General features: G+C 43.8%; 1 protein-coding gene across 1 annotated transcript; it reads right to left on the bottom strand.

Annotated features, from left to right (window-relative positions):
* Nucleotides 1-4092: 4092 nt before the first annotated feature.
* Nucleotides 4093-112810, bottom strand: FER1L6 (fer-1 like family member 6). Its single transcript, XM_036116664.2, has 40 exons — nt 112735-112810; nt 108626-108746; nt 105645-105699; nt 105417-105548; nt 103367-103429; nt 99551-99629; nt 98148-98304; nt 97282-97468; nt 95404-95596; nt 93532-93884; nt 88282-88390; nt 87339-87519; nt 82775-82895; nt 80234-80334; nt 76785-76875; nt 75535-75654; nt 73899-74051; nt 68407-68584; nt 64963-65087; nt 59665-59799; nt 55762-55911; nt 48080-48190; nt 47657-47818; nt 46390-46570; nt 43937-44163; nt 42348-42470; nt 41048-41087; nt 39747-39862; nt 38364-38495; nt 37337-37462; nt 33961-34088; nt 29738-29908; nt 27202-27362; nt 25084-25226; nt 22763-22851; nt 22173-22271; nt 19711-19952; nt 18145-18308; nt 6794-6894; nt 4093-4828 (listed from the first exon to the last, which is right to left on the bottom strand). Exons 1-40 carry the CDS (start codon nt 112808-112810, stop codon nt 4645-4647), a joined length of 5580 nt encoding a protein of 1859 aa, XP_035972557.1. The 3' UTR covers nt 4093-4644.
* Between the last annotated feature and the right edge of the window lie 31369 nt (nt 112811-144179).

Consider the following 144179-nt stretch of genomic DNA (forward strand, 5'->3'; position numbering starts at 1 on the left):
ACTATGGAAGAAAGGCGCAGAGAACATTGCTGCTTTGAAGGTGGAGGAAGGAGCCACGAGCCAAGGAACACAGGCAGCCTCTAGAAGCTGGAGGAGGCAAGGAGACAGATGTTCCCCTGGAGCCTCCAGGAGGGAAGGCAGCTCTGCGAACGCCTTGATATTTGTTCAGTGAGCTCCTGGTGGGCTTCTGGCCTCTATGATCAATTCAATCCGCAGAGTTTGTTGCAATCGGTTACAGCGGCAATGGGAAACATACACTCAGTAGTATCCCTGGCTGAAAAGTGTCTTAGTCCATGTGCCAGAACATTTCTAAAGCCTAAGCCTGATCCTCTTCCCTCATCACTTCTCTTATCCAGTTAGCCTCCACGTCCTGTTGATTCTGCCCATAGAAATGTTTGTGCCGTGAGCTGCTAACCTTTGAAAACCAGCTTCATGCCAGGCACATGTGGAACATTTTACACGCCTTTCCTGTAATCTTCACCATTCTCGTCAAATAGTAGTAATTCCTTTGTATCAGGTGAGAAAAGGGACTCAGAGGTTAAGCGAACTGCCCAGATAGAAATGATGCGGCTAGGATTCAGACTTCCCTGTCCTCTCTGGCAGGTGCCTGGGCAGTGGGGAGGGAACCTCACCCACATACTGGAACCTGGCTCTTCCTCTCCAGCCCCATGGCCTTGGCTCTGGCATGGGTTCTTATCTCCCTCCAGGGTTTTAGCCACTGTTTCCTAAGACATCCCCCTGCCCCTGGATCTCATCCTCATCAATCCAGCATGCGCTATATATAGACAGAATAACTTCTCTAATACACAGAACTGTTCTTTTCAGTTCTCTGCTCAAACCCTCCCAGGGGGCCCCATTTTGTGCTGCATAAGTTCAACTTTCTGCCATGGCATTCAAAGACCCTCACAATCTGGCTCTGAGGTCAATCCATCCCTGCAAACTCTCTACAGAACAGATCCACTAACACGTTAATTTTGCACCAGAATATGCCATGGATTTTTCGTCACCACATATACAAATGCCATTATATGACAAGGAAAATATAGCTCAGAGGTGGAAAGTTATCTGCCTTAGGTCACACAACTTGCATGACGCAGCGTCAATACTAGACTCCAAATTCCCCAGTAGACCACCCTGGAGCTTTAAAGAGATAATCTCTGATCCCTCCACTTCCCTCCTCTGCCATCATTACTGAGTGAAAACAACCATTCTGTCTTGGGAGGAGGACTATAGTACCTCCAATCTACTCTCCACATGGAATAAAAATCTAATCGTGCCTCTCCACTGCTTAAAAATCCTTTGTCATCCATTGCTTTTAAAACAAAGACCCAGACTCTTAAGGATGTGACCCTTACATGACTTTCCAGCTCCACCTCGGCACCCTCTGTCTCTCACTATAATACCCATCCTCTTTCAGACTCCTTCATGTGCCTCACTCCCTGCCACCTCAGGGCCTTTGCACGTGCTATCTTCGCTGTCTGGAGTGCTCTTCTTCCTATCTTCATTATTCTTCTTCCCCCTCCAGCCATTCCTTCCCCAGGAGGTCCTCCTGACTGCCAGACTGAGTGGGGGCCCTCCATGAGATGCTCTTTCCATTCCCAATACTTTGTCCCTGTTCAGCCCCTCAGTCGGTAATTATCTGTGTGTGATTATTTCATCAGTGTCTTCTCTCCACCAAACTCTATGCTCCACTAGAGCAGAGACTTACTTTATATGATGGTGTACTTTTGTGTGCCCACTGTTGATCACAGCACCAGGAACAAGGATGGAGCTCAACAATTATCTTTTAAATGAATAAATACCAACTAGCCCCAGCTGTGAAGTCAATCCTGTAATTTCCACTTATGTGTGTCTTAAGGGAAAGAGCAAGGAAGGTACCAAATGTTTCAACTACTGGAAACACAGAATTGGATAGCCTTCTGTGGGTTGTTTGGTGGTGTTGTTGTTGCTGGTATTGATTTTGTTTTGCTTAGTTTGGAGGAAAGGATTCAAATACTGTGGAAAATAAATAAATAGAACTGCTGTGAAACAGATTTAAGCTGAAAGAAAAACTCTAATCTGTCAAATGAATAAATTTAGTCTTTTTTAAGACCATAAGTAGGGACTCGTGGCAACTTCTTGGGAGATGGGTTGTTTGCTTTTTAAGTTTTTAAATTTTTAATCTGTAATGTCTTTAGGGCCAGGGCTGCAAAATTAAGCCTAGAACATTATTTTATTTATTTCTTTACATGCAGGACAGGCCATAAGTGATAACCTATGTATAGAACAGCAGACATAGCTGATTCCAAAATTATCCTTGCTTGCCACTTCTTCTCACACATTTCTTATGATGCCATCTGATCTGAAAGTGTTTCAAATACTTCTGCTAAAGGCTTTTCAGTGTTCGGACATCTTTTGGCATCAAAGCCAAGTTGATGAATTCTATTTAACTTTGAAGGATTTTCAATTTTTAGTTTTTTTTTTTTTTTGGTGAATTGGAACAATGTGCATTATTTTGTCAAAAGTTAACATCATTTTACTGTCCAAAATCTAGCAGAAAGTATACCTTATTTCTAATTCTAACCTAAAATAATGGTGTTCTTTTCCTTTTGAATGACACCACTGACGTATGTTGTCCTTTCTCTTAAACCTCATCCATGAAACCCATCCCTTGCTCAGTGCTCTTCTTGGATGCCCCATAACTTGAAGATAAAGCAGACCTTGAGGAGCTACCAGAATGTAAAATCAATGGAGAAGGGTCTAGGTTTGTCTTGTCTCTCCTGCATCCCTCTGCCCAGCACATAAGGGACACTCAATAAATATTTTTAAATGAACACACTTAAATCTATATTTATTTACTGAATTTTTACATTAAAAATAATACATATTTATTTTAGAAGTTCTAGGAAAAATAGAAAAGAAGAAAAAAAAAGATACCGCTACCTAAAGATAATCACTATTCACCTTTTGGCATATTCCCCCAGGCTTTATCTCTATGCATGTATACATGTTTTCTTTTTATATCATGCTGTACATAGTTTTCTAACTTGTATGTTTTTTTTTTTCACTTACAATGTATTCAATGTATGCATTCCATGTCCTCAAGTATTTTTCACTCCACGATTTCTGGTGCCCGTGTGATTCCACAGCAAGGAAAAGCACAGCTTATGTAACTAATCCCACCAGGAAACGTCACCAATGCCATAAATGCTCTATTTTTCATCACTTCAGGAAAATAGGGCATTATAGTTACTAGGCAGTGAGCACCTAGGGCCAGAATTCAATGAACAACACTAAGTCTAAAATCACACAGCCCATGCTTCAATCTTATTTTGATCAACCAGGAATATTCTAGAATGACTTTCCATGTGGAAGTAAATATCCTTCATTTTAGAAGAGTTACATATGTGCAAGAAGATATAAAGAAAACAGTAGCCCAGGTGCTTCTGGTGTTGAGAGGGGATCCCCAATCCAGCCTCCTCAATACTGCCAAATGGCCCCTCATGCTTGGAAGAAGAAATGGTTGCCATATTTATTTGTGTATGAGGCCAAACACTCTAATTCCTTTGTTTCCTTATTTTAACTGAGAACACCAGCTGCTCATTTCCACTCCCTGCTTTAGATGGGGTGGCAGATCTAGACAGTGTAGAAAATCAAAGGTTTTCTTTAAAAAAAAAAAAAAAACTTGACCCCACCTGACAAGTACATAGGATATTATTTCTGGGACTACTTTTGAAAATAATGCGTGCTTGAGAGTCACGATAGTACCTACTACATATGGTGGTAAGACTAAGTGCTGAATAGTGCCAAGCATGGTCATTCATAGCATGGTCTATGGGAACACCATATTTGGTGGGGCTTATATATCTGGCTAAAGAGAATTCCTACTGGTATTATGGAGGTACACCCCCCCAATACACATACACAAAATAATATTTCATATTTATAAAATTCCCACTTAGAAATTGCCATAGAGCATAAATCCAAGTGGATTGCTCCAGAACTCATTACTTTTATTGAACATGTTCTATAAGTGTTGACTTTGATGGAAAACCAGCAACATCTCATCTCTAGATGGGAATTTCAACAACAAAGTATTTTAGGTGATAAAAAGTTTTCTCCAAGACAGTTTCACAGCCTGAATAAGTGAATGTGTTCTATAAACTGTAAGGATTAAACAAGGTTAAGATATATGGGACAGGTTGAATGTCTAGTAATTTGCTAAAAATGCTTTCAGTTTATTTGCTGTAAAATTTTTATTTAAAAGAAAGCACTTCCCGTAAATCTCAGACCCAGAATTAGACCTCTAAGAATAAAACCAATTACATAAAGAAAACATTCACCTAAGTCAATCTGAGGTCACCATTGATTACTCTGAGGCAAAGGAGTCATCATTTCATGCTGTCCATGGGCGAAAACATGGCTTAAAGCTTGTGAGTTTGAAAGGTGGTGGCAGGGGTTGGAGCAGGGAGGGGAGGCTCCTTTCCCATTTCCTCCAAGAAGAGCTGATCTGTCCTTAGACAAAGGGACTGGTTCTTGGGCCCTTTGTGTTCATCCTCTTAGCACCCAACACAGTGCCTACACAGAGCGCATGCTCTTCCGTATTAGAGATGAGGAAGAAGAGAGGATTAGTGGAACAGGAGGGGCCCGGTCCTCCATGATTCTCTAGGAGCCCCCGACGATCTTTTGGCTAATGGCTCCAGGCAAGGTATAGATGAAGAGGACCAGGAAGATGATGAGGATAATCAGAATGAAACCGATGATGATGTATTTTTTGTAATTCTTCCAGATGAAGTGGTATAGGCATTTGAAGGGGCTCACAAACCAGGAGAAGGAGGTGTCTGGGCGGCTGCAAGGGAAGCAAGAGAAAAATCAGGAAAGGGGCCATGATGTCAACACATGGGATTCTCCAGACCTCAGGAAGTATTTATGACTCCCGCTTTCTAGAGGTCCACAAGGAGATGCCTGGGAATGGGAGAAGTCCATGTTGCCTTGAAGCAGGAGCAATCCAGCATTCTGGGTGATGATTCCTGCATCATTTTAAAGCTTGGTCTGAAGAAAGTCTGACTCCAGGGCGCCTGGGTGGCTCAGTTGGTTAAGCGACTGCCTTCGGCTCAGGTCATGGTCCTGGAGTCCCGGGATCGAGTCCCGCATCGGGCTCCCTGCTCAGCGGGGAGTCTGCTTCTCCCTCTCCTGCTCCCCCCTCTTGTGCTCTCTCTCTCTCTCATTCTCTCTCTCAAATAAATAAATAAAATCTTTAAAAAAAAAAAAAAAAAAAAGAAAGTCTGACTCCATCCGTCCAACCCTGATCAGCTCCCCAAACCCCACCTCTTCCATGAGGTCCTCCTTGACCACCATGGTCCATAAAGATCCCCCTCCTTCCAAATTCCTATCTCATCTATCACTTGACTTTAGCTCCTTTTTGGACCTAACATATCGGTCTTCTATACTCTGTTAACTATTTTATGAGTCTGTGTTCTCCCTAAACAGATTGGAAGCTCTTAAAAGATAGAACTTATGTCTTAGATTTCTTCGATGTTCTTCAAAGTGTTGGGTTTTTTTTTTTTTTTAAGTAGGTACACATTGCAGGAGCTCAGCAAATAATTTTTAATTAATGAATAAGTAAGTATCCATTATGTTTCTAACACTATGATAGAGAAGGGACCACTCATCTTGAGACACTGGAGATCTCAGGAAGAATAGGAGAAATACAATTTGAAAGAGTAATTTTTATACACATTTCATATCCACATATGTTTACTTTTTAACTGATATGTAACCATGGATTAAATTGAACAGGGCAACACTTCTAGTAATTCTACTTCCGGGAATTTATTTTATTTTATTTTATTTTAATTTTTTTTTAAAGATTTTATTTATTTATTCATGAGAGACAGAGAGAGAGACAGAGAGAGGCAGAGGGAGAAGCAGACTTCCTGCGGAGCAGGGAGCCCAACGCGGGACTCGATCCCAGGACTCTGGGATCATGACCTGAGCCGAAGGCAGACGCTTAACCATCTGAGCCACCCAGGCGCCCCGGAAATTTATTTTAAAGTAATAATTTATAAAAGGGAAATATTTTCATCATATTACAATAATGGAAAAAGGTAGAAGTAAATTAAATATCCAATTACGGGGTGATGACCAAGTCAATTATGGGCACCAAATGTATGGAATATTCCACAGGCATTAAAAAATTCTAATTCTGATCACTATGGCAACAAAGCAAAACTTTGCAGCACAGTATAAATGAAACATTAAGACAATTGTGTATGCCTGATTCAAAAACAAGTAGAAAAAATTCATGTAGCATTCATATTCACATAAAAAGAGTAGAAAAAATATATGGAATTATTCTAGAAATGCTTATGCGTCAGTATTACAGAAAAGTACCCTCTCCAGGGGCGCCTGGGTGGCTCAGATGGTTAAGCGTCTGCCTTCGGCTCAGGTCATGATCCCAGGGTCCTGGGATCAAGTCCTGGGATCAAGTCCCGCATCGGACTCCCTGCTAGGCGGGGAGCCTGCTTCTCTCTCTGCCTCTGCCTCTCTCTCTCTCTCTCTCTCTGACTCTCATGAATAAATAAATAAAACATTAAAAAAAAAAAAGTACCCTCTCCATTTTCCAAACAGTCTATATTGTTTTTAGAATATTTCTCAATTATAGCAATAAAAAGCTAGCTGGATTGGACGGCACCTGTTGGCTGCCTCCTTGTGGCTCAGTCCTCCCAGAGGGGCCCTCTAGAGAAATGCCCAGTCCCCTGCTTTGGGGACTACAAAGGGCCTTTCCCATGCTCTTACCCCCAACCCCACTCACTTGGGCTTGGCCAGGGGCTCTGGCTCCTTCCGGGCTTTTCCGACAGGATTTTTCTCTGCTTCCTCTGCTGTCACTAAGTGGAACTCAGCTTCAACCTTGCCCTGCACAAAGACAAACGTTTCAGTTTCTAGTCACAAAGACCTGCTGGGAGCAATGCCAACCTTCTAGAAGTATCCAGTGTGGGGGAACGCCAGGAAGTATTTTGACTATCCTGCTGCTCTATTTTGAGAAAAAATGTTATCTTTTTGGTTCTGGGAGAAGCCATTTTTATGATGAACAGTAAAAGCTCTGAAATGATGTCGCTGTTGAGTTTTGTGAAAGAAGTCCCACCTGCACACATAGACACACATATCCTTGGTTGCCTGTGCTCTTTCACTTATAATCGTTCAATCAATATCTGATTATAGAAACTCAATAGCAATTAGAAAGGGGACGAATTCCCTGAGTGACAGAACCCTTTTGAATCAGCTACAGTCCTTTTTCTCTGCCAATGATTCTCCAGAGGAAATTGGTGGGTGGCACCCTACATTTGCCAAATGGCTTGTCTGTCACCCTTCATTGTTTCTATTGTCTCCACACATTGTTTCAGAATTATCCTTCTCTTCTTGCACTTTCTCTTTCCTTCTCCTTCAATAAGAAGCAGGCTTTCTGGTTTGAAAATTGTGTCATGTGCTTCTTCAGAGCTCTGTGCGTTATTAGCACTGATATAAGTCTTGGGTTGTCAAAGGGTGAGACAGGATGGCTGCAAAAGGTAAGGGTCGCTCTTTCTTGTTCGTTCAGTCATTCACTACTTTTAGGGACCCTCTGTATGCCAGGTACTGTTCTAGACACTGGGGACTTAATGATTAAGAAAAATAGGATCCTTGATCTCCTGGAGCTCCAGTTCTTGGTGAAGAAGACCTTCTCTCTGCTTCTTTGGTTTTGTGGATTGAGATTCAAGGTAATAGGAGGGACACAGAACTGGAGGGGGACTAGAGCATCATGGAAATATTTTAGACCCATGATTATCATTTTGGAATTACATGTGGTTGGGGCATAACCTGATTTCCTACCCCAGTAAAAAGATTAAAGTTTCTGATGAACCAGTGAGTCTGTGTTAACTTACCTATTCCCCCCACCCCCACCAAAAGCTAGGACTTCTTAGCAGCCAGGATGGTTGCTGGCAACCATGAAAATCTAATCATGGGAGAAATTAGAGAGGAGTCGTGTATCTAGAGTGGGGTTGAAGCCAGAGACAAGAGGCAGGGGCATGGTTGTCTGAATTAGTAAAGAAATGCAGTGGGCATATTACAAGTGAAGTCATGAGTTCAAATCTAGGGGGTCTCATCCATTCTTTAGACTACAACCCTGGCCCAACTCAGAACACATTACATGTCCTACGATCCAGAAATATTCCTTAAAAACATGTATATATATAGTCTCTCCTTCCTATTGACAAATCTTGGCCCTATAGGTAATGACTTGCATATACAGGTACTCGGGGAATATTTGAAAACCAGGAAAGAAGGAACACAAAGCTTCTGTCCCGTCTAGTCACTCCACTCCACTCCACCTCTATCAACAGTGGAGTCATAGTACTATTACTCTAACTATAATTGCGGTGCTTTATTGAATGCTCACTTTGCCTATGTTCCTTCAATTCATCTGTCAAAAAATCACAGCAACAAGCAAGGTAGGTCTCCTTTTTATCAATGGAAAAATGAAGCAGTGGAGGTCAAATAACTCTCCCAAGGTCACACAGGCAATAAGCCAACCAACTAGAACTTGAACTGAGGGCCGTATGATGCCAAAGCTCATGCTCTTTCCATGATAGTGGGCTGCCTCCCAACTTATTCATGCATTTGCCAGATAGTTGGACTAGAAGATTTGCAAGGACCTTCCTAACCCTAACATGAGATGATTGGCTTGTCATCATAATTACCACTTGAAGGCATTTGTCTTCTTGCGCCTCAGATTCCATACCTGTCAAATGGCCAGATGTGCTTTAAGGCAACTTCTGGCTCTACTTCTAGGTTTCATGAAAGGCAGGAGACCCTGTAAAGCTTGAGGGCTGGAAGAAACCCAAGAGGCCAGCCTACAACTCAAGGCAGAAGGGTTTCCAATATGCAAAAAGGGCTGATTCCCAGAGGTCTTCCAGAGGTGACCTAAGCTCTACTGAGCAGTATATTTATACGCTAGGAGCCTCATCTAAATCCTCTGTGTTTGAAAGAGAGTCAGCTTAAGAGTTGCTAACCAAATGCTGGGCTCCCGAATGTTTGGAAGAGAGGACAATAATCAACAGTGGGTAAGTTAGGACCAGAGTAAGGGGATCACAGCTGCCTCTTTGCTGTCCACTGCTTGCTAATAAGCTCAGTCACAGTGCTATAGAATTTGCATGGTGCTTCACACATACGTCATTCCATTTCAACCTTCTGACAACTGGCAAAGTAGACATTCTTATTCCCATTTTACAGCTGAGGAAACCAAGGCTTGATGATGTTTGCTAACTTGTGTTACAAAACCAGGATTTGCGCCAAGATACTATGACACCAAACCCCATCCCCTGCTATTAACTGTGCCCAAGAGGCCCTTCTTTGTGGAAGAAAAGAAGCAAGGTATATATTTAACAGTGAGGAAATGTGTTTTTGAAATGATCAAGAGAAGCTCCATTATCCTTGCCATGGCCCTTATAACATGGCTTTATGATATGTTTCTGGCTTCCATCTAACGGATGACCTTGGGTAGTTTAAGGATTATTACCACGTAGCATAGCATAGCGTAAGAGTTGAGTGAATAGGATTTGGTGCAGACAGATCTGCATTTGAAACTGGGCTCTACCACTTACTAGCGGTGTGGCTTTTGCTGAGTTACCTGCTTCAGTCTCACTGTCCTGGAGATGTTAATAGCATGTACCCCACAGATTTGCTTTGACAAATAAATGAAATAACATATATACAGTGCTCAACCTAGTGCCTGGTAAACAGTAAACTCTTAAAGAGATTATAGTTGCTACCTTCAACACTATTTCATGGATGGAAACACATAATTCGATAGGAAACATCTGCCCATATAGAAAACACCCAGGGAAGACAATGCAAAGAAATGGGAAGCAGAGCATGAGAAATGAATTCCGCCCTAGACACGGGTGTCATTGGTTATTACCATGAAGGGCCTCGCCCCCCACTTCACTGTCCTGCTTGAGTCGCCACAAAGCATTTTTCTGATATCACACAGGCCCCAGGAGGAAAGGGTTTATTGACATATTTTGATAAATACCACTCCTCATTCTATATCTCTCCACACAGAGTGTTCCCAGTTTTATTTTAATCATCAGTATTCAACCAAGCACCAAGTCGAGGTCTTACACTAATAATGTCCTCCAAATGTAATTTTAAATCAGAGCTAGTAAAGAAAAATGGACAGTTTGAGAGACTATCCATTAACCTAATGACATCTATGGATGGAAGAAAATGACCAGGAAAGGTCCTGAAAAGACTGGATTTGTTGCACTGAGTGTGTTATTTATGGGCTTCGAACTTCACTGAGCCCAGAGAGTGGATGCCCTGGGGAGGGATGCGGGTGCTTTAGGTCAGATATGCCTTCTTCAGTGATAATTATTGCTTATTAACACAACTCTCACTGGTATAAGGCATTCTCATACATTAATGGTGGGGATGTGTCCTGGCAAAGTCTCTTAGGAAGAGGGACACACATGTATACATACACACATATATGCATGCATACATATAATGTCCATGTAAGTGTGTATATTACCTTATATGGTCATACTCTGGACTGAGACATGCCATTTCTGGGCAGATAAATTAAGGAAATAATTCAAAACTCAGAAAAAGCTTAATATGCAAAGCACAGTCATTATTCTGTCAGATTTTCAAATTGTCCTATTTGTCACAATGATATGTCCCAGGCCCATCTTGTGTTCTATCTGTCCTAGACCTGGAGTCAGCCAAATATGCCTGCCTGGTTCTTTCAGTAGAGATCGGTACTTAGAAACCAGGATCCAGATGCTAGGAGTCTTCTTGCTACTTGGTGATTTTACTTCTAGGTCCTTTCAGTGAATAGAGCTAGAAAAAATATTTTTAAATCCAGAAGTCCATAGTGATACTGGGAATAATGCAAGAGAAAAAAAATCTCATTTACCACCCTTGGAGGTACCTCTTGTACCAATTCTTGATTCTACAGTGTGGTAATTGATAGAATTAAACATTTATCCTGTCTTTTTTTTTTTTTTTTTTTTTTGAGGAGGTGGTAACTATAATTTATTTCCATTTGTTGAGAGAAATCTCTTCCTAATAAATGAAAAAAGAATGATAGATACACAGATAGATGATAGGGATATATAGATGGGTGGATGGATGGGTGGATAGATAGCTAGATAATAGAAAGATAGATGGATAGAGATGGATGGATGGAAGGAAAGAAGGAATGGGTAAAGAAGGAAGAAAGGATTAGAGAAATCATTTTGCAACACCAATGAGATACTTAATTACAATCATCATTATGTGAAAGGTGGTGGCAGGACAGGGATTTCCCACAGTGCCAAAGTCTCACCCACTGGTTACTTGCTAATTACAAAGAGGAAAATGTACTTTTACAATGAAGAGATCTCGTGGTCACCAGCATGATCACGTGAGTAAACACAGCATCGCCATTAGTGAGGCCATCTGAGGGCATGTGCCTCCTGGCATAATTCAGTATGAAATAAACAGTACCAGGTCTTAAGTATTCTCAACAAAAATGTTTAACCTGATCCTGATAATGCTGTTACACCTAGCTTCTAGTTCACAAGAAATACAGGGTCTAGAGAATAAGATAAGTTACATCATGAGAAAACAACTGGACAAGTGAGGCCAGTTTCATCAAATAGGTATTGTCATGGGGGAAAAAATGGTGGGGAACCGTTCTAAAACAAAATAGGCCAAAGAGACAAAATAACCAAAAGCAACACATGAACTATGACTAAATCTTGTTTTGAAAAAAGAAATAGCTATAAAATACATTTTGAGAGTAATAGGGTATCCTTCTTGTAGATGGAGAAATGAATATGGTGTGGATATCAGATTAGGTGATCATTATCAACTTCTTATATGTGATGATGGCATTGTGGTTATGTACAAGAATGTCCATATTCTTAGGAGATGCACGCTGAAGTATTCAGGAATTGTTAAAAAGAAAACCACAGGCCCATGACGGAGTTACTTAGATTAAGGCCCCATGTCAACAATCCAAGACTTAATACCTACTCTAACTGCATTCTCCCCCGGCCACACCCAGGAATTTAAACTTTAGTCAGCCAATATGGAATTTCAACCTGGAAATTTACTGATAGACACCCTTTCATTCCTCTAAGGAGGGCACCTGTCCCAAATAATGCATTTTTTGCTAATAAATTCCTTTCTTTATGCCCTCTCTTTGCCTTTAAAAACCTTCCTTTTGTTTAACTTGGGGGAGTTCCCCTTTACTTGGTAGATGGGATGCTGCCCTATTCATGAATTATTTAATAAAGCCAACTGGATCTTCAAATTTACTTTTTTTTTTTTTAAATAGGGAATAGTGTTGGGATGTCTACAATTTACTCTTAAATGGTTCAGCTAATAAGTATGTGTGCGGGGGGTGGGGGAGGTGAGAGACTATATACTCACGTATATAGACAAAATCAGTACAGCAAAATAGTAACAGGTGTTGAATCTAGGTGGTGGATAAAGGGTTGATCATTGTCCTATTCTTTCAACTTCTCCACATTTTAACTTTTTTAAATGAATAAATGTTGAGGAAAAACACAATGATTAAACTAGCATTTCTATTTTGAGAATACAAAGAGTTGATAATAACATTGATAACATAACGTAGGGGAATGCTCATTAGAACGCCAAGCCAAACAAAAAAAGGCACTATTTTTAATATGGCATGATCACTACCATGTAAAATTAACCAAAATCTACATAAATTGGGCTCAACCAAAACATTAGCAATAGCTTTCTTTGGGTGGTGCACATGTGGGTGCTATTTCTTTCCTTTTATACTCTCGTGTCTTTTAAATTTCCTATAAAAGTATATTACCTACTCTGTCTTAAGATAATCTTCACATGAAAATACTTACCCACTCTGCTCCTAGAGATTCTGAGTTTGCCACATACTATTTAGACGATCTGTGTGTCTACCACCTCCTCAGCTAAGCTGTGAGCTTCTCGAGGCCAGGAATTTGTCTCCTTCACTGTTGAACCTTTACCGCCTGGGCTATGAGTGTGGACCCACAGTAGCTACTGACGAGGGTTTTTCACCCAAGACCAGAAGCACAGAAACCTCCCTTTTAATTTTAGTTGTTGATGTTCTTGAGACTTAGCTGGGCTATTTAATTGTCAATTAATGGGATTCACTTGTACAAGAAACTTCTTGCTCTTCATCTTCTAAAGTAGTGATTTCTTTAAAGGTTGCTTTTAGTAGGATAACACATATAAAATGCCTACTGCAATGTGTCTCATAAAGCACCTGTTCAATACGTATTCCTTTTGTCCCAAGGGTACCTGTTCTTTGCTAATCCCACCGGGAGCTGTTTTTCCCTGACTATAAGCATGGCCACATTCCACACTAGGAGCTTTGTGACGCAGATGTCTAAACTGCACTGCCTGGGGGTACAGATAAGCAGCTTTAAAAATAAGCCTGGGCACATGGCAGTGGCAGTAAGCAAATCCCTGCTGGCTGCCTGGTGCCTGGAACAGGACTGTGACCCCCTGAGTGCTGGCTTCGGGGGTGGGGCGTGGGGGAGCTCGGTAGCAGCAGGTGTCCGTACCGGAAAGGCACCTTGGGGGCACCCGGTCCAACCCACTCTTTTTACAGACGTGGAAACGGAGCCTTGGAGATGGCAGGACCTCAGGAGGTGGCAGACCCTGACTGAGGTTTTCCATGACGCCACTTGACTCCCAGCTCATCCAACTCACTGCCACCCTGAGACAAGGCTGCCGGTCTGGCTTCCTTGTTGTGGTTACTGGTTCGTTGGAGGGAAAGAGGATGGACGCGAGGCATCCTGCTGCTGCAGGTCACACCAGGGAGTGGGGGGCTGCCGGGTGGGTGGGGATGAAGTCAAGTCTCATTTTCCCTCTAGGATGTGTAAGGACAAAACCAAATTAAAAACAAGGAGCTTAAATTTTCCTGGGGAAAATACAGGAAGAGATTTCCCTCTCCTTTTTCTAAGAGCCTTCACTTTAGAAAATGTAATTGGAAGCCCTTTTGTTTCTCTTTGAAATGCGTATAAATCCTTTGGGATACTAGATAGGCCCTTTGTCTTTAATACCCAGGACCCACCTTTCCCAAAGACCAGGGGGCCATCTCTTTGCAATGGAAACATCCATCACCCCTCTCTCCCAGTTTCTGCAGCTGCCTGGTTCCAAGTTGCCTATTTGAGGCGGATTCCCTAATTTGTGTGCCCCGCCCCCGTATTCTCACATAGGATGCCCCCCTTCTAGTTACTCTGCCTGCCAACAATCTCCAATCAGAACGAACCTGAAATCTTCCCTTTTTTTCATTATAAAGCTTCCCTACTCCCCTGCCTTTGAATCTCTACCAAACCAGAGTGACGGTGGCTCACTCTCTTGTCATAGCCCGCTCTGAATAAACAGCCCGTTCACATTTGGGTAGTCTTCATTCTTTTCCTGGTTCTAAACACTTCATGTATATTAACTCATTTATCTGTTAAAACCCCATGAATTGTGTATGTATTATCAATCCCCATTTTATAGATAATGGAAGTGGATGGAACAGAGAGGTTACGTAACTTGCCTCATGTCACACAGCTAGTCAGGAGAGGACAGGATTCAAACCCAAGCTGTCTGCTTCTACATTCTTTAGTCTTAACCATTTTGTAATACTTAATGCAATCTAGGAAAACATACTGTCTCAGCCTAAACACCCCTTCATCCCTTCTCCACATGTCCCCAAACAACCTGTCTTCTGGACCCTGGGAACCTCCCACCATTAAAATCTACCTGTCTTCTCTCTCATTTCTTTGGTACGTTTTTCTCTGGTTTCTACTGTGACACTTAGCCTTAAAAAGAAATGTGTGCTGATGTGTTTGTTCTCAAAGACTATTTGTTGAACCCTTCCCAGGTGTTCAGTACACTGAATAAAAAGAGAAGGAAATCATAAAATATCTTTGATGGTAGGGTCAATGTCTTAATTGTTGACTCATGCAATGAAAATTTACTGGGCACATACCATGTGCCAGACACCACATGAGACACTACAAATTCCAAAAAGGGACAGAAAGAGAAAGCACACTGTCTGGACTCAGGCCACTCACAGCAGAACCATGCCGTATACAGACAATTACAAATCAGTGTCACAAGAACAATGGAAACATAAAGGCAAGCAAGCCTATCCCAGCCTAGGGCATCAGGGAGGCTTCCCAGAGGAGGTGACTGCCGAAAAGAGTCTCAGAATCCTTAAGGAGGAGGAGATTTCGCAGAGAAGAAGGGAATCAAGGCATTCCAGGCAGAAGTACCAGTCCCTAGAAAAGGAGCGGTGTGGGAGGGAACAGGGAGTGGCTGGGGACTAGCATATGAGGACGGCTGGTGCGGTTTGGGGGGAGGAGGGAAAGATGGAATTGTGAAGGCTTTCAGAGTTTACGCATGTTGTCTCTGCTAACTTACTCCCCACTTGCTCCATAGTGCATGCTAGTCTATGTCTGTCTTCACCGTTCCCCTGGACAATGCTTTTTAAATATTGAGATATAATTCCCATACCATGAAGTTCATCTTTTGAAAGTGCACAATAAAGTAGAATTCGGTATATTCACGAACTTGTACAGTCAGCAGCACTAATTCTGGAACATTTTTAGCACTCCAGAAAACAAGTCCTGTACTGGTTAGCAGTCCCTCCCCATTCCCCGTCCCTCCAGCCCTGGCAGCCACCAATCTACATTCTATGGAGTTGCCTATTCTAGACATTTCCTATCAATGGAATCATATAGTATGTGGTCTTTTGAGACTGGCTTCTTTCACTTGAATGTTTTCAGGGTCCATCCATGTTGGAGCCTGTAACAGCACTTTATTCCTTCTTATGGCTGAATTATATTCCGTTGTATGGATATAACATCTTTTGTTTATCCATTTATCAGTTGATGGACATGTGGATGTTTCCACTTCAGGGCTATTATGAACAGTGCTGCTATGAGCCTTTACAACACTACTTTTCTTTCTTTTTTCTTTTTTAAGATTTTATTTATTTATTTGACAGAGAGAGACACAGCGAAAGAGGGAGCACAAGTAGGGGGAGTGGGAGAGGGAGAAGCAGGCTTTCTGCAGGGCAGGGAGCCCGATGCGGGGCTCGATCCCAGGACCCTGGGATCATGACCTGAGCCGAAGGCAGATGCTTAACAACTGAGCCACCCAGGCTTTCCAAAAGGTCACCAGTGACCTCCATGTTGCTAAATCCACCGGACACTTCTCTGCTTCTTATATGACCACTCAGGGGCATCTGACACAGTGGCCCAACTGTCCTTCTCAAAAGAGACTCTTCTCTGGGTTTATGTTTCAGGCACATTTTTATCATTTTCTTCCTACAGTTCTGCCTCGTTCTTCTCCTTCTCCAGTTGTGACCCTCTCCAACTCATTGTCCACATAAGCAATGAGGGATTACTTTTCCTGTGTGAGCCAGATCCCCTCACCTCTCTGCTGGAGATCATTCAGTGATTCCCCATTGCTCCGAGGAGAAAATCCAAACTCTTCAACATGTGTGTGTGTGTCTCGGATGCTGGACTGTAAGTAAGCTCCATGCTGGCAGAGACCCATGTCTGTTATTACTCCTATTTTATTCCCAGGACCTATCACTTAACAGATGCTCAAGAAATATTTGTGGCATGAAATGAAGAAAGAAATAAGTGACAGAAAATAGTCAACTAGGCTCAAATGAAATAACAGAAGTCTGAACATATTTGGCAAACTCTAAAGGGCTATAAAAGTGTAATAAATGACGACGGCCATTACATAATCATGCATACATAATTACTATTGATGATTTTATAGAAACAGGAATTATATCAAAAGACATGAATTTGGATTTTGGGGCTTGGCAGTCCCCCATGTCCCGACCTCGTGCTGCACTCTGGCAACTCTGACCAGTGGGCAGCCAGCCTTCCACACAGGGATGCTTCATGACTCCATGCTGTGCTCCTCATGGTTCCTCTACTCAAGGTAGATATCCACCCTCTTCTTCATCTAGAAAATGCCTTTTCAAGAGCCTTTGCTCTTGAAAAACTGATACTCTGCTTGACTCCTCAACATCCTCGGAGAGAATTAGGTCCCTCCCTCCTCTCATTTCCTTCCCTGTGTCATTTATACATTGACTATTGCATGCACGACTAGACACATCTGTCTCTCTCACTGGACTCTGAGCTGGTTGAGGGTAGAGGCCATGCTGACTTCATTGCTGAATTCACCCATTCATCAATCAATTCACTGATTGAGCATCTGTTATGTGCTAAGCCCATGAGGACTGTGGCCTCATTCTCTTGACCCAACCTTACCCATTGGAGGTTCAACTGAAAATGGCAGGAAGAGAAAACCTTCCAGAAAATATAATAAAACTAGATGCCATGGAGTCAGGCCAGGCAGGTGCAAAGGGAATCCTTGCCTCACACACACACTGGGCCCCTACAGCAGCGAGAGAGAACCAGGTGTGACCAGAAGGTTCCAACCGGGTATGCTTTTGCCACTAAGCACAGGAGCAGAAGGAAGAACATACTCTCTACCAAGAGGAGGAGGCAGCATGGAAAGGGGTCACCAATGAACTCCCTTCTCTCAACCCTGCCTGTCATGTGGGTTATCCGCCCTCCCTTATGGAGGGGCACTAAGAAGGCTGCAGAACTTCCTTCCCAATATCTGTGAAAGGACTAAGCGCCCACAGCATGTGCCACACGGACCAGGCTGGCAATGCGGGGAAAAAGGGAAATGGCTCTCTCTGCTGCCACCCTCTCAAGGAAGTTTTAAAAGTCTGCATCACTTTTAAAATGGAGTCCTGCATTTGAGGGTGAGGGGATGAGGTTGTTCCATTAAAACTGTACATTAGTTAAGACTTAATGCATAATTTCAAGAAATGTTGGGAAAAAAAATAATGCCAGGGGCATAAATTCAAGCTAAGAGGTTAGAAAACCACCCTGACATAGCTATTTAATCAAGTATGCTGAAATACAGAAGCTTAATGCATTTATAGTTTTCAAAATTCTTGCCTCTCAGCAGAAACTTTGCCTTAAAGTGTTCCGTGTCACTTCAAGGCACTTGACATTTACAAAGTGATTCACTTAGAGCATGATGGCCCCTGTCTGCCCCCCAACCCTGTCTCCTACAGCTGCCACTTACTGTGAGTTCCTTGCTTTTAGCAAAAGGCCACCAGCCCCGCACACGCTTTTGCTGGAATATGGAAATCTTGTTCTCCTCACTTGCATTTTCAAACTTGGTGAGATCGCAGGCTTTGGCAGACTTGGCTGCTCGGGGGAAACTATTGAGGTTCATTTCCAGGGAGCCTGTGAAGAGATGCCCTTGATAGTTATGGAAGGGCTTTAGTATCCATCACCACGCATCATTCACCCACCCATTCATTCATTCATTCATTTACTCACTAGTCGTTCAACCAGCACCACATTGGATCACTAGCATGTACTAGGTTTGGGGATACAAATATTACCAAGACATGTTTGGTGCCCTCAAGGTCCCCAATGTAGTAGTCAGTAGAAGACAGGGCACAGCTACAATATATAACTTCCAGGCCTCAGTTTCAGGTGTTTCGCTGCTGGACATCTCGTCTACTCCCTGAGTGCTTGGGGACTATGTGCCTGTCCTCTGAGCTTTCCTCTGCCTTAGCGTGGGTCTGCCGAAGAGAACCTCCTCCCCCAACTCACCTCCCTCTGAGTCCACTAAACTCCTCCAGGTAGGGGACTAAGTCTTCCTGTCTTTGTAGCTACTGTCCAAGACCTTAGTGGGCTCTCAACGAAGTATTTTCAATGAGTGAATATTATGGAAAATAAGATACCAGTACGAGAGTATTTAACTCTCTCTCTTTAATAACCTTTCCCTACTACAGAATATTTGCTAATTGTGAGCATTTAGAGCATGTACACAAACCAGAAATTCATAGAAAAATATTCCATAATTCCATCCCCCAAAAGTTGATCACTGCTCTAACACATTAGTTTTTATCCTATGTTAGTCGTTGTTTCTTTGTCTGTCTCTGACTCTCTCTGTCTCTGATACATATAAACATGTACTTTGCATAAAGGGGATTTTTTTCTACCTTCTTTTTTCATTTAATGCATCTTGTACAACTATCCAACTCATTAAATATTCAAATATTTTTAATGGCTGTGGGATTATCACTTACTGAGTGCTTACTATGTGTGTTTTCAAATTATACTGTAAAAGTATTAAATCAAATTATATTTTTATATTAAATTATATTAATTTTACACTAAATTACATTAAATTATATTAATTGTAATAATTCTATATTAAACTTATATTTAATTATATTAAATTAAGTTATATTTTTAATTATGTTAGATTTGAAGCTGTACTTCAAATTTAGAGCTGCAAACACTCTCTGAGGTATGTAATATTACCATCCCCATTTTATAACTGAAGGAAACTGAGATACAGAGGAGACTAGTAACTAGCTCAAAATTTAACAGCTTCTTATTGGTAGAGCAAAGATGAATTTAAGTCTGTTTGAAAACGTATCTTCCACCATAAGGATGTGCCATAACTTATTCAGCCAATCCCCTACTAATGCCTATTTGGAGTGTTTCTAATCTTTTGCTATCATAAATGGCACTGAAATTGTTATCCTTGTAGCTAAATCAAACCAAGCTCTCCAAAAACTGGGACGGAGCCCTTAACGTTAATGTGAACTTTACGAAGGCACCAGCTTACCCAGAAAGTCATCCGAAGACAGCCTTTCAAAATCCCAAACCTGGAGCACCAACACGGCTGGTGTCTTACACTCCATCTTCTCTAAGGAAAAGATGTTCTCCCTCTTGGTGATGACCATTTGCTTCTCAGCTGGGAGATACTGAAATGGAAACAGGAAGCGCCAGTTGAAGTTCCCCTCGCCAGTCAGGGAGTTGTAGTGCACATCGGTCTCCTGCTTGTCATCCTCCAGACCCTTTATCCACCTAAACAAAGACAGAAAAAGAATTACACACCCTGAGTCCCTGAGTACATTATTCAGGCATCAGTAAAATCAAGAGTGATTTAACTAGTTTCAATGTGGTCACAGATCATAGTTTTTAAATTATGATATAGTTAGATTCAGATGGAAGTTTCCATTGAATCTGAAAGAGAGAAATAGGAGTCAAAGCGCCTGAAAGAGAAATGAGACTCTCATTCTAAGCCAGGTTTGGGAGATGTCTTTGGTTGTTCTGGAGCAGCACTGAAGCCCCCTGCAGTAAAGAGGGAAGACTCAGGAAATGTGAAGGGAAAGTGTAATTGGAGTTTCCTCTCCCCCCTGGGGCTTCCTGTGAGGGTCCCACCTCTGCACCCACTACCCTGGTGGGCCTGTACAATTGGCCTGGTTTAGACTCAGGCCTGTGATCAGCTCCCTCCTCTCTGGTTCTGGGCCTCGAAAGCCCAGCAGGCCTGCATCATCATGGCATGGAGGGTAGAAGCCTGTCTGCACCCACCTGGATTCTAGTCCTGGCTCTGCCATTACTAACTGGAAAGCCCTGGATAAGGTCTCAAACCCCTGTACCTCTGTTTCATCTGGAAACTGGAAGCAATGACAGTACCTAGTTCATAGTGTTGCTCTGAAGAATTATAAGAGGTAATAGCTGTAAGGTGCTTTGTATACTCCAAGTTATATAGAATGTTATTTCCTCTTATCTGGTCTTCCTCCTCCATCCCCAGTATAGAGTAAGCTACCATTAATACATTTTCCTCTAGTACTTTATCCCTGGTGAATTATTGAGAAAATAGGTGCTTTTAACTTTACCTGATAACTCCAAACCACTTGCTTTCTGAAAGCAGACATCCCTTCCCCACAGGTCAGGGAAAGATAAAGACCTTCCTTGTCCCAGAGGAGTGGTACCACTCAGAGTATGGATGCAATTATTTAGGTAAAGATGGTGCTCACTCAACCAATATATATGTGGTATCTGTTATGAGGCAAGGGGTGAGCTAGTTGCTAGAGGAGTGATGGGAGCACACAGAGATGGTCCTTGCCTTAACGGAGCTACAGCCACAGACGGAAGGGGATGGAGAGATGGAGGGGAGGTTGGCAGAAGTCACCAGCGAGAGATGTGCAAGAGTCCTGTGGTGTGGTGGTGCACATTCCAATGAGGGAAAGAAGCTCAGCATGACTAGAGAGCACAAAGCAAGGAAGAATGAGATGGGCCTGGAGAGGTAGGAGGAGCTAGTCAGATGGGATATTTTAGGACATATTAGGGATCTGAATCTTCATCCAGAGAAAATAGGATGTTATTAAATCTGATTTGATCAGATTGTGTTTTGAGAAGATAACCCATGTTTCAGAGAATAAGTTATAGGAGGCAAGAGTGAGTACAGACAGACCAACCCACATGGTACTTCAGTGGCCTCAGTAAGAAATGATGGAGGGAAAGACTATGATGGTGGTGTGGTGAAGATGGAAGTGGACGGTGCTGATGGCCATTTGGGAAGCTAAATTGATAGGATTTAATGGCGTACTAGAAATAGAGCCAATGAAGAAGAAGTTTCCTTGTTTGGGGAAGGCAAAGAGATGCCAAAAGGAGGCTGAGATGAGTTCACTACTTCTGAGATGGGTTTTATCCAAGGGGACATGTTTGAATCACTTTTGCTTCTGATTCTCTACCATCTCATCTGTCTCCATGACTAGGGGCTCAAAGGAAGCATTTGTGTCACAGCCAAGATGAGAGAGAGAGAGAGAGAGAGAGAGGGAGGGAGGGAGGGAGGGAGGAAGAGGGTAGTTTCCTGAGTCCTAGGTTGGTGTCGTTCCTATCAGTAGAACTAGCAAAGGGTAAGGTGCAACTTTTAGCTTCTGTATTAGTCTTACAACCTTCCTAACACTGAATCTCTCATCAGCTACATTACATCTCTCTACTTGCTTCAGGTGTAAAGGTATTTTGAATGCCACTCAAAAAGCTTAGGTACCCAACATTTAACTGAAAGAGATGTTTATATAATAAAATTTTCTCACAAAAATATTTTCATAAGATAATTCTTAGCATAATGACCAAATAATATTTGACAAAGGAAGTGACCTTATCTAAAAAGGTGAGTAAGATGGACTCCTTCTGTATGAGGTGGGTGGAGTACCTTCCATGAGGCATAGCTTCAGTTAGGGGTTAAAGAGAGGAGGAGGGGAAGAAAGGGGGCATGGAGTTTGTTGATGACCTTACCCTTTAACGTAAATATCACTTGATTTTTGTCCTGTGAAGATATTCTCATCCTCTAAAATGACATCTTCAGTGTTCCAGATGGTTACTCTCAATTCATACCTGGGATAAGGGAAGGCAGCATTAGGCTGAAGACCTTGAAAGCGGAGTCAGCTGGTGTGTATGGGATTCTGGTATTACTGTGTGTCACTAGGCTTCTTCAACTTTACCACGTTCAAAAATATCAACGCTTAAGGTCTTGGTTCCTTCGAAACCAAGTGTCCCAGCTGGAATCACCAAGGACATGAAGTTCTCTGAGCAGTACTTTCTTCCATTAGCTGACATTTTTCAGAATGTTGCAGAATGCTGAAGCACAATAGCCCCTACATATAACACGAGCCAGCATTTCAACCATAACCACTGCTACCATTACTACCACTCACCCTTGTGGTAAATGGCCAGATGGAAAGTGAGATATGATTATCAGGTGTCAACTGATCAATGTAACTCAAGTTACAATGCAACAATCATTGTAATTGATCAGACGTCATGATCTTTTAGTTGGCTACCATGGTCTCTTCCCCTGAAGGTAGGGCTGCAGCTAGCTGACTTACCCTTTCGGCTGCCTTGGTGAAATGTCAACAGGAGGTCCAGGTGGAGGCATATCTTTGGGAAACATGTCCACCCACATCTGCAGGCGGCCCTGGTTAAGAAAAGAAGATCTCCTTTAACTTTGGTGGGGTATCACATGGGCAACTGATCATTCATGGTGTTAACAGATCCCTTTACTAGTCATGGATATTAGCTATATATCATATCATATCTTATCATATGGATATTATTCATATTATACATGCTTAGGATATTTGTTGACAAAGACAGAACTTACATTTTTATTAAGAATGAGTCAGAACATATGTTAAGAGCAGGTCAAAGGCAAGCAAACCCTTATTGAGCACCTACTATGTGGTAGACACAGTACTATGCACTTGACAAAACATTATGTCAATTCCCCCACTATCCCCAAAGGATGGATGTTATTATTCCTACTTGACAGATGAGAAAACAACTTGCCCATGCTTACACAGACAATATGTAGCAGAGTCTGGATTCAACCCTTGTCTGTTGACTCCAGAGACTGCTTTTTCTATAAACTCCTAAGGATTAAAAAGATAATAATACTATCTGTCAGAGGTATCATGCTTCATTGTTTCCAATGTGCTTTAACATCTTTATCTCCATAACTGCTTAGCCCAGCTATATTTCTGTGTTACACATCTAAAGAAACCAAGGCTTAGAGCAGCCAAAGAAATGATAGGAGTCCTGTGACTAATTAGTGGCAGAATAAGGCCTCCCATCCATTGCTTTGGACTCCATACATCAGAATTTACCCTGCTGCAAGGGATCTGAGTGCCCATGTGGGGAGAAGTCCCAGTGGATTCAATGCTCAGCTCTGTGGTATACATTCTAAGTACTCCATCAGCTCAGACAAGAAGGTGAATGATCAACAAGGCCTGGGATGGTCAGGGGAGATTTTATATGAAGGAAGTGGGGTTCCCAACCAGAACAGGGAGGATCTGTAGGATTTAGGGGAAGGAGGGGCTTTGGCTAGAAAATAAAAGGGCTTTCCTAGGGAAGGGACAATTTAAGCAAAGAGTTTAGCATTTGGGAAGAGAAGAACCAATTAATGGAGGATTACAATCCTAGAGTCTCTAAAAAGATATTAACATTCACTTGTAACCAAAAAGCCACATGGTAAAATGAAGTATACCAATAACCAAAAGGTTTTAAACATCTGGCAGTGAATTTTAGGAACTAATCATAGGCTTCTATATCTGATAAAAGGCACTCTCCCAACACCACTGAGATGGCAGTGTGGCCATTGGAAACTGCCCCATGGAGTCAAGCTCATGTGTTTTGCCCAAGTGACACAGTGAGTGAGTCCAGGGCTGGGACAGGACTAAAACTCAAACTGCCTGGGTGAAATCCTGCTCTACTACTTACCGCATGAGTAACTTTGAGCAAGTTACTTAAACTCTATGAACTTCAATTTCTCCATCTTAAAATCCAGGATCATAATAAGTACACCATGAGGCTGTATTAGGGAATAAGGTAAGGTGACTCACACACCCCTATTTGTCTAGGAAAATCCTGGTGGTGCCCCTTGTACCAGCTTAATTATTAACAGCAGCCTCTTTTACTCTCAAAATGGCCATCATTTGGATAAACAAATCTATGATCATCCTAACTGAGATAATTTACATAAAGGGCCTGGTATATAAGTACGTATTAATTACGTACATATAATTAATAAGTACATATCAAGAAGGCTCTTAATAAAGTTGATCTTCTTTTCACTTCTAATTCATAACCCAGATCTCTGGTTATTTTTTCCAAACAGCTTCCTCTTGCCAGTTCTTCAAAATAAGCCACCATCTATTGCTTCCCTGGGAAAACTAATGGCCTGTGGGGTTACTGATAGATTTTGGACAGGTCTTGGGCATGTCAGATGGATTTTGAAGTTTCTCAAATATCTGAAATATTTGAAAGCATTCTTTCAAAAGAGTGTGATAACTCAAATTCATTAAAAAGGCAAAAAGCACTAAATCCAACTCTGACTTTAGGGCAGAATTTCTCAACCTCAACATTGTTGACATTTGGGGCTGAATAATTCTCTGTTATGGGAGGCTGGCTATGCAGTACAGGATGTTTTGTTGCATCTCTGACTTCTACCCACTAGATGCCAGTAGCATCCCCACCTACCTGAGACAAACAAAAATATTTCTAGGCATTGCTAAAGTCTGGGGCAGGGAGGCAAAACTGTCTCTGGTTGAGAACCATTACCATAGGGAACACAAGAATAACTTTTAGGGACAAAGTCCTATTCCTTGGGGATGAACACACCTATTGGGGCCAGAACTGTCTTGGCCATTACCTGCTCCATTCCTGGCTTATTCTTGTGGTACAGTGGCCGAGTTTCTATGTGCTCAGGAACCAGCTTACACCCAACCTCTGGTATATCCTCCCATGACTGTAAAACCCTGAGGGCCAGGTGCTCGTAAGACTCCACTGTCTCATCTGCATGGAAGAAAGAAGAATAAAGACATTTGTCCGATATATTTTCCCATAATGGAACAATGATGGGCTGTCAGGTGCACTTTTAAACACTCCCTTAAAGGTTAAATTTAAATGTACTAAGGCACAGGGAGAGAGTAAAACTGCAAAAGAGAAAAAGGACAAAAAGAGAATAGAAAGAAGTGGGGGTGGAGTGGAGGGAAGGGAAAGAGACAGGAGGTTTAGAGAGCAGGAAGTGAGATGGGTTGACAAGATGACCAGAGTGCAGTCAAGGTCTCAGAGTCTGTGGTTTCATTTGCCCCTTGAATCAGATTCCTCTAGAGCCTGTGAACTGCAAGCTTGGCTTTGAGGTACTGGAAAGGGTATATTTCCTGGAGATATAAGACTATTTGTTAACACCATAGTGTGAGAGGGCCTAGTAGATCTGGGTGGTCCTGAACAGGTGGTAAAATCCACACAGTATGTGTTCATGGAAGTCTTATCTTTTCTCGTTGTTCCTTCCCACTAACATACTTGCTCATAGGGAAGGTTCTCACATCTGTCATCTTACCAAAGAAGGCAATACATAATAAAAACTACTGGTAGAAAAAGTACTTGCAAAAATAACACAAAAATTGCTGGAAAAAAATCAAATTTTTTGATAAAGTTTAGAATGGCCAAATTTGACATAGGGATGTTGAGTTCAGTTTTAAAAAGGCCACACACACACACACACACACAATCTCCCAATAGCAATAATTACAATCAGTAGAAGTTGATGGGGATGAACACATAATCAGTGAACTAAATCTTTTATCATAAAGTTTAATCAGTTCTTGACTGACTGAAATGAATATCATTTCAGATTTTTGGTGGCCAAAAAAAATGGTTTCATCATGAAATGTAGAATATTGACAAAGGAATTAATTGGCCTAATAGAGTATACTGTGAAAAAAATTTTTTCTCAAGAGAAATTCATTAAGATGTCATTAATACACAATTTAAATGTCAATTACTCTGCATGAAAAAACCTTCAAGAGGTTCTTGGGTCAAAATAACAAGGTGAGAAGAAATTCTGGTGTCAAAGTGGCGGGATCAACATAACATTGTGAACACATCCAGTGATATGTCCTTAATTGGGTGCTTTGCATCAGAAGCTCTGAACCTAAGAGCTGGTTCATAAGTTTTGCCCATATTTAACCCTTACATAAGTTTTGCCCATATGTAACTCTACACCTATTGATTTGCATCAAGTGGATGGGGATGGCATTACAAGAATTGTTCTGTATCATGAAAGTAAAGTAAAGGTGGCTTTTTTTTCTCATCCTCAACTTATGAAAGCCCCTCTGGAATCTTCCTGGTATGTCCCATGTGCTTATATGGAAAATCTGCTTCTTGGTACTGAAATAAGAGAGTTGTTGGTATAACATTTGTGGGGGTAATTTGGGATGTGTCCAATGATTTGTTTTATATCATATTCATTTTAAGGTTACTGCCTACCTTCCAATACAACAATCCTATTTGTGTGATCTACACTATAGAAATATCAGAAATGTGCAAAAATATGTATAAGAAACATGTTTCTTCTGTACAGAAATGTACAAAAAACAAGACACAATGTAAATAAATGACACAGCCATAAAAAGGAATATTGTCAATGACACTCTCAAAGAACAAAGGAAAATCATCATAATCTATTGGAAATAGAAAAAGCAGGATACAATACAATATGGTACACTTCCAATTCTGTAAAAATGTCACACACACACACACACACACACACACACACACACTGTAAGGAAATACACCAACAAGCAGCATGCTTATCTCTGAATTTGGAGATTCTGAGTGATTTTCATTATCCTCTTTTCTTTTCCAAATTTTCTACCAGGAGCATGATTACTTTACAATAAATAGCTGCTCTCCCAGCCACAAATACCACCAGAAGCAGGCTTTTCAAAAGAAGAGCAACGTCAGCAGGATACACTGGGGGAGTTACCCGTGTCCTCCTCCGTGAAGACTGTTTTTCCAGAAAAGACCTGATTTCCTATCTGTATTTTCCCAGGATGAAAGTAGGGTCCATCCAGCTTGTTGTCTTTGCAGAGCTTTGTGAGGATTTCAGTGGGTTTGGATGTGTCTCTCCAGGCGTTGTATCCTTCTCTAGAAACAGGGGGAAAGGATGGATAGGGTGAGGCCTGCCTTCCCCTGGGAGGACACACTTAAAGTAGCTATTAAAAGGACCACCTAAGTATGATCAGTGGTTTCCTTTAGATTTCTTGCCATTCTATACACTTGGGGCTAATGTTTTTTGTTTTGTTTTCTCTCTTTTCTGGTTAATTCCTCTGCATCTGCATGCTTAAATGAAAGTCAAGACTTCTGAGTAGCTTGACATAAAAGTCCTTTGCCGGTAGTTGTTTTTGTGTATGTGTGTGTGTTTTTCAAGAAATGTACCTTAAAACAAAAATTGAAGTGACATTCATATAACATAAAATGGACCAATTCAGTGGCATGTAGTACATTCATAATGTTGTATAATCACTACCTCTACCTAGCTCCAAAAATTGTTCATCACCCCAAAAGAAAACCCTGTACCCTTTAAGTGGTTGCTCCTTGCCTCCCTGCCCCCCTCAGCCTTTGGCAGTCAGCCATCTGCTTTCTGTGGTCTGGATTTCTTTGCACGCAGTTCCTGTTTAGTTTAGTTCTGTCCCTTGCAGAAGAGCCATCTGACTGCTACTTCTTCTAAGAGGAAAGCTTAGCTCAGCCTTTCAATTACTCTGCTTCTTTCTTCCCCTCTCCTCCCCCACCAAAATCGTATTAGAGACTCACGTCACAGGTGGAGAGTCTAGATGTGCTGTTTCTATAATCTGTGATTTTCCTGGTGCTTAGTTTCTAAATCTTTCCAACCCCTTCTTCCCTTAAACACTAGCTGTTTGGTTAAAAAATATTAAGTTGCAATGAAATGCTCCCTATGAGCCATGACCAAGACAAGTTTGGATTTCTCTGTTCACTGGGACACAGGATTCATCAGAATTTAACTTATTTAAGTATTTAAATAAATCAAAACATAACTATAAAGCAGTGTTCCTACCTTGTGCCAAAGACATGAAGATCCTGAAAAGTTCATCCAAGCCATGCCCAGAGCCATACGTACACAGGCTTCCCCAGAAATAGGTGCTCTGGTTTTGGTTTTGGTTTTGTTTGCTTTCTTGTTTGTTTGTTTGTTCTCATCTATTTTTAAAAATTTACTAAACAAAGTTTACAAACCCCTTGACTAAACTATTCTGCTCCCTGGTGGTTCCACCGTCAGGAAATTCTTCTGAACAGAAGAGGCACCATCTTTACCTGTGGCCTCCTTCCCTGACTTCAGAGTGAGAAGAACGCATCATTCTCTGAATGGTACCTTCTCAGGTAAACACCTCATGGGGCTTATACATTCACAAGAGTCCCCCAAACTGAACTGGATTTCTATGCTATGAAAACAATGATTTCAAAAAATACTTAATGACACTACAGAATGCTTAGGATATAGGGGTAGATGCAAGTAGCAGCTTGCAAAATGACATGGATAATGTGAGGCCAACTTCAGGGAAAAACAGCATAGAAAAAATGCTAAAAGGAAATAGGTAAGAATTTTTTATACAAGTTATGTCTGGGTGGAATAATTTGAGCATAATTTTGTACTTTCTGCATTTCCTCAATTTTCTGCAATGAATATATATTATTTTATATTCAAGAAAAGCATTTCTAAAATTACACCATGGAAATCTAATGAATGTTTTTATATTTTTCCTGGCTGAAATTCTGAAGATTTTTATTTTTTCTTAAGATATCAGATAAAACACACTTAAAAAAAATAAAGCTGGAAGTCTATATTTTAAAATGAAGCAGAGGGGTGCCTAGGTGGCTTAGTCGGCTAAGCCTCTGCCTTTGGGTTTAGGTCATGATCTCAGGGTTCTGGGATTGAGCCCCGCATCAGGCTCCTTGCTCCGCGGGGAGTCTACTTCTCCTCCCTCTGCCTTTCCCTCTGCTCATGTGTGCTCTCTTTCTCAAATACATAAATAAAATCTTTCAAAAATTTTTTCTGATGAAGCAGAATTCAAAATCATTGTAAAGAGTGAGAGCTGGTCCATTCCTCCCTCTTTGTAAGGTGCGGATAACACGTCAATGGGTTTTGAGAGAACTGAATGAGGTACAGCGTCTGGTGTATCGTAAGCACTCCTGAGTGTTTGTTATAATTAACTGGGATATTGGCATTTGTGTACTATTAATCATTCTTCTTCTAACATCATTCTTCACCAAGAAACTCTGCCCACCAGGCCCAGCCGATTGAGTGAACATGCTAATTCAGCTCTTGACTCTTGAAGAACTTGCCCTGGGTTCTAAATCCATGCTGCCTCCCCAGTCCCAACCACCCTCAAGAGCAGCGAACAGTTTCTCCCACCAGCCCCGCTGACCTGGAACCCCTCTGAGACATTCAAGCTGAGCCTTGGCTGGCGCAGCAGTGCCCCCCCCACCCCCCCCCGAGAAGAACTTACATCTCGTACTGGCTCTGCAAGCCACAGATGGCTCGGTGTCTGCTGTAGAAACGGTTCTCCAGGTCGATCCTGGTCTCCCCAATGAGGTCATCTGTCCCGATCAGGTCATGGTCGTAGATCAGGATGGAGAGCAGGGAGTCCTTTGGGAATGTGGCCTGGATCTCAAATGACCTGTGGTCCAAGTAAAGGCATTAGGAATCTACATCTAGCTACACAGGGAACGTCTCCCCGGTCTGTTTTGAGCTAGCCTGCGGTTCATAGGAACTCACTAAACTCGGTGAATACTTAGATATTTATTTGATTTAATGTCTCATTGAGATTCAATTTCCAATTCTGCTGTCAATTTCCAGGAGCCAATGATCTCCACTTCCGTGGGTCGCATCCCACAGTCTTCATCTAGGGTGACAGCAAGATGGGTATGAAACACCTGGGGGTTCGGTCTCCAACAGAACTGATTTCCAATTTTGGATTTGAATCTGCAACTTCTTGGGTGTAAAACTTTGGGAAAGTTATTCCATCCCTCTCAGCCTCCTTAGGTGTAAATGGGGATCAGTATATCTTCTTTATAATATAGCACGGTCGTTAACTGTGATATTGTTTATACAAAGCACGCATTTAGCTTGCAGGTATGCAACTGGTGTCCGATAAACTGCCATTCCCTTCCCCCTCCCTGGTTGCTTCATGGGGGGGGCGGGGTGTCAGCTGAGTTTGTTTTAAATGAAAAGCCTTTTGAAGATGGAAAATCCCAAAAACAGAATTGCAGGACTGCAATGCCGTCTCTGCAAACTTCTGAGCCCCTCGACCATGAGACCTGCCTCCTTCACCTCTGCTTTGCTGGAGTCCTGGCTTCACCTGCAGAGAGTAAGCAATGAATGTCTCCCTGAACCGGAAGGGATCTCAGGAATCACCATATCCCAACCCCTTCATTTTACAGATAAGGAAATTGAAATCCGGAGCACAGAAGTGACTTGCCTGGACCATAAATCAGGTCAAGCTAGGGTAAGTACCAGTTCCCTGACCCCCCTAGTTCTGAGCTCTTTCCATGATACCTCACTAGCGCAAGGTGTTGAAAAGCAATGCCGTGGGATTTCCTGGGATAATGCATTATCCGCGTTGCTGAGCATTACAGAAGATAATTAAGGAGGGCACTTGTACGGATGAGCACTGGGTGTTGTATGTAAGGGATGAATCACTAAATTCTACACCTGAAACTAATATTGCACTGTATATTAACTCACCGGAATTTAAATAAAAACTTGGAGAGAAAAAAAAAAAAGAAGTAAATTCTGAGTCAATTTAGGGAAGTGTCTTCTTGAGAAGAAAATAAAAAACACACCAGCGTTCTCTAGCTCTTCCCAACTCCGGCTGCCCTGGGACAGGTGCTGTGGGCTGGCCTGTGAGCGAGGGACCAAGAGGAGGTGGGGAGAAAGGGAGGACGGAAGGCCCATGATTTCCCTCCGTGTCCGCTGGCCTGTCTGGGCTGCTGCCCTTGGGGTCAGACCCACTCAGCCCCGGCTCTCAGTCTCTAGTGGCAGCGACTACAATTCCAACACCAGCCCCCCGCCCATGAAGCCTTCCTGAGAGAAAGCAAGAGAGATGCCGCAGCTCCATGGACTGGAACTGACTGAGGCAGCTCTAATAGGCCAGAGATATGGCTGTGCGGGGAAGAAATCCATATGTCTTCCATCAGGAGTCATAGCATTGCCTGGGGCGCCAAGATGTAGATTCCAAACTGTGCTTGATATTCTGGACGTGTCTCACGAGGAAGCCTCCAGCCACAGTCTCTGAGGCTGGCCATCACATGGTTGCTGCCACCAAGGAAGGACTTGTTAAGTGCTTAACTACCCTGCCAACGGTGACAGAAGACCCAGTTGCTTTGGTCCATCTTCCCAAGCGGAGTGTTCACAGATTAACCTCTCTTGACTATTCACTGGAACTGTCATTAAAAGAACTACCAGAAACAGCTCACCGTGGTTGAACTTCCAGCCACCCGGGGAAAGACTAGGCTTCCACTAGGCTTACACACTGAGATACTACCTCTAAATACAATGGGGCATGAGAAAAGAGAAAGCACTGGGGCGCCTGGCTGGCTTAGCAGAGTGTGTGACTCTTGATCTCAGGGTTGTGAGTTTGAGCCCCACATTGGGCATAGAGATTACTTTAAAAAAGAGTGAAAGCATATGAAATGGGTAAAACTGAGCCTTGCTGAAACATTCAGTACGTCTATGCTTCAGAGCAAAGTTGTTCATTCATTCATTCTTTTATTTATTCGTTTGTTCATATGACATTCATTATACATTGTATACCTGTATGCCAGGCACTGTGAAGAAAATGAGGAAACGCCAAAGGAAACCACCTCAGGATGATGCAGAGTGACAGGGGCCCATTAATTCTGATTGGAAACTGACTGAAGGTTGTCCCTCCATATATTCATTCATTCACTCTCCAAATACTTGCTGAGCATCTGTCTGCTCTGTGCGAGACCCTGTTGTAGGTTCTAGGGATGCAGCATTGGATGGACTAGACCAAATCCCTGCTCCAAGGGAGCTTACCTTCTCGTGGGAAGATGAGAGATGGCCAATAAACACAGAAACGTGTCAAGTTATGTCAGAAGCTATGAAGGAAAGTAAAGCAGGCAAGGTGCCAGGCATCAGGGGATGGAGCGTGTGACATCCTCATACTGTGAGGTCGCAAAGAGGGATTCCCCAGACTCCAGGTCAGGGACAGGAGCCCTCTACTTTGCCTGCTGGAACATGCAGGATTGAGCCAGCAAATTCTATCCCCGAGTAACAATTAAAAACACACTGAAGAAAGCATCTACATATGGAGGGCTTCTGGCAGAGGCTCCGCAATGCCAGAGGCCGGTGGGAATATTTCATCATCCTCTTCTTTTGTTTACCATAGCCATCAACGGGGTAATAAAACCAGTCTAATTCATGCACTGTGCTGGAAGTACCTTATAAAAAGTGACTACAAAGCACTTGGCAAAATGAAGTGCTGGTTACATAAACAGCAAGTAATAATAAAGGTCATCTCTGGGTCAGGGAAGCAAGGGTAAACCTCCCTGGCACCATTGTTTTAATCATTCTCATTAATCTGAACAGGCAAGATCATGTATTGCCTCATTTCCTCCAGAGCAATAAAGTGTTAAGAGGTTCATTCTGATCAAATGTCAGAGGGTCCACAGCAATCACAAAAGTGTAAATGAATTTAAATGAGGCTAATGGAGAGTTCCTCTCACGCTCCTTGCTACTCCAGAAAAAAAGAAGTTAAATACAGTTAGGACGTAGCCATTGCTAAAATGATTATCACGGGGGGAGAAGGAGGAAACAGATGTGTTCTGAGTGTCAACTACATGCTCGTGTAGATAATGTGCTAAGTGCTGTATATTTAATCTTTTAAAGGCCACTGAGAGTCAAGTGTCACGATTGTTTGTTAGAAAAACTGGATCAGAGAGGTTAAGCCACCTGCATAAAGTTACACAGCCTGTATGTGGCAGAATGTAACCCACATTTATCTAACTCCAAAGTTAACAGCAATCAGGTGCACAAATCCAAGCGGGGAACACAAATGTGTGCCATACGCTGTTAGAAGACAAATGGGGGCAGTAGGGTTGCTGTGAACTGGAAAACATCTCATTCACCCAAACATGAACAAATGCAATGTGCGTTGAAACACTTTGCAGGAACGTAAAACACAAGCAGAGGATACAATTCAATTTGTTTACTTCAGGGGTCACCCCAGATGAGCTGCAAAATGATCTGATGGAAAAATCCCTTTGATAGGAGACAAAAGACCAAAGGTATGGCCCCTTCTCCCCTACTCATGAGCTGTGCGAACTTGAATAAGTTTTTAATCTCTCTGTTGCTGCCCTTGGCTTGTTTATAAAAAGGAAATCTCTCTGTCCAAAGGCAGAAGGCTGAATCTGATGACCGTTCAGATGCCTCTTGTATTTAAGATCTAAGAAAATCATTGTTGGAAAACTATGGGCATGAAAATCACCAGGTACCACCAAATTCCTGAAGGGGCCACAAAAGAATTTAATGCTTCTCCACGAAGGTTAGCTTGGTGAAGGTTAGTTTGGTGATTACCAAGAGGTCAGCTTAACTTCCTGCCACATTCACTCAGACACACACACATACGCACCAGCCCCCCCCCCCCCAGAGACACAGCAGGAACAAACACACACAGGACAGTATGTCATGACCCAGGTGGCCACTGACCTTCCAAATACTGGGTTCAGTTGTTTGGGGATGTATTTGTCCCGGTCTTTGATTTCTGTTTGGCCAAGCTTGACCACAATGTAGGGATCCGCTTTGCCATCCGGATCAGCGGGGCTGAGATTAAATGCCTGGAGAGAAAGAAAATTCTGTTGGTCCAGTGGTTCCCAACATTGGCTGCACTCTCAGATCACCTGGGATTTTTAAAAAATATGGATGCCTGAGTTCCATCCCCAGATTCTAATTTAATTGACCCTGAGCTTTGGGACTTTTAGAAGCTCCCTAGATGATTCCAGTGTGCATCCAAGGTTAAGAACCACTGCTTTAGCCTCTCCATTTTGCTGCTGAAAGAAAAGTTATTGGCTTTTCTCAAGTTGAACTTTCTCTGGAGCCATCTCCCCAGTGGAAAGCAATGCTTGGCACAGAGTAATGAGCACTATGCTGGACACGAGCCAGAAGGCATGACTTTGAGTTCTAGTCCTATTTCTTGTATGATCTTGGGCAGGCCCCTCTCCAAGATCTATCTGTAAAATCATGGGGAGGGGGACGTGAAGGCCCATCCCACAACTGATGGGCTCTGAATCCATGACTCCATCAGGCCTGCATTTAGCACGGGCCAGCTGAGTAGTGGTCTGTTTCTCAGAGTGAGGTCTGCTTCTAGACAAGCTGGGCCTTAACCCATCCCAAGGAAACGCTTTCTAAGCGAAAGCCCAGATAGGGGGCTGGTGAGAAACTCTGTAGAAATGAGAGCTGAGTGAGAAACGATCCCATTTTTAGGACTCTGTCCTACAGATGGAATACATAAGCACACAAAGCTCTGTTTTCAAGGATGCTCATCAGAGCATTGTTTTCTAGCCAGATTTGTAAATAACCTGTATGTTAATTACTTAGGGAGAAATCCAATATAGGGAAATCCAAAATACCCTTTCCCCATTTGCTCTCATCACATCACCCAGTTTTAATTCCTCACATAGCAGTTATCTCTGACATTCATCTCATTTATCTGCTCCTCTGTTTATTTTTGTCCTTTCTTAATCCCCACACCACCCCCCGCTAGTGTGTGATCTCCATCAGAGCAAGGGTGCCGTCTATCTTGTTCATTACATTATCTCTAGGACCTAGAGCAGTCTTAATATTTGTTGAACGAATGAATAAATGGGAACTACATTAATTCAAGAAAACACTAGGTGTCTACTACAAAGAAGAGGAACACCTGTATGTACTGATCTGGAAAATGACCAAGTTATACTATATAAGAGAAAAAGAGATCAAAATGTAATGCATGAAGCAAGAGTCTATTAAATAAGTACTTAGATGTAGCTGTAGACAAGTGTAAATACAGTGGACTCTTGAAAACATGGGTTTGAACTGTGCAGGTCCACTGACATGTGGGTTTTTTTCAATAAATACGGTACAGTACTGTAAATGTATTTTCTCTTATGATTTTCTTAATAATATTTTTCTGGTCTCTAGCTTACTTTACTGTAAGAATACAGCGTATAATACATAGAATACACAAAATATGTGTTAATCAACTGGCTATGTTATCAGTAAGGCTTCAGGTCAAGAGTAGCCTTAGTAGTTAAGTTTGTGGGGAGTCAAAAGTTATATGTGGATTTTCAACTGAGAGGGGGGTCGGCACCCCTCACCCCCACATTGTTCAACTATAGATATGGATGTGTTTACATAGTCATTAAGAAAAGTGAGTTATTTCCAGGGATAGAATTGCAGAGGTGGGGAGATTTGATTTCTTTCTTGGAGCAACTTTTAAGTAGTAGTATTTTTTACATTTTTGGATATTTTATTAAATTAAAAGATTTTTTTAAAGATTTTATTTATTTATTTGACAGAGAGAGAGAGAGAGAGAGAGTGAGCAGAAGCAGGTGGAGCGGCAGGCAGAGGGAGAGGGAGAAGCAGGCTCCCTGCTTAGCTGGGAGCCCGTCTCGGGGCTCGATCCCAGCACCCCAGGATCATGACCCGAGCTGAAGGCAAATGCTTAACCAACTGAGCCACCCAAGTGCCCCTATAAGATTTTTAAATTAACTTATTATTTATATTTTCCCTAAGTATTAAAGAATATTCATCTTTGTTTTATGCCTCATTTATGTTTCTAAAAAAGGATATAGGCAATTTGAACAAGGAAGTTAGAATAAAATAAGCCTACTGCAATCAAATAGGATTATGAAAATCAACTCCAAGGGCAGGATATGAAAACAAATACATGAACCATAAAGTTTCAGCAGAGATTTGCTTTGATTGAACATCAAATGTGGCCCCAAGCTTCCGGGCAATCAGGTCAAAAAGTTTCATAATTAAAGTGTAGTGCTCTCAACCAAGAAACAGACTCTTAACTACAGAGAACAAACAGATGATCACCAGAGGAGGAGGGTGGGGGATGGGGAAATAAGTGATGGGGATTAAGGAGGGTACCTGTCGTGATGAGCACCCCTGATGTATGGAAGTACTGAATCCCTATGATGTACAACTGAAACAATATTACACCGTATGGTAACTAACAGGAATTTAAATAAAAACTTAAAAAAGGAAAAAAAAAAAAAAGTGTAGTGCTCTCATTATCAGAAAGTAGGAAGCCTAGAGCAGAAAAGATACTTTTCTTGGAAATACATTTGAAATGAAATTTCTGACCGCAACAATGTAGAGCCCGAGCCTGGGGGAGGATTTCACAGGGATAGCTGTTCTGCTTTGCCCTGGTTCTGCTCTCTTGCCTGTGAGCTTCCTGCTCCAGGCCTATTTGGTCTTCTTTCCAGCTATCAGGCAACCACAGAGAGCAAATGAAGCTACCCAGAGCAGTCTTACATGCCTGCGAAGTATTTTCCCTGAGTGAAAAGCCAGCAAATGTGCACGTTACCAACCAAACTTCATACCCCCCGTTATGGACTGCAGTGTGTGTTCTCAACATTCTGTGTCCAAGCTCTAACCCTTGATGTGACTATATTTGGAGACAGGGTCTTTAGGGAGCTAATTAAGGTTAAATGAGGTCATAAGGGTGGTGCCCTAATCCAAAAGGACTGGTGGCCTTCTAAGAAGAGGAAGAGACAGCAGGTCTCCTCCCTGGCTCTCTCTCTTTCTCACTCTCCTGCCTGAGCTCTCATTATGTGTATGTGTGTGTGCGTGCACGTGCTCACATGCTTACAGAGGAAAGGCCATGTGAGGACACAGGAAGAAGGTAGCCACTGACAAGCCATGGAGAGAGGCCTTACCAGAAACCAACTCTGCCGGCAACTTGATCATGGACTTCCAGCCTCCAGAATGGTGAGAAATAAATGTCTGTCATTTACCTCACCACCGTCTGTGGTACTGGGTTATGGCAGCCTGAGCAGATTAAGACAATCCCTCAGAGTAAACAAGAACGGCTTACCGCAACAATGTACACCCTGATCAGGACTTTGACGGGGTGGTTGGGTGGAACGCCTTGCTGGATTCTCAGCTGCCCACTGTCCTCAATGCTGGAATCCTTGGGGCTCTTGTAAATGCAGAAGGAGCCCTGGAACAGTAAAGCATGACCCAGTGAAACGAGATGGTCATATGTCCCACCAAAGCCCTACAGGGCATAGTGCTGGGAAAATGAGTGGAGTCTGGGACCCAGCAGGACCTGGGCTGGCGCTACCCTTGTGTCTGGGGGTCCTCAGGCAGTCCACGTAAACTGCTTGTGTCTGAGGTGCTTCTCGGTATGTCAGTGAATCGGTGTTGGTACAATAACAGCCTCCTCATAGGGCCGTTCGGTGAGGAATGTGGATAGGAGCATCAGATGGGATACTGAGGACCTTTAACACACAGGGAGCTGAGCTGGTGCTTTCCCCCACTAGGTCCTTCGAGCCTTACTGCAGTATTCCTATTTTCAGATGCTGCCAATGAGTCCCATGGAGGTCAAGTCCAAGATCACAAAGCGAGTTAGTACTACAATATCAGAGAGGGGCCAACTGCAGTCCCTGTGCTATTTCCAGCACACGGCCCTGCACCAAATGGCCCAGCACACAGCAGGTCATAGTAAATGCCAACCACTTCTTTGTGATGCTGACACCGAGAGCCTGCCAGGATGAACAGTTAGTGTTGTTTGATTAATCATCCAATTAGTACATCTGCATAGATCATCTATTTGGTAGGTCAGGGGTGGGAGAAGCAAAATAAAATTCAGTGATCCTTTTAGGTAACAACTCTGTCTCCTTATATCCCATCAGACTGAGTTCCAACTCACTTCATTGACCACAAGCCAAATATTTCAAAAGACCAGGGCTAGACCTTGTGGGGTTCTAGAGAAGCTCTTGCATAAAGACTAGGGAATTTTCTTACACACATCCCGCACCACAATCTCATTAACAGAATTGAGTCACATCAGTCATTTACAGACAGGAGAGCCAAATAAAAGGGTTAACTTTGGAACTTGCCTTAAACTTCCCTATGACTCGGTCCCCATCGAGGCCATGGTCATCCTCCGTAGACTTGCCTCTGAAGAGCTCAAAGGTTTTCACCCAGTCTTCAAAATGGTTGAATTCACTCTCGAGATCACCCTCATATATCTTTAGGGAGAAGGGAGAAGAGAGTGCTCAGAGGAAGGAAGGCCCAGGATTGATTTAATGAGAAATGCCAAGATTCTCCAAAACTAGCCTTGATATATGCCCATTCGAAAAATCTAAGAGGCCACAGTTCATTTATTTTTAGCAAAAAAAGGAATATGATGGACTCAGCATTCCTAGAACTAGCTACCACTCTGAAACTTATAAAATCTTTTGGCTAAACTTTGAAGTTCCAAGAAGTATAGCTAAACCAAACTTTTTTTAAAATATATAATATATTATGTTAAATATGATAAAGCTTTTTATAGCAAATTGATATCATCTGGTTATTGTATCTAGACTATAATATTTTGAGGACATTCAAATCAATAAATGTCCATTAAGCATCTAATTCTTAACACATATGAAATAATGGAATATTTTTTATCATCATGCATATAGACATGAATTTTCCAAGTGCAAAGTTACATATATATATGTACTTTAGAAATGCAAAATTGAATTGAGTTTTAGGTTTGGTAATATAATTAAATCACTTATGCAAATTTCCTATCAAAATTACTTATCTAAATTTCTTACATGTAATTTTCATACTCCTAATTTTCATATCCATAAATATGCCTCTAGCTAATAGCCTCTGACTAATGTTAAGATTGGTCTGATGGAGCTGACTTTAGTGAGAGTTAAAACTCCTGCTATTTGGGGGCATCTGGATGGTTAAGTTAGTTAAGCAGCCAACTCTTGATTTTGGTTCAGGTCATGATCTCAGGGTCCTGGGATGGAGCCCTGCTTTGGGCTTCATGCTCAGTGGGGAGTTTGCTTGAGGATTCTCTTTCCCTCTGCCCCTCCCCCCCACTCATGCTCGCTCACTCTCTCTCTCTCTCAAATAAATAAATTAATTAATTAATCTTTAAAAAAAAACTCCTGCTATTTTGATCATATTTTGAGCATGATGATGTCAAGCTCTCAGAGGTGAGCCAAGGGGAACTCATCCACTGCAAGTTACCTTGCTGGATCCAGGCTAACCAATGTAAGTTATGCCCCTTCTCAATATGAGGACACAGAAAATAGAAAATTAGCAAGCTCCATTGTCTTGCTTGCATGCTTGTTAAGGTTCATTTCTCTGCATCAGTGATTATAATGAAGACAAAGTAAGTTAGTTCAGACAAAGGCATTACTAGGGTTGACTGAAGCACTAACAGAACCCCCATCTGGAGCTTCCCACCCCTGGTGAAGATGGCCATGTCCACACACCTGCAAGACAGCCAGGTTGGGGATTTCTTCTTCTTTGGGTTTCTTCTTGAGCATCTTGTCCTTCTTTTTCTTTGGCCCATCTTCTATATTTACCACCACCTCGTCTGGTTTTGCCTCTGTGGATATTTAGTGGAAATTGTTAGACTTCTCAGTGCTGATGAGATGAGAAGAAACAGAGTCAAGCTCCCTCCTTCCCTTTGTTCCTGCGGGTGTCAGGACTTTTGTTTTCAAAAAGAAATAGTAACATGTCACTGCAGAGTTGCTACATACGGCTAAAGTCTGTGTGTTGCAGGATGGGAGGTGACATCACTCACGGAGCAATGCAGTGACAACAGACCCCCAGGGCCAGGCAATGTTCTGGCCTGTCCTGGTGTAGGTAAGAATTCATTAAATTAGGCCCAGAGATGGAAGGAAGGAAGGAAGGATGTTGCCCAGTCATCCAACTGGCTAAGAAGAGACCCAAGAGGGAAAGACCCAAAGCTTTTAGTTACATTTGCTCTCAGATCTGCTTAGGGACTGAGATTCATCTAGTTCAGCAACCTGAGGCTCAGCTATGTTAAGGGTCTTGCACCAAGTCACAAATGTCATTAGAGAGATTACTCAGGAATTTTCCAGGAGCAGTCTCTAGGAAAACACCATCTGGAACAGACCTCTGGCTCTGCTCTTTTCCAGCGTATAAATTTGAGCTAGCTACTCAATCTCTTTGTACCTCTGTTTTACCATCTGCAAAGTGAAGATGCTGTGGCTAATGTCATGAGGCTGGTCTTGGGATTAAATCTGCCAATTAGGAGTGGTTGAGGAACTGAGTGAGCCTTGTTCTGGTTCTCCTACTTCTCTCAGTGTCATCTGAAAAAGCACCACCACTTGCTATCACTGTTAATTTTAGGTCAAGACCTACCGATGGCCTGAATCGAGTTTGTGGTCATTTCAAATCCCTGGCCTCTTTCATTTGAAATTCTGCCAAACCAGATCTACCAGATCCTTAACTGAATTGGGAACCTAAAACCCGGGTCACCTCTATTAAAGTTCACCACGCTGAATCTGGCCCATCATGCCAGCTTCCTCCTGCTTTTGCTTTGCTGTTTCTACACCAAGACAGGAGCCAGCACTGAACTGGGTTCAGGAGACCTGAGATCTGGTCCCAGTCCAGCTCAAATCAGCTACATTTTTAGAGTGTTGTCATGTTCGTGAGTTTGTTCCTCACGTGGGAAATGAGGGAGTGGAGCACGAGCATGCCTCCCACTGCTTCCTTTTAGTATTATCTAACCCCAATGGCCAGATTCCATGCTCAAATAACTTACCTGCATTGCCTCTTTTCTCCTTGGGATTGCTCTCCTTTTCCTTTGAGAAAAGAGGGAGATTAGATTATTGACCCTACCATGCCTCATTTATGAGTCTTGATGGCCAACAGTTCCAATTCCATCATCTCAGCCTTCTGCATTCTTGGAGATGCCATTTTAAAAGACTATGCAAACTGTGTCCAAGAAGCCCCCAAGCGAAGCTTCGCTGATAGACCAGGACCCTCCTGCCACAAGATACCTGTCCCTACAGAAGAGGCGCCCATGTGTCCCAAAAAAGCACCAGCAAGCAGCAGACTTCCCTGCCCTGTGTGCACAGCCCCCTGTCGGCTACTACCTCTCTCCCCTCTTTTCCCACCTCCCTGGAGCATCACCCAGTTGGCACCATGAGTTCTACCTGCTGACACGCCAGGCTGTTGGGCCTTTGGGTTGGTCCCAGGGGTCGGGGAGGTTAGCAGGGTAAGGAAAAAGGGCTGAGCCCTCCCTGGGATTGGTAGTGTCCACTGCAACAACAGGAGGGAGTTTGGAGGCAGGGGCCCCCGTTTGGCTTGTTTATTTAACTATATATCAATACTCATGGGTAGCCCTAGATGAAGAAACTATGTCTTAACAAACGAAAGAATCAGAAGAGTTTCTATGCAACTGAATGTGATAACAAAGGACTAATTTTCCTTTCCTTGTTTACTTAAGGATGAGACGTTTTACCAAATTCAGCCCCTGAGATTTTGCCTGAATCTCTTGACCCACTTTCCAGTGGTTCTGCAGTTTTGTAACTCAATATCTTTCTTGTTGCATATACACAAAGCTCTGCTCTGGCAACCTGTTCATTATTTGCATTTGCTAAGGCCAACTGCTCTGCCTTTACATTGGTAGCTTCCCGTACGAACTTAGAATCCTGCTGGAGACCTGGGGCCCTTTGATCTGGCTATCTCCAGGTATACCTGAAGCCCCTATTGCTATACCCATCTATCCAGAGACCCCCTTTCTCATGGCTGGACCTTTCAGAGTCTGACAGGGGCTAGATCTCTAGATGCTATGCCGGACTGAACATCCTTCCAGCATTTACAACGGAGCCTGTGTCCTAGGGTCAGCTCCAGCCAGAGGGTGAGGAATTTTGCAATTCTGGATGCTTCCAGGCTTTGACCCTTTCTGTAGTTAAAAGAACTGCACCTGAGTGGGGCCTAACCTATAGTAGAATCTAGAAGGGGATAATATGGGTTTGCAGGGGTGTGGGAGGGTGTTGTGGAGGGCGCTGTGTTTTCTTATCCAATCCCTTGACTGTCACAGCCAGGAGACACTCTACCTTCTGTGCTTTCTTCAGGGAGGCATAATACTTGGACCACCAGTCAATGACGTTTTCAGCAGATTCATCCGCTATGGTCCTCTTTCTCCTTTTGGTCGACCTTCGAGAAGGTTTCCTGGCATCCTGGCAAGGGATGAGGGATGGATTATTAGGGAGGCCTCATGGATCTGCCTGCTGGCGGCTGGCTGGTTTCCTGAGGAAGGGAACACACAGGTCCCCTTGGAAGCAGATGAGGGTGTGAGCAGCTTTTGAGGCTGTAGCTCTCTGTACCATTTCCATAAATGATACTTTAATCATCAACCCATACATTCACTCATTTATTCAGCGAACATTTACTGTTACTTAAACACACAGATGTGAGATATGGTGCCTGACACGGGATGAAAGGGGAATGAGAAACAATCCCCGCATCGGGGACGCTTCATTCAGTAGAGGAGACAGGCAGGCGGCATGATACGGTGTGCTACGGCAGAAAGGCATTAGTTGACAAGCAACTAATGTAAGTTTTGTGATTCTCAGTTTCCTCTGCTGGGGACAATCATACCTGCCTGCTTCACTGTTGGGAGGATTAAGCGATATAATGTAGACAATTTCCTGTTAGCGTCATTTCTGATGTGAATGGGTGCAAATCAATGACACCAGCAACATATGCAGGAGGAAATGGAGGGACAGGAGAGGCGGTGATGCATGAATAGGAGAGAGGAGGCATTTTGGGAGAGGACAGTGGTCCCATGACAGACTCATCATGTACTCATCATCTGTCTGCTCTCAGACATCTCTGGAGTAGCTGTGATGTGCCAGGTACTCTATCAAGAGCAGGGGATACTGATATCTTTAAGAAAATCATCTGTGACCTGGCGGGGCCCACAATTTTATGGTGGCAATGCACACTTAAGCCGGAATTCTAACAGGAAGTGGCAGGTGCACTGCTGGTAGGATGCAGAGAAGCCCTTGGGGGCCAAGGAGGGTCATACCGAGCACTGATACAATAGGAACAGCCTGAGCAAATATCCATTAATCTGTCCTACTCTGCTTTTTATTTCAGCCTTTACCATGTGCTGGGCAGGCAATCCCTCTGGACTTTTTAAAAACTGGCTGCTGCTTCATCAGTTGACACACCAGGATTTTGCACTCAAATTTATGACTTAGAAAGATTCATCACATTCATGTTTTAGGGTTCTTTGTGTACTTATCCATCTTGCCTTCCAGAATCTCAGCTAAGCATTTCGCTTTAGACTCCAGAGAATACGTCTTTTTTTTTTTTTTCTTACTTGTCCTTGTACGAAGTAGGTTCTAAATATTTGTGGAATGGGTCTAGATACAGAAATTATTGTTTTTCCAAGCTAATTAATTGAGAAGAGTTTCTGTTCAATTAAATATGACTGTCACAGTTGGCTAGCACTTGAATTTCATATACATTGGCTTATCTGTGAAGTGGGTATCAGTATGTTCATTCTACAAATGAGGAAACTGATGCTCAGAAACATGAAGTTGCTTGCTCACAGTCACACAGCTAATAGGTGGGAGGATTAGTATCTAGAGCCTCCAAAGCAAAGCTTTGTAAATATGAAAAGGGGTTACATTCTGACCTTAGCTTTACCATCTTTGGGTGGCTCCTGGGCTGCCGATTTGGGTTCAGGCTCAAGCATAGGAGATGAGTCAGGGATGTCAACCACGCTGCTTGGTTGAATCTGGGCAGAGTCGGGTACCACTGTGGGAGGCGGCTCAATATCCACATAGATGTGATCTGTTGGAAGCTCCTGTGAGAAGCCAAGGGATCCAGAGGGCTCAGTGGCTATTGACGAGTCTGAAAGAGCTAAAATTGGAAGTATATCAGGTCAACTGGGTTGCAAAGCAGGGTGGTCATTTCAGAGATCCAGTACTGAGAGTCAGACAGATCTGGATTCAAATATGGCAAGTTCTTATATCTCTGACCCTCATTTTCCTTATTTACAAAATGATGGTGAAAAAACCCATCCCACTGGGGGATAATCAGGATTCAATAAATGCTTGTACTTATTATTGATCCTTCAGAGCTATTTTAAATAACTGTGGTCCTAAGGAAAGTGCATATCAAGGTTTAGGGCACAGGTCCTCTGTGTGGGTTTTCTTTTCCCAGTCCCAGTTAACTCAGGGAAACTTTGGAGGCTCCAGAGGTCTGTGAGCTCCCAACTGCAGGCTAGACTCTGGACACGTGATTACATGTGCTCATCAGGGAGCCGGGGTAGGTTCCCGGGCTTTGTGAGATTTTTAACTGGATTGCTGATCCAGTGAAAAGATCATAACACTGTCCTTTCTTGCCAAGGGTCCTCTTCTCTCCATTTTGTGCTGTAGAATCCAGTACTTAGAAACATTTCCCAGTTGGGAGCCTCCGGAGTTTCTGTTCCCCAGCTGCTGATTTTTCAACAGAAAATTCAACTCCATAAACACTTGATAGGCATCTACTCTGTGCTGGGCACAGAGATGGAGAGATCAGTGGGTCAGAATAGAAAGCTCAGAAATAGACTAGGGATATATGGCTACTTGATTTATGAAAAAGCTGACAGCACAAAACAATGGGGCAAGTAGACTCTTTTGGGGGAAAATGATGTACTCTATGGAGAAAAATGTAGCAAGCTCCCTATCTTAAGCCATATACAAACACAGAGAACTGCAGATCTAAATGTGAAACTTAAAAACATAACACTAATAGAAGAAAATATAAAACAACATTTTTGTCAGCAACAATTGAGAAAGCGTTTTCAAACAAAATTCTGAAAGAACAAGCCATAAAGTTTAAAATTCAGATGGATATGATTACATTAAAATTAAGAATTTCTCTTCAAAGATGGGGATCACAGGCAGGTTAGCTTAGCAGTTATCAGAGTAGGAGAAGATATAATCTACAGGATATAAACATCTAGAATATACCAAAAAGAAAATTCAAAAAAACACATAAAACTTGGGCAAGGGATGTGAGCAAATCACAGGAGGGAAATCAAGGTGGCACAAGCATGTAAAGAGATGTGTAAATTCAGTAGCAATCAGAGACAACCAAGCTGAAATAAAAATGAGATACCACTTTATACACAGCAGAGTGACAAAAACCAAACCAAAACAAAACAAACACTCAGAAAGGTGGATTATAGCAGGTGGTATTGAGAAAGAAGAAAATGGTACTCCAGACGCGGTAATGGTAGGAACGTAAACTGGTGTAGACTGGTGTAAACCAGCACAGCTCTCTAGAGTGCCCTCTGGTAGTAGTACTCAGTGGAATTACATGTGCACATTCTCTGGGAACCAGTAATCTCACTCCTGGGTGTATATTCCAAAGAAAATCCCACACAGGATCCTCCCTTGGGCAGCGCTCACAAGGATATTCATAACAGCATCATTTGTGGAAGTGGAGAGTTGGAGGCAGCCTAGGGGTCCAGTATGAGGGGAAAGGAAAAGCAAAGTGGGGTGGATCAGCAGGTCGTGGTAACAAACTAATGTACACACGGCAATATGGATAGATCTTAAAGCATTGCTTTGAGCACAAGAGTAGGAAACCAAATGAAGATTACAGCATCGTGTTATATATGTCATTTAAATTGACTGAAATTTTACAAAGAGGGGCAGTGTGGGGCCTGCAGTGGGAGGGGGCGGGAGTGGGGATGGGGCATAAGGTACAGGAGGGCAGTGGGTATGAGACAGAAGCCTTGACCAGACCAGTGATGACTACACAGCACGAGCAGAGAAGTGCAGTTAACTCCACTCTGCACCTGAGATCCAAAAGGGGAACAAATCAAAGTAACATCAAGCAAAGAAAAATGTCAGGGAGTGGAGGCGGAAGGGAGCTGGACTCATATTCGTGGAAGCCTTCTTAGAGGAGCTGACCCTGATGTCAGTCTTAGAGTCAGAACCTGGCAGCTAAAGAAGCTGAGGGGACTGCAGGAGCAAATTCTTCAGAAAGCTCGACTTGACGGTGGGGCTCCCACTTCCTGTGGGGTCCCCTAGCAGGCCTCTGCAGGCACGATGGCTTTGTAGTCTGAAGCTCCGGAATCTAGAAGGTGCTTCCTACCTTGCTCAGCTTGGGTTCCGTCCACCTGGGAGGCGAGGGCCGGGGACTCCTTGGATTTACACAAAAACTGCTTCAAGCAGTTGATGGTGTGGGTGCCCACCAGGGTGCTCCTCCCAAAAGCTCGCCAGTCCACCACGCAGATGCTCAGCGGCGGGTGCAGAAGCTCATTCTCAGGCAGCTCCTGGGAGGAGAGGCCAGGGTGAAGTGGGGAGCACTGCCCGGGCTGAGCCCAGCTGCTGGTGCCCTGCTGACCTCTTTAGGGGCAGGATCAAAGCAAGCCAGGCACCCATCCTCCCTCTGTCCCTGCCTTTTTGTTCTGCCCTCCGGGTCACCAGGAGCATTGCCTTCCAAGCCAGGGAACAATTATCCATGATATGAGGGATGGCACTGACTAGTCATCCCAGGTGTAAAATGCAAAAATCACAGACTGCCAGTTCAGCTGAACGCTGAGCCAGACCCAAGATAGAAAACAGATGAAAGTGGACACATTAAAAACGGAACTGAGGGTGAGGGGCCAGTGCCCTCCCTCTCCTGTCTCCCGGGGGCCCCAGAGGCTCAACAACGCCCGGTGTGACAGGTGTGCAAACACCGTGCACATTCTCTAATTCCACTCTGCTGATTTAGAAATGTGTCCACTGGAGCTGTGTCACACAAAGCAAACGTTCTTCACAGTTAGTTCCAGGTCAGAACACAAATACGTGTGTTGAAATATTGAAATAGAAGCTCAGGTGTCAAAAAACATCACTTTAGAAACGTAAGTTCACAAGCAAACCACTGACATGGTACATACAAATAATTTTTTAAAAATCTAACCGCTAAAATAAGTTTCGTTAAGGAACCTTCTAGGCCAGTGGTCTGCAAACTTTAGCATGCATCAGAATCACTGGAGAGCTTGTTAAGCCAGAGGCGTCTGGGCCCCAACCCCCAGCAGTTTCTGATCCAGCAGAACTGGGGCAGGGCCTGAGAATCTGCATTTCTAACAAGTTCCCAGGGGATGCTGATGCTGATGAATTGGGGGCCACACTTTGGGAACCACTGTCCACCTGCTTGGATTTACTGAACCTTTAAAAACAAGACAATGCAACAGCAATAACAAAAGTCCATTTTATCCCGTTCTGAGATTCTTGCTTTTTGCTCAGACTGTTCTTCCTTGTAGGTAGTGGACACCCAAAACTCTGAAGCATCTCCCCAAGCCAAGTGAATGAAGGAGGGGGTCCCGTCTGTGGAAATGAAGGCAATGAGCGGGCAGGAGAAGGAGAGGCTGTACCACTTCGAAAACGTCTGCCTGGACGCTGAAGTTCGGGTTGTTCTTGTAGCTCTGGATCACACAGGACTTGACTCCTCGTCCCCCACACTCGATGAGGACCTGAGGGCGATCCACGGAGAGCAGCTGCACCTTCTTCATTTCTCGGACTCCCCAGAAGAGGACCTGACGAGAGGACCAGCAGAGCTGTCACTCAGAGACCCCGGGAGGAGCCGGCATGCAGGTGTGGGTGTGGAAAGTCAGGTGTGCTGCCCAGGAACTAAAGTATGTTCTTCTGGGACAGGACCGAGCAGCTCCCTGAGAGCCCCCTTCTAGCAGCTATGCCTCGTTTCCACCCCGCAATCCCCTCAGACAACACAGGCAGGTATGACAATGCACCACTGCCCTTAGCCCCAAAGAGCAAGTCAGTCCTCCCCTGCACCATACCTCCACTCGGTATTTACTCAGCACTGGCCGAATGTTGGCGGGAACTGGGTAGATCTGGGCAACATCCGGTGAGTCAATGGGAGGGAGCCCTTGTAGCCCAGATGAAGGGACCTACCACACAGAACAAGTGCTGGTTAGAAGGTGGGGGAGCGATGAGGAAGACCAGCGCTGCCAAGCAACCACCTCATCCATATGACACTCACTTAACAAAACTAATGTTTCCAGCTTAAAGTGTAGCCAAGACAGTGCATTTTACTACACTTAATGATTTATTCGTTGACAAATATTTATTCATTGACACCTTCACGAGGGTGACCAACATTTAGTGAGCACTTAGAATGTGCCACAAAGTTAATAGGTTAATAAGCTTTTGGTAAGCTCACAATACAGAGGGGAGAAGAAAAGACAAGTGGGTCCTCACAAGCTGATGAGATAACATTGGAATGACAGCAGAGGTGTGGAGAAGGGCTCTAGTCCGGTTCTGAGCTCTGAGACTTAGCTACGCCCTCGTTACATACTACTACAAAAGAGATTCATATTTATTTATTTTTTTAAAGATTTTATTTATTTATTTGAGATAGAAAAAGCTCGAGTGGGGTGGGGGGCAGGACTGAGGAAGAGGGACAAGCAGACTCCATGCTGAGCACAGAGCCCAATGCAGGGCTCTACCCCAGGACCCTGAGATCATGACCTGAGCTGAAGGCAGACGCTTAACTGACCAAGCCACCCAGGAGCCCCAAGAGATTTGTGTTTAGTCAAATAGAGACTACATCTTCATCAGTGAAACAGAAATGAAGCTTTTGGAAGACAGACCTCCAGAATGAAAAGGTTATCATTTCCTGTGCATTTGAAGATATAGAAACTGCAGGAGGATAATCCCCGTGCTTCACTGAAATCTCACACAAAGAGCTTGGCAAGTCTACAAAGGCCACCCCACACTGCAAGGCTTGGCTCAATGCGTACTTCTTCCAAAAAGCCGTCCCTGATTTGACCCCAGTCACTGTGGTGGTTCTCCTACCCTTCGGTCCTTGGAATGCAGTGTGTTCTCTGTGGAAGCTTAGTGCAGAAATTAGTGGCCTGAGCCCAGAAACCAGGCCCTGCTGTGTGACCCTGTATGAGTCCCTTCCCCTCTCTGGGGCCCCAGATATTGGGCCCGATGGTCCTTCAAACCCTTTGAGAGCCAGATGCACTGGGTATGTTTGTCTGACTTGACCAAGAGGAAGCCTCTATTTACTTCATTTCATTCTCTAAGCCCCGTAAGCAGTGCTCCACACCCAGTGGACTCTTGATAAATGTTTATTGGCTGACTGACACATTAGCTCCATATGCTCAAAAAAGCTTAATTACTCCTCAAAACAGGCAAAGCACAAACATATCACCATTTCTTCTTCACAGACATATTCTAGCTGGCAACGACAGATGCGGTTAAGCTAATTACGAGAAAGCTCAGACAAAGAAGACAGCAGACAGCGTGGACGCCAAAGAGGCTGGAGACAGTGAAGCTGCAGAACCAGACGAGATAAAGGCGCTGGAAGCTGTGAGGACGCATGCCCAGTACCGCCCGGCCTGAGCGACTGAGCCTGCAAGACCTCACCTCCCTGAGAAAGCTGACTGCTTCTCTAGCTCTGGAGGGGAAGCCACAAAACAGCTGTGGGGGTGGCATAGGCTGGTGCCCCTGGCCAGGCTTTTATAAAAGTACCACATGTTTCCTCATTCCGGGGCCGCCAGGAAATGTTCTGAAGAAGCTTTGTCCCACGGTGCCTGACAGATGCCCTTGAACTCAACACCAACCCTGAAGGGCTCTGCATCATGGTGTAGACTGTATGACTGCTCGCAGCCACGGGTAGACATTGTCACAGGGAAATGGGTTGGCCCCTGGCTTATGAATCTGCGTGGTGTGTAGTTACTTGGCACGTAGGGCCAGAGGAAGATAAAGAACGGTTATAAATGCAAGAGGGTAAACATCAGAAGTGGGTTGAATAGGTTGGTCCAAAAGCCAATTGCTCTAATATCCCAGTGGAGACAATATATCGGGACCTCAAAGGAGATCCAGATGCAGGGCCAGGACAAGGACCTAGGGTGCAAAATTTAGACAGGTGCCACTCTCGGGGTCATGCGTGACCTTAATCCCAGTCCTGCTCATCTGAAAATCGCTGCTGCTCAGAAGCCCTTCTGCGTCCTCTGTGTCCCTCAGCCCATCATTTACGTTTGCGATACCCCTCTTCTTTGGTGCCATGGGCACAGCCCAGGGCTCCAGCGCTTGCTAGCTGTGCAAACTTGGAAAAGTTGCTCAGCGTTTCTGAGTCTCGGTTCTGTCATTTGCGAAGTGAAGATAATGATATCTAATTCATGGGTTGCTGTGAAGAATGGCTGACACAGCACGCAAGGTGCCTGGCACATATTCCGGCACATGTAAATTCCCTAGGAGTAAGGGTCTACTGGAGACAGCAAAGGTGGAAGCTTGACTTCATGCCATCTTGGACTCAGGTGAGCTAGGATTGCTAGTGCCCCAAACTACCTCAGAAGCAAATTTAAATCCTCTCGCAAGGAAAACATTATTACCCTATGCTCAGATTTTGTCTACATATTTTTGTGAATGAGTGAGACATGTTTGAAGATATTGTATTGAGAGTCTACTATGTGTGTCTATTATTGTTGGCTTCCATGTGTGACGTGGAGATGAATCTCACACCCCACTTCCAACCCATCAGCTGATCCCGTGGACTCTACCAGAATCCTTTTTCATGGCTACGCTCTTGATCCAAGTCTCCAGTTCTCCAATCTGGATTACCTGAAGAGCCTCCCAGTTGGCCTCCTTGTTTCCCCCTGGGCCCCTTCAGCATATACCCAATCTAGCATCCATAGTTTTCAACATAAATCAGACAAATTTAACAAAATTCAACAAAATCCTCTCTTGGCTTCTCATCTTTTATAGAATAAAAGCCAAACTCCTCACAGTGCTCCACATGATCTTTTCCCTCTGACTTGATCTACACCCTGCTCCGGAAGCACTGGTGTCCTTGCTTGTCCTTGAACATGCCAGGCACACTTAGGCTTCACAGTCTGGCATTTGCTGCTCCTGCTGCATCGAATGCTCTTTGCCCAGATACCAGCATGGCCGACTCACTTCTCCCCTTCAGGTCTTGACTTATATACCACTTTCTCAGTGAGGCCTCCCTGGATGCCAAAATGTCGAACTGCCCCCTCTCCCACACACCCATGTCCACTCCACATCTCCCAGTGCATTACCTTTTCTTCTTAGCATGTGTCACACTGCTGTTACATTATAATTTACATAGTATCCTCTATTATCTTCCCTTCACTAGAATATAAGTCTCAGGAGGGCAGGGAGTTTTGCCTGTTTTATTCACTGATGAATTCTTTTTATTTTTATTTTTATTTTTTTATGATTTTATTTATTTATTTGAGAGAGAGAAAGGGCACGAGTGGGTGGGAGGGGTCAAGGGAGAGGGAGAAGCAGGCTCCCCGCTGAGTAGGGAGCCCAACTTGGGACTCGATCCCAGGACCCCGGGATCATGACTGAGCTGGAGGCAGATGTTTAACTGACTGAGCCACCCAGGCACCCCTCACTGATGAATTCTTAAGAACATGCCTGACACACAGTGGACACTCAATAATATTTGTTTGACTGCATGAATGAGTGAAATAGTCCTGCCTTCAAAAAACTTACAAATTAATGGACACAAGCCTGTAAACAATTTACCTTACTGTAGCCAGAGTTAAAAAGAAAAAGAGGCAATGTGCTATAGGATGGAAGAAGAGAAAACATTTAATTTGACCAAGGTGAGGGTGGGGAGAGCTTCCTGGAGGAGGCATCTCTTGTTTTGAACTTTGATGACCATTATCATAAACAGGTGGTTTAGGTTAATGTTGGGGTGGGTGGAGTGGGGAAGACATTTCAGAATGGGCTAACAGCATGACTAAAAGCAGAGGAGCGCATCTGTGTGGTAAGGTCAGGGAACCTGGAGTAGGCTGACATAAAGAGGCCAGAGTGTGTATAAAGTAATATGAGGAAATATGAGGCTGAAGAAGCAGTTTGAAGATAAGTTTTAGGAGAGCTTGAGTGCTAAGCTGTGGAAATCTGGCATTCTCTATGGGCCAGGCTTTCTTTTCATGAGATATGAAAATCACGCCAAAAAAAAAAAAAAATTGTCATAGTCACAACATTTGGGAAATTTTGGATCCTCTCAGAGTGTTGACCATGGTAATGGGCATTCCAAATCCCCAGGAGGGATATAATTTGAAGCATTTCCCAAAATTTCTCTTCAGTGTAACTAGGGGGACTGTATTTGGCGTTCCACAAAATAGACTTTGAGAAATGTTTCTGGAGGTAAGAAGTGGGGAGCCATTGATGATTTCTGAAGAAGAGAGTGGAATGAACTGACTTGTCTTCTGGAAGGAATGTGGAGGATGACATAAACAAGAAGAGTAAGAAGCTAGAAGACCAGGAAACAGGCCAATGCAAGGATCCTGAAGAGATATATGGCAGCAGGAAGATGGAAACCATTCGAAGACAGGCTTGGCCTGGCTAAGGGTGCAGACACAGAGAGAAGAATTAAATCTGAGTCTGAGTTTTCAAGGCAGAGAACAGTGGAGAACAGTGGTGCCATGTGCCAGGACTGGGCGGACAGGGGGTCGGGGAGAGAAGTGGAGACAATGCATTCAGTCTGGACATGGAAGAGCCGAGTTACCAAATCCTTCTTCTGAGACACGGAAGCATTTCAGTAATGGAGGTGGAGAGGCTGAAGCAAACCACCCACAGATGAAAACTGAGAGCGAGCAGCTGGTGACAAATGAAGGCATTTTCCAGCTCTTGTCTTCTCAGCACGTACAAGATCCACATACTAAGTCTGTCATGCTGATGATCAAATTACTTTTTGAACAAGCAATCAAATGAGAAGTCCTAATGAAACCCTAATGAATTTTATCTCCTAGGCTGCTCACCTCTGACAATTAACGCAGCTGGGGGGAAGCAGCAGGATCTCTGGGTACCCTCAGCAGTAGAGGGAGGGAAAGGGGGGAGGGGGCCCCTCAGCGTGGAGGGACAGGGGAGGGGGTGCCTTCAGCAGTGGAGGGAGGGCGTGAGTGGGGACCCTCAGTGTGGAGGGAGAGAGGGAGGGAGAGGAGAGGGGGGCCCTCAGCATTAAGGGAGGTGGAGAGGGGTACTCTCAGCTTGAAGGGATGGAGGGGGGACCCTTAGCTTGAAGGGAGGGGAGGGGTACTCTCAGCATGGAGGGAGAGGGGGAGGGAAGGGGAGGAGGATCCTCAGCATGAAGGGAGGTGGTTGGGGTCCCTCAGCATGGAGGGAGAGAGAGAGGGAGGGAGGGAGTGCCCTCAGCATGAAGGGAGGTGGGAGGAGGTACCCTCAGCAATGGAGGGGGTGGTGAGGGGGGACCCTTAGTGTGGAGGAAAGAGGGAGGGAGAGGGGAGCAGAGCCCCTCAGCATGAAGGGAGGTGGGGAGGGGTATTCTCAGCTTGAAGGGAGGGAGGACCCTTCATACTGAGGGTACCTGAGGGAAGGGATGGGGGAGGGGGACCCTCAGAGTGGAGAGAGAGAGGGAGGGAGAGGGAGGGGGGGCCCTCCGCATAGAGGGGGAAGGGGGTGCCCTCAGCTGTGGAGGGAGGGGGTGAGGGGAGACCCTCAGTGTGGAGGAAGAGAGGAAGGGATGGGGAGGGGGAGACCCTCAGCATGGAGGGAGGGAAGACAAGGAACCCTGAGAGCCATCCCTTGGTAAGCCTATAGGGACCAGTCACCCAGCCCCTCACTGAGGGACTAGGGGACTCAGGCTCAGAGCAGGGCAGGCAGCTTCCTGTGGTTAAAGAACAGCTGACTGAATCCCAGTCAGTTAACCCTGAGCCTCAGCTTCCTGACATGTGAAACGGGAGCCTTGCACTAGATCTGGTTTTCCAGCCGTTCCTCTACCACATTATCTGTACTATTATCCAGTGAACATTTTCATTAGGTAATGCTTCGTTTTTAAAAAGGGAACTTTATGCTGTTAAGCAAAAAAGTAACACTTGCATAAATGAAAAGCGACTTTAAAAAGAAGACCAATGAAAGCAAAACAGGTTATGGGAATATGGAATGTGAAGCATTTCTTAAACTTTCTTTTCACTATCTTTGAACTGATGTTCCAAGAAGCACACTTTGGGAAATGTTCCTACTGGCAACATTGATCTTTTTTAAAGGCGCTCTCACCTGTTCCCTGCCCCATTACACTTTCCAGCCTCTCAGCCATCAGGGGAATCAATCAGTATAGCTGGATTCTAGGCCCTGACCTGCCATGTTAAGCAAGTCATTACCTCTCTATTACCCACTCAATTTCTTCACCTGAAATAAATAGGCGGGACTAGACATTTTGCTTCAATATTCCATGGCATACTACCACTACTAATAAAATAGGTGGTATTTGTTGAGTGTTTATTCCATGCCAGGCACTTTCAGTAGACTGATCATCATCCCCATTTTGCAGGTGAAACAGAAATTAAGTAGCTTATCCAAGGTCACATACTACTAAGTGGTGGAAATGAGATCCATACCCTTGGGATCTGACTCTGTCACCTTCCCTCTCCCTTGTCTCTAGGTTTTAGGAGTGCTCGCCTTCTAGTTTCTCTATTAAGTGAATTTTTTAAAAATAGGATTTCTGAAAAACAGGGTTACCTAGAGAGGAATTGGTGTGACCCAAAGGTAAAGTGCCGCCTGCCTCAGTGAATGCAGTGGTCTCTTCTGCTCACTTCTTTTCCAGGTCTTCTCCATGTCCCATTTGGTTTTCCACTGACCAGTCAGACCTGAGAGTCTCAGCTTCCCTCCCCAGTATCCTGCCTCTGCTTCCTGGAAAAGTCTTCTGAGACACATGTTCAGAAATTCCCCTATTTTTTTTTTTTAAGATTTTATTTATTTATTTGACAGAGAGAGACACAGCGAGAGAGGGAACACAAGCAGGGGGAGTGGGAGAGGGAGAAGCAGGCTTCCCGTGGAGCAGGGAGCCCGATGCAGGGCTCGATCCCAGGACCCTGGGATCATGACCTGAGCCAAAGGCAGACGCTTAACGACTGAGCCACCCAGACGCCCCTGAAATTCCCCTATGTTTTAATAGGACTGATTAAGATGGGGCAACTGTCTTTGGGGCAACTATGTGATGCAGTGTAAGAAGCAAAAGGCTTTAAAGGTCTCAGTTCAGCTCTTAGCTGCATGATGAGGTAGGTCAGTCAATTGCACCAAACCTCGGTTTATGATCTGGAAAATGGGAATCATAGTACCTCAACAGGGTTGAGGGAGGTCTACGTGATGAAAGTTATGTGAGGCAGCAAACATCACGCGTGGTAAGTGCCCACAAGTTTGCTCCCTTCTTCCCCTGTATCCTCTCATGGTCCATGTGAGCTCCAGGACGTGCACACAGGTCTGTGCAAGCATTGCTGGCCAAACCCATGAGGCTTTCACCCTGGGACTCTGACCTCCAGCACGGGGGCTCTAGAAATAGCCTATGTCACCTGAACTGTTAAGTGGCGGTTCCCAGATCCCAAGAAGGAGACACCTCCAGACCCAGGGCAGCAGGGAGCGACCAAGCACAGCTTTATGGAGTGTACTTCCAGCGAGGGCCCGTCTCTGGCCAGGAAGATGAGGTGGATTCGAGTGCAGATGACACTTCCAGCTCGCTTACCTGCAGCAGTTCAAATACAGCGAGGAGGTCCCCTCCGGAGAGGCTCCCACAAAAGATGGGGTGATAGCACAGCCCGGGCGGCTCATAGTCCTGGTCAGCTAGTTTCACAACAGGAGCAGCCACAGTGGCACCCAAATATTCTGGCTTCCCCTAAGGCAGAAAAGAAAGGCATTTGTCCCCCGTCAATACCTACCTGGATCTGACCTGCGTCAGTGCACCTTTAAAACTGTCAGCCTCAGTGTGTCCCTCTTGCTACTAACTCACTCTCTTCTTCTGCCAAGCGTCTTTCATCCCTGACCAAGGCTGGGGGCAGTGGGGAGCGTGCAGGGGAATCCGTTTGGGGTCCCAGGGAAAACTTCTGGGCCCAAGGCTCTTAGGGGTTATCTCTTCTCGACGTATAGAGCTCAGTGGAATTAAGTTAAAATAATCACCTAGGGTAGGCTTAGAAGGGGAAAAGAAGAAATAAGGTGGCACCAAACCTTCCAAAATCTCTGCAGGACAGGACACCACTGTGGTCATGGAATGCAAAAGCTTTGGAGTCCAGGTAAACCAGTGTCCCTGCTCCCAAATCTGCTACATTCTAGCTCTATGGCCTTGGCCCATTTACTCAACTTTTTTGAGCCTCATGTCTTAAAAGGGATTAAAAATAATACCTGTTGGGGTGGGAGGATGGGTTAGCCTGGTGATGAGTATTAAAGAGGGCACATCTTGAATGGAGCACTGGGTGTTATATGCAAACAATGAATCATGGAACACTACATCAAAAACTAATGATGTAATGTATGGTGATTAACATAACATAATAAAAAAAAAGAAAAAATAATACCTGTTAATGGGGCCATGGGGAATGACTTAGTGATGTATGTGCTTTGCACAGTGACTGGTATACAGTGAGCGCTCAATACATGGTAATATGATGATATGATGATGATGATGATGATCAGTATATTCAAGGGATAGAGCAGTTCTGCCCCAATTTTCTTGGTAATAAAAGAGGCCATTAGGGGCGCCTGGGTGGCTCAGTCATTAAGCGTCTGCCTTCGGTTCAGGTCATGATCTCAGGGTCCTGGGATCGAGCCCCACCTCGGGCTCCCTGCTCGGCGGGAAGCCTGCTTCTCCCTCTCCCGGTCCCCCTGCTTGTGTTCCCTCTCTCGCTGTGCCTCTCTCTGTCAAATAAATAAAATCTTAAAAAAAAAAAAAAAGAGGCCATTAAAATATTTTTGTATGTATGTTTGTCTATGGGCCTCAAATTTCCTTAAGAACTATGAGATCGCGCCATCTCCTGCTTCTCGCCACACCTGCTCCCCGGAGTGTGGGTCTGCCTTCCCCCAGGAGCAGCGTGGGGCTGGAGCATGGGGCTGCCTCGCTCTTTATCTCAGGAATGGCCGCATTGCCTGCTTTACTCACTGCTGTGTCCCCCAGCCCAGGGCAGGCACTCATTACATTTTATTGAGTGAAAGCTGTTGGATTAATGACTTCCAAGGTACAAGGATGGCGCTGGCAGTCAGTGCCCGGCTTCTGCCAGGTTTTCACAGCCCCTCTGCTTCATTGCCTTGGGACTCAAACCAGCACTCGTGCTCCTGGCTGTAGAAAGAACCTTGGTTGAGGTGAAAATGGGGTTTCGTTTCCACGAATGATTATTTGATGATTTTATAATTATTTTAGATGATTAGTTTGACTTTAAAACAAACAAAGCTGGTGTGGTCAGAACTGTCCTTTGCGGGATGGATGTGACGCTGGACATGATGCAAGTGGTCTGCTGTCTATGTCGTCCATGATCCAAGCTGGGAATAATTAAGTAAAATTGCCCTGGGCACAAAAGAGTATAAACTTAAACCTGAGCTAATTTGCCAAACATAAACTCATTGCTTAGAGAGGCAGCAGGCCCTAATGCGGGTACAAGCCACTGGGTAATGAGAGAAAGTCCTAGACTGGAGCCACATTCTGGCAGAGTCAGAATGTAATCATCCGATCAGCAGCCCGGGGCGGCGGGCCCGACATAGCTGCAGCCCCCCAAATGTAAACAGAACCTTCTGCGTGTCTACATGTATCTCTCCAGGAAGAAAATACAAAGTTTTCATATATTTTTTTTCTCTCCTACGTTTCCCTTTGATTGTTTTTCTGTGAAGGATCTGGCTTGGGTGGGGCCCAGGAGGGTAGTTGTCCAACGGGGATCTGGAAGGGGTCTGAAAGCAAAGGGAAATCCACAAAGGGCAGCAGGTTGGTTTAGGAGTTCGCAAAGATGCTTGATCCTTGTTACTGGTTTTCAAATACAAAAATACTTAGGATGGGAATCATGTTGTTAGCAACACAATTTAAAAGGCATTTATTGGGCGCCTGGGTGGCTCAGCTGGTTGGGCGACTGCCGTCGGCTCAGGTCATGATCCTGGAGTCCCGGGATCGAGTCCCGCATCGGGTTCCCTGCTCAGCGGGGAGTCTGCTTCTCCGTCTCCCCCCTCTTGTACTCTCTCTCTCTCTCTCACTCTCTCTCTCAAATAAATAGATGGAATCTTAAAAAAAAAAAAGGCATCTATTTTGTGGCTGTCTCTACAGAAAATCTATACAATATGCACAATGGTAGAACTCATATACAATTTACAGAACTCCGATTTACAGCTGGGGCAACAGGGTGCAGAGAGAGAGACATGGAGAAGCAGAATGTGTGTGTGTAAAGGGATATGGCCACACCAGCTACTCCCACGTGTGCAAGAAAGGATGGACACAGGACGCTAGGTTCAAGTTCCGGCTCTGCTTCCAGCTACCTGTGACCTTGAACAAGGCATTTGACTTTCCTGGGTCTCTGGTTCCTTCTCCAGGAAGCAAGAGGGCATGCTCTCCAAGGTCCCTGCTCATCTGCAATTCTCCCATCCTAATTTCCTTCTGACCTTGCATCCAGGTCAGAGCTGCCAGCATGCTTGAGGAGGTGGGGAGGCTGTAGGGAGGCTTCTTGGAACAACTATTGTACTTAATATATTTGTGCTTCTTCAACTTCCCAAGGGGGCAGACATCAAAGAAAATAAATCGGCCTTTGACTTTTATCTTAGACTTATTTCATTTAAAAAAGGAGAAGAAAAATAAAATTAAAAAGAAGGTTTGTCTTAGTAATCAAAAAAAATCCTCCAGTAAGGTTTTGAATCTACTTAGTATGGAACACAGACATCTTTGGAGAGGAAAAGTTTTGGTTAACATCATAGCAGAAATGGGATGGAGATGAATGTGTTGTTGCAGGGCTTGGGAACAAAACCAAGAGAAAACAAGACCCAGCTACGAGGGCTGAATTGCTGATGGTACCCACCCAGTTCCCTCCAGGCAAGTGAGGTCAGTAAACACCTCCAGTTTTCAAGAGGCCTGGACATTTTTAAAAAGATTTTATTTATTTATTTGAGAGAGAGAGAGAGAGGAAATGCATGAGTGGGGCGGAGGGAGGGAGGGCAGACTGAGAAGCAGACTCCCCACTGAGCGGGGAGCCCTGACCATGTAGGGCTGGATCCAAGGCTCAATCCAAGGACCCTGGGATCATGACCTGAGCCAAAGGCAGACGCTCAACCTACAGAGCCACCCAGGTTCCTGAGGCCTGGACATTTTTACTGAGCAGCAATAGGACATAGCAGAAGGCTGGGTGCAACAGCAGGTGACTTCATACAAGGATCCTGTTCCTGAAGAAGCATGTGCAGACCGAAGTTTTGTGACCCGGATCCTATTCTAATTGCAATCTCGTGGGAAATCTAAGTGAAAAGCCCCTTAGTAAAGCAAATGACCATTACCCATTTTCCCATTTCAAATCATTGTTTTCCCAGGTCAGAATGGCATCTGGGCACCTGTCGGGGCCTGAGCAGTCACAGGCTGGTTAGACCAAGTATGTCAGTGGACATCGGCCCAGTGGGCACCGCCTGGGACACTCACCACGGCGTCGCTGTCGTATAGTTCCACCACCACCGAAGGAGGGGACTCCACCAGCTCTTTCTGGTCTCCGTGCAGCACCAGGTCATTGAATAACAGCATCTGGTTCCAGGTGGGGGAGAGGGTCTGGGAAATGACCTGGAAGGTGGAGCCAAAAGAAAAGCAAAAGATCATTTGGTAGGGCTGGAGGGGAGGGATGCATTCATTCCACAGTTCGTGGTGGAGGGCAGAGAGAACCATCCTCGTCATTCTCATTCAGTCACTTAACATCCAAGCCATGACACAGACCGATGTACTGCCACCATGTGCTAGATGTGAGCGGATGCAGATCCCTGGTCCCAGAGAGCTTATAGAAGTTCATGAGTAGGGCCCCTGCAATGATGAACACCGTGTTTGCATCCATAATTTCCACTCAAGCCTCCCGGTAGTGCTGTGCTGGTAACATGAGCTACCCTCCGTTGAGCATTATGTGCCAGTTGTTACATTTCAGATGCGCAGTCTCCTTCAAACTTGACAACCACTCTGGGAGGTGGATGGTTATCTGCTCACACTTTATGGATCAGGAAACCAGGGCTCACTTTGTCTGGAGCCGGCAAGCGGCAGAACTGGGATTCACTCCTCTGGCGCCAAAGCCCAGGCTGCTAACCTCATCCACCCTCACCACGTAGATGCTAATATTATCTCCATTTTATGGAAGGGTACTTCATGGATGAGGAAGATCTAGTGATTCTTCGCTTATGAGCAAATAAAATTTTGTCATTAAATACTCAAAAGTGGGGTTTAACTCTAATATTCCTTTTTTGGCATTCCACTGTTCTGTGGATATTTATTTGACTTGTGTTGAACTAACCAAAGTCTTCAAAATAACCTTCACCATTTTGCATGACATCTTTTTTCTGAGATAGCAAAATGTGACATAGGTCATTGGCTGTGTCCATCCTACAGATGGAGAAACCAAAGAACAGAGGACAACAGTCTGCATTACTGCTTTAGAACCATGAGGGACTCACCTGAAATTGGCTCACAGACCCTCTGCCAGGCCATTCACCTGCTACCCTCAGAAGCCGGTGTGTCGTTGGTCTTTGCCTCTCCTACTCTAGTTTCACTGGATGTTTGGACACCTGCCAGTTTCACCGAGCTGAAGACTGGGGTTGTCTGCAGGACAGGTGGACTCTGTTCCTGGGCAGAAACTGTTCTGTTAATGTGCGAGGCTGGTCCTGGAAAGAGGCCGCGGTGTCACATCTCCCTCTCTCCCAGGCTGTGCAGACAAATGGGTGATGTCACGGGTGGACACAGGACCAAGGCTGCTGGGTCCTGGGGAATTTCCACACCCTCTCTGAACTACACCCTTACTTCTCACTATGCGTGCCAGAGGGGTCCCAGAGGGATCCAGCCTGGATTAATTTCCCAGACTCCAAAGAACAAATCAAACTGGCATCTCAGAGTTTTACGTCGGGAGGCATCTCCAGTCAGGACATTAAACCATTGGCACTGTGGTCAGGAGAGAATTTTTTACTGTTCTTCTTTATGGGAGTCGTAAAAATACCATGCATTCCACCATTTCCTTCCCTTCTCACTTTTTGCTTTTAGAGTATTTTAAGCTTCAGACACAGTGATGTTTTTGACATAAATCTCAGAAAAAAATCTTAACTTTTTGGACAAGGGAAGAATGGCTTCAACCAATCCACGAACAGGAGTTACGTCGTTGCAATGAAAAGTTACCCCATGTGGGTGTATGACGTCACAAAGAAACATGAGTTTTTGTGTTGCTTTTTAAAAAATAGAAATGTGAACTCTTTCACAGTGTGCACACAAAAATGTGATACCAAAGCTATTTATGATCCTCACAGCATCTTTCCTATAGAAATATTTTGACGGCTTCCTTGGCACTTTCAGTTACCACTCGATAAGATTTCAGAGGCCAGCATTTGTTCACTCGACATATATTTCTTAGCACATTCAACACCCAGTGTGCCAGGCACAGTATTGGGCACCAACATGGCATCTTGCACACAGCAGGTGCTCAATCGCAATCTGCGTGAATAAATGAATGGATAGTGGCCTGTCCTCAGAGTTGTTCCCATGAGTATAAGGGGAGTACCTTCAAGAGGTACTAAAAGGCTCACCCAAACAAAAAGATATCCTCCCACTTCTCCGCCAAGGTGCCCGTGACTAGCTTCTCTCCTTCAGGGCTTCCTTAAGGAGTTATGCATTATGACTGTGTTTGATGCCATCTGGGAGATTTTGGTAGCACTTAGCTGACATTTTGAAGAAGGAGTGAGGTACTATGGATGGAGCATGGCTTTTGAGTCAGATATCCCTGGAATAGAACCCAAGTTCTATCGACTGCCTCAACTTGGGCAGGTGATTTCACCCCTGTGAACCATCATTCCCCTGATGTAATTGGGGTTAGTGCTGACCTTGTAGAATTGTGATGGCCATTATCTGAGATAAAGCGTGTTAAGTGCCTGGCACAGAGTAGGTGCTCAGTAAGTGCTTATTGCCCACCCAACTCCATCCTGCCAAGCTATTTATGAATGAGTAAGCAGTTACTGAACACCTACCACGTGCCAGTCTTGGTGGGCTGGGCACTGGTGTCTAGCAAGAGACCGTCTGAGTCCTCGGGACTCTGATTGCTTGAAATCTCAGGTTCCGCACTGCCCCCCTCTCCACGATGTCCTCTCCTCTCCTCTAAAGCTCCTCTCCGCCACTTAGTCCCTCTCCCCTACTGTCTTCAAAGCCTTTCTCTTTGGGGCGCTGTCTCCCTTTCCTTTATCCTTTGACCACTATAAGAATTCTAAGTCCCACATCATCAGTGACCTCTGGAATAGCAGGGTTCCCCTTCTGATATCTTTCAGATCATGACATCACTTGAGAGAGGACTGGCTGCAGGACCAGCCCTGCTGAGACTGCTCTCGTTGAGCTCCATAGGGTCAGTTCAGGCATGTGCTACCAGGTGAACGGTGGAGCATGGATAGGACTGCAGGGGCCCCAGGCTCAGCTTTCCCCATCAAGAAGAGTACAAGAGTGGGGCGTGACACTGAAACAGCAGAGGGAAACCAGAACCTTTGCTTACCAAAACGGAAACAGAGTGGTTAAGCAAAGTGGGTTTGGAAATGGCCAATGTGGGTTTCCATCTTGGCTCTGCCACCTTCTACCTATATGGTCCCTAAGCCTTACCTTCTCATCTGCAGAACGGGGACACTAATAACATCCACCTTTAGGCTGTAGTGAGATGTAGTAAACAAAGCATATAAAATGCTTAGCATGATGCCTGGCAAAAAAGGAGCTTTTAATAAATGGCAGCTATTATTACTAACAAAAACTAGGTACTTGGTTCAAAACTATGGAGGCAAAGTCCAGGGCTCAACAGGAGCTGTTTTCCCTTTCAAACGATTATTTGATAAATGCCATTTGTTCCTTTGAGATATGAGTCCAAATCAAATGAAGGTAGTAGATAGGGATGCAAAATAGGAAGATAATCACAGCCCAGTGGGCTCACTCAAACCCCTTCCCCATCCAGGGCCCTGAGATCACCAGGGCCTGGAATTTCATGGTTTTGTGGCAGGTGGGGGAAGGCCCCAGGGGTCCACCCTTTGAGAATCATCCTTACTTCTGGTGGGAAGCCTCAATGACAATAATAAGGAGTCACATAGAAACTGTTAGAAGCAAGGCACTGTCCTGGGTGGTTTACCTTCTGGGAAGTGTATACAGGGTCATCATCGTGAGGGCTTTGCTTCAAGAGCTTGGATCTGAACCCAAACAATGTGGCTCCAGCGTCTATACTCTTAATCACTGAGCTATGTACTACCTCTCAAAACACAGGGAAGAGAAAGTAGTCGGAAGTCTTCATGCATCATGGGTTTTCATGCTCCTTCACTAAGTGAGGATGCAGTCACCTTCCTTCCAAGGTCTTTCTCGCCTCCCCCCTCAGACAGAACTAACCTCTCTCCCCACGGCTCTTGGAAGACTTTGTCTAGCCCCGCACTATGGGGTTTTCCATGGTGCAGGCCCTGAGCCCAGCTTGGGACCTGTCACAGAGCAAGCACTCGGCAGGTGCTGGAGAAATGGACGAGATGATGATTCACATTAGATCTAGGTCTGCATTTCACAAATCAAACTCGATCTCCCTGGTCACAGGCCTCACTTTGGAGAGACATGTCAGCCCGTGTACTATTAGCCAATGTAGCGGCCACCATTCATCAATCACTTTATACACTTAACTCTGTGCTTCTTCACAACAGCCCTATTTTTATTTTTTTTATTTTTTATTATTTTTTTTTTTTTAAAGATTTTATTTATTTATTCATGAGGGACAGAGAGAGAGAGAGACAGAGGCAGAGGGAGAAGCAGGCTCCCCGCGGAGCGGGGAGCCCGATGCGGGACTCGATCCCAGGACCCTGGGATCACGACCTGAGCCGAAGGCAGACGCTTAACCGACTGAGCCACCCAGGCGTCCCATCACAGCCCTATTTTTAGATGACAGATGGAGTTTTAGTGAGTAAACTCGGCCAGAAAGTAGATGAGCTACTCAGGTCTCGTTGGGTCCTCCGTGTTTGTCTTAACTCCCAGAGATGGGTGAATCCCTTGTGAACTCTCTCTCAGAACACTGAATCCTCAGAGAACAGCGTCAATCCTCGGATATTACGATCTAATGGGAAAAGTGTCCTATTGGATGCCCGCTGATTTGAGACCCTTCCGCTTTTCAGCACTCAGTGTCTAGGAAAGCAGGAGAGCCCAGAGGAAACCAGTGTAGACCCACCTGCTTTAATCCTCACAACATCCACTAGGAAGTAGTATTTTCCAGAGCTCTGGAAGGGAAGCCCTTCCCCCAACTTGTAAGTAGAAAGCAATGGTGCAAAGTCTAGGGCTTCCTGACCACAAAGCTGGAAAACGTTCCTCCCCACTGACAACCCTCACAAAGGTTAGATCATAAGCCTCACACAGCCATGCCTGTGTGCTGTTTTCTCGTGTGTTTGTTCCCCACCCGAGTTGGCCTTGTGCCCAGCGCTTCGGCAGTCACTCCAGATGTGCCAGACTTCACTTCTCCTCCTCATCCCTCTTTCCTCACCCCCTTCCTTCACCTTGGGGACTTGCTTTCTTGGCTGCGGGACCATGGGTCACCTTGGAACAAGAGAGCTGCCCCGTGTCAATCTTTCCTTGCACACGTGCTTTGGAGTCTGAACACCTGCATCCCCAGAGACACGGGTATTTGCAACAAGCCCCTGTTTTTCCTGTGCTGGGTTCTGCTGCACATCAGTCATGGGCTGCAGGAAGAAGGCAGGCGGCTTCCCTGGTTACCTTTGTGGTCTGGCAGTGAGAAAGGAACGTGACCTTGGCAAAGGGGTCTGAGAGTCCACTGCTATCAGCTGCAATGAGGCCCCGGGCTTGGTACATGTGCGCTCTCAGCTGAAAGACATGCCGGGCTGTGGACAAAGAGTGGAAAGGGACAGGCATCAGTGGGCTTTTCCCAACAGGGAGTGGCAAGAGGTGTCTGTGTGTCTTGTGCATCTGTGGCTGTCTGGAGGCAAAGACGAGGAGAATCGCCAGCCTCTGAGACTGAAGGGGAAGCAGTTAAGAAGGTGGGGGGATACTTTGGAGCCATGCATTTTCCTTGGCACCCTTACCACACCGTGCGTTTTAATCTTCATAACAACCTTGTGATTATAGATATAATTATCCCCATATATGTATGAGGCAAATGGCTACAGAAGTCTCCCAAGTTTGCAGAGCTATCAAATGCCAGAGCCTGGATTTTTACTCCTGTCAGATTCCCAACTCACCTTCTCTTTCCAAAATGCCACATTTTATGTTTTTGTAATTTTCCTTGTTTCCACTGGCACATGCACTCACATGCCTGTGTGTGTGTGTGTGTGTGTGTGTGTGTGTGTGTGTGTGTGTGTAAGAAAGGGGCTGCCCCACTAATAGCTTTTGCTTCGGTAAGCTCTTGAGTCAGCCACTCAGCCATTCTTCCATGCAGCCAGCCAGTGTCACCTTGAGTGCCTACCATGTACCAGGTAGTCTGGTCTAAGGATTCTGAAGTGGCTAAGACAGCCTCTGCCCTATGGGAACTCCAGGGAGGGGGCAGAAGATAAAACAAGCACCTGCACCCCAGTGACAGGAGGCCAGGGACCAGCAGCCTGTGAGAAATACAGGCAGAGGACATGGACGTGAAAGGCAGGGGTGAGCACATCTGTTGACAGGACGGGAGCAGAGAGAGGGCTGCAGGTGAGGGCAAACCAGGGTTCAGTGGGGGGGGAGATCCCAAGTAAGAGGTGACTTACATATTCCTGGGTTCGTGGGACTTTGTAAGGCCCCTCTTATTTTTTATGTCCTCTTGCTCCTCTTTATCCCCTTCCCCATTCCTGTTCCCTGTCTCCCCCAGAGGCTACACTATACCGCATTCAGGGTACCCGTGTTTTGCACTGATGTGTGGACTGGCAGACGGGAACTCTCACATACCAATTTGACTAGCTCTACTTAGTTCAATTAAGGGTGCAAATACTGCCCCCCAACCCCTGCCATGTCACTCCTAGGCTTAGGTCACACAGGTCTCTACGTGGACTCATACAAAGTCACTACCCCTCTCTGTGCCTTTGTTTACTTGCCTATAAAATGGGGGTAATAATAGTTCTTCATAGGGTTGACGTAGGAGATCTAAGGACTAAGAATGGTGCCTGACACATGGGAAGAAGTGGTGTGAAAATGCTGATGTGGCTGTTACTACTGCTCATTGTAATGTGACCTGTGATGGTGGCAGCTGGGGGCCACCTGGGCATCCCTTAGAGCCCCTAACTACGGCCGTGTAGGCAGTACGCCACACAACTCTAGGGGGCGCCATTCATTTAGTCAAGGTTTTTCTTTTTCTGAAACCCCTTAGCAGCTCCGTCCCTAGACTAATAAAGTCAGCTTCCTCTTCGCTCTCACAATTTGGTGGCCCACCTCTTGTGCTAAAGATCACTTTCCACTTGTGGTTAGTAGAGACAAGTCTGATTGCCCCCACTGGAGGGCCAGATGACCCCTCTCTCATCTCTGCATCCCCCACTAGTTTTCCCACCATGCCTGCCATATGTAGGTGCAAATTCATTACTGGTTGGATGGATATTTTCTGAAGCACAAAATGGGTGAAGAAACAAAATTTTCCAGTGGGTGTGGAAGGCAGCCAAAGCCATCAAAGTCAGTGCATAGCAGAGAAAGTTTATTAGGTCACTCCATGAAAATAACACACTGCAGAGGATCAGAAAGCTTTGGAAAAAAATCTTCCCTCTCCTTTGAATTGTTAGTAGCTGGGCCAGCAAATATGTCCAGGTACCTCAGATCTCTAGAGATAGTATCTACAGAAATAACAAGATAACTCGATGTGGGTGTCTTTCACTCAAAGATGAAAACTCTTTAAAGGCAGGATGGAAAGCAGGGAAAATAAAGCAGGGTTTGGAGAAGTTGACTTCAGCGTTCACTAGCTATGTGATCTTGGGAAATTTCTAAGCATTTCTGATACATCCTTTCTCCCTCTGTAAAATGAAGAAACTACCCGGGGCTGATGTGACATATAAATACAATCTAATGTATAAAGTAGAGGGCACCATGCTTGGCACCTGGTAGGGGCTATGCATTTTTCAAAAAGACAGGGCTGAACTTTCCTCGCTCTTGTGCATTACCACTGGGCACAGCAACCATGAGCTGAACCACTGGATAAATATCCCCAGAACCTTGCCTTCTCTAACTATTGAGCCACTTAGATTCCACTGGTAGTCAAGGTCAACCCACATCAGAGGAGCGTTGTGTAACACAGAAAACCTGGATTTGTGGACAGTTCTCCTGTGCTTCTAACACTGGCTCAGTGCAAAACTTATCTTCAGCTGAAACGAAGGTAAAACCGTAGTCTGTCTGAATTCGGCAGCGAAGATCCTGCAAATTGAAGCCATTTGGAAACAGAATGCAAATTGCAACCGTAAGCCATTAATGTTTTTAATAAAATCCTAAATTATATGAAAATGTCAATAATGGCACTCATAGAAAATATCTATATAGAAGAAAGGATTACATAATGCGTGAATTCCTAAAAGCGACCATGTCAAGAACCAAGCTGAAGAAACACAAGTGACCCCAACGATACCCAGTTCCCACTGGGTCGTTACTGGTAAATGTAAATGCCTGCCATGTACAGGTCAAAACCCTAGCGCCACATGTCATATCAGAGCAAGAACTTACTGATGTGTTTTTAAAAAGCATCTTCTGCTTCTAATGCAAACTCAATCTATATAATCTGCCTACAAAGAAACTCAAACTGCATCCTCTCCATTAGCAGAAAAATATAAACCTTTACTCCAAATGTATTTAACAATTTCACTTTGTTTTGTTGAGATGGGACATTGGAAAGTAAAGAAGAAAATTTAGAAAACTATATATATATTTTTAAAGATTTTATGTATTTATTTGACAGAGAGAGAGACAGCGAGAGAGGGAACACAAGCAGGGGGACTGGGAGAGGGAGAAGCAGGCTTCCCGCTGAACAGGAGCCCGATGCGGGGCTCGATCCCAGGACCCTGGGATCATGACCTGAGCCGAAAGCAGACGCTTAATGACTGAGCCACCCAGGCGCCCCAAGAAACTATATTTTTAAAAGGCTAATAAGTTGATTCTAAAATAATGTGCAAACAACTCATGCATGCCACCCTCCTCACTGTTTTATCAGAAGTCCACTGGAGACACCTAATGACCCTCTTTGCCCAGTGGGCCTCATACCTTGGTAGAGCAGGTTGGCTGGGGGTTGATCGGCGCAGGCCACTTCGGAGGACATTTCTGCTTCATAGCCTACCGGCAAGTTGTCCAGCATGGCACTGGAGTGTCTGGTGGGGCCCAGCCACAGGTACACGTCAGCTTTCGCTTGCACCGACCAACCAGCCGGCCGTTTTCCAGGAAGCTGGGGAAAGGTTACAAGGAAGACCACTTCATTAGTAGGAGCCTCACTCTTTGAGAAAAGAGGTCCTCTGCAGATCTGGGGACACATCCAGGGCAGGTATTCGGAGAACAGCTCTCAGGACCTAATCTTATATCAAAATGAGACTAACGACCCCCCACTTGCCACCATGCACCATTCCAGAGGAGTATCCAGGTTTAGCGGGGCCTGAAGCTTAAATAGGCACTTCTGAGCCCTGGATCCTTTAAATCTAAGGGAACGGTATGATTATTGCCCCTGTTTTATGTAGAGGAAACTCAGGCTCAGAGGGGTTAAAGAAGTTCCCTAAGATCACCCAGCTTTCAAGTGACAGAGCCAGCACCCAAACCCAGGGGAGACAGTTGCAGAGCCAGCTGCTGGTCTCTGTACCCCCACAGCCTGCCTCTTCCCACACTGAGTTGAAACCTCCCTTTCCAGAACTGCCAAGCACCTGGAAGTCCAACCACAGCTCCCACCTCTTTGCTTCATTCAGAAGGACTCAAGTGCTTCTTCCATAGATCAGGCCTCCCTGTGCTTGAAGGGACCCACCTGCTCTACTGTGCCCTTCCTTCCTGGCTAACCATCTCTAGTCCCTTCATCCCTTCCTCACGCAGCATGGTTTCAAATTCCCTTTCTACCCTGCATTCTCTCCTTTGATTTTTTGGTTTTGTTTTCTTTACAGATTTTATTTATTTATTTGAGAGAGAGAGAGAAAGTGTGAGAGAGAGAGAGAGAGAGAGTGAGAGCACAAGCAGGGGGAGCTGCAGGGCAGAGGGAGAAGCAGGCTCCCCGCTGAGCAGGGAGCCCAATGCGGGGCTCGATCCCGGGACCCCAGGATCATGACCTGAGCTGAAGACAGACGCTTAATGACTGAGCCACCCAGGCACCCCCCATTCTCTCCTTTGAATGTACTTGGATTTGGATTTCTATTTATGTTTGTGAGAATCGGTGTGTTTATGTGTGTCTTAGTGTAAGTGGTATGAGTGTGTGCATATACACGTGCATGCGTTCTCAAGATACGGAGGATATAACTCAATGCAGTGTGGCTTCTTTATTTCTTAGTCACCAGGATTAGAGGACTCCTTCCCCCCAACTAAGGAATCCCAAACCCCAGACTTGGCTGTGTTCAGGATTGCTGGCAAGACCTTCATTCTGAGAATAGTTACCTCTCCAGAATTTGTTGACTCGGCTAAGTGTCTCTTAGTGTTTCTACGGATTTCCTGTCAATATTTTCCCCTTCCTTCCACACCCCTCCTTTTCCAGAGAGAATCACAAAATCCTACATGAGAGGCTACAGCTTGCTCTGACGGTTCCCAAGGCACCTGTGGAGAGCACCTAAATCCAAAACTGAGCATGGTTGTTTACCTTTCTATCTTGCACTGTGGGTCCTTTAAATGGATTTTCAGCCACTCGTTCAGCACCTGCCTGAAGTGCCATTAGGCCTTACTGAGGCAGTGGGGTCAGGAGGGCATTACCCCCTTCATTAGCTCACATCTAGACAAGGAGGCTGACTTTAATTCATTTATTCAAGTGCAAAGTCAAGGGTAAGAGAGAAAAGGCTAAGGGAGCAGAGAAGTAGTAGCAGGGGTTTCCATCTTTTCTTTATGAGTCAAATATTTCGCTGGGCTTTAAATGGGTGCTTCAGGAGTTGGACCAGTGGAGAAGGCATCCCAGGAAGAGGGAAGGCTTGAACGGAGACACAGGGGCAGGAACTAACAGTGCTAACAGAGACTCACATTGAGTGAGTGCTTATTCCGTGCCAGGAAGGGATTTGCCAAAAGCTTTCAGAGAAGAAAGAGAATGACACAGACAAGGATGAGGAATCCTGCTCATTATGTGGACAAGAGATGGTAATTCACACATACTGTGCTGAACTTGGTCAGCGGGTACTAGAAAGAGAGGATGTGCTTGCCTTGTAGAGGTTTCAGTCTGTGGCGGGACCCAGCCACCACTTTGTGCTGCATCCTAGGGAAAGCTGCATTGAAAGTTGGGGTCCAGAGAAGTGACTGGACTCAAGAGGAGGGGCTCCCTGGAGTCCAGCTGGGGTGGACTCACAGGGAGCTGAGTGGGGGACTTCACAGGAGCGGAGAGAAAAGGAAGGTGGAGCACCACCTCCCCGCTGGGCTCTGAGTGCATCCAGCTCCTTCCACACGTAGTTTCCTTTTGGTCATGAATGTCCTTTCCCACCCTATGGCCACTAAGGATATGGTGGGGATGAGACCCAAGCAGGAGAGCTCTGTTCTTTTGGAGGGTGGATTGGGCTGAGCTCAGCAAATTTTGTTCCAGCGATTCCTTCCTGTTCACTCTAACATTATGAGTATATTAAAATTAGAAAACAAGAAAGATCATGGAACCAGGGACCATGATTTACTATTACAATTTACTATTTATTTGGCCATGTGGCTTCAGATGAGGCACTTTGATTTCCTCTAGATTAATATTCCCCAAACCGGGCCCCTAGTAAAAGGAGTTTCCTAACATTTGTAAATAACTATTCTAGATGAATAACGTTGGCAAGCGTGGTTTGTAAAGGTTGGAGATGTTTCCTGACTGCAGAACTTCTGGGAGCCCTCTACTGGCTAATGGGCACCTTGAGACCCTGCAGGAGGGGGCACTTGCAACCTCCCAGATGGGTTTGAACATGGAAGCTCACGGGGCCACTGAAAGCCCAGCTGTCCCACAGCATAAACTTTGAGGAAACTCCAGCCTGGAGATTTGGGAGGTTTGCATTCCCTGCTCTGTCTTCCTGCACTTTTAATTCTCAGCTAAGAAACCAGAGCGAGTAGTAGGTGGGTGAACATTTTGTCTCCCTGGTGCCACTCCTGCTTTTTTCAGACTCACCATTTCAGTGAAGAGAAAGGGACATAAAGAGAGGTGGAGAGAGGGAAGGAAAAGCAAGGGTAACAATCAAAACTGGACTGAAAACAGTTTTGCTGAATCATCTTATCAAGATGTTTCATCAAGTCAGTGCAATTGAATTCAACAAAATTTAAAAAGCTATCACCCAAAGTAATCCTGATGGCAAAAGGAAAATACAGACAGACATAAGCCAAGGCCAGGGGGCAGAGGTCCTGAATTCTCAGTTATGTCCGTCCTCGGGCTTCACGTTACAGCTGTTCTTTGTTCTAATTTTAAATAAAGTCAGCATACATCCAAATATTTAGGAGGGAGGAACTTTACACTGAGTTTCTAGTATTTTTAGTGCAGAGCCTTCTGAAACGATTTGCTATTTTTAAGACAAATATTTCTTGTGACCCCAGAATTCCTTGGATGGAGAAAGCTGAAGAGAAACCCTGACATTTGTGGTAAATAGCTAGAGGGAATTTTTTTCCTTTTTTTTCTCTTCAGTTACAGCTTTACAGGGATCAGTTTAAGAATCACATTACACACATGGTAGGAAACAAGAGACAGAGCCACAGATACTTCACCGGATATGAAGGGGCACACAATTCCAGAAATGGCCTCTAGATGTTGGATGCCCATTTGTTTGAATACCAATATTTATTGAGTGATTACTCTGGATGATGTCCACTCTGTTTGCTTTATGGGCAGTTACGCACTTAACCCTCAGCATCATCTCCATTTGATGGAGGAAGAATAGGAAACACAGAGATGTTAAGTAACTTGCCCAAGGTCACACAGCTTGTAAATATTAGTCCCAGACTTCTGTAATAGGTTAAACTGTGTTCCCCTAAAATTCATACATTGAAGTCCTAACCCCCAGTACCTTAGAATATGACCTTGTTTGGAAATAGGGTCATGGCAGATACAGTTAACATGAAGTCAAACTGGAGTATGGTTCTTACAAAAAGGACTTCATGTGAAGAGAGACACACCCTAGGGAGAACACAGTGTAGAGTTTGGAGTTATGCTCCCACAAGCCAAGGAACTACCAGAAGCTAGAACAGGTGCTTCCCTAGCACCTTCAGAGAGAGAATGGTTCTGCCAATACCTTAATCTCAGAATTATAAGATAATACATTTCTGTTGTTTAAGCCACTTGGTGGTCCTTTGTTATAGCAGTGCTGATAAACCAATACAAATTCCCACCCAGATTCACCTCGTTTCAAAGCCCAAGCATTAAACCAATATCCCCTACTGCCTCTTCTGTCTCCAACATTTAGCGATCACATCTAAGGTAGACTCTAATATTTGGGTGGCACTTAGAGGCTATCTAACCTAGCTGCCCACTGCCATATTTATATCAAGGGGACAGAGAACAAATATGGACCTCCATATAGGGAGCTATTTCCCTGTCATAGTTATCATGGAGCCTGGTTCTATCCTCTGGAAACACACACACACACACACACACACACACACACACACACACACACAATCATCATCCATGTGTTAGCCCTACAAACACTTAAAATCTCTATCATGCTGTCAAGCCTTCTCAGTTAAGCATTGTTATCTCTTCACCCATTCTTCATATGGCATGGTTAATGAGGCTTCTCAGCCCCCCCACCCTGAGGCAGTAGAACATAATTATGTTACCGCAAGAAATCAGAACTACAATTGCCAGGAAAGTCGACAATGAGTTGGGAAGAGTTAATCAGTCAAATTACACTTTCTTGTCAGGTACTGGTGAGTGGTGAGCTTCTGGACCACTCCTTCTCCAGATTTGCTCGAGTCTACTTCTGACATATAAATTTGTAGTAGAGGTAAAATACCCAGGGTCTCCAAGAAAGGCTCAAATTTTGATTTAGAGTCAGCAGCGGCATCCATCTGGAGATTGTATCTATGATTATCCACTCGTGAGGCATTAGGGGAGGCATCAGGTGACCTGTCCTCATGAAGGGTCCATGGACCCAAGATGAAATTTCACAATTGAAGGCCACCAGGGAATCCTAAGCTACCAGTTCTGTGAAATACAAACCTTTTCTCTTGTAATTTATTTTTAAAATATGGATGAACTCACATGAAAAAGTGCCATGAACAAATTACACAAGAGAAAAGGTAGAGAGAAAACTAATAGAAAAATGTTTGTTTCTCCTAGTAATCAAAGAAATAAAAATTAAAGCAATCTTGAGGTACACCCCCTAGATTAAAAAAAAAAACACCTTTATTATGTGTCTGTTGACATAGTCATTGGAAAACTGGAAAATATTCAGCCTCAGGATGGTCTACCAAATCACAGTTTGAATCAAGAGGGGGCTAGGTGTTTCAGCTGTCTGTCCTCAGATCTTTGAAAGTTTTGGGGAAGAGTCAGAGATATGGACACACGCTAGAAATGCTGAGAGACTCGGGAAAAACAGAGGTTTCCTGTGTTTGAGGCAAAAATAGTGCAGACTTACTTTGAGGAAATGAGTTTTGATCTTCCCACAGTGTTTGCCCATCTGCTCCCTGATGGGGGAATAGAGCAGGTCTTTGGAGGCAATTCGGGCATATGCCACTTTCTTGTTGTTGCTAAGCATCCAGATGAAGACGTCGGGGATGGTGTGCTGTGGCTGTGGGAATGGAGGGGAATGGCTTTGGTGGGTTGGTGCTTAACAGGTACCCTTCCAGAGTTCTCCTATCCTGAAACAGTCCCCCTCTGTAAAACAAATTCTGTGACCTAAACCATCTAGCCACTTAAACATCTATGCAAGCAAGCAAGTTAAGTGTAGCTTCTTTGAGAAAACCTATGTCCTGACTTACAAGTACATGTAAACCCCATATGCCCAACTGTGCTCTTGTGCTTTAAGGATATGCAAGTTGGACCCATGATTTGGCATCTCTGGTGGTCTACTTATCTCCTTCTAAGGAATAAAACATCTTCCCCTTTGTTTTTGCTTTTTTGTAATCATGTAATAACGATTCATCCTCAATCATTGGTCCCCTTAAAAGTCAGGTAACATTCCAGAATATTCAAATGAAAAAGCAAAAACAAAAATCCATGAATGTCTTTGAATGTCTTTCTGTTTGCTCTTAAGGAAGGAAAAACAATTCTACAAGGGACTTTCGACCTAAAATATGGTTGCTAAGTATTTTAACTCCATTTTAGGTGGTTTTTCAGGAGAAACTCGACTAAATTGCACATAAAATTTTACTTTAAAATTGAACTAATCAAGATAGGAATTGCAGAATTCCCTGCCAAGAGGCCCATTATGTTGTGAGTGTTTGAAATGCAGATTTCTGAGCCAAAGTAGCTACCAAATCAAAAGGGAGGTACATTGTCATAAACTATGCTTTGTCTTTCTTGGGCTCGGTGTTCTGTCTTTCCAACCCTATAATCCTCTGGTGTCATTTGTTCCCAAAGAGGGCATCCCCTCTCTCTTGATATGGAAACAGAAGTATCAGTAAGGAGGTTTTCCTAGCCAGAGGGTCAGTCAGTCACAGACCTGAAGTCCTGATGCTTGGTTTAAACCTTCTGGGTGCTTAATAAAATTCCTGCATTTACTAACCTAACTTCCTGTCTCACTGCTTATTTTGTCCCCAGGGAATGATAGATTTGCAACAAGAAATACAACTTTTGAGATTGACAGAAGGAGTAGGTCTGTACCTCTCCTTGAAATCTTCACACACAAAACCTGGTATCTGACCAAAGCAAATAGGAAGAGCTTTTTAGATCATTCTAGAAGTCACAAAAGATTTCAACTTTAAAATGAGATGCTGTTTTGACTTTTGCTGGATATGAGTTTAAACCCTCTTACACTTGAACACTTATCAAAGGTCCCATACTTCTTTTGACTTTTCTTGATTCCATTAAGGAACATGCTTTTTATTTCTGCTGAATACTCAGGCTTCATTTAAAAATCAATGAAGCTGTACATTTTTGGCTTAATTTAAAAATCTCTGTTCTCACCCCTAAACTAAATTGTGCCTGCTCAGCTCAGCAGGGTTTGGAAGAAAGCACTGGTCTCCATCTTGCATCCTCACCAAACATTCAAACCTCACTAGGAATACAATTGGTCTAATCTCCCAAAGGAAGTTTGCCTTTAGAGTTATTACCTCATCGACAAGGAAGCGGATTTTTTCCACAAAGTTTTCTGCTTCATGGATCATTTCATCAAGAGATAACTTTTTCTTCTGCTGCTGAATGATCCCCTTGGCCTCCCTGGCCATTGCTTCCTGAAACAAGACAAGAGTCAGTATAGATCTTTCTAGAAATCTGGACAAGTACTATCCTGTTGCTGGAGAATCCTGAAGGTGCTTGTAAGTTCCACACTGAGCCACTCATGAGGCTGGTTCAGGGCCTGCCAGTGTGCATGCTGCCCTGAAGAGGGAGAGGTGGGCCACTACAAGATATCAAACTCATGGACTCATTCAGGCCAAGGACTATTGGATGATAAGAAGAAAATAGAGCTCTGTGGGCAGTATGTGTAGAGGATGGATGTTGCAGAGACAGGGAAGAGCAGTCAGAGGTGCTAAAGAAGAAATGGGGTAGGAGGAAGATCTTCTATATAGTGAAAATCTGGCCTCCCTTGGAGTCTAGAGGAGGAGTACACAAACCTTTGTTTATTATTCTGGAAAGAAACGTAAACCAATTTAGAGACTTGGGTTTTAGTGTATAGACTACGATTAATTAGCTGTGACCTTTAAAAAATCATTTAATCTCTCTGGGACCCACTCACATCTTATAAATGTCCCTGACCAGTCAAACACTGAGTAATTTTTCTTTACAGGATTATCATGGCCTCGTTCAAAACACCCCTTGGTACCACTGCTGGAACTGAAGTTTCAAGGTGAGATAATCCAGGGTCTGACTTGGTCTGGCATTTCTCAGCCATCACTCATGCGACAGGGACTGAGGATCTGTGAGGCATGCAGCATTACGGACATAGCGCTCCTGCCCCGTTGTCAAGAAGGCTTACAACTCTTCACACGATTCTTAATGGAAGGAAACCGAAGAGGGGAAGAACAGGTTTTTTTGGGGGGGGGTGGGAGGGGTTTCTTCCATTTGTGAGACAAAAGGTCAAGTCAAAGAGCCTTTGACAAAATACAGATGTCAAGAAAATAGGCAAGGGAGAAATCCATCAGAATAGGATGTAGGACTGGTGGGCTTCTAAATCATTCTTATAAACGGTCAATAAATGCTAGTTCCCTTCCAACTTACGCACTTCTCACTCATGCTTCTACATCATGCAAATGTATAACCTTTAGAACCTTATCCTCACTGGTCTACGACCTATGCCTCATCTGTGAGGTTTATTTTTAAAGCACATGTTTTAATTCTGTTCAAAGTATAGGTTTTCACATACCAGCTCCTGCCAATAGAGCGTAAGTCGTTTCTTATCTAAGGTGGTTTGGTTCAGCATCTTGGGTTTCTTCTCTGCTTCAGAGATAAAGACACTATAAGAGAAGAATAACAATTTTGAAACCTACTTAGTGAAAATCCATTTACGTAATTCCAGAGATTTGCAAAAATACTTTCTGCAATACAATGGGAAAGTTGATGAAGCCACAGACCCAAGATTTCTCATTTAGAATTAAGCAGTGGTGTGCTAACTTTTCTAAGAGACAAAATGAGGATTGGAAATGATGCCCAGACCCCACATTAGTTTGGGGGAATAGATGCTTGTTTTCCTACTTTCTTTCATGTATATATCCATTATGATTGCTATCCAAGGTCATAACAAACACAAAATAATGCCGTTTTCCATCATCTTACACATTTAACACATACCAAGAGTTTCCTGAAAAGTTGTATGTAAAAAATATTTTAGACTCAATACTGGGATATGTCCTCACATGTTAAAAACTATACAAAAGACTGAGCAGTAACATTTTGAGGGATGATGTTAAAAATGTGCTCAATAAAATGATAGAGGTTATAAATGCAATTGAAGAAGAAATAAAATGGCTTTAAAACTTGGGGAAATAAGATATTGTCCTCATTAGCGATAACAAATGCAAATTAAAATCAATACCATTTTCACTTATTAAAAATTGGATAATATTCCAGGATGGTGGGGGAAGTAGTCACTCTTCTCCAATAATTGTTATAATGTTTAAGAGACAATTTGATAGCACTTGTCAAAATTTAAATGTCCGTATAATTTGATCCAAAAATTAAACTAGAATTCTGTTCTTCAAAAACAACTAAAAAATTGTGCAAGATGTTCACACAGTAATGCTTATCATAACATTGTTTATAGTAGGAAAATAAGTAGAAACAACTAATATATCAGGGACCAGTGAAATATATGATATATATCACACAGTTAAATATTGAGGACTATTGTAATACTACTATAGAAATATGCCAGCAATAGGTTGTAGAGTGAAAAAAACAATGTGCTAAACAAAGTGTGCATCATTTGTGAAAAAATATAGTATTTTTAGGAACGTGTGCGTTTGGAAACGCACAGGAAAAAAATCTAGGAGGACAAATCACACTTGTCTCTGGAGAGTGGGATTGGAGAGAGAATTGAGAACACTTTTTCTTTATACATTTCTATACTTTTTTTGGTAAGATGAGCAGTAATACTATGATTTAGAAAATCAAGGAGAAACAAAAGGAAACAAGGAAACAAAAGGGGAAGTCTAAGATGCCACACCTCTCAGGGAGGGGTCCTATGTCAGCGCAATTAGAAACCTCACCAGAAATTCTCTGTGGACCTGCTAGTCAAGTTAAATGTTCTCTTAATTTTTAAAAAGGATTCTGTTTTGAGGAAGGCATCTTGTTGCTACATGTCTACCTCTCTGAGAGCCACAAGAAATTCCATTCCACTCCCAGGACAGACCAGCTCAAGGAGACATGATGGACACTTCTGACTTCTGAGTTCTCTCTCCCTTTCTCACAGCAGGGGAAACCATTAATTTCCTCATCAGAATCAGAGTAAATTACCATGGCACCTGTTTCTGTTCATTCTTCATCTTTCAGACCCAGCCTGCTGTGGCCTGTGGATGGCCTCCTCACCTTCACGTGGCAAGTGGCCTGTCTCTTCTCCAGGGGGGCGGGGGAGACCCGGAAGTCCAGCTGCTTAACCACAAACGGGTGTGTGTGGGGGAAACAGGAAGCCCACCTTGACCTCAGGTGCTTTCTCAAATCCAAGATTACCAAATATAAAACTAACAATTTGAGCTCCATCTGATCCTCATAAATATGTGTTCAGTTGCTTGTAACTTGAAGAGAAAGGGGAATGATTATCACTCCAAGTAACCCCCTAATATAGAAAATTACTGAGCTATAATTTGCCCACAAACAGTTTCTAAATATATGAGATCATGAAGCTTTCCAAAGATGCTTAAAGAGAATTGCAGGTGGCACTTAGCTCGCAGCAAGAGTGGCACCGACACATACTGCTTCTATAATGAGAAATGAGAAAGAAAGATAGATAGAAATAAATATATATATTTATTTGTTTGCTTCCCTTTTTTAAAGCAAAAATGTGGGGTAATTGAGAGATTAGGAAAGAGAACTTACAAAGCAGAACACCAGAATTTAGCTACTTAGCTACCCCTATCTAATTTTTGCCTTACATCAAATAAATCTCTGCCCCTTCATCATTGCTTCCTTTATGACAAATTCTCATTTTTGTTCAAGTCTTGAACTAATTAATTTCAAGCGTTAGTCCAGGTTACTTCCTTATGTGATAGGCAGCCCCTACAATGGCCCCCAGTGACCTCCTTCTCCTGCTCTTATTGCCATTGGGTAATTCCCTCCCTTTGAATGTGCAGTAGACCTAGTGACTTGCTCATAGTAGAGTATGTCAAGAGTGATGCAAACACTGAATCATGGAACACTACATCAAAAACTAATGGTGTACTGTATGGTGACTAACATAACATAATGGAAAAAAAAAAAAAGAGTGATGGGATATCACTTCCAAGATTAGATTATAAAAGACCATGACTTCCACCTTGGTGGCATGTTCTCTCTGACTCTTCTAGCTTGCTCATTCTGATGAAGTCAGCTGCCATGTCGTGAGAGGTAGCCCACATGGTAAAGAATTGAGGCTGACTTCCAACCAAGAGCCAGCAGGGAACCGAAAGTCCTCAATCCAACAGCCCGTGAAGAACTGAGTTCCACAAATAACCACGTGAGTGGTCTTGGCAGTGAATCCTGCCGACTGGGAGCCTCAAGGTAACTGCAGCCTCAGTCAATGCCTTGACCGTAGTCTCTGAGAGGCTCTTGGCAAAGGACCTGACTAAACCACACCTGGACTCCTGACCCACATAAACTGAGATCATCAATACTGTGTTAAGCCACTAAATTGGGAAGTCATTTGTTACTCCATAATAAGCAACTAGTACACTCTATTTTTAAATCTTCTATTATATTTTTTGCTACCTGGAATCAGAGTCCTTAGTTGGTGCTTATTGTGTTATATAAAAAATTCCATTAAATGGTATTTGATATAACTTATCCGTCTAATTGTCAAATAGTTGTTGAGTAGCTACCAAATGCAAAGAAGTGTGCTGGGCTTAATGTTACTAGCATTTTTCTTGTTTCATTTAAAAGTCTCTGCAGTGAGTCTTTCCTTTCTTCTCTTTCTTTTTTTCCCCTTTGCTTTATGCTTTAGTTAAGTGTCAGGAAGCAACAGCGAGCCCAGAAGTGCCAGCTCAATTACTGAACAAAATAAAGATGGAGAGAACACTATAAAATGCCCATCTGAATTCATGGAAAATGAACTATTTTCTAAGGTAATTAAAAGCTGATTCCGTATAGCTCAGTAACCCATATACCGGCTGTCTCTCCCAGTACCTGCTTTGACTGATGAAGTCACTGAGCACCGTCTTTATTTTATCTTCTGATGCTTTCTCTGAAATCTTGATCAATTCTCTCACTTCTTCTATACTTTCTTCCTGGAAACAAACCACAGAGGTGGAGGGATGAGGGGAAGGAGACACTGTAGTGGAGACACTAGTATCTCAGATATCATATTTTGCTGATTTTGTGTTTTAGAAATGAAGGAAGATTTCCTCCATTTTCTTGTGTCTGATCTGGGAAATGCTACTGCATTCTAACTTTGAACCTCGTTTTTCTTAACTGGACTCAGTCTAAATACAAATCTTCTCCTACATTGTTCAAACTCATCATTTCTATCCCAAATCATTTCCGAATGGGGAACCATTTATTTAGAGTCTACGCTGTGGGGAAACCTAACGTCAAGAAATACCTAACAAAGTAGAGTAAATAAGATATAATTTTTTAAAACTTCAAAAGCAATGTTAAAGTCATTTTGTTATATGGGAATACAATAATACTGAATAATCCTAAATTTCAAGGGTTATCAATTCTTCTGATTATAGGGGTTTGGGCAGGGGGTGAGGTGTTATATGGGGGGAGGATAGGTTGCATATGACAATGGCTATATGTTTGTATATTTAATAATCATACTTTTCTTTTTAGGTCTAAATTCTAGTATTCCATTCAGTGGCTTGGAGGGATACAGCACTCAAAATATACATGTTATCACTGCTTTGCTGGAACTTACAAAAACTACATTCTCTACTACACATCAAAGTTTGATGTCTGGAGACATATGTTTCCCTCTTTCCCCTTCACTGTAAGAACAGGCAAATTGTGGAGTGGTTAAAAATTTAGGCGTAGGGTCAAACTACCTCTGTTCAAATCCAGCCTCTATCCTTATAAGTGAACTAACCCCCTTATGCCCAGTTTCCTGTAAAATCAGGTAATAAAAGTGCCCACCTATAGCACCATAGGGAGGTGTGGACTTCTTCAAACACAGCTTAGTGCTTAGTAAATATTCAATCATGTTAGCTGTGATATGCCAAGCATGGCAGGGATCCTGGCACTGAGAAAGGAATTAGAGATGAATGGTAAAGGCAGCTATGGCCTCTAGGGAAACATTCTTGTTTGTCAAGCCTTTTAGAAATAAACTATCTCTTTGGCCTGAAGGAGAAGCAACACCAGCCTTACAAAGCGAGTCTACGGCTTCCACATACTGTGACATCAGACCAAGCATCCTCTACCACCTTCAGACTCTACCTCCATGATGCCTGGAATCCCCAAGGCCAGAGGGGAAACTTTGTTTCACACAACTAGAGACAGAATGATAAAGCAAACGAGGAGAGAGAAATTTGTTCTTTCCCTAACATAGGTTTTCATGGAATGAGAGGGTCACCTGGTGAGGCATGGTGGGATAGAAAGTAGAGGGCGCGAAGAGAAATATAAGAGCAGGCACAGGGGCGCCTGGGTGGCTCAGTTGTTAAGCATTTGCATTTGGCTCAGGTCATGATCCCAGGGTCCTGGGATCAAGCCCCGCATCGGGCTCTCTGCTCAGCGGAAAGCCTGCTTCTCCCTCTCCCACTCCCCCTGCTTGTGTTCCCTCTCTCACTGTCTTTCTCTCTGTCAAATAAATAAAGAAAATCTTAAAAAAAAAAAAAGAGCAGGCATAGACATCAAAGGGCAGGCTCAGGAGCCCAAAGAAGCAGAGATCCCAGGGCTGCCTTCCTCCCCGGGGTTGGGTGGAGCAAGCCAGCAGTCCCTGCATATTGGCACGGTCATAAGTACTTCCACATGTTCAATCCCTCAAATAACTCTTGGCCCCTTTCAGGGGCCAGGTCTTACGCCAGATGCCACAGAACAGTGGGAAATGGTTATTGAATAAATAAGCACACAAATCAATTGTAAAATGCAGAAAGCTCTGAAGGTAAAGCACAGGGTATTACGAGAGAGGATAATGGGGAGAAGCCAGAAGGCTTCTCTGAGAAGTAGTTGAAACTGAGCTGTGGAAGTTGATGCGTGACACAGGAGAAGCGTGGAGGGAGAAGTAGCTCAGGATGAAGGAACAGCACAGAGGTGGCTATGAGGCATTAAAGAAGGTTTGTTTCTTCAAAAAACCAGAAGTCCAGTGTGCTTGGAACAAAGGAGAAAGCATGTGAGAGGCAGGACTGGAGAGGTGGCAGGACTTCATCTTGTAGGTGATTCTCTACCATGTTAAGGACTTAGAATTTTATATGCGTTGAAGCCAGGATCTATCAATTTTGTGAGAAAGTTGTCAATCTCCTGCCCTTTGGAGATTAGGAAAACAGCCTATCCCTAGGTCCTGTAACATTAAGAAGCAGAGCGAGGATTCTAATCCAGGTAGTTCTATTTAAAGTCAAAATGTATTCTCATTCCCCTGGGTCCCCATGGTAGGAACTATGTGCCCTCCAAAGCAGCGGCTGCAATTTATTTGTATTTAAATTGAGGTCAAGACCCTCTCCTGGATGAATAAAAAGATTCCTTTTGCCTCCAGCTGCCCAATGTTCAAATCCATCACCTGTGAGTGTCACCTACCAGCAGGTCTGCCATTTTCTCCAGCATGTTGGACCAGTGCAGCCTAAATGTCTGGTCTTCCCAAGAACTGATGAAATAGACACAGGGCTTCTTGGCCTCAAAAGGCAAATAGTTGTAATTCCTGTGAAAACAAGTTAGGTCTGGATGTTAGTTGGCAATCGGTATTATTCAGGCAATTCCAGCCACATATTCATGTTTTATACATTCTGAGTGGGGTGGGGAGGGGTGGTGACAAAACAATCAAACAATTAACTCTATTCTGATCGGGGACCCATGAACAATAAACAATGAAGAGATATGTGGAGACAATGGAGAGGTACTAACAGCTACAGCCATCAGACCCAGGGCAAAGCCTAGAGCTGAGCACCAGGGGGCGGGGTTTACCAGCAAGCCTTCTGCAAGGAGGAACTTCCCTTTCCAGTTGAGAGAGGAAAGGGAGAAAAACTAACATGTTCCCTTTAATGTCTATAAGCTATGCACTATGTGAAAATCAACCAAGATAACAGATGTGAATGAAATTGCTAGAGAGCTGTAAGAGCGTAATATATTATTAATGAGGATGAAGCATGTGCCTCAATCTAAACTGCAGCAACCATGTCGCCATCCATGCATCCATCCATCCATCTAGGCATCCATGCATCCATCCACTCGTCCATCCACCCATCCATCCATGCATGCATGCATGCATCCATCCATCCATCCATCCATCCATCCGTTCATTCATCTGTCCATCTATGCATCTATCCATCCATCCATCCATCTGTCCATCCATCCATCTATCCATGCATCCAATATTTATTGCCGCCAGGCATTGGTGTTGATAATGCAGGTAACCTGCTTGGTTAAGAAGGGACAAGAGGGTGCAACATAGCTAGAAGGGGAGATGTGGAGCCAAAGGAAATTTTTGAGGATGATGGTTGGATATGTTTAAATGCTGATGAGAAAAAGGCAGTTAACAGGGTGAGACTGAAGACACAAAAGAAGGAACTAACTTGTCAGTTTTGGTCCCCAGGAAAGAAAGGGATGGGGTGAGGCAGGTAAGGTGGGAGAATTGTGGCAAAAAGTTGAAGTTCCTGTCTAATGACAGCTATATCCTTGACTAAGTTTTCCCCAAACCCCCTGTAATTTTCCCACTAACAGCTGGGACTATGAGAAGACAGATGTGGAAGGAAGGCCAAGGCAAAGTTCTTGGAATGGGCAGGGTGAGACGTGGCCCTATAAACATGGGCAGTGTTTGGAGTCACACACCTATAAAGGCTGAGAGAGGAGACACCGAGGGAGAGAAAGCTTTGTTTCCATTCCAAAAAACTGAAGAGAACTTCATCCTGAAAGAATGGATGGTTGTTCTTTTTAGATCTACAAACCAAATTTCTTCTGGATACCATAAAATTAGCAAAGGTGGCCTATCGTCTGTTCTGCAGAAAATAAATCAGCAGGCATCAATTTAGAAGAGAAGCCAAATAAATTCTTGGCAGAGCCTGAGATTGTTATTATAACAGAAGAACAAAAAATAAATAAATAAAAAAGTTAGAAATCAAACTGTTCTTTCACTTCTTTTAAAATTATTGCACCAAGAATCCTATAAGATACATTCTCACCCAATATTGTCCTTTGTTCCAAGGTTTCTATGGTTCAGATTATTTTGGGCTAATGATGTTCAGGGCCTTTGTCTCTTGGATTCCCAGAGTCCTCCTAGTCTTACTGGGTCTGGGACTGCGATGCTGTGGGTCTCAGGCAAACTCAGTACAGATGGAGCATGGCAGATGGGAGGACACCACGAGGGCACCATACTGCCAGTGGGAAGAGAAGCCTGCAGTTGGAATGGCTGCCCTGACACAAGACCAGCCTGGTGACTTTGGGTAAGGGTAGCCCTAGAGTCCTGAGAATGAAATGATGAACTGCCATGGGATGTCCTGTGCTCTGATCTCATTCCTGAACTCCAGCCCAATACAGAAATCGTATGTAAATGCATGTGCTTTGTAAAACAGGAAAGCCCAGAAGAAACGCGAGGAGGTATTTTAATGAAGGTAACACACAAATCAAGTGACTACGTGCCTGTGCCTGTGTGCGTGTGCATGCACGTGTGTGTCTGTTATAGACACAGGATCTTCCAATTCAGCTGCTGCCACCCCAGTTTTCCACTATGTGGACAGAGCCTCAATATAGTGACTGAGGAATATTTCTGAGAGACAGAAAGTCCAAGAAACATAGCATGATTCATTTGGGTCTCCTTGAGCCAGTTGGCCAGCACTAATATGAGATCCATCCAAGGGTGCTTTGAGACTTCTCATTTCCTCCCAAACTGTTCCCACACTAGACCTCCTGACATTCTCACCCATTGTCAACAGTGGGGCTAGTCCAACAAGTGGAGAGGTTTTTACTGCCTGGTCCCCGCGAAAGGATGCACAGTACCTCTGAGTAGTCTCAGAAAAGTCTCCCTGAGTTGCAGATCCAGGCATAGGATCCACTTATTGATCAACTCAGTTTTGAGAATAGACAGAGAAGCCATCAAAGGACTGGGAAGTTTGGGTTCCTTGTTGGGTATGTGGAAAGGAGGTTGGACAACCAACTATGGCTGCCAGGGAGCCAAAAAAACATGCCAAGGTAGGTGGTCCATGGGAGGGACAGGATTTAGAAAGTATAGGAAACACTAAAAAATGAGCAGATAAACAGCTAAGATTATTTTCACTCACTCCTTCATACTTTGTCCCAAACACTCTCTTTCCACTGCTTAAGGCCCTTCCCATTCTTTAAGATGTTGCCTTTTCTGTGACCTTTATCAACTCCTCACCTCCTCCCCAGGGAAAGTAAATTATCCGCCTCTTCTCTCTGCCCCCTTAGTACCCTGTGCCCAACTCAGTTATGGTAACTCCTTAACTCATTCAAAAACATTTATGAGGATCTACTACATTCCAGGCTTAGAGAGGAGCAGATACACAGGTGAATAGGACATGGTCTGTGCCCTCAGAGTGCTCACAGTCTCATAGGGAGGCAAACAAGTAAAAACATCTTAATGAAGTATGATTGGTGCTTGGTGGAGACATCAGACTTGGGATTTAGGGAAGGGAATGTGGGTTTAGCCTTGAAGGGTAATGGGAACCAGCAGTTGTGACAAGGGGGCTTGTTGCCTGGCAGAGGGCAGAGCATACTCAAAGGCCCAGAAGCAGCAAATAGCAGGACACATTTGAAGAACCACCAGAGACACTGCGTGGCTGGAGGAATGGCAGAGTTTGCAGACTAGAGATGATGGTAGAGAAGTAGATAGGGATGGAAATAACAAGGTGTGGCTTCTGAAAATAATCCTGAAAGCCAAAAACAGCCAATGAATGATGTCAGAGTAACTGGGTCTGATAGATAGTTTGGTGAATTTCTTGAAGATCCGAGCCAGGTAGGAAGTTTCTAGAATAATCCAGGACAAAGATGCCAATGGCCAGAATTAAAGAAATGACCATCTATATGAGAAATTCTTGAGAACCAGAATTGACCAGACTTCATTGCTGACTGGATGTGGGAAGGAAGGGAACAGAGGGCAGCTGACAACTTTTTGATTTGTGGTTCAGAGGACACAGGGAATGGTAGGACTAGTCCATGAGATGGGAAAGATAGGAAGAGGAACAATGTTGTGTATGGAGACAATGAATCTGCTACAACTTTGGGACACCCAAGTGGGGGTGTTTGGATTTGCTGCTCAGGGAAGAGGGCTGTCTGGGGAAATGCTTTTGGGAGTCCTTGTTATCCTGACAGTGCTCAGTAAGCCATGGGTCTGTGCCCAGAGAGAGTGTCTAGATTGGGAAGAGCAGAGAAAGTGAAGAGCACCAGCAATGTGGTTCCAATCTCCTCACATACAAAGGGGGAAAACTATGTTCTCTTATGAGAACCCAATGAGAGAGAGGATAAAGCTTTTCTCAGGACACAAGCCTCAGAACTCAGAAGACTCTTGCTGGATATGGCTTTCCCTTCTTGTAAATCATGTGGTTGATGCTCGACACCACTTTCTTACAACAGAATTCTAGAATTTTACTTCTCTTTGCATGTTGAAAGGTTATGTGGGTTTAAGATCAGTGAGTATGCATGGAGGTACCCCAGATGTTTTCTGAAATGGTCTTTTCTGGTGGCTGACAGTTTTTGTTTTTGTTTTTGAGTTCTTTAGTCTGACTGCGGCAAAAACAAGATAAGAAATGATGTATCCAATAATCCCATTTACGTAATAGCCAGAACTCAGATGAATGTAGTAACTATTAATAGGGTTTGGACTGAAATGTTAAATTCTCACCTTCCCACCTTGTTATGCTTCGAAGTTATAAATATGGTAACAAGAGCCGTCATCATTGTCCTGCCCTTAGATGAATTACCTGGATGTGACATTTGGAGAGTTGTCAACATTTCACTAAAGATTCAGTAGAGTGGCAATGACCATGTTGCCCCTGTTCGTGCCTTGCTCCCATGACTAAGATTTAAAAATGATGTTTCTGGTTTTAGGGAAGAACTGAATCAAACAGTCCCAGAAACAGGTCAGACTCCTATTGTCAGAACCCTGGCTGTTCTCCCTTACTGTGTCTCCTACCTGTTTCCTTCTGTCACGAGTGGCTTCTCTGGGTGAGTGGTGGAGACCATAGGGATGGCAACATTGTGGGCTGCATCCCCTTCTCCTTCATGCAGGAGTGGGAGGCTGTCTTCTTCAGCTGATTCAGCTGACTTCTTACTCCCATGATGGGACCCTCCATCAAGCAGATTCCCAAAATTACCTATAGAGACAGCAGCAAGGGGAGAGAGGTCAGGTGTCAACAAGCAGAATCAGGCTACTCGGCATAAAGGATCCAAGGTCATATCCTCCCAAGACAGAGAAATAAGATCTCAGTATGAAGGTGGGAAGTGTGATGGTCAGACCAAAGAAATAAGATTGACAGTGATGGTGAGTCATCATCTACATCCATCTCATGTTCTCTTTTGTAAAAACTACTTAAGTCACAAATTAACTGGATTCCATCTCCACTTCCTTCTGCTCCTTGGAAGGGCACCCTCCTGATGGGAATCAAGACCTTCTCTAATGGAATGCTCTTCCTTGGAAAGATTTTCCCAGCTGTACATCAGCCCAGGAAGATCGTTGGGAGTTATAATAACTGCACCTACAATATGCACAGGACTTCACAAGCATTAACTCATTACACTCTTGCAATAGCTTTATGAAGAGTTATCGCTATTCCCATTTCATAGATGAAGAAACTGAGACCCAGAGAAATTAAGTGAGCCTAGGAGTAATAGAACTAGGATTAGTAATCCAAGTCCTTCTGAATCCAAACTATACTCTTAATCCTTTTTTTAAGTATGAAAATAAATCTATCCCTTACATGTTGACACTAGGGTGAACAAAGAATTATTCATTTCTTTCTGAGGTACAAACCTCTGCCAGAATGCTATCATTTCTATGTAAGACACTAACTCATTCATTCAAGAAACAAGCATAAAGCCAGTGCCATGTGCCAAGCACTGTGCTTGTTTGCACTTACCGATAGAAACTTCAAAGCTAATGGGTTTATCTCCAATCTTCCGGTCAATCATGGTAGCTTCAAAAAATGCTCCAAAAAGTAAAAATTTCTCATAATTTTCTGGTATAATCTGTAGAAAGAAAAAAAATTTAGACAGGTCTGGCTTTATTTTTTTTATTACCAGGAAGTTGAATTAGTGATGTTAACTTGTCCAGAGTGATTTGTAGGCATTTGAATTTCAGTGTCAGCCTGAAAGGGCACATCATTTCTCTGCTAATCAGGCAGGCAGGAACCAGGACCTACAAATTACAAATCCAAATTCAGCCATCTATCTAGAATGATATAATCTCAACCTTCTGAGCTTCTGCCCTGCAATTAAAATCTTTTTTTTTTTTTTTAAAGACAAAGGTTGGCATGTGTATCTTTCTACAGTACTATTGGTAAAACACAGGTCTGGAATCACCTTCGGGTGAGCAGCCATTTAGAAAACAGACAGTAACAGAATCAAACCCTTACATTGGAGCATTGTTTTATGGATTATATAGGAGATCACATACATTATGTTTGTTTCTCAACAACCTCAAGAGGTCAAAATCTGGATCATTCCCATTTTACAGGCGAAGAAGTTGAGGAAACTAAACTTAAGGTTGAGTTTAGTAACTTTCCCAAGTATTCTGACCACAGACCAGTGCTCTACCATGTGCTAACCCAACACTTTGGTGCTGTTCAAAGACAGACCTTACTCCCCGAAATAACATAAGCCTGGATAAAAGAGACAGGAAGGCTAGGCACTTGCATGAGCATCAGCCAATCCAATGCATCCAGGACAAGCTATAAGCATGCGGAGGGTCTCAGGATCACATCGGCTTTTATACTGAAAAGGGCCTTGGAGTTCATCTGCTCCAGCTTCCTCCTATCTGAATAAACTAAAGCTCAGAGAGACTAATGGGCTTCCCCAGGTCACACAGCAAGTTAAAGTCAGCCAAGATTTGAAGCTTGGGCTCCACCAAGCCTTCCCTCTCAAGGAATCCTACATTGTGGAAGACAGGACCCTGAGAGGTCACAAGACAGGAGCCATCCCGAGGTAACCATAACTGTTTGTAGATGACTCCTATTGATGTGGAACAGGTTGATGGTTCAGGGAGCAGATGTAGCTGAGACACCAACACGGCATCACATTTCTGAGTGAAGAGGCTGAATGAGTTGCCATACAGTCCGTGTTTCCTGGTTTCACAGTTGGATTGATTGCATTACATGGAAAAAGCAATAAGGTTCATCTAAGGAAAATAAACAGTTATGGCTTCAGAGCTGAAGAGCCCCATTGAATCAGGAGCCCTGAACCCTGTCCCTCTGAGAGCCAACAGGTCTCAAAAAAGTGACCTTTCCTTTACACAGGAGCCTCCTTGCTGTTGGCATCAGCAGGAAATGTTTCTATTGACCAGAAAATGTTGGACAGGGTGGGGGCCCAGTGCTGGATCTTAGTCACAGAGCACACACCCCTCCCACCTGCTGCCACTGTAGGCACCAGCTGTCAATGAGCCACTTATCTGGCCTTTCTGGGGCCAAGTTTACTCTCGGGGAGGAGGTTAAAAAGTATCTGAAGACCTGATGGGACTATAGGCCATGTAGCCTAGAAGAGGGATGACGGACTCCTTAACCAGATCAGCCCTTCTTCAAATCCCAGCTCTGCTACTTCCTAGCTGGTTGACTTTAGTCAAGTCATATCCACTCCCTGGGTGTCACTTTCCCTGTCTGTGAGATAAACATTGTCATAGGGCCTACAGGGGGGAATAATGAGATCATCTACACGGAGCATCTTGTATAAAGCCTACACATACAAATGCCACAAGAATGGTAGTCTTGGCAAGTATTTCAACAGACAGAATTCACCTCTTAATCCTCCCATCCTTCAGGTCTAACTCAAATGGCCCATTCTTTTGGAAGCATACTTTGACTTCCTGAGTTTGACAAATGATGATGGCAATGTTTACTGAGTTCTTATAATGTGTCAGATGTAGTATTAAGAATTTTACCTACACTATCTCATGTAATTCTCATAACCACCCTAGGAGGAAGATGCTTTTATTCTACCTGTTTAAAGATGAAGACAATGCAGCTTGTGAAAGATTAAAATATCTGTCCAAAATTACTAAACATGCCTAATATTTATTGAGCACTTACTATGTGCCAGGCTCTATTCTTAGCACTTTGTATGTATTAATTCATTAAATCCTCACTGTGAGCGCATGAAGTAGAGATCATTATTGGAAATAAGCATAAGGAGCTTAAATCACTTGCCCAAAGATTCAGAGGCAATGTTTCTCCAGAGGCTGGGCAATAACCACTGCCACATCTGAAATCCAGCTCTCTTACTTGAGAGCCCAACATTTTAATTATCATACTTCACTTACTCCAGGAAATATTAGCACTTTATCTGTAGCTCCTTATTGTATGTATCACCTTCTACTTCCTGTACATTTATTTTGTATGTCTTACCTCCCCTTCTATATCATAATTTCCATGGAGTCAAACTCTCTTTGTATTCCTACCAATATTGAGGATGATGTCTAAAAAAAGAAACTAGTCAGTACATGTTCACAGCATTTGAAAATGAACATATCTATTAGATTAGCTATGCTCTGTGAAAGCTTGGCATAGGGAGATAACCTTTGACGGTGGTGATGAGGGTGAACTGGAAAAGCCAACATAATGGGACTCATTTGTCCAGGTATGCAATGAGAGCATGGCTGCAGCAGGGGAGATAGGAGCTCAGGACCCTGGAGAGCTAAAAAAGAAACTGCTTCAAGAAGGAATATCACCATGTTGGTAAGGGTGAGCTCTGAGGCTGTTGAGGCTCTGGGGAAGGTAGAAAATATGTCCACAAATCCTTGGAAACCCCCCCCACTCAAAAGATGAAGCCTAATTCCTCCCCCCTTTCGGTGTGGACTGGGCTTAGTGACTCATTTCTAACAAGTAGAACATGGCCTAAATATCAGTGTATGACTTCTATGGGTTTGGTCATAAAAGACATTGACATTTTTGCCTTTTTCTCTCTCGGATCACCCACTCCACTCAGGGGGAAGCCTACTGCCATGAAGATACTAAGAAGCCTATGGAAGGGTCCATGTGGTGAGGAACCAAGTCCTGCCAACAGCCATGAGAGTGTGCCATCTTGGAAGTGGATCCCACAGTTCCAGTCAAGCTGTCAGATGACTGCAGCCCCTACCAACATCTTGATTGAAACCTCATGAAAAATTCTGAGCCAGAACCACCAAGCTAGGTATTCCCAAATTCCTCATCCACAGAAAAAATAAATGTTTGTTGTTTTAAGTTGCTAAATTTGGGGATAATAGTTATATAGCAATAGATAACTAATAAACCCAGCAGGAAACTGACCACAAACAAGAAGCCAAGATGAAGAGAGAAAGAAGGAGAAATAAGGGCTTGAATGAGACCTGAATTTCCCCTCTCCTACCACCTTCTATCCAAGAGCCAAGATGGGCTATTGGCCTTGTAGAAAATGTACACTCTATGTAAATTCCCAGCTACACTTGCTTTCTGCTAGAAATTTTTTTTTAGATGGCCTTAGCAAAATATCTTGAAGATACTGACATGGGTTAAGAAAATCTTCTATTAGGCCCTTTCTACTCGGTAATTCCTGTCTAGAAAAGAATGGCCAGTCTCAACAGTAGGAAAGATTGCTGCAGAATCAGATACAGTCAGATATCAGCATAGGTGGCTACTTAAGGTACCCGCAGTTTCTGGCAAAGTCCAAAAAATGTCATTTCCAAAGTTGGCATATATTCTGAAAAAATACACATAAATACAATCACATCAAAGCAATGTCAATTCTAACCACAAGAAACTGACAGTACACATTTCCAGAGAATATTTCCCAATATACAAGTCCATAGGGGAGAGCTGGGGAGGTCCACAAAATATCCAAAATAGGTCCAAAAAACAGGGTGGAGAGCTCTGAACAAATCATAAACACCGGTCACAGCAATAGTAAATGTACTGCCAGCCTACCATAAACATGTAAAGAACACTGTCAACCGTCATACAGGCATTCCCTCATTTACCCCCAGGAGATGCCTATGACAAAGAGACTATTACTACCTCATTTTGTTAATGAATAAACTAAAACATGGAGAGGTGTTACTATCAGAGCCATGAATAGAACCAACCCTCACGATTTCCAAGCCTGGGCTCCAACCTCTCCCCCACACTGTTTCTTAAGATGTATTAGATCCCAGCAGTAAAAATAAGTGGCTCTACCAAAGCCAAGGTGACCCAGACCAGCCATCACCTTCCTTCCCCACCCAAAATGATTGTCTGGTTGACCTGAGAAACACACTCCCAGAGGCAGAATCATCCAAGTTGAGAGCTGGAGTCCACTCACCTCTGCTACTAACAAAACACAAGTTCCTTCATTTGCTTAACTACAGAGCAGTCTTGCTAATCTAAACAGTTGATGGGGGGTGTTTGGGTGGCTCAGTCAGTTGAGCTTCTAACTCTTGATTTCGGCTCAGGTCATGATCTCGGAGTCATGAGATCAAGTCCCACATCGGGCACTGAGCATGAAACCTGCTTGGGATTCTCTCTCCCTCTCTCTCCGCCCCTCCCCCACTTACACTCACTTGCTCTCTCTCTCTCTCTCTCTCTCAAATAAACAAACAAACTAACAAACAGTTAGGGGATATTCACAGTTTGTATGCGTCTTGGAGACCCAGATCTCTTTCCCATCATACAGAAAAAATGCTAATGTGTTTTATGTTGAGAAATAGGCATTCCTTTGAATTGTGATTTCCCCCCAGTCTTAGCCAGGGGAATAGGTTTCTCAAATTCTTTCATCCTAGCATGTCACTCACTCTTCTTCCTCTTCATCCCTCATCCCACATTACCTCACATCCAGAGCATAGGCTAGGCTAACAAAGCTAAACAAAATTAGCCCACAGATAGAGCTCAGTCCATCCCCCCACCAACCTGCTTTCACCAGCTCTCCCAGAACACTTTTATTTCCCTTTCACTTTGGTTCTCATGGGATTCCATGTTTTGGGGGAACACTGGAGGGATCTATCATGAGCGGATGGCTGTAATGTGTCAGGAAGAGGCAGCGGATCGGCCCAGAATACAAGGCTGGGCCAAAACACATTTAGCAGGGGGAGTGAGACCTGTGCATGCCTTTGGGAGCCTGTGGGAGCTGGGGTGGCAGGTGCTGCCTCCACTTGGGCTCGCCTCGCGGGGCAGTGGAGCAGTGCTCAGACCTACCTGGGGGGGCACATCGAAAGGTTCCACCTCTACCTCTGTTGAGTTGGTCTTGTCTGACACCTGCTGGGATTTTCCCTCATTGGTTTTGTCACCCTTGTCTTTACTGGAGCCTTTGGAAGATTTGGAGTCTTTGTCCTTTGAAGACAACTTGAGCTCCTTGAGTGCCTTGGAAAATTTAGATTCCTGCGCCCCTCCCGAGAGGATCTCCACAGCAATTTCCACCAAGATTCTGCCCCTGAATGACACGCCTTCTCCAAAACCTTCATTCAGTTCCTGGTAGTCGTCCATCAGGCTGTGGTTCCTGGGTGAACCGTACAGGTTAATCCAGGCAGGTCCGAAGGTTGGTAGAAAGCCTGCAAAAGCCCCAAGCTTTAGTTGCCCGCTAATGTTTCCAAGTTGATTATTTCTTGCTTTATAAAAATTGGCACATTCATTTAAAATGTAAAATATACCGAAAAGACAAGAGAAAATATTTACAGAATATCCCATCCCCCAAAGAGCCACCATTGCCACTTTGATATATTTGCTGTATTTCTTTCTTTCTAGCCCTCCTTGCATGCACACGTGTACACTTCTTCACAGCTATAATGTTACTACCAATGCCAACGTGCATCCTTTGTCTGTTCATTCATTCAACTCATGTTTATTGAGTCCTGACACGTGCCGGGCACCACACTAGACACTAAACACGGAGCCCAGTGGAGAATGAAGCAGAAACGAACATTAAACAAGTAAATATTTACATTATAAGTGCTAAGCAGAAGATTTACCTTATGCAGCAAGAACAAATACAGGCTGAAGAGGCATGGAGAGGGGTCAGGCAGAAAGAGAGAGATTCTGACCCAAAGGAGGGTCAATTTTAAGGAGCAGAGATACTGTGGTAAAGGGGATAAAAAGATTTTATGGCCCCTGATGTCTAATTTTTAAAACTATTTTATACATTTCTTTGAACACCATCAAGATGTTCCTGAAAATTTGGGGTAAAACATGTTTACACCAAGTTGAGATATTCTGAGGGTGGTGCGCATTCTGCGTAAAGCAATCCTGTGGCAAACCCTTCCACGATAGGAAGACTTAAACAGTAGGTGTTTATCGAGGTCTTTCTGTGGTGTCACACTGTGAGAGGTATAAAAATATGTAAATCTTGTCCTCTGCGTAAGTGAAGCCTTTGGTATATACGTTATATGTACACACACATATATATGCATAAATATATTCATCAATTAACACCAATTTGTAGTGCAGAGAAAGATTGCCTTGGGATTTTAAGGAGGGAGGGTTTGTTGGGATATTTAGAAAGTTATCACCTGCTAATTTAGGTTTTGCAAATAAAGAAAGAGTAAAAGCTCTTTCCCCTGACTGGTGGATTAGCTGCGCCTCCTCATTCCCTCTCTGGCTCTCTGAGTGTGTGATCACAGCACCTTCCTGCAACACTCAGGACCGTGTGCTCCTAACAGTGAGCTGGGGGCACAGTATCTTCTGGGCTATTTAAACATGTAAAAATCATTCTTAGCTTATGAACCATACAAACGTTTTTGGCCAGCTGGTTGTAGCCCATGGACCATAGCCTATCAATGTCTGATCTAATCTAAACTCTTCATTTTTCATTTAAGAAACCCAAGGCCCAGAGAGGGGGAATGACTACCTCAAGGACACCCAGCAATGTTCATGGAAGACCTGGGACCACGATCAAGCCTCCTGGATCCCACAGCCAGGCTCCACCTATTGCCCTGAATCAACCCAAACCAGAAACCACACAGAGCATGGAAATGTCTAACACACTGCCTGCTCCAATCCTCTCATTATGAAAATGGGGGCTTCAAATCAATCATTTTGTGACCCCATTCCCAAGTGAGACAGATGAAGATTTGCCTTTATCTCCATCCTGTTCGTTGGAGATTTTCTTCAGGTCGATGAAATGGGTGGCCAGCACTACATCATTCACACTGCCTTCGTCCCACACCTGGATTTTCACCCTCCGACACAAAGGAGGGAACATTTCCTTGAAGACCACCTGTTCGTGCCACACAGGATTGGCACAGTTCTTCTGCACTGTGGTTCGCCCCTAAAAACAAAGCCAGCAAGATGTAAGCCGTCAAAAGAAAGGAAAGAGGCCCCCTGAACTGACTAAAGAAAACTCTTCAAACCAGCGGGAAATATAAAGTAAGTTGCCAGAAATAATGAACCTGCTTCCACCCAACACCCATGGAAATCCTTTGCACCCAGGAACATTACAGTGCCCCGCCCTTATCCACAGGGAACACATCCCAAGACACTAGTGGATGCCTGAACCCATAGATAATGCTGAACCTTATATATACTAAGTTTTTTTCCTATACATACATACCTATGATAAAGTGTATTTATAAATAAGGCACAGTATGAGATTACCAAAAATAACTAATAATAAAATAGAACAATTAAAACAATATATTGTAATAAACATTATCATAGATCTTAGCAACCTCAGCGTACAATTTCTTTCCCTTTCTTATTGAGAACTATCACCTTTTCACTTAAAGGAAGCACTTATAGCTTCTCTTTGGTGTATCTGAATTGCCAGGACCACTCCCTCCTGCATCTAGGGGACATTATTAAGTAAAATAAGGGTGCTTTGAACATAAGCACTACCATAGCGCCACAGTGTACCCGATAACCGAGGTGGCTGAGTGACTAACTGTAGGCAGGGCTGACTTGCTGGATAAAGGGATGATTCACATCTGGGTAGGATGGAGCAGGATAGCGCGAGATTTTATCCCGCTATTTGGAACGGCGTGCAATTTAGAACTCATCAATTATTTATTTCTGGAATTTCCCATTTAATAATTTCAGGCCATGAAGACCATGAGTAACTGAAACCATGGCAAGCAAAACCACAGATAAGGGAGGAATACTGTACTAACATCCTACTCTGCACCAGACACCATGCCAGGCATCAGGAACAAAGGGAGTAATTGATGGGTCCTGCCCTCAGAAAGTTCTCATAATCACATGGGGGCTGGAAAAAGGCCAACATGCATGTTCTGAACATGAGTTGTTCCATGCATCTGTTCCATGTAGCAGATATAGTTAGACCCTGAGTTTGTGTCTTATAAAAGTAAGGCCTTGTGCAAGTCACTTCCCCCTTCTGGACCTCAGTTTCCTTGTCATAAAATGGAGATGATGTCCTATATGACTCAAGGGATCCAAGTAAAAAATACTCCAATGTTCACCCTGCCAAGATGAGGGGTTAGAGTAGCATATATTGTAAGGGCAGAGACAACATGTGTGTCAGCTGAAGCTTCAAAGTCCAGCCAACCAGGATTAAGCTGTGACCACGTGCCCAGGTGCTGGTACTTCCAATGGCTCTTGAGCAGGGAATAACAGAAAACAGAGATGTCCAGGCTTACACAGGACGAGGACTACCTGGAGAGCCTGGGGAGTAGGTTGGGAGGCAGGTGGCGAGGCTATGGAGCCTGGGGACTGAGTAACAGCTCAGAGAAGTAGCCAGAGGTAAGGAAGGAGGCCTGTCTGCCTGGGTCCTAAATCGCAATACTCCACAGCCCTTCTCCATGATCTCAAATGGACAGTGAGTGGGTCACCACCACCCCCACTTTCCTGCCATGTGACTCAACGTCTTTTGTGAAAGCTTTCTCTCTTAAGGCACTTCCTAATTTTTATTTTAACTTGATTTCATTTGATTAGTAATGTCCTAGGTAAAGAGCAGAGTTCTGGCCCTGGTTTGCTGTTGGTGGTGACAACATTCCTTACCATCTGCCCAGCAAAGGAGACCTCCACAAAGGGGTCCACGAGGTCCTTATTGTCACCCACAAATGCTTTAGTGACATTCGCCATGATGCTGGAGTTCATTTTGGGCAAGCCCTCTGCTTTGTAGAGTCTCACATAGAATCTGGCCCAGGGTCTCTCTGATGGAAACCCTTGAGGGATCAAAAGGTTCCTTGAGGGGGAACAAAAAACAAAAAATAAAAAATCTCTCTCACTTGGAAGAAGAGAGAAAAGGTAGAAGCAATTTGGAGACAGAAAGAAGGATCCTGATATAGGAGAAAAAACTGAAAAGATCAGGATTCATTGCTAAAATGAGTTTTCTTAATAATGTACTATATGGTGACTAACATAACATAATAAAATAAAATTTAAAAAAATAAAATAAAATGAGTTTTCTTTGTGGTGTCCTTGGCAGCAAAGGGTATGAATAGAGTGAATGCAAACTCCTTCAAGTCCTTGAATTATAGAATAAACACCGTCTCCCACTCTGCATCTTAAAAGAAGCGCATTAAGTCTTCCCATTTCACAAACCACTGGTTGAAATGATAATTCCTTCAAAGAAAAATCAGCCAAATTCAGATAAATAGGATAAGCTCAGGAACAGCTTATCTATTTTGGGTTATTATATGGAGACAGGCGGTCCTTGTCCTAGAAGCTGACCTCCCAAAGACTAGTGACACCTTTGATAAGACACATCTTGGTGCCTCTGATAGAGCAGAATCCCAGGTAGACAAGCCATGAACTTGGCAGTTCTCATGTGCCCACAAGGAAAGGGAGGGAGAGGGAGGAAAGAGAAATGGAACCTGGGACATATCATTTCTCTTGCACGACCCTGGATGGGCCTGTCTCACCTTTCTATTTGCTCCTCGGCATCAGAGGTTTTGGGGTTGGTCTTCAAGACGTCGCCTTTCCCAGTCACACTGATGTCACACTTCAGGTACCCCTTCGTGCCAGTCCTGATGTCGCCAGGGTCTGTGAGCAGGGCCCACTTGTCACAGAACTGATGACCTGTAAAAGCGTCCTGACAGCTCCGATTCCCCGCCCAGCTGGACCCAGCAGGTCTGTCCCACACCCCAGGCCTCCCTGGATCTGCTCCCTGGGAGGCAGCAGCTCTTGTCAGTATCCCCAGCCTCGTGCTGCCTCCCTCCCCTCCTTCCCTCCTCCCCTTTTGTTCCCACCCTCTTCTCTCTCTCCTCCAACCTGCCACAGGTATTTGGAAAGCCTTCCACCCAGCGCTAATCACCTAGATAGGTTCTTAGCTTGGACAGGCTAGGAGGACATCAATGGGGTAAAGAAGTCACATACTCTTTCACAGGCTGTAAATGGGGCTCATGGATCTTTTTGTTTGGCCTACACTGTCAGTCCAAACTTTAAAAGCTCTTACAAAATCTAGACCTCTGGCTTGTCTAAAAAAAATTGTTAGATCTGCCAATACAGAATATACAGTTCCACGTGTTTGCAGGTGGGAAGGGAGCTGAGAAGCCACTGCTCCTTTCATGTGGGCTGTGAGCCCTCCTGTTCCCCACAGTCCGCAGCACCCCTTAAGGTATTAACCCCAACCACTGCACTCCTGGCCCCCAACTCATGCGAGTTGGAATTGCTTTGAAGAGAAGGGAGCTTTCATGAGAAGATCTAGATTTGTTGACGGCCCTCTTACTTATCAGCTCCTGACCTTGGACAAATTACCTGCCTTCTCTGAGTTTCACTTTCCTATAAATCAGAGATAATAAGAATTACCGTAGCAAACCCTTATATGGCATGCCACAGCCATTACTCTGAGCTAGGTTCTATATGAAGCACTTTATATATCAACTTAATCTTCCAACAACCCTGGAAAGGAGGTACTATCTTATCTTCATTTTCTCGGATGAAGAAGCTGAGGTGCAGAGAAGTCAAGTCAGTTGCACAACCATGAAAGAGCAGGGTGGAATGTGAAGCCAGGCAATCTGGCTCTGGAGTCCATATGTGTAACTCCTATGCCACTGTTTCTGCCCGTGTCACACAGCATCACAGCACAAACTTACAGACGGAATTTGTTGGGGGAAGAAAACTGCTCAGAAGTATGGACATGAAAGATAATGTTGTCATTAGATGGTCAACGTTGAGGAAAAGAGCCGGGTTTGCTCCAGTTGTGTAATTGGTGCTCATCTGATTGAATGAGTGGGTCAGTGGATGGGTACATGAATGAGTTGACCTCCAGGTGTGGCAAACTGGAGATGAGTAAGGGAGAGATTGGGAAGTGATGCTTCCTTACCAGGCTGGTTGTACACAGTCCCCAGGTCTACTTTGAAGGAGCCGATCAATATGCTGCCTATCAGCTTGTGGTGAAAAACCTGAGGAGAGATGGAGCAGTGAGTTGGCTGCACTAGATTTCTCTTTGAGGATAAATCTGTGAAATGGGTTCATGACCCCTCAGCAAGGATTCGAGACCGTGACGCTTGTCTGGCCTTCACTCTTGTCTGGAGCACAGTGACATTTGGTCATCAAGTGAAAAGGGCATCCAGAAGTATCTCACCTGGACCTCTTCCTCCTAGCAGGTTTTCAGCTATTGAAGGACACCTAACAAATCTCACTCTCTGAAAAGTATCTTTTTAAACCAAAGTGAGCTCTGGTACAGCCCACCCTTCAACACCCATCTCTGCCTACTGAAACTCTACCTATCCTTCAATGCCTAGAGCAAATGTTGCCTCCTCCAAGCAGCCTTCCCTGATCCCCCACAGCTGAAAGTCCCCTTTCTCTCCTAAACTTCCACCACACTCTGCTCACAACTTACTCAGAGAACTCATCGCATATAGCTTTGAGAAGTTTGGGACATGTACAATAGTAAGAACAAAGGAAGTGGTCATCCTCAATGTTTTGTCTGATCAGAAGTCAGCAGCAGATTGCCTGGCTGGTGACAGCAACACACTTTAATGCAGTGCTATCAGGTTGAGGAAGCTCTAAAGGAAAGCAGCAGACCTGGCACGGGGTCCAGAAGGCACACTGCATAAGAGACTGCTGAAGAAGCAGGAGTAGTTTAACCTTTAACTCAGAAAAGAGAAAACTGGGGGTGTGGAGGTGGGGTAATGGTAACTGAAGTGTTTTCCAATCTTGGAAACACTGCCATGTACAAGAGGGAGTAGGTTCCCCATGTGGATCCAAGTCACACGAAGAGAGACTCAGCTCACTATAAGGATAGGTTTTATAACGGAACTTCCCAGTAATGAACAGGCTTTTCTAGAGATAGTGACCCGTCCATCACTGGATGTAACCAAGCAGTGTGCCAAAACCCCATGTCAGAAAGGTGGCGACAGGGGTTCCTGCACCAGCTGTGTTAGACTAGAGGGTCTCTGGGCTCCCTTCTATGACATTCTATGAGTTCCTTGAATCAGAAACAGTTTCCTACTTTCTCCACCCACCACATGCATGGCCTTGTTCAGAATAGGTATTCAGTAAACATTCACTGAATTAATGAATGATTGACTGATCAAATGATGGATGAGTGGAAGACTTATGTGGTTTCTAAACAGCTCCTTTTGGTGGAGGCAACTAATAAAAATAAATTCAATTGACTTTAGGAAATGAAGAAATGACAGCCCTTCCAATCTCCCTTTCTACCCTTACTACCTCGCCCAAACTTTGTAGGGGAGTTAAGAGAACTGAGGGCAAGTAAGGACAGCTTGGCTCGAGGGGAGGAGTTATTTAAGGCCACATATATAAAGCTCACTCCAAACCTCCCCATGCTTGCAGTTGCTAATGTGGCTTCCCAAAGGCCCCAGCGAGAACATAAGCCTGATTCAGGCTCTCTTCTTAGGCCAAAGGCATCTGGGTCCCTGTGGGCACAATGGGACATAAGAGCCCACATGGGTCTTTAAATAACACAGGAGGCCTCCTCAAATTATCCATCCACCCAGTCTGAGCGCCAGGTGTGGGCAAGCATGAGATTACAGGGACTTCAGGGAGTATCACACACAGAGTGCTGGGGGCCCTGCATGCCTGCGGTCGCTGTCAAAGGAAGATGGTCTTTGGCACCACCATGGTCTGGCTACAGCCTCTCTATCCCAATAGTATCTGCTTACTGCACTCCACCCCCTTCTTGTCCCATGTTGAATTTATTTTGGGCATGTTGACTTTTAGTTCATGAACTACCAGAAAACTTGTATTAAATAGGCCCCTCCAAGGGGAGTTTTCCCTTTAAAATCTTTGGTCTCTGTCCCTAAGGGTCATTTGGGGATCCCAAAGTATTCTCTTCTTCCAAGTTAGGGAAAGAAAGAAAGGCAATACCAGCTTTGGTCCTCAGTCTAAAAATCCATGGTCCCACAGAAAGCCATGACCCTTGTCTATGCTATGGTATAAAAATCTAGCTATTAATTGTTTGTCTGAAATCTAGACAGTTCCTTAGGGCCCAGCTACACTGCCTATCTCACAAACAGGTGGTTGCCAGAGCTATGCAATGTAACAAAGTCTGAGGCAATGCCCCAGGTCCCAGAATATATTCTGTACCACTTGTCATCATGCCTAAAATTCAAATTAAGAATATTTGGCTTGGGCGCCTGGGTGGCTCCCTCGGTCAAGCATCCAACTCTTGATTTCAGCTCAGGTCATGATCTTAGGGTTGTGAGATCGAGCCCCGCAATGGGCTCCACGTCGAGTGTGGAGTCTACTTAAGATTCCCTCCCTCTCCTGCTGCCCCTCCCCGCTCATGCTCTCCCTCTCTAAAAAAATTAAAATAAATAAATAATGTTTGGCTCTTATTTTTTTAAGAATGTTTGATTCTTGATAACTTTTCATTCTTCAAGAGTCACATTCTTCAAGTGCCCCTGAGAAAGAGAATATAATAATTCCACTATTACCTAAGACTTAAAGCAGGACCTATATATTAATATGTTATATATGTTTATATATATATATATATATATATGACTATGTACATATATAAAATACATAATAAATATAATATAATATAAATTACAGAGATGGGTGGATGATAAGGACAGGCAAGGAAGTCTCCAAGACAAGTTTTGCCATCTTCAAAATTCTAACTAGAGTTGCTGTCACTGCAAAGGAAAACATTTCCTCACTCTCCATATGTCTTGCACTGGTACTTAAAGTATGGAGTCTGTCCTTTCAGAACCATTAGGAGGAGAGCGCTTACCCTTCCATGACCCACTCTGCCTCTCTCAGGCATGCATAGCCATGCTAACCTCTTCATGGGAGAAGCAGTGATTTCCCAGACTGGTGAGATAAATGCAGTCTGTCACCCACTGGTCTCTCTGTCCCTTTGCTGAGTGATGTGAGGTTGGTATCAATCTTGTCTGGCCCCCATTTTCTCTGAAGTACTAGCCCTTCAGCATGGGCACTCTCCCTTCCCGTTCCTGTCCTCCATGTGGTGGACCACCTGGATAAGGTGCCTGGCTAGACCAAGAAGCTTCTCTGTCTCTACTGTTCAGACATGATCTGTGGAGACAGGAAGTCACCCGTGGAGCTGAAGAAGGGTATGTGCGGCAGACACAACCCCCCATGAACAGGTCCGAAGGTCTACGCTCAGAGGCAGCTAGGAAGAGGCCAAATGGCAACCACTTGCTCCAAATCATGTCCTCTGATCCAGCATTACTGATATATTTGGTTCCTTCCTGATGCCTTTTCCTACTTCTCTATTTATTACCAACTACGAGGGGGGAGCAGTGTGATTAATTATCATTAGTGTGGATATCATCCCAAGAGAGAAACACTAACATTTCATCTCATAAAAAGAAATAAATTGACTCAAAATGGCAATCTGTCAAGATGACATTTGAAGCATGTGTTGCAAGTTCCCACATTAGTAAACTCCACAATTCAATTCATGATAGCTTGAGAGTAGCTTATAACTTGTTTCCAAGAAGCACAAATTTCCTTGAGGAGGTTTTCCTTCTCAAATTCCTCCACATTAGTTATTTCATGTTCCATTCTGTTGGTTTTGAACTTACCATCCCACACTCACCCTCCCAAACCTATTCACCCCTAAGCAGGCTGAGCTGTTCTAGAGAGTTCCCAATACCTAGAATCTCTCCCATCACCCTCCCACTTCCATCACCAATGATATACTTACTGAGATTTTGATGATCTTGTCAAAAAGATGCAGTTGGGGTCCAATGAAGTCAAAGACAAAGTACTAAAAAACATAAAGTTCATTCTGACCATAAATTCCAGGCTTGCATTTAAGAACTTTATTACTGGACTAGTCGTAGATTTCTACCGTTTTAACCAATTGCTGCATGGTCCTCAGTAGCATGGATATACCATAAATCAATTGGCCATCCCCTATTTAGGGTCACCTAAATTCTTTCCAATTTTTTTTTCAAATGCAAAAAAAAAATGCTGTCATCTCCATCTTTGCACAGGATATACGTGAATTTTCCTCTAAAATGGACATAAAATGTGCAATTATTGGGTCATGGCTTATGTGCATGTAAATATCTAATAGATAATATGAAATTTCTTTCCAAAGGGGCCAAGCCATTTTACATGCTCACTAGCAGCATATGAAAAAGCCATTTCCCCATCCCCTGCCAACCCTTGATATTGTCAATTCTCTTAATTTGTTGGCCTATAAATAATGATGGGTGAAAATCAGAGTGTGGTTTTAATTTGGGGTGAACTTGATTAAAATCTAATTGTCTCAGGATTTTTCAGTTTCAAACATCTTTGTGGCCATTCCCAAGACTGACCAGGAAGAGAATGAAAAGAAATTATGGACAAGGAGGACTTCTAATTTTAAGAAAGTGATTGAATTTTAGAGTTGAAGAAATTCTCTAGACCAGTCTCTCTATTCTACAGATAAGAAGACTGAAGACCAAAGGATTTAAAAGACATGCCTAGATTCAGACAGCTGGTTATTGCTGAGCCTGAGAGCACGGCTCAGTTCTCCAGAAATTATCACACAAGCGTTCAAGTATAGATGTTTCACCATTTGAACTTTACCCAGTACCTCCCAAATGTGAGGTAATATTCTCCTAAGATGTAGAACACTGGGGTGGTGTTTTGTTGTAGGTTGCGTCTTTTGGGGACTGGTAGGGGTGGGGGAGGCAGGACCAGGAAGTTGCTTCGTGGGTTGTTTGTTTTTGAGCTTTAGGGTGGAGGAATAATGCAAGGACCTTAGAGATGAACAGGACAGCAGTAGGAAAGGGAGAACTGACTACTCACAGCCTGGTTTTAAACAGCAGAACAGAAAAACCAAAATGTGGAAATTGAAAGATGCCATGATACATCATAATAAGAAACCTTCAAAATGGCAGTCCCTAGATATCAATGACAGGCCACATTACATTCAATGTCTTCTGTTTAAGAAAATGGGAAAATACACATGATATTTCAGGAAGCTTTTCATATATATGTTCAAACTTTTAAAGAGTTGTGTTGTTCAGAATTTCTTTTATGTGGAAAACTCACATGAAATTCCTCGTTCGGATATATGAAACGTTGTGAGTTCCTTGGACCAATAAATTAGTTCCAATGTTTATTGTTTTCTGCTGAGTTTCACATTTCAAACTCAATTGCCTCACACAGTTAACAGCTCAAGTGGGATTTGGTTATTTTCTGTTGATTTCATTTTCCATGGTCTCCCTTTTCAATTACTACTCCCATTAGGGAAATAGTTAAGAGTTTGCTGCATTTTTTGTATAACATTTAGAAGCTTCCTGTCTCTCTCTGATGTTTTTCTCTTTGATGTTCACAATTTTTACACTGCTTAGAAAAACCCGTCTGCTTTCCTTTCCAAAGCAACATGCCTATTTCAAAATTAATAATTAAATTTCTAGTGTCTCTTTCATGAAAAAGATGTTTATCTTCTTCATCACCAACACTCAATACATTTATTGAACTTAAAACCAGAGCTTATAATGGGTGAAGATGAGCATATGAGAAATAAGAAAATGGGTATATTGAAAACACAGCAATGAATTTAAAATCAGTAGGAATTCCTCCCCTCTCCTTTTCATCATCTTTTTGTGAAACTCTATGGGGTTGTTTGTAAGGAGGCTCAGAGGGTTTGCCAAGGCTTACACAAGTCGTGGGAAGCAGTGAGGAGGGGCACAGCTTTCCCACAGATGGGAGTGGAGGGAGAATTGGTGGGGAAGATGTTGGTGACCTCCACGACTTACTTCATTGTAAAATGGGCTGTTGGTTCCTTCCTTCACTGTGCTTTGCTTCTTCTCGTCCCCGACCTCAATGATCACAACTGGATCAATGTTCTCACCCACCAGCTGGCGGGCCTCAGTGACGGTGATGGCAATCTACAACACAAAGCAACACGTATGCACTCTGGACCTTGCTGTTCGTTCACACAAGAAGAACCGGGGGAGGCTGGGCAGGAGGAGTCATCCACTTACTTGATAGTTTTGGGACCTGACCTCCCCATCATGGATCTTAGTCAACAGTTTTGATCTATTAAAAGAAAGTTTAATGTATTTGTTTAAGTAAGAACATACTTTAGATCCATAAGCCATGATAATATTTTCCCAGGTATATTTAAGTAGTTTTATTAATACTGTATCACATATTCTCTCTCCATCTCTGGAGGAGATAAATGTAAATAAACAAGTGACTTAACCTCTCTATGACTCAGTTTCTCCATCCTAAAAGTGGAACTAATAATAGCACTTACCACACGAGGTAATTGCTACAAGTGAATGATATAATGCATGTAAAGGTTTAACCCAGTGCTTGGCAAGAATAAATGTCAACTCTTATTGTGAGTATGATTATCAGTATCATTTATTTTTTATACAGAATGAGAAACTGAGATGCCTCAGCAAGTCAGTGGCAGAGCTGGGTCTACATAAAGATCTCCCTTATCTCCTGTCTGATCCTATCCACAAGACTTCTTTGCCATTTCCTTTTTTTTTTTTTTTTAAGATTTTATTTATTTATTTGAGAGAGAGAGAGAGAAACAGCATGACGGGGAGAGGGTCAGAGGGAGAAGCAGGCTCCCCGATGAGCAGGGAGCCCGATGTGGGACTCGATCCCAGGACTCTGGGATCATGACCTGAGCCGAAGGCAGTCGCTTAACCAACTGAGCCACCCAGGCACCCCTTTGCCATTCCTAGTAAATATAACAACCCTGAGTTTTGTGATTGCTTTTGAAAGAATTAGTAAAAGAGAAAATTGGAACGAACAACCTAGATGCCATCTCAGTGAGATTTCACATTCCAGGGGATTTCATTTATCTGGACTATCATAAGTAATTGGAAACAGATGTGCAACACCTGGGTATTTAGAAACTGATAATGGTAGGAAGAGGTGAAGAATCCCTGTCGTCACCAAGGCAGCAATGAGTGGGAAATGAATGAGCTTGAGTTCCTATTGAATTTTATTCTCTTGCCTTCTGAAAATACCATCTTGCATTTGACTTCATCCCTTTTCTGCTGATTATAATTGAGTCTAATAGAGAACAGAGTAAGCTAGTAAAAAATCTCAAAGCTTTGGAGTCAGACTGATCTGAATTAAAATATTTGTTTTTCCCAATTTTGTGATGTTACGCTTAATTTCCTCATCTGAAAGTGGAAATAATAATTCTGACCACATAGGGTTATTCTAAGGATTAAAGGAGATAATGCATGTAGGGAAGGGTAGATATCAAAAGGTATATACGTTCATTAATAAAATGGCAAATTCATACTGACCATTTACTGTGTGAAAGTGCTTTCCTGGTCTCAGAGGATAAACAGGTGAATGAGCTAGCAACCTGGCCCTTGCAGAGCTAGCAATCTATCCCAGGGAGAGAGGACCAAAGTATATCAAGGAAGAACTAGTAAATGTAAAATGTGTTGTAGAAAAAAAAAAATGTGATACAAGTTCAAAGAAGAGAGACATTTCTGAGAGTCCAGGTAAGCAACAAAGACTTTACTGCAGAGATTAGATGTCACTTGAGCATTAGTTGGTGGGTAGAATTTTGATGGATGCAGAATGCACTAACCAGGGAAAAAGAAAAAGTCTTCTCCTCCTTACTTCTTCTCCCCCTGCTTTCCTCATTCAGTATTGTTATTCTGGTGAAGTAAATCACAAGGGATCCCTTCAAGGATATTTAAAAATAATTGCAATCCTGATTCAGGGGACTTGGGGGGCCATGACTGTCATGGTGCCATATAGGGAGAAGGAGATACTGCAGTGAGGATATGCATACAAATTTCATGTCTGCTTTTAAGAGTCAACCTTTCAGCTATCACCATCTCAGATTTCCAGCTCTTTCCCAACCACCCTCTACCTCTTACACATATCTACTGTGTGCTATCCTGCCATGGCCCAGTTACAATTCAGGTTCTGCCACACAGGGAAGGACTAATATGCTTTATTGATAGTAAGAATTCTGAGCAGAAATAGAAGGGAGGGCGTGAGGAACTACCATGAGTAAGAAAATGACATAAACAAATACGGTAGACTGAAGACATCAATAGCCCCAAGTATTAGTTACCTTGGATCTATGCTCTTTGCCTTGTAACTTGTAGTCTCTCATTCTGACATGGGCTGGACTTGTGACTTGCATTAGCCAATAGAATGCAGCAGAAATGATTTTTGCTAATTCCAAGCCTAGGCTCAAGAACCTTTGTGTACTTCCACCCTGCCTTCCTTCTCTTGAAACTCTGCCATCACCACCATTGGAATAAGCTTGGACTAGCCTGCTAGAGGATCTAACACCATATGGAGGAGAGCTCAGTGGTCCTGGGTGAAGCAATCCTAGACCAGCCTACCACCAGCCAACCCTCAAACTAAAATCAGCAGAGTTACCAGTGACCACACACACATGAGTGATGGATGTATAACTATCTGGAACCAGTAAAGCTAACCAACTAATTCATAGATTCATAAGCCATAATAAATTCTTGTATTAAGCCTCTGAGCTTGGGGTTGTTACACATGAAGCGCTAACTGATAATAGCAAATCACATGCAAAAGGACAGTTTGTTCTGACTTTTCGTTGGGTAGGATAAACACTTGGGACAAACACAAAGCTAAGATATCTGGCAGCTTGATGAATTAAAGAGCAGGTGAGGGACTCAGGTCCTGAGTCTGTCTCCTGTTGTTCCTGTCATTCCTGAATTACGAGGCACAGCAGGACCTTAACTCAGGGGATTGAAGACCAGAAGCTGGTAGAGCTGAGCCCCTGGCCTGCTGAAGGCTGACCGGAATCAAGAGGCCAGCACTGCCGTAGAGGATATGAAGTAGATACAGACATCTGTCTTCCTGTCTTAGACATCTGGCTCCTTGCGGACAGTGATCAGGTATTATTCTCTGTTTCCCAGAACCTGCAGACGTGCCCCCCCCATGGGAGGTACCCAGTAACGTGCGCCGACTTCCTGCACCAACACTGTACCTTCTCTTTGGAGGAGTTGAAGGGATAGGAGTGACAGATTCCTGATCATAAATAAAATCTCCTCCTGGTCCTTCCTGGTGAGAAGACCCCTCCTGTGGTGCCTCTGCTTCACTCTGGCCATCTAGAGGAGCAAACAAAGGAAGAAAACTGTCAATTATGACATACACAGAGGTGACCTGAGCCTCAACTGTCCAGCACTATGCCAATCATCATAAGGAGTACAAGGAGCCTATAAGACATTCCCTGCCAGCATGAAACTTAATATCTCACTGGCAGAAAAGAAAGGCATGTACCTTAATTTTTCTAAAAAAAATATTCATCTTGTTTCTAAAAAAAAAAAAGAGTAGACGTATATGCATGGTATTGTGGAAAGACAACTGGATTATGAACTTAAAGACATGCTTTCAAGTCATGACCTTGCCACAGTGGACCTTCAGACAAGTCATTTATTCCCTCTGAACCTCCTCAGTAAAAGGTAATGTGCATAAGAATCACCTGGGAAACTGTTGAAATGCAGATTCTGATTCAGTAGGTCTGGGGTGGAGGCCAAGATTCTGCATTTCTAACAGCAATGGTCCATGTAAGTCTGTTCCTGCTGTCTGAGGGCCAATTTTGAGTAGAAAGGTGTCCTAGGTTGAATTATATTTCCCAAAGACCTCAAGTCCTAGTCCCCAGAACCTGTGAATGTTACTTGGAAAAAGGGTCTTTGATTAAATTAAGGATTTTCCAATGGGGAGAGTATCCGGGACCATACAGGTAGGTCCTAGTTGCAATCATATGTATCGTTGGTTACAAGAGGGAGGCAGAGGGAGAACAGAAGAATGCAATGTGATCACAAGGCAGAGATGGGCCAGACGCTGCCACCCCAGCCATTGGAAGATGGAAGAGGGAGGAATCAGATACTCCCGAGGGGGTGAGGCCCTGCCAATATTGTGATTTCGGCCCCGTGATGCTGATTGTGAATTTCCCGCCTCCGTTACTATGAGAAAATTAATGTGGGTTATTTTAAGCCACCCAGTCTGTGGTCATTTGTTACAACGGCCACAGGAAATGAATGCACGAGTGCCCAGAAAATTTAAATGAATGGATAGTAAACATATTCTTTAGACCTCCTCTTCCCCCACTGAGGGCTTCTGATGTAATTGATCTGGGATGTCGCCCAGATGTCCATTTTTTTTTTAATCCCCCCAGGTGATTCTAATGTGTAGCAAAGCTTAAGAACCACTTCTCAGACAGATTTTTGACAAAAACCAAAGAGTGTGTGGAATTCTCTCAGGCACTAAGAGACTGCATGGTGAAGTTCAAAACCCTGACTCCAAAGGTTGGGCGGAAATCCCAGCTCTGCCACTTTCTAACTTTATGTTTTGGGGCAAGTTACTTCGCTTCTCTCAGCCCTGTCGTCCTCACCTATAAAGCCAGGCAAGGCCAATGTTACCTACCTCACAGAGGTGTTATTTTTTATTGTCTATTTTCTTTATAGCACTCTTCTCAACCTGTAATGCGGTTACCTACTCAGGTCTCAATAGATAAAAGAGGCTCCCCCATCCCCCCCCCCAGAACAGGATGATTTGAGGACTTTATACAAAGGTGTGGGTACAGGAAAATCACAAAGAGTTGTGCATCTATCTGGGGCTCACAGCAGCCAAGCTGTTTCTGTTTGGAGGCCCCAAAAATGAGGCAAGAGAGCAGTTACCAGAACCTGGAAGGAGAGGAAGTCAGGTCCAGTCGGCTCCCTACAACCCTTCAGTTGAGGGACACATCCAATCACTGGATCTGAGCTCATGCTCCTCCCTCCCTCATCCTTCCTGCTGAGGCGCCCCACTGGGGAAGGGACCTGGGTTCTGCATCAATACAGGTCAGCCTCCTGGGACCGAGAACAGGTGGAAAAGGGTGGAGCATTGATTTGGGAAAGGCAAACAGAAGAGTCCTACACAGGGTGATCCTCCCTCTAAACTACCCGAGGGCACTGTTCTATACCAGAATCTAGCGCAGAACCCAGCACTCAGCTTACAGTCCATTAGCATTTGTTGAGGAAATGAATGAATGGTTGATCATGGGAGGGACTCAGTAACTTTGGGTAACTAATTAATGGATGGGTTAGGATCATTGGAATTTTATGAAATTTAAGACATAGCCACTATGCCTCAAATACACGGATATGAGAGCCACTGACTTTGAGAATCGCCAAATACTTCATCCAGTAAAGCCCTAACTTCCCAGGCCAGGCCAAAAAGGAGAGAGTGTACTATGGACTTTGTTTTGTCAGTCTCCTACGGGGCAAGCCCCTGGCCATCAGCATAAATGCTATTTACTTTCTAGGAGGGGCCTGATTCCACTCTGCCCTGTTTGCTTTGTGGGCTAAAGACTCTAATTAGAATGAGCCTGGGGAGTCAGCTTCTCTGAAATGCCTCAGGTTGACTGCCCTAAATCTCCACCAGCTTGTTCTTTCCTTCCGTGCAGTCAGTAGAGGCTCCTAAGTGGAGGCTGACCCATGGAGTAGGAAAACCCAGGCTCTTGTATGAGATTGACCTCTGCTCAGAAGCCAGCTTCTCTGCTTCTTAGCTGTGCAACTTTGGGTAAGCACTCAACCTCTCTGCACCTCTATTGTACAGGAGCAAAGGAACCTACATTTCAGAGTCATGAATGATGCATGTCAACTAAAAAGCAGCAGGGACTTACTAAATGTGTCCTAAATATTATTTTTCATAAGGTCCTGAAAGTAAGGGACTGTCTCATTCAACCTTATGCCCCGGGACCTACTGCAGGGTCCTAATTTCAAGGACACCAGATAAGACCTAAAAGCCTTTTCCACCTATTCCCTGAGTAGGTAGCTTTAAGCCCTGTCCCCACTTAAAATGCCTCTCTCATCCCATCCAAGGATGACTTCATCGTTATTACCAACACTTTAGTATGAATAAGCGTCCATAGATTTCCACTGTAGGTTATATGTGAGGGCAGGAAATGGAGTTGGGAGAGAGGGACATGAAGCGACAGGGCACCCGCAGGGGGCAGCGGTGAAGGGCGAGGGAGGCCCCCCAAGGTGACAAGAGGGGTGAAGATAAAGCAGACCCACTGCACCATTTTGTTTTAGAAATGGTCCAGAGAGCTGGCCTTGAATTCGCTGTTGTCAGGGCCACTGGGCTGTGGACTCTAGGAGACCACCGCAGAACTGTCCATCGGAAGTGGTTAATCCTATCTGACTCAACAAACGTGTGTCTACCTGACGCCAGGCCTATCCCCACTGGCACGGTTCACACTGTAACTTGGGGATTCATTTGCTCTTTTGAAGATGCAAGTAGCCCATTCTGAGGACACAAAGTCAGACAGCCGGGACTGACATCCCAGTGCTGCTCACTGCTTCCTGGCCTGTGCTCTGGGTCTCAGGGCTGATTCTGAGCTTCGTGCAGCCACACAGGGTCCTGTGATCTGAAGGATCTCATCGCACTTGGCTCAATACTCTGCTATTGCCATCCAGAAACTTAATAATTTCTTAACAATGGCTTTGCATTTTCGTTTTCCATGGTGCCCTGCAAATTCAGTAGCTGTCCTTCCCACACTTGACTTACTCTCTCTGCATCTCTACAACCTCCTTCGTAAACCTGGGATAGCAACACCCACTGGTCGGATGATGGCGGGGTCGAATGGGACAATAAATGTAAACCTTCCCCTGTAGCAGCTGCTGTCCTCACTCGTATTTTTAAAATCTCCCTGGATCCTCCCCAAGGCGTGTGAGGTCGGCCCAGCAACCCCCATCGTGCCCACTTGCCAGAGGGAAAAGCCAAGAATCACAGCTGTGTTGTGATTCCTGGACCACAGAGCAAATCAGGACAGAAACAGGAGCTTGAACCTTGCCACTCTCTCCCCCTGGGGTCCCCTTCCACAGCCCAGCAGGTGCTCCCCCACCCCTGTTGGGCCCAGTGACCAGATGACCAGCAGCACTGGGGCGGACGCCGTACCTGTGACCGGCAGGGCCCGAAGACCCAGCAGACACCACACTTCCCACCTCACTCCCACGGAGGGAGAGCTCCATTCTCAGCCAAGGAGGGCTCAGCTCTGTGAGACCTGTAGGCGCCAGGGTAGTGCATTTTCCCCACCCCCAAAAGCCTCACCTTGGGCAGCCTTATTGGCTAGGATTAACCCCTTTTCTGCTTTCTTCTTCTTCTTCTTCAGCTTGAGCCCAAACATCCCCTTTCTGAAAAGAAGAAGAAAAACTAAATAACACTGTAATAGTAACTTCGAGGAATTCAGACATATAAGGAGGAAATACACACACACACACACACACACACACACACACACACACACACACACACACACACACAGAGTTCTCCTGGAAGCTGACCAGCCTCCTCTTCCACCCTGGATGGGGATCAAAAGACCAGTGTCAGGATGACCCAACAAGCTCTTCAGACAGCTCTACATTTGCAGAAACCATGAAGCCCCCCAGAAATTATGGGATCCACCTAGAACTTAAATGGGCAGAATATGAATACAAAGAGCCCCAGCCGGTATTTTGCTGTTTCTCCTCGCTTACTTGTACCAGGTATTCAAAATGAATGACATCACTTAATCATCACGGCAACCCTCTCTTGCCCATCTTATAGATGAGAAGGCAAGGCCCAGAGAGGGTAGGTAGTGTTTCTGAGGTCACACAGCTCTGAGCATCAGGACCACAGGAACCCAGGTTCTAACCGTTGGATGGCCTGAGCAGGTTACCCTGTGCAGAGTGAACACCCTTTCCAGAGCCAGGGTCCCAGGCCATTTCAAGGTCAGGAGACCCTGGGACTCACTGGGGTCCCACCACTAGTGCATGGTCTGTGCCCGGAATATCAGCTACTATTATTGTTGTCATTATTAGCTGTGAGCAGAAGCCACTTGGGGTCTCCTTCTATCCCAGGAAAGGGCTTGCTCCTCTGTCTTAACAGACAACAGAAGCATTCCACACACTCCTGAGAAAATCCTTTTCTAGAGCTGAGGGACTGAACACTGGATGGAAGGATGGATGGACCCAGTTCAGAAGAAAGTCCTGGCCTTGAGTCAGGCAGGCTGGTGAGCTGACCCTTGGAGGCTGGAGAAGGAATAACAAAGACAGAACAGAGGAGAAGGAGGAGAGAGCAGCAAACCCTCCCAGGAACACCCTGCGGTCCCAGAGCGATGTGAGGGAAGTGGAGGGCCATCGAAGTTGTCCGGTGTGCTTAGGAATATAGGCCTCATGAGGGGCTAAGACCAGGGACTCCACATCAGGCTGTCTGGGTTCTGGTCCCAGCACTATGGGCAGACTGAGCCTCTCTGCACTTTAGGGTCTTCATGCATAAGATGAGATAAGAAATGTAAAGCATTTAGCACAGTGCCTGGAACATACCTGTTGCTCAATAAATGTTAGTTATGCTTGTTATTATTGTAATGGGTAAGATTAGGACCAATGAGTGGAAGCTACTAGGTGAAGAAATTCACTCCATTTATTTATTTATTCATTTACTTACTTATTTGTTTACTTTCTTTTTATATCCTGCCTTAATTCAACTGAGGAATTAAGGAGCCCTCCACATTGGTGTTGTCTGAACAGTGAAATGGACTGCATTGAGTGGGAGTGAGTTCCCTGTTCCTGGAGGTGTACAAACAAAGGCCAGCAACCACTGGAAAAGGATGTTGTAGAGAGGACAAACATCAGAAGAGGGGGACTGGCTTATGGGATTCTGGGGGTCCTTTAAGACCTTGAGATACAGTAGAATGGAAAAAATGGGCTCTGGAAGCGCCCAGACATGGATGGATTGGGCAAATCACAGTACTTCTCTGAGCCTCAGTTTCCCTGTGGGTACAAATTTATGGAAATAAATAATAAGGTACCTAACTTTACAGAATTGTGAGAATAAAATGAGGTGAAGTAAGCAAAGTACTGAGGGCAGTTCCTAGTATATAGAAAGTGCTGGAATGTGCCCTTTTTGGAGGTAGCATTTTCCCCTCTTTGATTTGCCATCATCTGTGATGCAAATCATTCTAAAGTCTCCCAAGAATCTCAGGAGAACATACACAAGGAGGATTTTCCTCTTCTGAAATTTCTTGAAGGCAACTTCCAATAACTTTTCGGTTTTCAAAAGAGAGTTACCAAGCAGAGGGCCAAGGTCAGTATCTTCCAAACCCTGACTTGCCATTGTGGTCTCCAAGGGCTCAATGCCATGACCATTTCATGGAGGCAGAATCTGATGTCCCTTGGGACTTGGCCAATGGGTTCTGCAGACTATTTGAAAAGGCTGAGCTTCTTCCATCAACAAACAGGAAGTCACTACTAATAAATGACAGTATCTACCACAGGGAGACTCGATGCTCCTGGAGGAAGCTGACATCCTCATCACAGATGGCCTCAGCATTCTGAATCTCCCATCGGGCAGCCGGTGACTGAGGCATTGAAGCACGCCTGAGGTGACTGGCGAGGGCAGAGGCAGAGAGAAAAATGGGTACCCCTGTCCCTCTGAAACCAGGAGCTCTTGGCCCTGTTGACCATTAGGGGCACCTCAGGAAGTTTAAAGGATACCAATGTTTGGAACCACTTTCAGAGATCTGTAATTGCTTTGGAGACAAACGAGTGCCGAGAAGCCTTGGCACAGCTCAGAGCCAGCTACCAAGGAAGCCAGAGAGCCTTTCGCAGTAATGCCCAATGGATTTACCACCAGCTCAGCTCTCCTGGATGCGTTGATATTTGTTCCACAAACACACAAGGTTGTTTGCCTGAAACCCTGAGTCAGTCATCAAGGGCACTCCCAGCGTGACTCCCAGCATGAAAGGCTTCTTGATGAAAATTGATTTTTTCCTCCTCAGCCCCATGACATCTGCAGTAGAGAGAAGGCATGGCTCACCAGCCCAGAATAATCATGCTGCTGGGAGACTGGGCAGCAGAAAGCGAACTGGAGACAGAAGACAGCTCACGGGCCTGCTTGCGTCACCTGTTAGCTCTCCCATTCAGGACCAGACACTTAACCCAGATGAGCACGCCTCATTCCCACGTGGGCATTTCTTACCCACTTCATACGGTGGCATCAAAACAGGAAACAAGGCTGGTAAAGTGTAAAACGTGCTACAAAATACTGTGTTACAACCCTGATGACAAGGAAATGTGCTACAATACTCCCCTGAGTGAGTCCAATATTTTTGAAACATGTATTAACACTCACTTTGTGCCAGGAGCACCATTTGACACACACTATCTCCTAGCATTCTCGCAACATACCACAAGACAGATGCTATTATTTCCCATTTTTACAAATGAGAGGTTGTCAGGGGTTTCCAGCCAGTGTATTGGGGTCAGCCAGTAAATCAGGAAGCAAGTCCCCAGGGCAGGAGCCATCAAACCCCTTTCTCCTTCTCAGTGTGCCGCGGATTCCAGCATGGGTACCCTCCCACTTCACAAAAAAGGATGGGGCTCTCTGGCTTCAGATCTACTGAATTCCCTCCCAGGGCCACCCCAAGGTAAGTCAAGACACACAGAAACCCCCGTACCAACCTGGTCTCCTCAGGGTGAAAGCTACCATGACTCCGATATCTGTATCCAAACAATGAGAGTGTTAAACAGTGTGCGTGTTAGGTTCCCTTCAGCACCTCTGTTCCAGGTGATGTCACTCCAGGGGGCCCCATAGGGAAGGCAGCCAACCTGGCACACAGAAAGAGGGGCTCGACAACCAGAGTTTGGGTCTCATCTCTACCATTTCTAACTATGCCGGTGGGGCTGGCCACGGGACCTCTTTGAGCTTCAGGTTCCACTTCTGCAGGAAGTGGCAATAAAGTTAACTCTGCTCTTCTCGTGGGATGTTATGTATATGATCTCACTGAGTGCTGCATTGTTAGGAGCTCTACAAATAATTAATGTCAACTCATATCCATGGCTCACTGGAGCCAGGATCGGGAAATGGCTCACAATTAGGGTCTCCATGTGGTTTTCCACTTGCCTCACAAAATTCCCCTTCTGGAATCACCTTTTCTACCTTCAATATGGAGTAGGAGCAGCTCAGGCCAAGCAGCCAAACACTAAGCTAATTGAGTCAATGGGTGTGACCAGGACTAGCCCCTGCTGTTCTCCTCCCACCTAAGAGGATGCAGATTGCAGGTCATCTGTGCACCTGACCCTCCAAACCCAGAGTCACGACATCCAGTGTGAAAAAAAACCAAAAAAAAACCCAAAAAAAACCACTTTGATTTGTGGATTTATTTATATGGTAAACACTTATAAACTTTAAAATTCCTTATTAAAAGAAGGGATTTTTATGTAATCAGGACTACCTTAAAAATAAAACAAAACCAAGATCTACCACCCTTCTGAGGTTATCCAGAGAGCCTTGGATAGATTCCCAGCTGCCTACTGAGGAATCTGCTCTGTGTACTCATCTTACTTTTAAAACTGGGTTATATTCATTAAAGGAAAACCACCAAATATAGAAATAGCCATAATGTGGATTTTGACTAAAGATAGTTAAAATAGGGGTGCCTGGGTGGCTCAGTCATTAAGCGTCTGCCTTCGGCTCAGGTCATGGTTCCAGGATCCTGGAATTGAGCCCCGCATCGGGCTCTCTGCTCTGCAGGAAGCCTGCTTCTCCCTCTCCCACTCCCCCTGCTTGTGTTCCCTCTCTCGCTGTGTCTCTGTCAAATAAATAAATATTAAAAAAAAAAAAGATAGTTAAAATATAAATCCATGGGACCTCCTGCCTTGCCAAGACTAAAATGTTTCTTCCTCTCTCCCCATCATCTTCCTATAACAACTTGCCTGCTCTATATCCTATTTCTTTAGGCAATGATGCCCAACTTTGGTTATACATTGGACTCATATGGGGCACTTTCTAAAACAGTCTCCCACACTGCGGCCAGATCCCATCCCAGAGAGTCTGATGTCCCTGATCAGCAGTGAGGCCAACGCTCAGTACTTTTCAGATTCCCAAGGTCATTGTAATGTGCAGCAGTGTTGCAAATCCCTGTGTATAAGTAATTAGTGCCAGAGAGCTCTCTTCCCAAAGAGAAGGTGTATGGTTTTTAAGGGAAATTCAAAGACAAATTTTCAACCAAAGTGGGGGGCTGTGAAATTTAGGAAATTCAGAGCACTTGGTGAAAATATTTGTAGGCTGGACTTTATCATCCTACCCCAGTTCCTCTTCCACTCAACCCCCATCCTGGCAATTAGCCCACAGAATTGGTCACCTTCTCTACTATGCACAGGATCAACCCAACCTTGGAGGACCTGACTCCTCCAATTTGAAAGAGCAGGATCAATCCTCTATTTGGGTCCAAAGTGTCCCAGACAATGGCCTGAATAGACTGAGCACTGACTCCCAATTTCATGAGAACCAGTTCGCTCCGGGCTACTACGATTTGCCATCTCCTCCCTCACTGCAGCAGTAAAGGAATGTTTCCCTGTTAGGCTCTCATTTTGTTCATTCCAGCCTCGGTGGCCATCATAAGGAGATTCAGACGTCAACTTCACAGACAGTCACTGAGAACCTCGATATTGCACCTGCAAGAGTCAGCTGAGTCAAGGAAATGCGCCTCCGAGGATGCTAATGAATCCCCCCTCCTGTGGTTTCTCTGAACCAAGGATGACTCAGAAATACTTCGGAGCCACATCATGTAGAGCCGGCCTGTTTCAGCCAGCCTCTGACAGCCCTTCAGAGACTTTGCCAATGTTCAAGGACAAGGTGGTAGAAGGCTGGTGCTGTAGGACTGCCCCAGGAAAAGGGGGACTTTCCCCTCACATGCATCTCGCCCACCCTGCAGCATGCTGACGGGCCAACTACTGATACCTTTTTCAACCTATGGCTACTGGCCTCCAACCTCTCCTGCTCCTCATCTATAGCTGAGATCAGCGTGTGACGGCTTGATTAGAGTGCAAGGAAGATACAGAAATACATATGGGCAGAGGGTAGAGTTAGGGCTGTGAAATTCTTCCCAGCCCCAAACCTTCTCTTGCTTGAGCCCCTACAAAAATGTTCATTTTTCTTATTCCATCCTCTTTATATCCAGACTAACTGGAGCCCTGATCTCTGTTCTCCTAAAGACAAAAGAATCAAGCTCTCATCCAAAAATAGACTCCAGGCAGCTTCCCAACATTTGGAACAAGGAGCTCTCCCGCCCTGTGTCTCAGCATAAAGGAGTCTTCGAACTCCTACCTTTTCCAGGCTTTCTCCTTTTCTTTACTTCCAGAACCTTCCTCTTCCCATATATTCCTTGATTACCTTTTGGTGGCAGAATGGCAAGAGTATGGCATCCATTGTTTGAGTTTTCCTCCCTTGGGTTGGGTTAAAGTCTGAGGCTCTTATTCCCATGTGGTCTTCCCTTCTTTGGGTCTACCTTGTCCCAGAATATTTTATTCCACCTCATGTCAGGTAGAAGAAGTCACTGAGGCAGGGCTTCTCCTCCCTGCAGCTGGGCACTGACTTCACCCAATTCTCAGGAAAAGATTTGAAAACCAATCTGGACTCCAATCCATATAGCTTCCTCCAACCTAGCTTTACCCGCAATAGACGTGATATTTTGATCCCTATTTGATGAGTAGGTCTATGTTTCAATGGGTTTTGAACATAACGGAGAAACAGAAGGGCTTGGTTATAACATCAGGGATGCAAATACACTAACATATAAAAATATTGTCGTAAGTGAGAGTCATTAATTCCATGATGGGTAAAGAAAGGACCTAAGAAGTTCCTTCTGAACCTCATTTTTTGGTGTCATGGACATTGAAGACAGAAGGATGCGTGCTAAATTAAATTAAATAGCTACCTCTGCTATAGAGCCTCAGAGCCTTTAATAATGCTGATGTATTGTAATTCTCCAAGGGGATGACACAGCATTCAGATTTTTCTAAATTGACTTGACCACACCCTTATCACAAAACACCTGATAATGAGGGGCGCCTGGGTGGCTCAGTCGTTAAGCATCTGCCTTCGGCTCAGGTCATGATCCCGGGGTCCTGGGATCAAGCCCCGCATCGGGCTCCCTGCTCCGCGGGAAGCCTGCTTCTCCCTCTCCCACTCCCCCTGCTTGTGTTCCCTCTCTCGCTGTGTCTCTCTCTAAAAAAAAAAAAAAAACACCTGATAATGTCTTAAAGAACACTGCGTGGGACACCCAGAGAGACAGTCCTGGCAACTTTTGGTGCTCTTTTTTCTTTTGAAACTTTTATGAGGGGAGCAGTGATTAAGTAAGAACCACTGAGGAAACAGAGAGCCCAGCACATCCCTTTTCTGCATCCATCCACGCTGATCCTGTTGTAGAGAAGCACCTAACTGGTCTTCCTGCCTCTCCGTTCTCTCTCCTTCCTGCAAACTAGTCTCCATCCTGTAGCCACCTTCACAAAATAGAAGAGCAGAGAGCTTTCTTAACATGATAAAGAATATCTATAAAACTCCCTAGAGTTCATTTCCTTCAATGGTAAATATTGAAAAACTTCTCCCTAAGATTTTTTAAAAAATGAGACAAGGATGTTTATGAACACCCCTTCTATTCAGCACTGTCCTGGAGGCCCTTACCAGGTCCATAAAGTTTGACTATTTGAATCACTAAGTGAATTTAGCAGGGTATCTAGAAACAAGGCCAACATACAAAAATCAAGTGTACCTCTCTGTACCAAAAACAAAGAATTATAAGCTAAAACTATAAATAAAAAATATGATAATATGATCAAAAATTTAAAACTTAGGAATCATTCTAAAAAATTGACCTCTGTGTGGAATTGTTGAATCACTATATTGTAAACCTGAAACAAATAGTGTATGTTAAAAAAAATTAAAAATAAAATAAAGTTAAAAATTTTTTAATAAAATAAAAAATTGACCTCTACACTGAAAATTACCAAAAAAAAAAAAAAAGATAAATTGAAGGATAGTCCATGCCCATGGATTGGAAAATGCAATACTGGAAAGATGTCAAACTTCTCCAACTTGATTTGGAGATTATTATTTATTATAATAAATAATATTATTTCTGGGTTCTCCAGTTTTGCAAGGAGGAACAAGTCACTCAGTCCTCCGGATTCCTAGCACTTTGTTCTTATCCTTATTATAGCCTTTATCACATGGATCATAATAGTTACTTGTAAAAGGTCATTCTCTTTTATTGCATGCTGAGGTTTTGAAGCCAGTAACATGTCTGGCTTATGTCCGTACCTTCAGTGCCCGGCACAACGCCTGCTACAGAGTAGGGCTCAATGACTATTGGACACACGGATGGACAGACGGACCGGGAGAGCCTACACATAGAAAGCTCCACAAGATTTCACTGGAAGTTCTTTGGCTGTCTTCAAAAATGTATCACATTGAACAGAAAGGAGTTAAGGCCATTCCAAGATGGTCTCCTCATGGCTAGCTGAATGCTTTTCTTTCCAGACCACACTGGGACTGAGCCAAAATTTGGTTATCCCTTGTACAGTGTGTAATTTATTCAATATATTCATCCCCTTTATTATCATTATTCCAAGTGTTCTGGAACAGTCTTAATAGCCACAGTCCCTTAGACATGTAGGATAAGCCAGACATTGGGTTAAGGTTCTCCATAGTGTTTTTTAAAATTTAGTCATCCCAACAACCATCTGATAGAAGGGTTCAATCTCCCTTCGGGATATAGAAATTGAAGTCTAAAAGGTTAAGTAACCTGCCTTAGATCCCACAGCCATAAGCTGCAACCTAACTCTGGCCTGGCAGACCTCCACTCTACGTTACCTCCCAAATATCAGTCAGAGCCACAGTTTTTTAAGCACCTAGAGAAGCCAAATATTGTGCAATCCTCACTTCCCAGATGCTGAACATTGCAGCTCAGAGAGGTTTGGTAACTTGCCTATAGCCACACAGCAGTCTGTCACCGAAGCCTAGGCTCTGTGCTCTGTTTGCCCCCCACCCCCAGCGGCTCAGCTGTCTAAGAACAAGTAAAGGAGCGATAACCGCTGCAGCAGCCCTGTGGGCTTCCAGCTCCCCGACTCAAGCAGACGGTGCAGTGAAGCTCAGCAATAAGAACCCGAGCCTCACCTTGACCAGTGGGGGCTCCTAACAGTGCCCAGACGCAATCGCACTCGCTAACTTCTTGGACCGGAGGCAGCTCAGCGGGGCAGGAGGGACAGCGTCCAGCACTGGTCTTGGGAAGAGGGAAGCTTCTCTCTAGAACGCAGTGGCCCAGGGGAGTAGGTGTCTGGCATAAGGCTGCTCCCTCGCGAGCGGCAGGTGCCTCCCAGGAAATGCCTTTCCATGTGTGTCGGCCGCCAGCAGCCTATCTCTGTTTGAACTTCAGGCCCTCCTCATGGCTTGGCTGCCAGAGCCCAAGACTCTGATCAGCAAACACAGCAGCTCAGAGAAGGTCCTGAGAGGAAGGGCCATTGACGGGTTTCTCTCCAAGTCAGGTAGCCCTGGGTAGATCAGGACTCGGAAGAACCCTAGCTCCAGACGGTGCCAAAGCCCTGGGTGCTTTCCAGCCACTATCCAGCCATCCAGCCTGGCCTTTTAATCCTTCACACCATCCCCTGCTCACTTATTTACTTAGGGCCAGTTCTAGATTCCTTTACAAATATTAACTTATTTAAGACCCACAACAGCCCTCAGAGGTAGGAACTGTTATTGTACCCAATGTATGGATGGCAAAACTGAGCCACGGAGTGCTTGGTAGGTGCTGGGATTTGAACTGAAGCCACCCGATCTCAGAGGCTGCCCTCTCAGGCCCTCTGGCCTGCTGCCTCTGTGGCTTTTGTCCTGATGCTGTTTCAAAGAGGTCAAGTTTATAAGGAGAAAAATGAATAAAACAAAAAAGAGGACATTTTGGTGTCAAATGCCTCAGAAACTCTCCCTACAGTGGGTTGAATGTTGGCGCCCCAAAAGATATATCCACGTGGTAGAAAATGTGAATATGCCCTTATTTGCAAAAAAAGAATCTCTGCAGATGTAAATTAAGTTAAAGATCTCAAGAGGAGATCATTTTGGATTATCTGAGTGGTCCCTAAATCCAATAATTGTCCTCACAAGGAGCAGAAAAGAAGACCCGGACAAGACCATGTGGAAACTGAGGCGGAGATTGGAACCCTGTGGACACGGGCCAAGGAGCACCTGGAGCCACCAGAAGCCAGAGAGGCAAGGAAGGACCCTCCTCTGGAGCCTTCAGAGGGAGCACGGTCCTGTCAGCTCCTTGATTTTGGACCTCTGGCCTCCAGAACTGTGAGAGGATAGATTTCTGTAGCTTTTGGCCTCCAAGTTTGTGGCCATTTGTTAAGGCAGCCCTAGGACCCCGGCACCCTGCTCTCGGTCACTTCCTCTTGCACGTATGGGCACCGCGGGAAAGGAAGGAATGTTGGCTTCCCTCCACTGAGCACGTCATGGGGGAGGCTGGGAGGTTAGTGCCCGTGGGCCCGCCCGTAGCGTAAGAGCCTCCGTGGTGCAGACAGCGAGGGAGGAAGGCAGTCAGTCCCCAGTGCGGGGCAGACGGCTGGGAGGCAGGTTTTGCAGGTAAGGACTGAGCAAGGTAAATAGGAGTTTCCCAAAGCAGCCTCACTCAAAATCTGCAGCTGAGTGCTCATGGTCCCCAGAGAAAGGAGCCTCAGCTCAGGGATTCACAGGCAGAGAGCAGGTCTCCGGTGCGTCCCTCCTTCCATTCTGGATCATGGGAGATTTGCTCCCCATCAGAAGCAAAGGTTGTCAGAAGCCAGTGAGTCCCAGCCTCATGTGTCACAGGTGGGGACAGTCATGACCGCACAGCTGACGTCGTCTGAGGTGGCACAGCTCGTCACGGCCGCGTCAGAGCTGGAACCCGTCTCCAGACCCCTAATCCTTTCAAAGGAACCAAACCTCCTCCCCTCATCTGATCTCCTCTTCACAGAGATCCTGCGGCAACTCTTATCAGCGCTGAGCAGCCCTGAGCCCAAAGCATTCTCCAGCTGAAGTTCCCATCCCTCCTCCTAAAATTTAAACTTCTTTCCCCTTGTTTGCAGAGTGATACCCTCCCCATGAGGCTGCTGCGTCTGACTCAGATGCCAGTACACATCCTGAGAGCAGACAGCATCTGGCTGTACGACAGACACTCCACAGCACATGTCGGCTGCTTGCTCGTTGCAGGGAAGCCCCCCATGAACGACCCCGCTCACAGCCTCGTTTCTCTGCGCATCTCCTGCTGCTTGCTGTCTGCCCCGGCCACACCACCTTCCTTCAGTGACTTGATGGGACCATGTCCCTCCCTCCAGGGCTCTGCACCTGCTCCTCTCCATGCCTGGAATCCACATGCCTTCACACACCTCTGCCGAGTTCATGCTGTCCTCTCCTCCAGGGTCACAATATCATTTTGTCAGAGGCTTTCCCCAGGTTCAAGCAGATCCCCAGATCCTCAGTGCTTTTTCTTTTCATTGCTGATCCTAGTTCGTAATTTTATTTTTATGTGATTTTTTTTCATTAGTGTTCACCACTGCCATTAAACAAAAAGTTCCATTAAGGTAGGAACCCAGTCTAGCTGACTCATCATTGTCTCCCCAGGACCCAGTATGTAGACCACACGTGTAATTCATTCATTGGTTCATTTCGCAAACATTTATTGAACAAAACCCTGAGCCGGTGAAAAGAAATGTACAAAGAAGGAATAGACAAAACCACCACCCCTTGGGAGAGGAAAGTCAAATAGATGAGCTATGGTCGACTCTAAGAAATTACCCAGCAAGAAATCACCTTTGCTACCTCACTTACCCTCTTTCCTGCACTTGCCTCTGAACCCTTTTAGCCCTGACCAGTATTTCCCCAAGGTTGAACTGGCAAAAACTCAAAGCAGTCACAAATGTAACTGGTAAACAACTCTGGAAAATGAACTTAAGGGGAGTGATGCTGTACAATTATCTAGAATGAAATTTGGGAATTGTCTTTACAATTCAATTAGCCTCAGAATTATTTTAGAAATGCAAAAGGAAGAATATGTTGCCAAGCGAGAGGGTTGAGCAACTCTCCTCCAGCCCTCTCCACTCTGGGAAGAATAGTCCCCTTACCAGGAAGCTGCTACATTAGTTCCAGATACAAATACAGATCAGATCAACAGGAATCATCCCCCACCCTCCCACATGCTCTGCCTTCTGCCATGTGGTCTCTTGCCAGAGGAAATATATCACAGCGTCTGCAATCATTATCCCACGTACAGCCAGAGTCATGGACTGTTTCCTTGGAGAACTCACAACACTCGTTATCATGATTCAACAAACATTTACTCAGTACCTATTAGATGCCCAGCACGGTAGTAGGCTTGTGGGAAATTCAGAGCTGTGATGGCCAGACAACAGCATTCTAGCAACTAATACACTTGAAAAGCCTACAGCTACCCCGTAATAAAAATCTTCTCTATTTCTAGAATGCTTCATAGAATACAAACAGCTTTCCTATGTGGCTTTGCGTCACAGAAGCTATGTGAGGCAGAAGGGACAGATCTGCCCCACTCTCGTTTAGTAAATTAAATGCTTAGGTCCCAGAAGCCTTGACTGACTTACTCAAGGTTGCTTGGCTAACAAGGGACACAACTAGAAATTGTGGCAGTCATGAAAAGTGCCACTCAGATCTCCAGATGCAGAAAGCACTGGTAACTGACAGCCCCAGCTGTTACACCTCCCTACCCACTACCGTACCTCACTGAGCCCACTCTGCCCATGGACTTCTCCCAGCTAATGACTACTCACAGCCAGAAAACGAATTCAGGCCCTTCCTGCAAGACTCAGAACTCCTCCAGTGGATGGCGTGGGCCACAAGAATCCTTGTCGACTTGGAGGAGGCTTTCTTAGAAGACTCTCCCAACCCAATTCCCCTTCCTTTCTGCTCTCTGTCACAGATGTCTGCCCTGCATCATGGTCTAAAGGCTCTCCTTACTTCCTCCTGCTCCTACCTCTTGATCCTTCCCAGGTATTCCTCCAAATAAATCTTGAACAGATCAATGCCAGCTTGGAATCTGCTTTCTGGAGGACCCACCCTAACAGAACTAGAATCCAGACCTTGTCATCACAAAGGGATCTTCCACCAATAAAGAGATGCCATTTTAAAATACATTTGAAAAGTGCTGGGGTAAATCCAGTGTTACCGGACTTTCTAGATTCAACAAGATGCTAATGCATAACTGATTCCTCAAAAGTATAAAACTACCACAGAATCTAGTGGCTCCCAAATTGAGTTGACAATAAGAACTTTTATTCAGTTCTCCCGAATTAAAGACTAGAATGTTGGCTTTCCACAGACCACAATTTGGGGAATGCTATAAAGCTCCACTCTCCAACAAATAAATACCTATTCTTTTTTTGGCATTGCTAAAGAGCCTCAAGAAGATGGTTTGATACTCTCTTCTTTTGCTATTCTCAAATATATGTGCAATAATATTGAAAAAATAGGCAGAAAAAGCAAGCAAGCCAGGCAACCCTCAAACAATGTAATCTTCCCTGGAAGAATAGGAAATTAATTATCCTTTACATTAAAGCTTTATTCCTATTTTTAGAAAATGGTTTGATTTTAATTATTTAAAATAGGGTCATCTTCAAGAGATGGGTAAACTGAAAAGCTTTCAAACATAAGCAATGGATCCTAAATTGTCTACAGGTTTTAATATTGGACCTGTTATTCCTGCAGGCATTTCTCAGTGAATTCACATTAAAAAGGGTTCCACTCAATGTCAAAAGTCAAGGATTTTTCAACACTCAAGGATCTCAACAACTCTTCGTGATTCAACACTTGAATGGAAAGGGAACAATCCGCGACCCAAATTGTTCTATAGCTTTTTGGCAAAATTCCTGGCAAAGCCAAAGCTCAGCGTGTTTGGAGCTTAGTGGGAAAATGCTTTTCTGTGTACCAAGGAGGTGTTCCTTGTGTAAACAGTTAGGTGAGAGTCACCTGAAAGAGTAAATTCGGGTCATTTCGGGGGCAAGAGACCTACAGATAAATCTATATGGGATTCAGCCTTCTTAAACTTCACCAGTTTTCCTTCTTCTCCCTCCTTGAGAGGTACAGTAATGAAGAGAAGATGTTCTTGGTAAGATGCAATGGGAGGAATCAGTTGCTTTTTGGTCACCCGCTAGGTAATAGGCAAATACCATAGCAAGCACCTTACGAACGTGTCATTTAGCCCTCCTAATCTGGGAGGTAAGTAGGACTATCACCCTAATTTCTTTTTAGATGAAGAAACAGAGGCCCAGAGAAGGCAAGCTACCGGCACGAGATCGTAGACATTGCAAGTGACATTTCTTAACATCTCTTAGAATTATGTTTGCTTCTGTCCTCTGTCATCTCTTGGTTCTTTTCTTCTTTCCCATACTTCTTTGTAACATTTCAACGAGACCGTTAAATTACTATGATGGTAGAAAAATATTTTTCTACAATAGTAAAAGTGAGACAAATTTGTTTTTACTAAATATTTGTTGAAAGGGCAGTTATATTAGTCTTGTATTACTGACCAGTTATCTGTATTAGGCCACAAACAGACACAAAAAACCAGAAAGAATTAAATTCCTTTCCTAAAGTTGCTAATATTCTAGAAGGGAAAATGAAAAGCATTAATAAAGCTACGTTATATTATATATAATATTATATATGTTAATAAGTATAACATTATTAACACCTATTAACATATATAATACTGCCTCCTATCTTTTTCCCAACTTGGGTGTCAAGGACACTGTGAGCTTTGGTGGTCTCTGCTCATCCTTGTGCTCACAGGATTGGAAAGACTGGGCTGAGCTTCCCTGTGACCCTCACAGGCCCCTTCTCAGAGGTCAGGCCATTCTGGAACCATGTGACCTCAATCATTGGTCGCTCAGCAGTCTGGGAGGTGACCATCATAAAAGTGATAGATGGAAGGATTTAAATTCAAGTCAGACAGAGTTGAGATGCTGGTAGCAGGGGCAGAAGCCCAAACTCACACAGGGAAAGACAGCCTGCTGAGGCCCCAAGGAGGGAACAGCAACTGGGCTTCAAAAGCTCTGAGTCAACAGAAGTCACGACGTAGAGAAGGAGTAGAAAGAAATCAATTGGTGGTGGTAGCAGCAGTTGATGCAGAGACAGAGGGGGTGAGTCTACCTACGATCAAACAAGAAAGAGTCAAAGGAAGCCTGGTGCCCAGGGGGATTCTGGGATAATCAGATCTCCTGAGCTGATGTGAACCCAGAACAGTAATGCCAGTTCCTGAGCGATGCTCCCATCCCTAAGAGGGGGGCTATACTGAGGCTTCTGCTCATCCATAAGGCTGCCTGCTGGAATCCATTCCATGTATAACAATAATTATAATCATAATCATAATGACAATTATTAATTTGAGCATTAATGACATGCCAGGAACTGCAACACTTTTATATTCTTATCTCATTTCAACCTCAAAACAACTCTGTAAGGTAGCTACTGTTATCCCTATTTTACAGACAAGGAAACAGATACAGAGAAGTTAAGTGATTTGTCCAGAATCAACCACCCTATGGGTGGTGCAGCCAAGATGTGCCTCTGACACCTTTACTCTTAACTTCTATACTTCCTTGTTTCATTCTCCCATATTCAATGTATCCGTAGAACAAGCTTCCCTTACTAGGGGTAACCTGCATGTTATTTTGTTCTGTGCAATCTCAAGGAACCCAAATCATACTAACACTGAACCACACAGGGGAATCATCACCAAAACTGGCTATAGGACAAGTTTCTTTCTGGAAAGTACTGTCATCTTGTGAAAGATCCAGGAGAAACAGGACATCCTCATGCAACTATTGCTGCACAGTAAAAAGTGGATGATTTTGATTCCACGTGGCTATAATATTCTGATAGACTGAGGGCACATCTGAAAGTGATTACCATCACCACCACCCTCAATGTTTTCCCAGGCACCCAGAAAGCTCCTGGAGACAGACAAGATACAGTTCACTTTTCTTGCCCTCAGCATCCCATTCAGTGTAGGTATCCAATTAATATTATACAGCATGCACTCAAAAATTTTTAAAATGCACAACGTACACTGAAGAAAGCTTATTATTAATTCAGTCCAACGCCTTCCTTCTGCAGGAAAGCTGAGGGCCAGATCAGCCCCCGGTCACACAGATCAAACTTAGGTCAGATTTGGAGTGGAACCCGAGACTTCGGCCTGTCAATCTAGCTCTGCATCTACCTGAACATGTGGCCTGTCTTCTGGAATGGAACAGTGATTAAAAAAAGAATTGTTATTTGGATTAGACTATTTCTTGGTTCAGTCCATTAGGATAGAGTGAACATTATCAAATGTCCTTTGACAGTTAAGTATCTTGTGCCAGGGTCATCATTTTAACCAACAATGAGCAGATATAAGAAAGGGTAAGAGAGTACATTGGAGCTGATCTCTGATCTGGGTTACAATAAATGTAAGCTCTCATCAATTGCAGTGGCTCCCTGGAGAAGCGGTTCAGAAGGTTTTGTGGCTGTGGTAGATTACCTGCAACGGGCAAGGTAGAGAACAGTGGTGTGTGTATTTACTGACTCAACTCCTGACTATCCCCTAGAAGTTGACTTTTTAAAGCTTGAATACTACATATCTGTTTTATTAATAGTCACCCTCTTCTCTTAGCAAGCAGGAGACCAGAAAATGATATGAATTTCCATGACCTTGGAGAAGCATGCTTTCTCCTCTGTGTTTATTCTGATTACTTGATCACTCTATCATAATATGTCGTGTCATATTACATCACATTGTATCATATTTTTGTGTGTGTGTGTGTGTGCATGAATGTGTTGGTGGTAAGAAAGAGAGTCATAAAATTTGGAAGATAGTTGAATAAAGAAGTTTTTTAAATCAACTTTTTATAGAACATGAGGAAAAGTACACAAAACAAAAATAGCAACTCAATAAATGATCACAAAGTCATGTAAATACCACTCAGATCTAGAGCTAGAACATTGTGTGCTCTGCACACCTCCCTTTCTCTCAATCTTGTCCAAAGAAACCGCTTTCTTCACTTCTTCTTTTTTTCAGTTTTTTTTCCTGTGAATTTTTATTTCAAAAATTTTCAATTCTACGGAAGAGTTTCAAGAACAATGTCATAAACACAGACACTTTACTTTACCTTGATAGGGTAGTTAACATTTTGCCATCTGTTTTCTCTATCTTTATCTTTTTTTGTTGTTGTAGTTTCTGCCTTTTTCCCCCTGGAACCATTTGGGAGTTAGTCATGGACATCATGATACATAACCACCAAATAATTTATCATTCATAGTTTCTTAAGATCAAAGGTACTCTTTTATTCAACCACAATACAACCACTACACTCAGGAAATTGATACAGTACTATTAATACTATTGAAATAATACTATTATCCAATATGGCACAAGTTCAGATTTCTCCAGTTGTCCCAACAATGCCCTTTATATCTATTAAAAGCCTTTTGGGGGGCCCAGAATCCAAGCAGGGAGTCTCACACATTGCACTTAGTCATGAAATTTCCAATCTCCTCTAGTATTGGGTGGTTTCCTGACCTTTTTGTTTTGTCTTTATGAAATTGATATTCTTAAAGACCAATTATTTTACATATTTTTCTCAATTTATCCTTGTTTGATTACTTCTTCATGATTAGATGCAGGCTGAACTTTCTTTTTTCAGGGAGGCACACAGATGATGTGCCCTCAGCGCATCACTGGGGAAGGCATGTGATATCTATTGGCTCATTATTGTTGGTAAGTGCAATTGGTTGGTTAAGTGGTGTCTACCAGATTCCTCCCAACAGCCTCTCATCCAATGGTTTTAGCCTCCATGGATGATTCTTAGCTAATTAATGATCACTATAGGGATTGCAAAATGATGATTTATGTTCTTTTTTTCTATTATTACCTCTGCGTATAAAAAAGAGATTTCCTTCTTCTTTTTCTCTTCCAACCCCCTCCCCCTCTTTAGCATCAGTATGGGTTTATGGGTTACTTATTTAATGGGTTATAATCCATTCCTGGGTTATTTATTTTGATACTCAAATTGCCCCATATTTTGCTAGAGGGAGCCCCTTCTGGTAGGCTCCTGTGTCCCTTTGATACATTCCCATCAGCTTTTAAATACTTTCCTCCTTTCTGGCATAGTAAGGTTTTCCAGGTTCATTATAAGAGAGGAATTGAACTGCCTATCTAACATCTTTTTTTTATTATTATTATAAGATGCCTATCTAACATCTTATAATTATAATGTTAGAAAAAACAGGAAGGTGAAAATCAATGCTCAGTCTCAACACTGGCAAATACAGCCCTGAATTTTGACAAAAATCAGTAGGTTCTATATTGGTCTTACTGATCTTTGAAGCCCCAGAAATAAGTTATGGGAAAGGCAGTTGTCTGTGAGAGGCTGCTGGGCACAGACCCTGCTGGTCATGGGCAGGCCCACACCCCGGTCAACACATCTCCTTGAGTGTATCCATGGTAATGGAAGATAAGAAGCATATGGTAATTAAAACCACAAGTAATTTTAACTCTTGCTTCATGAACAATATGAGAGCAGCAAACCAATTATGAAATTATCTATTTGCTCTGCACCAATTTTAATTTCACCTGCCCTCTCATCTGTAGAGATGAGGGTGCTCAGCAAAAGGGGCCAATAAAAGTCAAACGGAGAAGATGATGAGGTTAAAAATCTCCCAAATTGGCTGTTGCAAAAAAAAAAAAAAAAAAAAAGTCAAATGTGAAAATGATCCACCAAAGCAGACACTTAGGGTCAGGGACATCTAGATAGTTCGCATTTCACTTGGCAAGTGTCCCTCAAATAACTGTGCAATGCCAGATGAGTATGTGAAAATAAATAAATATACCTGTGTATTAGGATGGGAAAAAAAATAACCTCTTGGTCAGAGGTGGCCATTGGCCATGCCACCAGGAACCTGATATCACAGTAGGATAAATGCCATTAGGGATGTCCCCAGTGAATGGTCCTCCATGCTTTAAAATTGCTCTGCACTCACCCAGTTGTTTTAAGTACAGAACCCCAGAAGAGAGCCCACACTCCTTACAGGGCAAGTTCAATGAGAAGGCCACATCCTGGGGAAGATATGAGGAGCAGCTGATTTCCATCCCACAGTGCGTTGCCCTACTTTTTCACCATAGATTTTCCAGGTCGTTCAGTATTTTTTACTGAGTTAATTAAGACATTGCCCTCTGAGTTTGGAAAGTGCATTGATATTTTTAGATAAAAGATGGTTTCAGACTGACCTTTCAAATAAACAGCAGTGAGTTCTCTAAGGCAAAATAAGAATACTGCGACATCTCATCCACTTGCACCCAACTGAGTGAGAACCTGGGGCTCAGAGAAGTTGAATGATGGGTGAAAATCAGGTCATAAGTGACAGATCCAGGGCCAGAACTCAGCCATATCCCTCTTTCCTTGGTAGTTGGCTCTTTGCTTCCTCCACTAATAAATCAACTTGTGTTTTGTTTTAGTCTGTAAACTTCTTGGGGGCAAGATTCACCCCATTTTCATCATAGTAGCTTCACACTCATAAGCACAACATTTTGCAGACAACAGGTGTTTGAGGAATGTTTCAGAGACTCTAACCCACTGATTTTACAGATAAAGGAATGGAAGCCCAGTGAAGCTGTAAGTTGCCCAGGGTCCTATTATACCTGCTGAAGGATCTAATTCTAAAAGCCAGTTCTCCTCTCACCTAGTGCTTCCATTACACCAATGCTTTCCCACTTTAGCTATTTGAATACCACCTTCAGACAATGCCAAAACCACATCTCTCCTTTATCATTAACTGAGTTTAAAATTAGCTCACCATTTATTAGTCAAATAAATTTATAATAAAATAAAACTGTGAGGTGCCTGGGTAGCTCAGTCGTTAAGTGTTTGCCTTCGGCTCAGGTCATGATACCAGGGTCCTGGGATCGAGCCCTGAGTCAGGCTCCCTGCTCAGCAGGGAGTCTGCTTCTCCCTCTCCCACTCCCCCTGCTTGTGTTCCCTCTCTCGCTGTGTCTCTATCAAATAAATAAAATAAGTAAAATCTTTAATAAATAAATAAGTAAAACTGTATGTTTTATTTTACTACACTTGATCTTAGCCAAAAGTCCGAGAAGCGATTGTATGTTTTATTTTAAATGGTAAACTAGTAACAGATGCCTTCACAGAAAGTAACTTTAAAAATAAATTGGGTGGGCTCTTTCCATATTTTGGCTATTGTGGGCATTGCTTTTATAAACATTGGGGTGCAGGTGCTCCTTTGAATCACTATGTTTGTATCCTTTGAATAAATACCTAGTTGTGCAATTGCTGGGTCATAGGGTAGCTCTATTTTTAACTTTTTGAGGACCCTCCATACTGTTTTCCAGAGTGGCTGTACCAGCTGGCATTCCCACCAACAGTATAAGAGGGTTCCCCTTTCTCCATATCTTTGCCAACATCCGTTGTTTCCTGAGTTGTTGATTTTAGTCACTCTGACTGGTGTAAGGTGGTATCTCACTGTGGTTTTGATTTGTATTTCCCTGATGCCGAGTGATGTTGAACATTTTCTCATGTGCCTGTTGGCCATTTGTATGTCTTCTTTGGAAAAATGTCTGTTCATGTCTTCTGCCAATTTCTTGACTGGATTTTTTGGTTTTTGGGTGTTAAGTTTGATAATTTCTACAGATGAACATAAGGGAAGGGAAGGAAAAATGAAATAAGATGAAAACAGAGAAGGAGGCAAACCATAAGAGACTCTAGCAAACAAACTGAGGATTGCTGGAGGGGAGGTGGATGGGGAATGGGGTAACTGGATGATGGACATTAAGAAGGGCACTTGAAGTAATGAGCACTGGGTGTTATCTGCAACTGATGAATCACTAAATTCTATCTCTGAAACCAATAACACAGTATATGTTATAAACATTAAAATAAATAATAAATAAATAAAATAAAAAATAAATTGGAACACTATTGTTAAACCATAGCTGTAACTGATTCTGAGTATAAGGCTTATTCTTATTCAAAAAAAGACTTGGAAAATTTTAGAGAGCTGTCAAAGACATTTTCTTTGACAAAACTGGAAATGGAAGATAATTTTAAAGAGAACAGCCTTCTTCATGACCCAATATTATTTAGTGTCTTGTCCCCATGCCCTGTAAAATCATTGCCGATGCAAACAGCAGTGTTAAGTCTTGAGTCCATTAATTGGGAAACAGTTCACTATCCACCCGACCCTGCACTCCCCATACTTAATGTGTTAAATCTCTAGACTGTTGAGATTAGTAAAAGGCTCCAAAGAAAGATGGAGATAGTAATATTTGATAGCACACAATAAATTCTGATGATGACACTACTTGAAAAGAAATTTGTGGATAGAAGGAATTTTGCCAGGCTCTGCTCAACCTCAGTCTTAAAAAAGAAAAGACTATATAGTCTCTGCAGCTCTCTGGACAGGCCTTTGCTGTGGTGGCCCTATTGCAGGGGGTCTGATGGTTGGCAGGGGGATTTGTGAGGGTTTCTTAACTTGGATCCTGCTCTAACTGCCTTCGTCCTTGTAACCCACAGGGATTTATTTTCTCACAACAGGTGTGTACAGAGTGAGGGAATTTCAATGGAACCAAGGGAGGTCCAAACACAACGCAAATCAGACCCACAGTAAACACCCCTCCTCAATCTCACAAAGAGGAAGTTGTGGGAAAGGGGAGCTAGCTCTTGTAAATGATCTCCTACACGCCTCTTAGGAAGAGTTCAGGCTGCGGTAAAACTCATCCACTAACTGTGCAAAGTTTTCATGGGGCTTGTGGTACACAAGACTCTGGTTATTCAGGAGAGCAGCCTCCCAGAACCTTCACTAATCCCCCGATTCATAAAGGCCAGTTGACCTATCATTTTGCCCACAGAACATAATAAAGGATGTGAAAAGTGCAAGAAGTGTCTCTGGAGCCTCCATGGGAACGACCAGCAGGGCAAGGATGACAGAACCACAGTGGGGTGGTGGCTGGGTATCAGCCATGCTCAACCATCAGCTGAGTGACCCCTCTCCCATAGAAGCCTCAAGGAGAAAGTTCAGTCCCTGCCTCCTCACAAAGGCAGAGTTAGACAGGACTTCCCCTCTAGGTATTTGGAGACCGCTCTCAAGCAACTAGAACCAAGACTGTTCAAAGCAGCATGTTTATTGAGGTAAGTCTCACCATGTGCCAGACCCTGGCAAGGGTGGTACAAGCACCATTGTCTTCATCCCAAGGCAACCCCTGAAGTGGGCAGGTGGCATCCCTATTTTAAAGATAAGAAAATTGGGGTGCCTGGGTGGCGCAGTCGGTTAAGCGTCTGACACTTGATTTCAGCTCAGGTCATGATCTCAGGGTCGTGAGATTGAGTCTGGCATTGGGCTCCATGCTGGGTGTGGAGACTGTTTAAGATTCTCTCTCTCCCTCTGCTCTTACCCCACCTCCCTCTCTTAAAAAAAAAAAAAAAGATAAGAAAACTGAGGAGGCCTATGTGGGACAGTAAGTGGTGGAAGGGACATTCCAACCCAGTCAGTCCCTCTCGAGATTAGTCACAGTGCTGTCCAGCCCACATCAGAAGTGCCCACTCACTGTTACGCTCTGCCTCTCCTCTTTATCTCTAAGGCCCAGGTCAAATGAATGGCTCCTTCTCCTGCCCTCCAGGGGGCTTTATTTATATATGTTAATCTCTTATGGTACTGTTAGTTGATTTATTAACATAATACAAATTTATTAAGTAACTTTACAGATACCAAGGGCACACGAGACAAAAATAAATAAAACCAGGGAGGGATGGAGGTGTGGTCATAAAAATATAAAAGGACAACACATGGGATCCTTGGGTTCTGTATGTATCTTGACTGTGATGTTGGGTTCACAAACCAACACTGGTGATAAGACTTTATAGAACTAAATACACACACATACATATACACATATGCACACCTACAATGAGTGCAAGTAAAACTTGGGGAATCTGAATAAGATCAATGGATTGTATCCATGTCCATACTCTGGTTGTGATATTGTACTGTAGTTTTGCAAAATGTTACCATCGGGGGAAACTGGGCAAAAGGTACAGGAGATCTCTGTATTATCTCTTACAACTGTGTGTTCTCTACATTTCTCCAGAGTCTACAATTATCTCAAAATATTCAATTAAAAAAGGAAGGAAACTCATGCCATCTAGTAGGATAAATGTAATAAAAGAGGTACAGGTCTAATGGTAGAGATGACTCAGCTGTGTACATACTTATCTTGCCCCTAGATTGTGGTATCAGGTAGGGGTGGGAACCGTGTCTTTTATAATACCACAGCTGTAGGGAAAAACTGGCCAAGTAGGTAGGGTTCCTTTTCTTGTATCCCTGCTCCCCAGTTCTCACACTTGACTATATTCTATGGTACCTGACCCCCCATCTCAAGATGGGACCCAAGCCTCATCTCAAGATGGTACCCAACTCTCTGTCTCAGATGTACGATGTACTCTTGATATTTTCCCTTCCCTGCGTATCATCCAACAAGTGCAGCTCTCAATACCATGTTCCCAATCCACATATAAATGACAGAGGCAGCCTGGGGCAGTAGAAATGAGGGACAGTAAAGGGACTACAAGCCCTTTTTAATTACTAGTTTAAGCCCTCCTTGACTCAGGCTTCCTTTCTAGAAATGGGAAGAAATAGTCATCTTTTGACACCTGTCTCTCAGAGTTGATATGAGCTCTGGCAGGTAGGAAGTGGCTGGCATCACAGGATCTGGAACCAGGAGAATTGAGTGCAATTCTTAGTTCCACTACTCGCTGTATGTGGTTGTAGATAAATCCCTTAAGCTCTCCAGTGTCCAGTGTCTTCAGTTACAAATAGTGATAAAACTTGTTATCCTTCCTCATGTCTGTGTGGGAGAACATGGAACCCCCAGCGCACCAAACAAAGATCTGTCTGGCCCTGCCCAGTTCACCACTGTCTCCCCAGTACTTTGCATGTACATGGTGCAGAGTACTTATTAAATCTGTGTTGAATAAGTGAATGGAAGAATTAAATCATGGGCCTCTAGTCAAGTGTATTATTTGTTTCAACCAGCTCTTAATGCTTCTCAAGCCAAGACCCTGGAACCTTCCAGAAGATCTCTATCCAGGGTCTCTTCATGGCTCATCTTTTAACTCCCTTTCCTAAGGTCACCGGTAAATTCCGAACTCATAGCCAGTCATTGCACTGGCATTGAGTCATCCTCCATTTTCCTCAGAAACACCCTGCCTGCATATGCGTCACTCTCTCCAGCTTGCTGTTCTCAACAGTGAGTCAGTTCAAGTGAATGATGACTGCGGTAAGAACGACCCAGCAAACAGTCTTGTTCAATAGCTGAAAGGAGATACACATAAAAGAATCCCATTTCCTTGTCATTACCCTCATATCCCAGCTATATCAATTACATTTCTTAGTTACAAATTACAGAACCTCCTCCCCCCACTAGATTAAATAGAAAAGGAACGACAGTTTCCAGATTTTCAGGGATGCCCAGAGGACCAGATTTGAAGAGAAGAAAGCAAGGAGCTATGCTTATCTCACACCACAGACAGCCCCTAAGAGACCCTGCTTCTAGACACAGACACTTTAGCTTATCCACCACACTGGAAACAAGAGAACACGGCCAGAACCTCTAGCACTGCCCTCCCTAAGAAAGCAGGTCTGTTTGCCCTTTTCCTCACCAAAATGGTTCTGTGCTGCACCTGCTTAATTGTATCACTGACCTTCAATTCAGAACCTCAAATACAAGCATCTGACTGGTGCAGCCTGGGCACATGCCTGCATCCTTGCTGCAAGAGAAGCTGGAAAGACAAGTTTACGGTTTTTACTTGGGAAGAATTTACAGATGGGAAAGGAAGTTTAAAGATGCAGAGCAGTCAAAAAGAAAAATAAAGTTCATTCTACCAGCAATAAAAAAACTTCGATGAATCACCACCAGGCTTCTCTGGTATTAGTTGATCCAAGAATCATTTTTGCTTCAAAAAATTAAACATCTTGGAATATTCATGCTTTTGTATGCAAAAGTAAGCATTTATTAAGAATCTGTTGAGAAACTATGATGAGAAAATTTTTTTCCAAATTTCATTAAAAGGTAATTTACAAATCAACAAAATCCTTGATTCATATTCAAGTGTTGATGGAGGAATTAATACTCCTGTCTAACCCCTTTCACCATTTGTAGCAATTATATAAATAAAACCATTCATTATTCATGATACACATATTGCATCCATTTCCAGATTAAAAAAAAAACAGTGAAAAGAAATTATCAGACAAAAACTTTGGGTAGAAACACAATGATGTATAGAGGTATAAGACAACAGTCAGTAAAGCTACATAAAGAAACAAATCCTGTCAAATGAATCTAATTCAGCTCTCTTACCAAGACAAGTGTGGAACATCTAGAAGAAGCAATAAATGTCATCTATCTTTATTTTGTCAGGGTTTGGGATTCTGCTTTGAATAATGTGGGCATCGGTAAAGTAAGATACTATCAGTCAGCCCACCCAGCTCTTAACCAGAAGTACAATTTTTGAGAAAAGCATTAAAGTACATTCTACTAAGACAAATAGTGCTCTCACAAAAGCCAATGTAAAGATTTTTTAAATACAGTATATCTATTACAATCAAAGCCAAAAATCCAATTTAACAAATAAAACTTCTGTTGCCCTTTGGATATTTAAATAAAGAAGTTTTATTTCTATTAATGAAGCCTTATCACTCAAAGGTCACTTGATTTTCCCAAAGGATTAGTACAGTTCTGACTGTCGCTGAGATAGTAGAAAGAACACTTTTTTATTAGGCCTCACACCTCACCCAACAAATAGATTCACTATTGGGACTGATTTGCCCAATCATTCAGCCAAGCCATTGTGCCCCAAAATGAGATTGGTTGTTGATGCCTCTTGAGCTGACTCCCCTCCATGATATAGAACTAGGCCCCCCAGACACTCACCTTTTTCACTGCCTGCCATTTGCCAATTATCTATGACCATAGGCAAATTACAAAACTTCTCTGTGTTCCAGATTTCTTACCAATCAAAAGGGGAAAATATTGGTATCTATCTCATAGAGCACCATGAGTATTAAAGAAATTAAGACATATAAAGTGCTCAGAATAGTGTCTGGCACTTAAAATATGTTCAACAAATGTTATATATTATAAGCCCCAAATCTTGGGATCCCAGTGTGGGGGGATTTATCCCCCATAAATTCAAAATATTTCTGATTTTAGAAGGAGAGAAAGTGTTAAATAATTTCCCATGAGAGTCTGGGCCAGCATTCCATAATCAAATGTATTAATATTTCTATAGCAAAACTTGTCACTGTTCATATTAACTGGGATAAAGACAATAAGCAGACTCGTGTCAGCTTCTACAACAAAAGATTCTGCGCCAAACCTAGAGAAAACTGTCAGATTTCAGAGCTGTATGGATTTAGGAATTGTGAATACAGGATTGTGGGCCAGGTTGTGACTATTTACAGCTTATATTCTGTACAATTTGCCTTATTCCATTTCTGTTCTGCTGCCTACAGTCATCCAGATCTCTTGGGTTTCTGATCCAACCCCATATTGCCTATTTACAGCCTTGACCTAATAGTTGGCAAGATTTCCCTCCCCAATCATAACCTGAACTTACATCCCACCAGTCTAGCCCTCCCTGTGATGACCTCCCAGAGCTGGCCCCAGCTCAACATTCCTGCAGCGTACACTCTGGTCACCATGCACAGAAGCAGGCAAAATGAATGGGCTGACAATTTCCAAGACATATGGACATAGCCTTTGTCCCAGAACCCAGAGGAAAGTAGGTCATCCAGATTACTAAACATAGTACTAACCTACCTTCAGGGGGAAGTCATGCAAAGAACATTTAATGAAGTCACGGGACAGATTCTCTCTAACTTGCAGAAATATATGACTGGTATCCCAAGTCTGAGAACATTCCCAAAGCCTCCACCACTGGTCACCCACCACTCTAGCAAACTCTAACACTTAGCTGTTGAAGTCCTACTTCGGGTGTTGATTTACACTGTATTGTGTGTTATAACTGTTGACTTTTAGAACTTACGTAGCAATGGCAAGAAGTCAGTGGGAACTTTAACACCTTTCCTGCCACCCCTCAGTAGTTACTGAGCAGAGCCAGCTTTATCACGGATATGTGACCTATGTAGTTGCACTGGGCGCCACACTCTTAGACAAGTCCCAGGCTGACTTCTTTGCTCTGGTTTTGCCATTTGAAATTCTTAATCATTTTTGAACAAGGGATCCTATATTTTCTTTTGCACTAGACCCCACAAATAATGTACCCAGTCCTGGAGTTTATGTTTCTAAGAACAGCATTCTATTATTTTCAGAGAGGGCGTTCCAATGTGTTGGAAAATCAGACAACCCTACAGGGCAATGTTTTCCAAGGAAGAAGAGATACACTCCAGGGTTTGGGAAAAACCATCCATTGCAGTGCAGAAAGAAATATTAAAACTTCTATTTATATATTTTTTTCTCATCATTGTTCAGCTTTATTTTTGAATACTGTCCCTGCTATCCTTTTTTCCTTCTATTTCATAGTGATAGAATCAATTTTTAGCTAGGCTTATAGCCACAGATATTACAAAATTACATTTCCCAGCACCCCTTGCAGCCTGGTGCCTTGAAGCTGAGTGTGGCTATGTAATAACTTTAGTCAAAAGGAGGGTCATGAATGTAATGTTGTAACCCAGCTCCATCCTTAAAGACAAGGGTCTTTTCCCCCATTCTGCACTTGGAACATGAATAATTCAGCAGACCCTGCAGATGAGTGAAACACTGTCAGGATGTCAGAGCTCCAAGGGAGACAGAAACAGGGTCCCTGGGCACCCTCATGGAGCAGAGCTGCCATCCCAGCCCTGCACTGCCTCTCTCTTAACTATTCCATGAAAGAGAAGTCCATTTCTATCTGTATAAGCCACCGTTCTTAGTGTCTATTACATACAGCCAAACCAATATCCTAACAAATGTATTAATACCTTAAAAGAGGAATATAACTTATTAATAACAAATAACAGTAATGGAGCATATAACTAAAACAACCTAAAGATTTCACTTCTAGAGAATTGAACCTTAGACATTCCACTGAATTTTAGATCAAAGTCAAAAGTTTATCTTATATAAACAAATAAGCATACAAAAAAAAAAAAAACTAAAAAGCACCATATCACACAGTCATTCAGTTTTGACAATGGCTATGAGAGAACAGTTAGAAGAATGGGACACAGAAGTGAGAGGAAAGAACAGGTGCCTGCATGATCTAGCTGCCTTTCTTGTCCAGTGTTCCTCATCAAAACCACGAGACACATAAAATGACTTGTGCGACTTTCTCAATTCTCCCAGGAGTGGTATATAACTAGTACCATTTTAGTTGCATAGCAAAAAAATTACTTCATACATGATGGCTGCCTCTGAGCACCAGGACTTCATCCTTTCATGGTAGTCTGGTTGAGTGTCTTGATTAACTTAACATTTTGATTAACTGAATGTTTTCACTTTCTTAATCTCAAATTTAAGTTTTCTAATCTGTAAAATGGTGATCATACTAGTTCGTACCTTATAGTTGGGAGGATTAAATGAAATAATGCATGGGCAGTGCTTAGCATAGGACCTGGCATGTGTTAAGTGTTCCACAAGAGTTAAGCTCTCATCATCATCACCACCACCATCACCATCATCACCATCATCACCATCATCACCATCACCACCACCATCACCACCACCACCATCATCACCACCACCACCATCATCATCACCATCATCACCATCATCATCACAATCACCATCATCATCATCACCACCATCATCATCACCACCATCACCATCATCATCACCATCATCATCATAATCACCATCATCATCATCATCACTACCACCATCATCATCATCACCACCATCATCACCACCACCACCATCATCATCACCATCATCATCACCATCATCATCATCACCACCAACATCATTATCACCACCACCATCACCACCACCATCATCATCACTATGCCTGGATATCTGATTGTAAAAAGAATATAAAATAGTAGATTAGTCTTCTCCTAATCATAATTCATCTTTTTCTGCACTGAGGAGTACTTTCAGAATTTTGCCAGACCTTAGGGAAGCCTGGTATTAAGCTGAAGCATATGAAGTTGCCTGTATTCAATTGTATTTGACCTATTCAAATGGCAACTGCTCAACTGCTCTTGAAGCAGAACGAGGTTCTACAATTGACAGTTACCATATGCTGCCTGGACATTTTTATTTTACATAAAGAGTAGATGCAAAACAAATCCTCTCCACAAGGAAGCCCAGCCTGGCCCAGTAAAGGAAGGAAGGAAGTCCAGAGGATAAGACAAGGTAGATGGTGCCAGGTGTGGGAAATAGCCTCTAAGGACCAACCTCCCTTTCTGTGCTTTGTGCTCCTTTGGGGCTGGACCACGGCGCCCCACTCTCCCAGCCCCAGCCTCTGTATAGCTGAGACTTCAGGGCCGCTCCCTAGTTGCCTGCTCATGTTTCAACCACCACCTCGTGAGAAGTGTTCTCTCCACCTGCACACCCCCTCGGTCCACCCAGGGTCATTGTGCCACCTCTTGAGCGGGATTCCACAAGAGCACATCCACTCTGAATGCCACTCCTGTTGGCCACCGTGTGTCTCTCCCTGAATGAGAGCCCCTTGATGCCCAAGCCTTATCCCATGCCTGGCACCCAAGGGGTACTCATGAAATATCTGTTGAACTGAAAAGAAGCTAGTCCCCCACTCTGCTTTTAGGCAGGGCTCTCTCTAAGAGATACACTCGTTGATGAGGGTATAGGCTATTTTCAGGGACTCCAAAGCAAGGTCACTTCACTTTCTCAGAAACTGCTTCCAATAGTCAGTGACCCCTTCACTCAACAGTGTTCACTCTTCAGCTCTCTGCTAAACACTTTCTGCTCTGTTTTTGGGTTATGTCGTGAGTTTTAAATGCCACCACCCCAGTTGAACCTCCAGCTTCCACAACGAACACTCCTCTTGTCCCTTAATAGCCCCCGAAACAAATATGAATTAAAACTTAGAGAGATTCAGGGCGCCTGGGTGGCTCGGTTGGTTAAGCAACTGCCTTCGGCTCAGGTCATGATCCTGGAGTCCCGGGATCGAGTCCCACATCGGGCTCCCTGCTCAGCAGGGAGTCTGCTTCTCCCTCTGACCCTCCTCCTTCTCACTCCCTCTCATGCTCTCTGTCTCTCGTTCTCTCTCTCGCAAATAAATAAAATCTTAAAAAAAAAAAAAAAATTAAAAAAAAAAAAAAAAACTTAGAGAGATTTGACCTCAGCCTTCGCATTTCTAGGAATTTATCCTAAGGTGGGATTGCAAAAGTTTGCAAACGGGCAAAGTTGAATATAAAAGGATGTTTATTATGGAATTATTAGTCAAAAATGGGAAATAACTCAAAAATCCATTAACTGGGAACTAACTAAACAAATAAATTGTATGCCTACAATGGGATCCCATGTGCTTATCAACAACGACAGTGCCAAGTATGCACTTATTGAATTGAGAAAATACCACCAGACAAGACCTAAACATAAACTTTAGTAGGTCAGGGAGAAAATGCAAGAAAAGGATTCAACACACAGGATTCTAGAATGCTGTGATGAAACAAACCACAGGGACCACAGCACTTTTTAATGCTAAATACTTCTTTTCAATCACCCACCTGATAAGAGCTCTTTCAGTGTATGCTGGTAATGTTCATAGCGAAGTAGGATGCAGAACAGCATGTATAATATGATGCAGTTTATGTAAAAAAAATGCATAGAAAGATTCCCAAAGGAATTTTTCATCAAAAAGATAGTCAGGTGGGATTTGGCATTAATTTCACTTTTGTTTATATCCTTTCCTATATTGATTTACCTTTTTATAAAGGCTGTATATTATTTTTCATTCAGCCCAAACTGTAAAGCTCTTTTTGTTTTGGAAAAAACTAGCATGTGGAACAAAGAGGCTCTCATCAAATACCAGTAAATGGAAACTGATGCACAATCCTTTTTGAACTCTGCAGGATTTATACAAATGCCATGAATAAAGGAAGAGCCAACAGGCCTTACTAAATGTTATATTGCACAAAAATGCCCTAGCCTGTTCTCTGAGTACACACCAAGGAAGTGATGCTGCTATTGATGTAACAATACACATTAGTGAAGTCCTGTACAGTTTCTAAAGGCTTTCACTTTTTTTTTTTTTAAAGATTTTATTTATTTATTTGAGAGAGAGAATGAGAGACAGAGAGCATGAGAGGGAGGAGGGTCAGAGGGAGAAGCAGACTCCCTGCCGAGCAGGGAGCCCGATGCGGGACTCGATCCCGGGACTCCAGGATCATGACCTGAGCCGAAGGCAGTCGCTTAACCAACTGAGCCACCCAGGCGCCCTAAAGGCTTTCACTTTCAATGTCTTGTTTGACCTTCAAAACTAGACGCGTGACTAGTCTCCCAAACAGAACTCCCCAAATGTCTGTCTGGTCCCCATTAGGCAACACTTCCTGGTTAGGGTTGGCACCATTGTTTGTTGGATGGATAAGTGAGTGGATGGATGGATGGGTGGATGGATATAAGAATATATTCTTTTCCCTCTTTTACAGACAAGAAAACAGAGAAGCAGAGG

This window comes from Halichoerus grypus, chromosome 5, assembly GCF_964656455.1.
Source record: "Halichoerus grypus chromosome 5, mHalGry1.hap1.1, whole genome shotgun sequence".
NCBI lineage: Eukaryota > Metazoa > Chordata > Mammalia > Carnivora > Phocidae > Halichoerus > Halichoerus grypus.

Excerpts from the sequence above, each read along its gene's own strand:
- FER1L6 (XM_036116664.2), bottom strand. The coding sequence starts at position 112,810 with ATGTTTGGGCTCAAGCTGAAGAAGAAGAAGAAGAAAGCAGAAAAGGGG. Across the intron at positions 46,571-47,656 it reads AGGCAGACGTTTTCGAAGTG|GAGCTGCCTGAGAATGAGCT; the intron begins GTACAGCCTCTC and ends CTCTCCTCCCAG. Across the intron at positions 22,272-22,762 it reads TCACCAAGGCAGCCGAAAGG|GTATGAATTGAGAGTAACCA; the intron begins GTAAGTCAGCTA and ends CCCTTATCCCAG.